This window comes from Mesoplodon bidens (assembly GCF_964165515.1).
Source record: "Mesoplodon bidens genome assembly, chromosome: 1".
Lineage (NCBI taxonomy): Eukaryota > Metazoa > Chordata > Mammalia > Artiodactyla > Ziphiidae > Mesoplodon > Mesoplodon bidens.
The window spans coordinates 222,596,015-222,740,193 of NC_138176.1; the positions used below are offsets into that span (position 1 = coordinate 222,596,015).

General features: G+C 40.7%; 3 protein-coding genes and 1 long non-coding RNA gene across 7 annotated transcripts in view; 3 read left to right on the top strand and 1 right to left on the bottom strand.

The window, feature by feature from the left end:
- Positions 1–29,884: 29,884 nt before the first annotated feature.
- Positions 29,885–51,160, top strand: TMEM184C (transmembrane protein 184C). The gene is made up of 10 exons (XM_081244410.1): positions 29,885–30,583; positions 38,909–39,039; positions 39,138–39,174; positions 39,824–40,029; positions 45,032–45,106; positions 46,211–46,304; positions 47,906–48,018; positions 49,369–49,468; positions 49,989–50,160; positions 50,375–51,160. The coding sequence occupies exons 1-10, from the start codon at positions 30,365–30,367 to the stop codon at positions 50,638–50,640; spliced, it is 1,413 nt and encodes a 470-aa protein (XP_081100536.1). The 5' UTR covers positions 29,885–30,364; the 3' UTR covers positions 50,641–51,160.
- A 60-nt stretch (positions 51,161–51,220) lies between these two features.
- On the bottom strand, positions 51,221–82,225 carry PRMT9 (protein arginine methyltransferase 9). Its single transcript, XM_081244308.1, has 12 exons — positions 81,888–82,225; positions 79,088–79,236; positions 76,792–77,028; positions 76,107–76,274; positions 73,710–73,812; positions 72,238–72,344; positions 69,998–70,190; positions 67,763–67,946; positions 64,970–65,687; positions 57,738–57,891; positions 53,280–53,402; positions 51,221–52,988 (listed from the first exon to the last, which is right to left on the bottom strand). The coding sequence occupies exons 1-12, from the start codon at positions 82,074–82,076 to the stop codon at positions 52,773–52,775; spliced, it is 2,541 nt and encodes an 846-aa protein (XP_081100434.1). The 5' UTR covers positions 82,077–82,225; the 3' UTR covers positions 51,221–52,772.
- Positions 82,226–82,783: 558 nt separating this feature from the next.
- Positions 82,784–104,362, top strand: LOC308623230. 3 transcript variants are annotated; one of them, XR_014016790.1, is made up of 4 exons: positions 82,784–83,072; positions 85,654–85,702; positions 102,490–102,735; positions 103,411–104,362. It is a non-coding gene; the product is annotated as an uncharacterized lncRNA (long non-coding RNA). The 3 variants fall into 3 exon arrangements; XR_014016791.1 differs by lacking the exon at positions 82,784–83,072 and adding an exon at positions 83,196–83,586; XR_014016792.1 differs by lacking the exons at positions 82,784–83,072; positions 102,490–102,735; positions 103,411–104,362 and adding exons at positions 83,196–83,586; positions 97,514–97,835.
- A 24,313-nt stretch (positions 104,363–128,675) lies between these two features.
- Positions 128,676–144,179, top strand: part of ARHGAP10 (Rho GTPase activating protein 10) — a 333,769-nt gene continuing 318,265 nt past the window's right edge. The window contains exon 1 of one of the 2 annotated variants that reach the window (XM_081245305.1): positions 128,676–129,059. In XM_081245305.1, coding sequence (XP_081101431.1) covers positions 128,906–129,059 — 154 coding nt within the window. In that variant the 5' untranslated portion in view covers positions 128,676–128,905. The remainder of the gene's footprint in view (positions 129,060–144,179) is intronic. The other variant, XM_081245304.1, reaches the window with a different exon arrangement.

The following is a 144,179-nucleotide window of genomic DNA, read 5'->3' on the forward strand; positions in this document are numbered from 1 at the left end:
AAGTTATGTGCTTCCAATATATAATGGTAGGACAAGCATAGGACAGAATTCCCATTCTAGGAGGGAGAAATAGGAAAAAAGGAAAGGGTGGCAGGTCCTAAGCAAGTCCAAAACCTAGCAAGGCAAACTCCATCAGATATGAAGGCTTGAGAAAAATCCTCTTTGGTTTGGTGGTCTGCCTTCAGAACCTGGGAGTGGGAGCAGCAGTCCTCATGAACTCAGAATCTAATTTGGTGTTCTTCCCTCTCCTTTAGGAAGAGCACAAGCTCACAGCCAGACAGGTCTATGTCCCTGTCTTGTAGAATCCAAGAAGGCCAAGAGCCTTCCTTCACTCTCTCCCCTTCAGTTCAAACGGACAGTGTTTCTGCTCCTATAATCCCATAAACGTCTATCGATTGAGTGATAGTGCAGCCACACCCTTAGTGTTCTCTTCAGAACATGCTTTCTCACTTTTTTTAATATGGACAGAATGATAATTTTCCAAATCTTCAAGTGCCGGTTCCTTTTTGCTGAACAATTTCCTCTTCAGTTCCTCTCTCTCTTCTCTCATTCCTCAGTCAGAAGGAATCAAGACACTCTTTCAACCCTTTGCTTAGAAATCTCCTCAGCTAAAGTCCCAGTTTTATCGTTCATAAATTCTACCTTCCACAAAGCGCTAGAACACAGTTCAGCCAAGTTCTTTGCCGCTTTATAGCAGAGATCACCTTCGCTCCAATTTCTAATCAGGTGTTCTTCACTTCCGTCTGAGACGTCACCAGACCTGCCCTTAATGTCCATATTTCTAGTGTGCACTTCAAAGCTCTTCCAGCCTCTTGCCCATCACCCAGTTCCAAAGCTGCTTCCACATTTTCAGGTATTTCTTACAGCAACACCCCACTTCTCAGTATCCAAATCTCTCTTAGTCTGGGTTCTCCAGAGAAGCAGAACAAATATATAAAGAGATTTATTATAAGGCACTGGCTTACACAATTATGGAGGCTGACAAGTCTCAAGATCTACGGTCAGCAAACTGGAGACCCAGGAAAGCCGATAGAGTCCAAGTCCAAAGGCAGGAGAAGACTCATGTTCCAGCTCAAAGGCAGTCATGCAGAGAGAAAGAATTCCTTCTTACTCAGCCTTTTTATTCTATTCAGGCCTTCAGTGGATCAGATGAGGCCATTCACACTGGGGAGGGCAATCTGCTTTACTCAGCCTACTGATGCAAATGTTAAGCTCATTCAGAAACATCCTCACAGACATGCTCCCAAATTATGTTTAACCAAATATATGGGCACCCCATGGTCTGGTCACACTGACACATAAAATTAACCATTACACCAGGTCAATCTGCCTTGACCTGCTTTCCTGTTTTTTCCTCACACGTCTAATCCTAACCTCACCTGTTCACCACAATTATCTGATTTTGTCCAATAATCAGAATCTTTCTATGAGACTGCTTGATTGCTCTAAAAATTACTACTAAGATATTGGTAAGTGCAAATGACTTAACAATTATTCTCACTACTGCATTTAACCTGCACTTTACTTAAGAAAGAAAAAAAATTTATTTTGGTAAGATACATATAGCATAAAGTTTACCATTTTAACCATTTAAAAATGTACAGTTCAGTAGGATTAAGTACCTCCACAATGTTGCACAACCATTACCACTATCTAGCGCCCGAATTTTTTCAACACCTCAAAAGGAAACCCCATACCCGTTAAGCAGTCACTCCCCACTCCCCCTCCCCCAGCCCCTGGCAACTGTCTCCATGGATTTGCCGATTCTCTTATTTCCTATAAATGGAATCATACACTATGTGGCATTTTGTATCTGGCTTCCTTCACCTAACTAAGGAAGAACGTTAGCCTCTTTAGCTAAGGGAAGGTGAAAAATGGAAAGCAGAATATATTTTGTGAAGTAAACATTTTGAGGTATCTTTAAAATCACACCAACTACCTATTTCGTTGTTTTACCAAGATTTGGAGAACTCATCTGTGATTCCTCTGCCCCAGACATTGTGCTTTATGTTATTAATTCCTGCTTTCCATGGAGGTTTGAGGCAGCCAGACAAAGCTGGCATCAGGACAGGGTGGCAAATGTGAGGTCACTTCAGGGGACCCTCTTCCCCCACCCATCAGGGAGGCCTTCCTTCCCTGAAAGTGACCTGGCAGGACCATGGGGTCATAAGGTCAGGCAGCCCTGAGGGGCACAAAGATGTTTGTCTCCCAACACGTTAGGTCTTGAGGAAAATAAAAAGCAAGCATGTCTCTGGCAGAAAAGTAAATTATTCATGGGCTTTATTTAAAAAGAGAGACCATATTTGTAGGGAAAGAAATGGACACCATTTCAATTCCAAAAATCACTTCCAGAAGAATAAGATTTTGAATCAAATGTGAGTCAAGGATACTCCCTTCCTAGTTCGCACGACACAGCTCCAGAGATATGGAAGGACCCCAGGTTTGCTAGATGCTGGTTTCTACAGTGAGGGTAATCTGAAAGAAGGCATAGCTTTATAGGGACTGTCCTGCACAGATGGCCATCCCAGACTGCAAGCCTGCTGAAGTTTTGTGGGAAAGGAGCAGCTTGGCAGCCCTCAGTCTAAAGGGTCTGAGAATGGCAGCCAGAAGGGCACAGGGGCCGCTTCAAAACGCCCAAACCCTGGAGGCCCACTCAGGGCTTCAGCCTGGGGCACAGATTTTATATGCTGCCAACTCCGCAGCTTTATGCGATCTGACATACGTACCTATGCTGAGGCTTTCCTTTCCCTTTTCAGCCCTTCCTTTTTTTTTTTTTTTTTTTTAACCAATCTCACATTTTTATTAATAACCAAACACAAAAAGGTTGTAAATATTTTTAGTCTTTGTTTCTATCCTGTTACTATTAATATTTTTGCTAAGATTAAAGTCTGGATTCATCCTCAAATGTGTGCATGTTGTTTTCCTGCTTCTGTTTCAAAATATGGACCACATAGTCCTTAATTTTTTTATTCCCTGGTGACCAGTTTAGATTTAATCATATACACAGAGCTTCAGCAACTCACTAAACAAATCCATGTGTGGGTAAAAGGAATATGGCAGACTGGTCTGGGCACAAAGGCCTTTATATTTTTCTCCTTTTCAGAAGTTTCTAAAGTGTATAACTGAACACAGGACTCTGGTTAAAAATTCACAATGATTCCTTTTTAAATAAAGGCATTTGTCTTTAAACGAAGTCGTTAACCCAAAAGGATCCCTGTTTGACCCCATAGATATTTACATTCAAAAGACCTGACTACAAGGCAAGGCCAATGGCTTTTAACAAACATTCCTGAATTTATCCATGCAGTTGAACGCTCTCCCCCTCAAATAGGTAGCAATATTCCAAGGACTTTGCTATTGTTTGAAACAGCTTTGGGACTCCAGTTGGTAACTGCCTTCCTCCTCACACTGAGGGAATTACTTTGAATTTCCTGAACGATTAAAAGAAAAGCTTTTTCTCATCTGTGTAAGTTTCATTTTCAGAAACAATCAAGTCATTCAATAAGGCAGATGGTAACTGACTGAATAGAACTGCCTTAGCCTAAGTAAGAAGTGACTACAATGTAATAAGACTAACTTTTTCTTTAATATGATTCCTTAATTAGTCCCAAAGGTAATTCCAAAAGAAGTTCCTAAAAGGTTTAGAATATATATTTTTATATATTTTTTCTTTATATATATTTTATATATATAAATAAATTAATAAATTTATTTACATTTATATCTAAATAAATATGTTTAGAATATATATTATATATATATATACATATATATATATATATATATATATATATATATTTTTTTTTTAAGAAAAATAGGCTATCCTCACTTTGATTTTCCACAGCCATTCCATGCTATTGGTGACCAGATAAGGGAGCTGGCTGTTCTTTAGCTTGCTACACGATACATTTTTATTTAACAATCCCATTTTTGAAGCAATCTGAAATTACTTCCTAGAACTATGCTTTACTGATCTCTCCCAAAACAAACTTAAAACATTCACATGGATATACAATCTGGAAGTCAGTGTATATGAAACAGAGCAGGACCCTGTGGGACCCTCCCATGTATAAATCCTTTCTCTGTCTCCCATTTCTTGTTTAGGAAATAGGCTTCATTCAGCCTCCTTGATCTTCCCTGAGTTCCAAAGGGCAGATTCAAACAGCTGCTAATCAGGGAAGGGAGGGGATGCAGAAACAAAGGAGAAGCAGCCAAGAAAGAATAGTGCAGCCCTGGGGCAGGGTCCTGGTTCCTCCTCAAGGGATATACACAAAATACCTTTGAGTTCTTCTGCAGGAACTAAAGTCCCTACCCAGGTGGAGGATGGTAACTTCAGGCTGAGCACAGTATGCCTGAGACACCATCCTGTTACTTTACCACGAGCCAATCAGAAGAAAGTATGCACAGAATGGAAGATAATGAAGACTTTGACACCCCCCCCCAAATGATTCTCCCCTTAAAAACTTTCATGGTCAAACAGATTCTTCAGAGTTGGCTTTTGGACACAAGTCCACCTTCTCCCCAGTTTGCCAGCCTCCTGAATAAAGCTATGGGCTTCAAGTATGGGCTTTCAAGCCACAAGCAGCGAAACCTAAGCTTGGTAATATATATGCTATGCACAACAGATAAATATATGTTAAACATACACATGAATATTAACAAAATATTAAAATACGAAGTCTACCTACAGGAATTTATAATGTTGGTTTCAAAGTCTTGTTTCCAAAGCTGATTTCATTAGGCATGTCTATGACGGGGTTGCAAGAATGGCATGTCCTGGAATGTTAGGTGCCATACAAATTAGTTTAAACAAGTTTTCTATTTGGCCCCTATAGAGGTGTTTAATATGTGGATAAACTTGCATTTGGTTTTTTGTGTTCCTGTTGATGATGAAAGGCAGAAGGAAATCATCAAACACTGGGCACCTACTGTTCATGAAAAACTGAACACGGTACTAATTTAATTCTCTCAGCGTCTCTGAGCTAAATAGTTTATCCCCATTTATAGATAGAGAAACTGAGGTGTGGGGAATTCAAACAGCAGAACACTGGCACACCACTGGCAAGTGGGAGAAATGCATTCAGAACTAGCTGACCACTGAGAAAAAAGCCAATGGCTTTTGGAAACTGAAATGCAAGTATCTTCCCACAGAGAGCCATTTTTTCCCCAAAAAAACTGATGTTAACATACCCCCCTAATCACTCTTTTCATTAATCTCAATAATTATTTTGCCATACTTTTCCCCAAAATGAAAGTGTAATTATCTCCCAATCTGGGAAAATAAAATGTTCTATGAATTTTTATCTTGTTATTTTTACAAGGAGCCTTTGGAAACCAGTTAAGCGCTTGAACCAGTTAAGTGTTTGGGTGGGACATATAAAAATAAAGCAAGCTAAATAAAGAATTGTTGAAATAAATAGAATAAAGAAAAAAAATGAACCTTAGTTAAAAGATACTTGGAGACTTAACCACCTATGGAGGTAATAAGTTAAAGATTTAAATTAGGAAAAAATTAAAGAGAAGAGCCTTCAAATAAAACAAAGAGGAAGCTGAGAATCAAAGTCAGGGCATTTCAATTGACCTTAGAAACATATTTTACTGGTGACTTTTTTGTTTTTAAAACTGTTTTTGATTTTTTTTTCATTTGTTAATGCTCCCAATTTTCCAGTTTATCTCCCAGTGTATTCTGCCTAGTAAAGCTTGTTCATTTTCAGCTTTTATTTTCTTGCTCAGCCCCTAATGACTGACAATTTGAAAGGAAACAAACTAAAAGAAGGCATTGGACTAAATAATGAATTGTTTTCATCATCTTGATGGATAGCAACTCAACTATAAGATAAATATAAGCTCCACAGTTTCCTAATATTTTCTGAGATTCTTATGCTATTTCTGTGAGTGTTTCATTGTCATTGCCTTCTGTCTTTACCATTGTTAAAACTAACACCACCCAAATCCTAAAAGGGGTTAAACCTAAAGTGACTGATGTTTTGATAGTGATATGGCAAAAAAAAAAAGGTCTTATCCAGAATTTTTTTTAACTGAATAAATTTGACAGGTAATATCCAGAAATTTAGACTTGTGAATATGTTATCTGAGGAGTTCTCAAAATCTCAAAACTACTTGCATAATTCTGGCTGTTTTGCTTTCTTTAAGTTTGCATCTGCATCTGTTTTTATGCCAAAGGGATATACAGAAACCTCTATGCATTGCTCATCTTGAGTTGACATCTTACAAAGCAGAGCTGAGTACAGAATTTTCCTTCACTTCAAAGGGCATACTACAGGGTGCAAAGAAAGAAGGGGTTGGGTCCTTCCAGCCAAATGTTGCCCTCTGGCACTCATACTCAACTCCCCGGGGATAGAAGAGGGCAAACTCTGGCCCCTTGTGGCTCTAGGTAACATTTCCCACAACCCCTGACTCATAAATATTGACATTTGGGAAAAACAAGAGCAGAGAAGAAAAAGGGGCGGGGAGGGGGGGAGCTTTACTTTTTTTTGAAGTTGTTTCAAGTTGGAATGTACATATATTTTCCGAAGCCTGATTTATATCAAAGATACCATTATGATTTTTAAATAAAATACACCTTATCTTGGTATGTTAAAAAATAGTCTTATCCATCAACTAGAGAAAATAGGAAACAAAACTTTCTACAGAGTTTTGTTTTGCTTTGTTTGCCATCAGGAAAATAGTTTTAACTAACCGTACTGAGCAATTTTTTTCTAAAAAGACCCTTAACAATGTTCTCAGAGAAAATCTTTTCTGCTGAATATCACATTTTTTAATCATAGTGAATTTGGAATTCTTTATTTTCAGCATAGTCTTTTCTTTTTCCTTTTAAGTATCTGTCTCCACCCGTCTTCGCTTCAAAAAACAGAAACAATATGGTTAACTAAGACCTCCGAAAATTCTTCACAGACCCTAGTCTGTTTCCATTGTGGAACTACAGCGCAACCTGGTGGTGATTACTGCAATTAACACGGTTTACACCTGTGAAGGGTGGAAATTACAATACAAATGGAAATAAAAGAATGCCTTGTATTTAGGCTTTTAGAAAATAAACTATCAAGAAAAAGAACAGTGGAGTGGCTCTCTTAAATCATAATTGCAAGTAGAGCTTTTTATATTTTTTAATATAATATACCTTTTAAGAAAAGTTTAGTTAGGTTGCTGATGAGGGATACAAATTTTAGCCTCCATATATGTTCACAGTAATCCCTATCATGACATGAAATTATATGAACAATGTTTCAAAAGCATTTAAGAGGTTAAATATCTTCAATAAGTGATAAAGGAAAGTAAACTAAATAGTTTATCAGTCTTTTGAGGATTTTTTTTCTCTTTGTGTCTCGGGTAAAATAAGCACCATCAAAATAAAAAAAGATGCATTTGTCATAAGACTTTTCCCCCTAACCTTGAAATTTTAGCTAACAAGAACTCAGTTAAGTTCATTTCCATTCTTTGAAAGGACATGTATTTTTTTTTTTCCCTAAAAGAGAAGACAGTTTTATCTGCTTTTCTTTCACATCTAGCAACACCACTGATGCAGGACTTGGACAAAATGGTGATTCATAGTAACTTGTAATCTTTTATGTGTTTATGGTACTTTACACCCATTCGCTTATCTAATCCTGTCAACAACCCTATAAATTAAGGATCAGTGTCTCCATTTTACAGATTAGAAAACTGAGGTTAAGGGATATGAAATAACTTATTCAAAGTCACTCAGCTGGTGAGTGACAGAGGGACTGAACCCTTCTCCAAAGCCCATGCTCAGGGTCTGGTGGATGATCAGCCCTCAGTAAATCACTGTTGACAGTGAACAAATGCACCTGATGCAAGGATGAAAGTTAAGCCTGGACTGGATCCAAAGTCCTTTTACTCCACACCCAGTAATTTTTCCAGTAAAGTTTAGACATACTTTGACTTTCTCTTGCTTCTGCATGCAATTCTTCTGAGTCCGCTAAGTGCCTCCTTTGTTCCAGAAAAGAACAAAGAATGAAAGCCAGGCAGGAGTCAACTGAGCTTCACACCTAGGCTTTTTCACCCATGAAGCACTAGCAGGGGATCTTTACAACTTTTGTGTCATATATCCCTTTGGAAGTCTGGAACCCATTGCAAAAAAAAAATCCTTTTAAATATATTACAAGGAAAATCTACTATTTTCAAATAAAATTTTCAAAATATTTTTAAAAACTAATTTGTAACTTATGTGTTCATTTATGAATGCATTAAATGATGAGATGTAGCAGTAGATTTAATAACTACTATATTTTTAAAGTAACAATAAATATAAATGATATTTTGAGATATCTGTAACCCCTGTAATGTGATTTTAATATATCTGTGACTTCTTTTGGTGAGAGAGATACTGTTAATGTTAATATGTAGCTTATATTCATAATTAAAGAAAATGCCAAATTTCAGTTTCAAGTTAATGAAAATAATAATTTCTTTTTATCCAAGTTCATGGGCCCCTCATCCTCTTAAATTGAAAAATCAATCTGAAGTGAATTACTCATAGACAAATCTTTTCAAAAACTAAATTATAAATCATAATTTATAAAAAATTATAAAATTAATTCAAAAATGCCTACAGCAAATATATATATATCATATATACATAAAATCCCTTGATTCACACACGAGATATTCACTTCAATATGAATGATGTGATATGAGGCAAGCCTCTAAAAATAAGCATGTCTAAGACCTAGGAAGATATTAAAAAATAGTCTTACCTGAGTCTTAGGACATTCATCAACAAATAAATAATTAGTTATTGATGACCTATAATAATAATTCCTTTTGACTTACCAAATACTTGCTGAGCAGTTACTATGTACCAGACAGTATTCTGGGAGTTTTAGGAAATAGGTGAAAAATGAATAATTTTACTTCATTTGTTTGTGTAGTATTTTATAATTTTCAAGACAGTTCTAAACACCTCCTTCATTCATTCAAGCCTAATTACAACACTGAGAGGTAAGCAAACAGGGTCTGGAGACATTCATTAATTCCATATTCCCACAATAAACCCCACTCCAGACACATGGTAGATACTCAATAAATGAAGACACTGCTCTGTTCTTATCCCTTAAACAAGCCCCTGAATTGGGGTTGTCAGATAAAATATAGAAAGCTCAATTAAATTTGAATTTCAGATAAACAAGAAGTAGTTTTTTAGTATAACTGCATCCCTTGCAATATTGTAACACACACCGTATTTGTTTGCTAGGACTACAATAACAAAGTAACCCAGACTAGGGGGTATAAAAACAACAGAAATGTATTTATTCACCATTCTGACAGCTAGAAGTTGGTAGAGTTGGTTCCTCCTGAGGCCTCTCTCCTTGGCTTGTAGATAGATGTCCATCTTTTCAGTGTCCTCACGTGGTCTTCCCACTGTGTGCAGCAGTGTCCTAATCTCTTCCTATAAGGGCACGAAACATATTGGATTAGGGCCCACACTAGTGATCTCATTTTATCTTAATTGCCTTGGTAAATATCCTATCTCCAAATACTGTCACATTCTGAGAGAGTGAGGACTTGAACATATGAATTTGGGAGGGGACCGAATGCAGCCCATAACACACACTAAAACATTATTTGTCTTTTATCGAAAATTCAAATTTAACTGGCCATCCTGTAGTCTTATTCTCTAAATCTGGCAACCCCACCCTGGGTTTCCCCGCCTGAGAACTCTCTCCACTGCAGCAACTCAGCCACAGGCAGGAATCGACCAGAAGTGTGGGGAAGTTAGGGCCCCTGTTAGCAGCCAGCAGTCAATGATGGATGTACTCTGGTGGACAAAGGTACCAGCTTCCTCTCTCTCTGGCAGACGACCCTAAACATGTTCTACAAAGCATCCCAGAGGTTCCCAGTGGGTTGGAGCCCAGCTGCCCTCCGTGGTAACCCGTCTGTGAACGTGTCCCCCCTTGGCTTCCTCTCCTTCCGTATCTCCCCTTCTCACTCCCTTTCTGCTATTCTGGGGTCACCTCCCAAATAAACCTTCACATGTACATCCTTGTCTCAGGATCTGCGTCTGAGGGAACTCAACCTAAAACAAAATGCTCATTGAATTAAATCCTCATTTTCAGATACGAGGTTCAGGGGACACACCAGATGTTGAAGGGTGTGGAGGTGCATCGGGATGGGACTTCTTTCTCTTGCTCAGCAATGCCTCCAGCTAACAATCATGACACTCGATTCATGTACCAGGCATGGGGAGAGCCCCTTTACAGGTATCCTGGCTAATCCTTTCAACCATTCTGCATGGTAGCTATATCTCTCACATTGCAAAGGGGGGGAAATGGATGCTCAGAGAGGTCTTCTGAAGTCACACAGCTATGGCAAATGCCTTTGCCTTGAGGCGAGCTGAGACACAATATTTATCATGAAAAGATAACTAACAACTCAAGAGAGTAGGTTGAAGTGTATACTAGGTAGCTCAGAAAAGAAGTCCCATGATTCTTCTCTGAAAGAATCTGAAGAAATAAAAGCGAACTGGAAAAATTAGGGAAGTCTTCACGGGAGAGGTTGGACTTGGGGTGAGTCTTAGTGGATGTGGTGGATTCAGCGGTGGGAAGGAGGGCAGGGGACAGTTCTGGGTGAGAAGGGGGGGTGAGCACAGTGCAGAAGCAGGGCTGGGCATGTGTACGGATGACACACAGACAGGTGGCCTGAGGACAGGATATAGGAGACAAAGCCATATCACAGAGGACTAGGGATGCCAAGTAAGAAATAAGGAGTGCATCTAAATACTTATCTGCAGCAAATGAAGGTTGTGAAAAGAAGAAAATTGACATGATCAAAATAAGATTTAATCAGATTCATCTGATGGTGGCTCGAAGCAGAGTTGGGTGAGTAGACACCTGACAGTCCCTGCCCATGACAATAAAGGCCCAACCAAGAGTAGCAAACAGGAAGGTGTAGACAATGGTACCAAGAAGGGGTTTTCAAACCCAAGTCACTGAAGAGTCAGAGAGAAGGAAGAATGAAGAAAGCTCATTCACTGCCCCAGAGTAATGAGGGAAATGGCACCATGAACAATATACCGAAAAGCAGGATATAGGAAGATGAAGAGAATAACTCTCCCAGGGTGTTAGACTGCTCCTCTAAAAAGTATACTCAAGATATTCTGAACAATCTGGAACCGTGGATCTGTTCCCACTTGCCAGAAGCAAGTAACTCAAACCTGTGGATGAGTCAGTATCTCTTCTCCACCCTCCTGATGCCACCCTGTGACCTTGCCTGTACCTAAGCCCAGAGGGATGCTATAGAGGACATTGGTTGTTTCTGCCTGCCCGACACCAGCCACCCCCTTCACCTGGTAACAGCACTCTTTCCTGTAGTGATCTCATTCCATGCAGGACAGGTGGGGCTGGCCCTGTACCACTCCTCCCCCACCAACCCCCCCACCCCTTGCCCAGCTACAAAAATGGGCATATAACCCCACCTGCCGATTAGGCCACCCCAGCCCCCTTGCAGTGATTCAGGAAGAGGCATGTGGCTGAAGCCAAGACAATCCTTATCCATGAAATCCTTCTTGAGAAATAACAGGAAACCCTTCTTTCTGCTACAATGAGTCCATAGGAGGAGTTAGGTGTTGTATAATCAATTAAGGGTTAAAAATCAAAGGATGGGACTTCCCTGGTGGCGCAGTGGTTAAGAATCCGCCTGCCATTGCAGGGGACACGGGTTTAAGTCCTGGTCTAGGAAGATCACACATGCAGCGGAGCAACTAAGCCCGTGCGCCACAGCTACTGATCCTGCGCTCTAGAGCCCGCGAGCCACAACTACTGAAGCCCACGCCCCTAGAGCCCGTGCTCCGCAACAAGAGAAGCCACCGCAATGAGAAGCCCACGCACCGCAACGAAGAGTAGCCCCCACTCGCTGCAACTAGAGAAAGCCGCGCACAGCAACAAAGACCCAATGCAGCCAAAAATTAAAAATATAAATAAATCAATAAATTTAGTAAAAAAAAAAAATCAAAGGGTGGCATGAGGGCTAGGAAAGAGTTGTGCTAAGAGGAGAGAACCAGAGTCCTGGCAAAATCATTTGAACCCCTGGATCCAGCCATATCTGAAGTTCCCTGAACTTCTGAACTTTCCAACTACGTCATCAACAAATTCTCTTCATGTTGTTTTCTTTAAAAAAATAGAATTAGATTTCCAATCACTTGCTATCCCCAAAAAAGTTTCTGTACAGACAATTTTATTAGCTTTTTTATTAAAATCTGTCCTGCCTGTGCCGACAGCCCCCACAATCTTAAAAATCATTTTACTAAAGTTCCTCCTTCCTTGGTCACCCGTTCCTCCCTCTCTCTGCCTCCCACACCCAGCGTATCTGATGTACTTTAAAAACATTTAAAAGTTGGCTCTAGCAGCACACCCTCCCTTATGTGGTCACTAACAAAGGAGGATCTCCAAAAAGAGGAGAGCAGCAAATGACCAGGTCCAGAGGACAACTGCAGTCCTAGCCAACACCTTGATTTCAGCCCAGGGAAATCCAAGCAGAGAATCCACCGTCTGACCTACTGAAATCATGAAACCGGGCAGGACTCTGTGGGGTTCCTGGGCATGGAAGCCTTTCTGTGTCCCCCATTTCTTGTTTGTAGGGAATAGGCTTCAGCCTCCATGACCTTTTCCCTGAGTTCCAAAGAGCAGGTTCAAACAGTTGCTAATCAGGGAAAGGAGAGGATGTGGAGACAAGGGAGGAGCAGTCAAGGAACAATAGTGCAGGGTACTCCCTGGCGGTCCATTGGTTAGGGCTCCACACTTCCACTGCAGGGGGCACGGGTTTGATCCCTGGTGGAGGAACTAAAATCCCACAGGAGGGTCGGTGTGGCCAAAAAAAAAAAAAAAAAAAAAAAAAGGAACAATAGTGCAGCCTTGGGGCAGGGTCCTTGTTCCACCTCAAGGGATACATAATATTTTTCAGCTCATCTGCAGAACTAAAAGCCCCAACAAATGGGAGATGTTAACTACTGGATGAAGCATTTTTCTTTCCAGAGAGAAGGTCACAGTTTGATAACCTCGAGAATCACAGAAACTCATCAGGAGACCATGTGAGGCCAGATCAAAGGAATGCAGGCCCTGCACATACCCTGATCCTTATCAGCAACCTTACCCTTGAACCAGTGCTATAAAACTCCTCACCAAATCCCCCCGGTGCTGGAACACATTTTTTTTTTTTGCGGTACGTGGGACTTCCACTGCTGTGGCCTCTCCCGTTGCAGAGCACAGGCTCCGGACGCGCAGGCCCAGCGGCCATGGCTCACGGGCCCAGCCGCCCCGCGGCACGTGGGATCTTCCTGGACCGGGGCATGAACCCGTGTCCCCTGCATCGGCAGGCGGACTCTCAACCACTGCGCCACCAGGGAAGCCCGGAACACATATTTTTGAGGGCATTAGCCCACTGTGTCCCCCGCCTTTGCCTGGCAAAGCAATAAAGCTTTTCTTTTCTAATTCACCCAAAACTCTGTCGCCGAGATTCGATTCAGCACCCGTGCAAAGAGGCCGAGTTTCAGCATCACTTATGAGATAATCAATTCAGATTGTTGTAAGCCACTAAGTTTCTGGTAATTTGTTACCTGGCAATGGAAAACTGATACAGATTAGATGCAACAATTTGCCCTTCACCTTAGGAGGAATGTCTTGGCATGCCCTAAATGACTAGGACCTTAGAAAATACATAAAATGACGATGCAGTCTATACATCTGGAGAAAAGTCCGCCCTGACTCCTGGTACAGAGCTCTTCTCCCTATGCAACACTGGCCCTGCACGCTTGATCATCCACTGCAGTAAATATGATCAAAGCTCCTTCTAATTTCTTACTTGTGGCAGGAGAAAAATCTGTGTTCACTCTCAAGTACATTTAGTTTAACAGAATCAAAACAAAAACCCACACTTGGTAGAATCGTGTAAATTGCTATTGACACTATTTCAGACTTAAGAACCTTCAACCAGAAAGAAAGGTCAAAGCAAAATGGAACAGTAGCTTGGAAGATCATTGTTTCTTTTCCTTTCAGAATTTCATTATCAACAAAAACTAATATATATTGAGCATGCTATTATAAGGCGCTGTACCAGGCATAATAGAAAAAAGTGAGTGTATAAAACATAGTCCTACTCTTTTTTTTTTTTTTTTTTTTGGCTTCACCTCGTAGCATGTGGGATCCTAGCTCCCCAACCAGGGATTGAACCCATGCTCCCTGAAGTGGAAGTGCAGAGTCTTAACCACTGGACAACCAGGGAAGTCTCAGTCTTACCCTTTTAAAATATGGTTGACGGCTTCCCTGGTGGCGCAGTGGTTGAGAGTCTGCCTGCCGATGCAGGGGACACGGGTTCGTGCCCCGGTCCGGGAAGATCCCACATGCCGCGGAGTGGCTGGGCCCGCCTGTGAGCCATGGCCGCTGAGCCTGCGTGTCTGGAGCCTGTGCTCCGCAACGGGAGAGGCCACAACAGTGAGAGGCCCGCGTACCGCAAAAAACAACAAAACAACAACAAAAATATGGTTGAGTGTATAGAACACAATCATAGCATATATAACCAACTCTTCTTGATAGCCTATTCTAACCACTACATGAATGATACAGGATAGGGAATAATCACTGAGGACTGGAACAATCAGAAAACGTTTTTTACATAGATATAGATATAGATATCTATATACATATACATCTGAATCACTTTGCTGTACACCTGAAACTGACACATTGTAAATCAACTATATTTCAATAAAAATTTTTAAAAGAGAAAAAAAGAGTAAATGGGCAATGGCGTACAGGCTGGATAAGAGGTATCAGAGAATCATAAAAGATACTATTCCACTTGTCAACAAAAAAATTAATCAGTTGATCAAAGAAAGAAATGGAAGATTTTTCGAACCAATTTGAGGATTATAACCTGGGAATAGCCTCTCAGAAAGCTCTGAGAACTGTTCCGTCCATCAGAGGTCAAACCACAGTTATATAAGTTTTTGAGACAGAGGGCTGTACATTAAATGACATATTTTTGACAGTTTATACAATCTAGCAACTAGTGGGTCACGGGTCATCGTGGCCCATTACAAGATTAAGAAGGAAGTTTTAAGCTGAGGGTACAGGCATATGCATGAGGGGGCGTGGGTGTATGCATATTATGAAGGAGCTTGATCAGAAGAGAATTCAGTATAGAACTGGGGCAAAGGTTGACAGAGTCCAGGCTTGGGTCGACTGGAGTCATAAGGGTCAGAAAGGTCAGCAGCATCATTCCTTAGGTTCCAGTTAATCTGATGGTTGAGTGCTCCAGGGGGTTTGAATTCTGCAAAACAGCCCAAGAATGAGCTTCAGGCTAATCTTTACTTTTGAAACAGAACTGGGAGTCTTTACAACTGATATATTGTCTCCTGATAGGGTTATCTCCCTGGCCTGGTAATAGCTGTTTGTTTTTTACCTTCTTTTGTTCCTTAAAATCTTTAACTCCAGAGACCTATTCTTCTGCAAGGGTAAGCATTGTGGCCAGGCTTAGATCACAAACTTATGTTAAGAAAGTTCTGTCTGGTTCTCTTCCCCTGGGGAGCCCCTGCCCTATCTGCTTACAGGTTCCTATTGAGCAAAAGTTAAAAAAAAAAAAAAGGAAAAATAAAAGTGATGAAAAAAGCTGCTAAGAGATAAATCATAAGATTCCTAACTCTTTCTTGAAGAAAGTGTTGCCAGTTAAGACTAAAGAAATCTTTTTCTTTAAATCAGCAGTAAACTGGATTATGTGGCCTCCACAATAGATATTTTTATATATTACATATATGTAATACATAACATATAAATAAATAATATGAATGTTAGAAATATGAGTTCATATCAATAGGCTTCCATAATAAGAAAGTGTCTAGCTTTATAAACCATCTTTGGGGATAAACAAAAACAAAATCCTGCTAGATCTAAGAATTTGTAACTGTACATACACACACACACACACACACACACATCTCCCAAGATTAAAATAATCTGATTAAGAAACTATAGTCCCCCCTTAAAGCTGAAATTCTTTAAGACTGTGAGTAAAGATGACAGTGATATAGCTGATGCAATATATGATGATAGCTCTTTATTAGAGATTTTAAGGATTAACTATAATTGGAAAGAAAACTAGACCACCAAGTCTCATTTTGGTATTATATATTTTTGCATAAAATTTTAACTAGTCTTCGGTTACAAATTTTGCTCTCACTCTGCTTGGCTTCACCTCTTTTCAGAAAATATATGTCGTGCAGTTTTGGGCTCCCTGAGGATAGCTAGTATGGTCAGTTAGGTGTTGCTGTAGACTTCAGATGTGGATATTGTCACCCATTTGCTCTTTCCAAAGACAGGGCACTTATTTCAGGACACCTGTCCTATTGTATCAGCTTTAAAGAAAATGCTGGTGACAGTGTAGCTGAAAATTCAAATGGAAAAGGATTGGAAAGGGTCAGCATCTTTCCTTCTGCTGATTTTTTAAAACTGATTCTTGAGAAGAACGTTTCTGTGCAGCATGACCAGGCTATGGCACCGCTGATCCTATCATTTGCAAGCCCCTTCATTATCAGTATAGATGGCCACACAGTTCATTCAACCCATAGTGATGAGAATCAAACATGAAGATGGCTGAAATAATTGGGTCAAATATGCAGCAGGCCAAGTCACTGGTCACATAAAAATGAGGGCATATTCAAAAATCATAATGGATCATTCTCTGAAGGTAAAAAAGGAGTGATGCTAGTGAAGTATCAGCTAATTTCAGAGGGACACTAGCAAGTAAAATGATGTAAATGATGCATTTATATAGGTGTGGAGTAAAAATAAACAATACTGTTTTTCATAGAAATATAGGCAGATTTATGTCCCAAACATCAAATTTCCAGCTCATTTCCTCTCATAATAAAAAAGTTAGTAATGGAAGCATTGGGGAGTCAGAATATCTTAAGCTATTATTTTGAATACGTTCTGCTATGTTATGCTGGGTTGGCTTTCTTTTTCACTCTGAATCCATCCTCTGCCCTTTTTTGCTGTATTCTGTGCCCTGGGAAGCTGATGTGCTTGGACTACAGCAAAAGGCTCCTTTGTCCTCTGGCTTCCAGTTGGGTTTGGCCAATAGGGGACATGAACTCAAGATCAGGGAAGGGAAGAGAGCAAGGTCCAGCACTAATGGCTTCCCCTTGGTGGGGTCATCCCTCCACAGACAGTCATAGCTCTTTTTAATTTTTTTTAACTTTTAGCAATATTCCAATATTTTTACTTGAATAAACACTCCCAGGGTTGTTGCAAGTCTTTAGTTAATATCCAGAATTCTGAAAAGGTAATTTTGACAAGTTTTGCCAGTGTTTTCATTGCTTTTATGGGGTAGCCATTACTCTACCATTCAGAAGTTCACCTCCTTCTAAGACAGCGTTTTTGAAATTCATTTAAGTTGTTTTAGTACTTTGTTCATTTTTTATTTCTACCTAGTATTCCATTATATGGATATATCACAATTTGTTTATGTATCTGCCAACATATGTTTGAGTTTCTTTGTGAATATGTGTCTTCTTTGTTCTTGGATAAAATCCTAATACTTGCTGGGTCATAGTTTTATAAGGAACTAAAACACTGTTAAGTAATTTTAGAAGGAACAACTAGTTTTTCAAAGTAGTTGAATTCTTCTACACTCTCAAATGATGTATTATGAGAGTTACGGTTGATTCACATCATCACTGTCATATCTTTGTCAATCTTTTTTTTTAATTGAAGTCTAGTTGATTTACAATGTTGTGTTAGTTTCAGGTGTCCAGCAAAGTGATTCAGTTAGATATATATATCATGTATATATATGTATATATGATATGTATATATGATATATATATATATATATATATATATACGATACATATATGTACCATATATATCTCATAGCTCTTTTTAGATGACTCATTCCTTCCACACAGCCTCTCCATCTTCATGTTCCTCTGCTGTTACTGCACCATCCCAAGTGGTTTCCATGCTCCTTGACCAAACCTTTGTAAACAGTCCCTCTATTGAACACTCTTTTTTTTTTTCCCCTTGGCCGCACTGCAGCATTCAGGATCTTAGTTCCCCGACCAAGGATAGAATCCACGCCCCCTGCAGCAGAGGCAAGGAGTCTTAACCACTGGACCACCAGGGAAGTCCCCTACTGAACACTCTTCAAATCGCCCAACTTGACCAACCATGAGTGACCTTGACTGAATCATATGATGGTAATCATTCTTTAGAATTATTTGACAGTTAGTGTTAATTCAAAACAATTGTGTGATGATAACAAAAGGTGCAGCTGTTTCCCTTTACCTTGTGCATAGTTCCCTTGATACACCTGAGACAAGATTCATGGAATGTACCTTCAATATTATCTCAGACCTTCCTCAAGGGTATGTGGCCTTGCTTTGATTAAAATGTCTCTGGGTCTAAGAGCAGTCTTAGGGAGGGAAAGCAAGTAACTCTGTCAGGTTGACTCAAGTCAGGCTTCCATTCACGAAATGTGTAATTTTTGGTGATACAAATCACCTGGTTCTCCAGTTTGATCTTTATTGGGAGCCAATCCCCATGGTACTTCTGTATACTTTCTTTCTATCTTTTGTTCTGGAATATCTTTTCAAGGATATTCATATAGCAAGCAGCCTTGAGAGGGAGAGATAGCCTCTCCTTCTAGGGCAAAGAGCACATTTGTTTCCCGACTAGGATGATAAAGACAATGTCTCTCTCCAGGGCAAAGGTTGACAGGTTTACTCTCAGGTCATTATAAAAGACAGGGGGCACATATATACAATGGAATATTACTCAGCCATAAAAAGAAACGAAACTGAGCTATTTGTAATGAGGTGGATAGACCTAGAGTCTGTCATACAGAGTGAAGTTAGTCAGAAAGAGAAAGACAAATACCGTATGCTAACACATATATACGGAATTTAAAAAAAAAATGTCATGAAGAACCTAGGGGCAAAACGAGAATAAAGACACAGACCTACTTGAGAATGGACTTGAGGATATGGGGAGGGGGAAGGGTAAGCTGTGACAAAGCGAAAGAGAGGCATGGACATATATACACTACCAAACGTAAGGTAGATAGATAGTGGGAAGCAGCCGCAGAGCACAGGGAGATCAGCTCGGTGCTTTGTGACCGCCTGGAGGGGTGGGATGGGAAGGGTGGGAGGGAGGGAGATGCATGAGGGAAGGGATGTGGGAACAGATGTATATGTATGACTGATTCACTTTGTTATAAAGCAGAAACTAATTAAAAAAAAAAAAAAGAGAAATCTAGAAACAATAAATGCTGGAGAGGGTGTGGAGAAAAGGGAACACTCTTGCACTGCTGGTGGGAATGTGAATTGGTACAGCCACTATGGAGAACGGTATGGAGGTTCCTTAAAAAACTACAAATAGAACTACCATATGACCCAGCAATCCCACTACTGGGCATATACCCTGAGAAAACCATAATTCAAAAAGAGACATGTACCAAAATGTTCATTGCAGCTCTATTCACAATAGCCCGGAGCTGGAAACAACCTAAGTGTCCATCATCGGATGAATGGATAAAGAAGATGTGGCACATATATACAATGGAATATTACTCAGCCATAAAAAGAAACGAAACTGAGCTATTTGTAATGAGGTGGATAGACCTAGAGTCTGTCATACAGAGTGAAGTTAGTCAGAAAGAGAAAGACAAATACCGTATGCTAACACATATATATGGAATTAAAAAAAATGTCATGAAGAACCTAGGGGTAAGACAGGAATAAAGACACAGACCTACTTGAGAATGGACTTGAGGATATGGGGAGGGGGAAGGGTAAGCTGTGACAAAGCGAAAGAGAGGCATGGACATATATACACTACCAAACGTAAGGTAGATAGATAGTGGGAAGCAGCCGCAGAGCACAGGGAGATCAGCTCGGTGCTTTGTGACCGCCTGGAGGGGTGGGATGGGGAGGGTGGGAGGGAGGGAGATGCATGAGGGAAGGGATGTGGGAACAGATGTATATGTATGACTGATTCACTTTGTTATAAAGCAGAAACTAATTAAAAAAATAAATAAATAAACTTAAAAAAAAATGGAAAAAAAAAAAAAAAGACAGGGTTTTCTAAGCTCAGAGTTGCTCGGCTGCGGTGCAAACCTCCTTCCTACACAGCATACACCTGGGTCCTTCCACCTCACCCCATAGGACTTGGGAGGCAAGAGGAACCAATGCAAACACGAAGCTCTTACTGCCTGCTGTGCTGTTACTAGAAAAGTCTTTTGCCTCTGACCCAGATGTCTCATGTCTTGTCAGCATCCATGAAACTGTGGCAGGCTAACCTGTTAGATTGCATATAGGGTACAAATCTCAGACCCTTCACAGATATTAACAGTCCAAGAACTCCCAGCTCAGTGACCCACCATCCTGAAGCCATGTGTTTCTATGTCAGCCACTAACTTTCTGGTCATTTGTTATGGTAGCAACAGAAAATACATCAGGTGAGAATTCCCTGGCAGTCCAGTGGTTACGACTCCGCGTGCACTGCCAACGGCCCAGGTTCAATCCCTGGTTGGGGAACTTAGATCCCACAAGTCACAAGGCACAGCCAAAAAAGAAAAAGAAAAAAGAAAATACATTAGGCAAGGTATTTTTCTACTTAAGTCTTCCTTCCTGGGGTCACTGATCACAAACCCAGGGTTCCTGAGAATAAGGAGAGTTAAAAAAACTTAAGTTCTGGGGCACTTGCCTGATTCTTATATCCTGACTTAAGAGACCCTCCTAGGGAGAGTGTCAAGGAGGAAGGGGAAAAACAAAGACACTGCTCACCTGTTTTCCTCTCCTTTCCCAAATGAGAAAATTGGAAAAGCACAAATCATAGGATTCACACTCAAGGAGTTAAAAAAAAAAAGTCTAGTTCTACATCTACAAAGTAAAGCCTGGTGGGCTCCAATCAGATCTTTGCATGCACAGAATATCGCTCTATGGGGCGAGAGAGGAATCAATTCTCACTCCACCCCCAGATCTGACCCACATAAAGCCAAGTAGGACATGTGCTCATGAGTTTACACAGGGCAACTGACAGCCTAAAATACATGAGAAAAGTAAGAGGTAAAACTCAAGCTCCATAGAGAGCTCTGCTCACGTGTGAAAGAGAAAACTTCCTCCACACTGGGGCGAAATCCTCCCATGAATTCTCCTTACTTCATGTAAGTCAAGCCTTCTTTCTGTGGGGATCACCACAGTCTAGCATCTAAAGTACACTAAAGGACACAGTGATTTTTGTTTAAATCCTAAAAGAATTTGTCTCAGTATAAAAATAGTTTCCTTTCTCAGTGCACAGATCATCCTAACTGATAATGCACAGAATCTTCTTCCTAAACCAGAAATACCTTCTCTCCCAAATCTCATGAATTATCTAGTTTTGAATCTGTTACAATTATTAAGGTTTTCCACATTCCTTTTAGCCTGTAACTTGATATGCCAGAAGTATCTTAAATCAGTCTGAAAATAAAACATCAATTAAAAAAAAACTTCCTCATCAGAGTTACTGGAAAGTTCATCTACTGAGTAATAATTTATAGAAAAGGTAATTTATTATTTACTATGCGAGTCGCTTGCACCTTTCACAGGATCCTCTTCACTCCAGTGACAAAGGATAACATACACTACTAAGAATTACAGGTGGCTTAAGATACTTTATTACCTTTCTTGTGAGGTAACTGGAGATCCTGATAGTCATTAATCCAGTAATGCCAATAACACACTTTTGAAGAGGAGGGCAAATGTTCTATTTATTTAACTATTTCAGTAGTTTAAATAAAGAGCCTTTTTAAAGAAAATCCAGGACTTCCCTGGTGGCGCAGTGGTTGGGAGTCCGCCTGCTGATGCAGGGGACATGGGTTCGTGCCCCGGTCTGGGAGGGTCCCACATGCCGCGGAGCGGCTGGGCCCGTGAGCCATGGCCGCTGAGCCTGCGCATCCAGAGCCTGTGCTCTGCAATGGGAGAGGCCACAACAGTGAGAGGCCCGCGTACCGCAAAAAAATTAATTAATTAATTAATTTAAAAAAAAAGAAAATCCAATATAAAAGTTAATGTACTGGGACTTCCCTGGTGGCACAGTGGTTGGGAATCCGCCTGCCAATGCAGGGGACACGGGTTCGGTCCCTGGTCCAGGAGGATCCCACATTCCGCGGAGCGGCTAGGCCCGTGTGCCACAACTACTGAGCCTGCGCTCTAGAGCCTGTAAGCCATAACTACTGAAGCCTGCGTGCTCTAGGGCCGGCAAGCCGCAACTACTGAAGCCCGGGCACCTAGAGCCCGTGCTCCACAACAAGAGAAGCCACCGCAATGAGAAGCCCACGCACCGCAGTGAGGAGTGGCCCCCACTTGCTGCAACTAGAGAGGGCCTGCGCACAGCAACAAAGCCACAGTGCAGCCAAAAAATAAATAAAATTAAAAAAAAAAGGTTAATGTACTGAGGGAATAGACCCGAATCAAGAATGTGAAAATTAAATCTGTTAAGCAAAGAAAGCCATCAGAAGTTGTTAGGCAAAATAAATAAATAAATAATAAATTGTTAGGCAAGCCCTGGAATTGTGGGGAGTAGGATCTGAAAACAAGAAGCAAAGCCAAGGACAAAGGCTAGTGCAAGTCAGAAACGCAGGCATGAGACCCTAGGACTGCAATTTCCAAATTGTGTGCTGAGGGTCCACAGAACACTGGAGTGGATTCAGAGGCCCCATGGATTGGATAGTTTAAATTTTTCAGAGAAACACAGAAACGTCTGTCAGACATTATATGAATGTCTACAATTAGGTTGTTTGGACTTAATCACTTACTAAATGGAACTATTAGAAATTTCTTTGGCCTAAGGACACCATGAAAAAATTACTGAGATTCTAAGGGTGCCGTGAAACAATGTTGGGGAATCTCTGCCTTAGAGACAAGCTAAGGTTCAAAGGACATTGAGAGACTGCTCAGAGGAGAATCAGAAAAGCACATTAAAAGTGGAAATGACAGCATCTCCAGTTTCTACCTAGTTAATACACATGGTGGGGCCTTTTCTTTCATGTGATCCTGGCTCTAAAGAAAAGAACTCTTGTGCCCTGTTATTCTGAATTTACTACAGGATCCCTGTAGTAAAAAATCAGTGAATCTTGCTTTTAAATCACTAAATCTTAATAACAAAAACAAAACTGAGATTTTCAATGTTGATTTTGGGTTGGAACAACTAGAGTTCCCCAAATACTTAGTATGGGAAAGTCTGCTGAAATTTAAAGACATTCCTAGTGAAGAAATGAGGGAACTTGGGAATTCCCTGGTGGTCCAGTGGTTAGGACTCCGCGCTTTCACTGCCGAGGCAATGGGTTCCATCCCTAGTCAGGAAACTAAGATCCCGCAAGCCACTTGGTGCGGCCAAAAATTTAAAAAAAGAAAGAAAGAAAGAAAAAGAAATGAGGGAACTGCATACTGAGATTCATTTAGCAACTTTATAATAGCCCATTATAAAATTTTAAACGTTTACTCTAAATTAGGGGTTGGCAGACTTTTTCTGTAAAAGGCCCGATAGTAAATATTATAAAATACTCTTTTAATTTTTTTTACAACTCTAAAAATGTAAAAGCCAAAAAGAAGTGAGTACATTTACATTGTCACCAACCAATCTCCAGATCTCTCCACGTTTTGCAAAGCTGAAACTCTATCCCCACTGAATTAACAATTCCCCATTTCCCCTGTACACCAGTGTATATAGCAGCATTGGACACCATTAGGGGACAGGAAGGAGAGTGCTCTGGTCAAGGTCAACAGCAATGGAGGAGGATCACATCCATACCTCCTCCTCCAGGTACATACAACTATGTCCATAGAAGCATCATTCACAATAAGCAAAAGGTGGAAACCAATGTTCACAGCAGCATTATTTGAAATAGGCAAAAGATGGAAACAATCCAACTGTCCACTGACAGATGAATGGATAAACAAAATGTGCTTTACACATTCAGTGGAATACAATTCAGCCTTAAACAAGAAGGAAATTCTGATACATGCTACAACACGGATGAACCCTGAAAATATTATGCTAAGTGAAATAAGCCAGACAAATAAAGGACAAATAGTCTATGCCTCCACTTATATAGAGTACCTAGAACAGGCAAATTCATAGAGGCAGAAAGCAGAATAGTGGTTACCAGGGACTGGGGGGAAAGGGTAATGGAGAGTTAGTGTTTAATGAGTACAGAGTTTTCAGTTGGATGATGAAAAAGTTCAAGAGATGGAAAGTGGTGATCATTGCACAACGATGTTAATGTACTTAATGCCATTGAATTTTAACCACTTAAAATAGTCAAAATGGTAAATTTTCTGTTATGTGTATTTTACCACAGTAAAAAAAGAAATGCAGGGCTTCCCTGGTGGCGCAGTGGTTGAGAGTCCGCCTGCCGATGCAGGGGACGCGGGTTCGTGCCCCGGTCCGGAAAGATCCCACATGCTGCAGAGCGGCTGGGCCCGTGAGCCATGGTCGCTGAGCCTGCACGTCCGGAGCCTGTGCGCCGCAACGGGAGAGGCCACAACAGTGAGAGGCCCGTGAAAAAAAAAAAAAAAAGAAATGCAAAAACCATTCTTAGCTCATGGGCCATACAGAAACAGACTGTGGACCACACCTGGGTTGCAGGCCATAGCTTGCTCTGAATCATCAGACCCAATAAACAAAATGAACAAAATGACATAAAATAATTTTTTAAATTACAATTTATTTTTATTTTAACATGAACATGTTAGAGTTTCACATTTAATATACTTATTACATTTACCAAAACTTATAAATGCAACTAAAGTATTTATCTACCAAAACATACTTGAGTCCCTTTAAGACAAGGTAGATTGTATATAAAGACATCTAGACACATAGAGATATGGTGATACACCCAGGAATCTACAGCTTTATCTGTTACAGATGTAGAGAAGTATAGGAGAGGGAGAGATCAATAAACCATGGCATCTTCAACAAAGCTTAAAATGTAGCCTGAAGATGTGGTAGATAAAGCTGAAACTTAATGGGTGAAAATACTCAAAGTTCAAATTTGAAAGTCTGATAGTATAGCTTGTACCACTTTTATCTTCTTTCCCACTCATCTGGTGCATAGTAAACAATTCTCCTTCCATTTGGGCGTAGGAGAAAAAATTACACTTTACAAAGTTAAGCATAGTGTTTAAGATCTGCTAGGAGCTCTCCCCTGCATTCTTGCAACATTTAAATCTAAAACTCACTTAACTCTTTGACTGGTTGACACAACCTCAGACTCTGAAGGCAACATATTCCTAAAGGAGAAAAGCTTGAGGCAATTTATCTAGACTTAAAGTCAGCTCTAAACAAAAAAACAAAAAAAATCACTCTAAGCAGGAAGCTTCTTTCAGATTAGGTAGAGTATATACACACATAGACACAAGACACTGTTTCAGTTATCCATTCACTGGAACAAATGCATAACAAACAACCCTAAACTCAGTGAGGGAAAAAAAACATTTTCATTATGCTCATGGATATTTTTAACTTCATTTTTTGGGGCAGTTTTATGCTCACAACAAAATCAACAGAAATGTACAAAGAATTCCCATATCCCCCCCACCCCGGAGAGCCCCCCACACACGGCCTCCCCCATTATCAGCATTATTTACCTTAATGGTACATTTTTCATCAAGGATGAATCTACACTGACACAGCATAATCACCCAAAGATCATAGCTAATCACCCAAAGTCCACAGTTTACCTTAGGGTTCACTCTTTGCTGTTGTACATTCTTGGGTTGGGACAAAATTATAATGACATACATTCATCATTATAATATCATATAGAATATTTTCACGGCCCCAAAAATCCCCTGTGCTCTGCCTGTTCACCTTACCCCTCCCCCCATCTGGCAACCACTGATCTCTTTATTGTCTCCATAGTTTTGCCTTTTCCAGAACGTCATATAGTTGGAATCATACAGTATGTAGTCTTTCCAGATTGGCTTCTTTCACTTAGTAATATGAATTTAAGATTCCTCCATGTCCTTTCATTGCTTGATAGCTCAAATTTTTTTAGCACTGAATAATACTCCATTGTTTGAATGTACCACTGTTTATTAAACTGTTAATAATCTAATCTTGATTGTTTCCAAGTTTGGGAAATTATGAACAAAGGTGCTATAAACATCCATGTGCAGAAGATTTTTTGTGTGGACATAAGGTTTCAACTATTTTTGGGTAAACAATAAGAAGTGTGATTGTTGGATCATATGGTAAGAGTGTGTTTCATTTTGTAAGAAACCATCAAACTGTCTTCCAAAGTAGCTATACCATTTCACATTCCCACCAGCAGTGTATGAGAGTTCAATCACTGGTGAAATCCTCAGCAGCATTTGGTGTTGTCAGTTTTAGATTCTGGCCATTCTAACAGGTGTGTTGCAGTATGTCATTGTTATTTTAATTTGCATTTCCCTGATGACATATGAAGTGGAGGATCTTTTCATATGCTTATCTGACATCTGGATATCTTCTTAGGTGAGTTCTGTTAAGGTCTTTGGCCCCATTTTTAATCAGGTTTTTGCTTCCTTGTTGTTGAGTTCTAAGAGTTCTTTGTATATTTTGGATAGCAGTCCTTTAACAGATGTGTCTTTTCCAAATTTTTTCCCCAGTTTGTGTCTTTCTTCTAGTTCTCTTGAGCTCATGGATTCTTCAGGTCAGGAATTAGGAGAAGGCAGAGCTGGAATGGCTTCCTCTGGTCCAGAAGTCTAGCACCTCATCTTGGAAGATTCAAAATGCTGATGGGTGACTCAAATGGCTGGAAGCTAGAATTGGCTTCTCCACTCAAATGACAGGCATCTGGGCTGGGCTAACTGGAGGGCTGGGCTCAGCTGTGACTGTCACTCAGCATACCTTCAAGGGCCCTCCTGATGTGTCTTGGGCTTTTCACAGCTCACCAGCCTCAGACAATTAGACTTCTTACACAATGACTGAGAGTTCCAAAAGCAATTGTTCCAACAGATAAGGTGGAGTTGCATGGCCTTTTATGACCTAGCCGCTAAGGTCATATGGTGATGACGATCACTTTCACTGTACTCTATTGGTCAAATCAGTCACACCCTTCCCAGATTTAAGGGGAAGGGGTACAGAGTATATACTTTTATGGGAAGAGTAAAGAAGTTGCAGCCACATTTTAAAACCATCACAGACATATTTCCATAGAGAGATAGGGTAATACATGCCAAGGGATTAACAGTGCCCACGTCCCAGAATCCCTCAAAGCAAATTTTGTTAACCTATTATTTTAAGTCAGACTAATCCAAACATATCCTCCATGGATGGCAAAATTTCACCTACCTATTTTCATGTGATACAGTAATAAACAGAAACTTCATTTTATCTATGTAAATTGCATCAAGAATGACTAACAGCTTGCTTTTGACCCCAGTACCATCTGCTAGTTATTTCTTATTTTTCAAACATGATCAAGCTCAGATCCACCCTCAGACTTAGGCTAAGTCATATCCTAAGAAAGAATACAGAGAACACCTAGAGCAAGTAAAGCAAGTAGATCAGGATCATGCCAACATTATGGCTACTGAAATCAGTGGCCAACCCTTGTATCAGTGATTACTAGACTTTAGGATTTCACGGACCAAGAACAATTTCAGAAATAAAACAAATGGGAGCAGATAAACTTACCAACTTTTTATTTTCCAAAATAACAATATCTAGAAAATAACTACTCTGTAACTATCATCACATTAAAAAAATAGAATGGACAATTTCAAAATAAAGCATAATCCTTTAGAATGAATAAGTTTGACCAAATAAAAACTCACTATGTATTTTTTTTCTCATTTCTCTGCTGACGTGTAGAACCTTCATCATGAATGAACCCCAGTTCACACACTGGTGTGGGAAACCACCTGTGCATCTGACATTCTGGTCCCTTCCCTCCCTTGCTTTATTCTAATAGTTCTAGAACTTTAGCTTGCTCCTAGAAACTCAATCTAAAAGACAGACAGGGACTTCCCTGGCATCCCAGTGGTTAAGAATCAGCCTGCCAATGCAGGGGACATAGGTTCGAGCCCTGGTCCGGGAAGAACCCACGTGCCGCGGAGCAACTAAGCCTGTGTGCCATAACTACCAAGCCCGCGCACCACAACTACTGAAGCCTGCGCACCTAGAGCCGGTGCTACTCAACAAGAGAAGCCACCGCAGTGAGAAGCCCGAGCACCACAATGAAGAGAAGCCCCCGCTCACCGCAACTAGAGAAAGGTCACGTGCAGCAACGAAGACCCAACGCAGCCAAAAATAAATAAATAAATAATTTAAAAAATAAATAAAGACAAATAAGTAAATGATTATAACATATGAGTGCCATAAGGTTACAGGTCAGGGGGAGGGGGGCAGGGGATCAAGGAAGTTTTCACAAATTATGTGAAAAAAATTTGCCCACGAGAAAGAATGGGGAAGATTATTATAGATGGCAATGACTGTGGCTGAAAGCACAGAGACAATCTATGTATGTAGTATATCCAAGGAAGACTATATTGTGTACCAAAAAAGTAAGTAGTGGATATACTTAGTTGTAGAGTAAGGGTTACTTTTCTCTTCTTTTCTTCTATTTTTTGAAATTCAACAATGGAGTATGTGTTAATTTAATGATCAGGAAATTTTTTTAAATAACGACTTCAATTTTGTAGGTTAGCTTAGAAAGAACAAACAAAAGGCCTATTTCCCTTTAAGAAAGCAGTTTGTATTAAAAGAGGCCAAGTTTTAAAAAGGAGATGTTATCAAGCTCCAGACTTTGGCCAGGACCCTGGGGAAGACAACATTCCCTCAGTGCTTCTGTGAGAATCTTAGGCTGGGTGTATTCAATACTGCAAGCCTTCTTGCCCATATATGGTCATTAGTCAGAAATTCTCAGGTGGCAGATACTGACAGGTCCAATGCTGGAGTCAGACACCAAGGTTAGAATCCCAGCTCTACCACTAACTAGCTCAATGAGCTTTGCAAACTACTTAACCACTTGAATACGTTTTCTCACCTGTAACATGGAAAACTGCCTACCTTTGGGGATTTTTGTGTACATCAACTAATATACTGTAAGAAAAGCGTGTAGAAAATGACAGATATAGGACATATTTGTGTATCTAATTGAGAGGTATATATTTGTTTGCTCTATTGGTTTAGGAAGGCTTTAAGATTCCATTTGCCATTTGTTTGCTCCGTAGGTTCAGCTAAAAGCTTTAAGCACATAAAATTTCTTTGTCAGTTGTAATGTCAACTCTCTGAAACTTAAAGTATGCGAGTTTTTAACAAGTTCCAAATGCAGTACTGCTTCTAAAATTAAGCTATCCCTAGAATGATCCTTCCGCAGAATCCCGAAATGACTAAGTGGCTCTACCCCTAGATTCTGGCAACTGACACAAAACTAGGTGGATGTTTCCCTTTTTTTTTTTTTTTTTTTTCTGTCTTCTTAGTCCAGCTGACTCCCCTATCCACTCCCAGGGAGAATCGGAGATGTTTGTGCAGATAAAGGTTCAGCTCTAAGGTAATGGCCTCTTACCCAGGCTTTCTTAAAGCTGGAATATAGTCAGCAGAACAATGTAGCAGGAGTTCCTCATGTGTTCTCAAACGACCTGTGCAGCTTGCAGAATCCTCCTTAGCCACTCGGCCATCCGGCAGCGACTGCACAACTTCCACACACCTCGGCTTCATCCAACCTTGTACCCCTGGTACCCATCCCAACAGCCCCGCCCCGAAAAATGACCAATCAGAGAGTGGGAAGTGAGCCGGATGGGGCGGGCCTATCTTGGCATTGTCCACGAATCACCAACCTCAGACAGCGGGGGCGGAAGCGGAAGCCCTGGTTTGGCCTTGGTTCCGCCTTGGGGGACTGGCCCGTGGGAACCAGTGAAGAAACCCTGCGGCTGGTGGGTTTAAGTTTTCATCTTTTATCTATCAGCGGAATCGGCCGAGCAGACGCCTGCGAGCGCGGGAGGGAGGGAACTTCACCGCCCAAGAAAAGAGCGAGCGGGCAGGCAGCCGCGGGGCAGAACCGAACTGATTGCAGGGTCTCTACAGGCCGGTCCGGGTCGGCGCCGCTCCCTTCGAGGCCATGCTGCAGGCAGAGCTCCGGGCGATTCCTAGGTGAGGGCAGCGGCTCTGCCGGGGATTCCACCGCGGAAGAACTGGGTAGATGCAAGGTGGGGAAGAAAGAATGCTGCCCGCACTGCTCCCCGGTAGCACCCTGAGCCGCCGCGTTTGTGGCAGCAGCAGCAGTAGCAGCAACGGAAAGCACAGCGTGGGCCGAGGAGGCGGTTCCAGCTGGTGAAGTCGCCCCACGGCTGTTTTTCCGTAGTATGCGAGTCGACAGAACAGCCAAAGAACAGGGCTCCCCATTACCATCTCGTTCGAGCTCTTTTCCCGTGCTACTCGGAGCTGATTTATGCGGAAACATGCCTTGCACTTGTACCTGGAGGAACTGGAGACAGTGGATTCGACCTTTAGCGGTGGTCATTTATCTGGTGTCCATAGTGGTTGCGGTTCCCCTAGGCGTGTGGGAATTACAGAAACTGGAGGTAAGAGGGTCCCGCACCATCCGCCTCTACCCTTTCTTCTACCGTCCTGCCCAGCTAAGGTAGCCTATTTTTATCCCGGATGCTCCAGACTTGATATCCTGAAAACCATGTCCTGTAATGAAGCCGTGACATAACCTGTCTGGTTTCTGGTTGTTCACGGTTTTTCAAACCATGCTACTCGTGAAGGTAGGACAGAGAAAATAAAATATATTAAGATAGCTGCTTCGGAGAGCACTGTTTTGCAAACATTCATCAATATCCTGAAAGTAAGGTAACTTTACTTCTGAAATCTGATCTGTTTAAATATTAAGACTTAACTAGATCTACTTTCAAGACCAGGTGTTGAATTTTATTAGCATTTAACTAGCTTCCTGAATTAAAGGATTCGAGTTGGTTTAACTTTGTTTTTACTTAAGAAATTAACTCTTAAAGGTTTTGAAAAAAGTCCCTTGTATGTTTTTTGATGTCATATTTTTATTATGACATCAGTAAAGTACTATAAGCTGAAAGACCTCAAGGTAAATATTTGACTAAGTACTTTATAAAAATTGTAATGAACTTTTAAGTTTGAAGTTCATAAAATCCAGGGAACTATTTTTACTTAGAAACAACTATTTCACAAGTTATGACAAGACCATGGCTATTTTAGGCCTTCTGTGTGGAAACAATCTTTATGTAATTAAATGAAATGCATTTAATATATGTTTGTTTTCTGTATGTTCACTCAATTTTTTTGGTTGACTTTTCTAAACTAGCATAGTCCATATAGTTATTCTTAAGATTACTATAATATTGCAGTACATTAAGTATTTCTAGTTTGTTAGATATTTAGGTTACTTCCATAATTTGTCTACCAGAATTCATATATAGACATCTTAATACAAATAGGGATTTCTTACTTTGGAGTATTTCTTACTTTGAAATATAGGAACTATTTTAAAGATTAATATTATGTATAATATCAACCTAATTTAAGACTTCTCTTAGTTGTTGGTGTCAATGACAAAAATTAAGAAAGAGATGGAAAATTTTATTCAAGTCAAACTGAGGATTATAGCCCGGGAGACAGTCTCTCAGAAAGCTCTGAGGACTGTTCTGAAGAAATAAAGGGGGAAGCCAGTATATACGTGATTTTGGCAAAGGGGGTATGTGCAATCAAGCGCACATCTCGGTAGAAGGTCACACAGGTCACGAGGAACAGACATCTAAGTTAATGGTTTTAGCGCTTTTCTAAGTATGGGAAGATGCAAGAATCCAGGTTCATAAAAAATATCTCCTGAAAATATCTATCTGAAGACAAGTTTTCCCAGAGCACAGAGTGCCTCATCCTGATCTTGCCCCAACACACACCCCGAATTCCTTTCAGGGTGTATTATTCCTTCCAGGGTGTATAGCCTCAGTGGCTAGTGATTTGATTCTTGTAGAACTGGATGGTGGGCAACAGTCTTTATTTTACAATCCCTTCCTTTTCGGTCTTAATTTCAGCCAAAGTTTGGGAGGCATTTTGACGAGTTTGTCCCATGTGGCTAGGAATGCTCATTCCCAGGTCAGGTGAGGATTTTGTTGATAGGCCACTCAATGTGCTATTACTAGACGAGGCTCTGTTAACAATAACCAAAAGCCTCTGGGCCACCTGTCTTACTAGTCTGTTACTGTCCAGGAAACGGTTCCCTCTTCTTGTTCCCTCTTCCCATATAGAAGAAGTTACATGATTACGGTTATGGATCTTATAGAACTATATATTTGGTCAGTTGTTTCAAGTGGCCTAATCATCATTAATTTTATCTGAGTCTCAGTCACACATTTGGTAATGCAAGAAACAATAATCTTGTAAAACAGGCAGAATACAAGTAATTTAGCTAGTAACATTAATAACGTCATAAGTAAGTATTAAGCTACGAACTTTGTTAGATGTGGCCCAGTATCTCCCCAGGTCGTCTGACCAGTCTGTTCTGCACCAATCGCTGTCTTTAAGGGGAATGATATATTGGCATTGCACATAAAGCTCACCAGAGATGTCTGCACTGACAAGCTAGTGGTGGGTCACCGTGACACCTTTCAGAATTGAAAAAGGAATGTTATCTTCTAAGGAATTATGTGGCTGGTACCAGAAGGAGAAAAAGTGATCACTATGGTTGAGCAGGTATTTCTGCCATTGAGGAGGTCTGGTTAATGCATAATGCAGATGCGTGATGCATCTAGAGGGGAGGGAGGAGGCCAAAGGGCAGAGAAAAAGTTCTATGTGTAAATATTTCTTGTCTTGCCTTAAAATGTAAATTTTTATTTCATCAGTGATGTCAATTGTACTTTTTCAGTATGGGCTTTTAAGGACAATTTTAATCTGCAATCTCGACTGCTAACATCCTGAGCCAAATTCTCATCGTGTATTCCCTGGACTATTCTGAACATACCAGCCAGAGTATCCAGTTAAAACATAAGACATTATGTGTGTCCTCTGAAAGTTTTCCAGTCACTCCTAGTCCTGGATTAAAAGCCACTATTCCTGACTATGGCATTGGAGCCCAACATGATCTGACACCACCCCCACCTCACCGCCCTCCGACTCTCTCTCCTCAGTTCCTGGGCCTCCTCCACACTTGCTTTGCTCAAATGCAGGGCGGGCTCCCTCCTTAGGGCCTTTGCATGTCATAATTTGCCTTTCTCCAGACGGTATTCTCATTCCTTTGTGTCCTTCAGGTTTTTACCTCGGTGTCACCCAGCTACCCAGTTTAAAAATCGCAAGCTTCACTTCCTCAACTCTTCATATCCTCTTCCCTTGTTTATATTTTTTTAGGACTCACCACCGTCTAACAGGATACATTTTTTATCTTGGGTTTTCTCCTTCTTCCCAAATATCGGATACTTAATAAATGATTATTTGAGTCCCAGTGATACGTCAGGTTGGTATTCTGTATGGTTAGAGAGAGAAACATGGCACCTACTTTCATGGAACTTGGTGGTGGAGACAAACACAACCAGTAAAAACAAATCAATAATATAAAATTATGTAAAATGCTTTGAGGAAACTAAAAAAGATCTAAAAAGCGAACAAGCAGGGCAACATTATTACACATCTTCAAAAGACAACTCCACCAGCCTATGGAAAACTAAGTGGAAGTGGAAGAAGCTAGAAAGTTCTTCAAGGTAGTTCAGAGGTAGTGGGTGCCTGGGCTACGATGACTTATGGCCCAAGTCAGAATAGCAGAAACAGACATGGAAAAGTGAATTTTAAGTGTCGTTGGAATTGAAGAAACAGGGCTTGACACTGGATTGGATTGGGGAAGAGAGGCAGTGAGAGAAAGGGGGAAATCAAGAACCACTCTGAGTTTTATGTCTTGAACAACAAGGTAAATGGTGATGCCCGTTAGCAAGATGGAAACTCGATAGATAAGGACAGGTTTGAAAGCATTTGAGTTCTGTTTGGGACACTTAGTTCAGGGTATATGAGAGACATTCCGTTCACATGGGCACGTCAAATATGCTGTTGGAAATGTAAGTCTAGAGCTCAGAAATATTTGAGCTGCAGATATAAAAATGAGTTGTCAGAACAGAGATGGTGTTGAAAGCCATAAAAATGGATGAGATTATAAAGGGGAAGAAGAAGAAGAAAAAGCAGAGGATGTGGCACCAACATCTATAGGTCACAGGGAAGAATAGGAACTTTAAAAAGCAGCAGCAGCCAGTGGGGAAGTAGGATGCCAGGAGAGGGGTGTCGTGGAAGCCAGAACAGAAGGACAAAGTAGTGAACAGTCTGCTGCTGAGCCATCCATTGCAGGGTCATTTGTGATCCTCGTCATGGTTTCTATGGAGGTATCAGGGCCAAAACTAAAGGCAGTTGTTTGAAGAATAAATGTGGAGTGAAGAAGTGGTATCAGAATATGAAGACAGGGGCTTCCCTGGTGGCGCAGTGGTTAAGAATCCACCTGCCAATTCAGGGGACACGGGTTCCAGCCCTGGTTGGGGAAGATCCCACATGCCGCAGAGCAGCTAAGCCCGTGCCCCACAGCTCCTGAACCCACGTGCCACAACTCCTGAAGCCCACGCACCTAGAGCCCGTGCTCCGCAACAAGAGAAGCCACCGCAATGAGAAGCCCGCGCACTGCAACAAAGAGTAGCCCCCGCTCACCACAACTAGAGAAAGCCTGTGCGCAGCAGCGGAGACCCAGTGCAGCCAAAAATTAATTAATTAATTAATTAATTAATTAATTAATTTTAAAAATGAAGACAAGTTTTTGTTCATTTTGTTTGTTTTGAGTATTTTTTTGACTCAGGAGAATGAATGGCACAGTAGATAGAGAGGAGTGTGGGTTAAGGGAGGGTCCCCCACTCCCACCCCACCCAACCATTGTGTTTTGTTTGTAAGGTGTTAGAGACACTAACCACAGCATGCCTCTAAGATAAGGTGTAATTTTCTTTAATCTTCTTAAAAGTCCTGAAGCATAGGAATTAGCCCCGTTTTACAGATGTGAAAACTGAGACGGGTAAGTGGCTAAAGTGACACTATGCTAAGTACTTAATATACAATCATTCTCATTATTCACTGGATGAGTTTATGTCTCTAAAATGCATAACACTGTGCCTGGCACATAATAGGTGCTCAGTAAGCCTGAATTATCACTATTATTTTTAAAATATCATCACTATTGTTGCAGTGGGGCAACAGTTTTGTTCTCGTGGGATAGCATTTTCGGATAGCATTTTCATTGGGATTAGCTTCACAGCTGAACACCTAAAGCAAAGTTATAATGCATCTGATCGAGCACTAGAAAAAGTAATTGACATGTTTAGGGACAGTTTCGTACGAAAAATACTTGTCTTTTAAACATCAGAATCACAATGCTCACCCTGTGAGAAGTCAGTGGGAACTAAGGTAGAAAACTAGAGGTTCGGCTAGTGCATCCCATGCCCATGGGGCATATACTCATGACTGGAGTGGCCAGGTGACCATCTGCACTACTTAAGCCATCTCTCTCATTTTCTTACTTGGTTGAGCATGTATAAGTGAGGTCATGTAAGTTAAATGCACACGTAAGGAACTTCCCTGGTGGTCCAGTGGTTAAGACTTTACCTTCCAATGCAGGGGGTGCAGGTTCGATCCCTGGTCGGGGAGCTAAGATCCCACATGCCTCGGGGCCAAGAAAACAAAACATAAAACAGAAGCAATATTGTAACAAACTCAATAAAGACTTTAAAAATTGTCCACATCAAAAAAATCTTTAAAAAATATAAATAAATAAATGCACACATGATGTCACGCTGCTCTGCATTCGTTTCACCCTGCCCTGCTGGTCCTATGTTCCAAGTAGCTACTCTGTGGAAGTGCTCCCTTCTTGCCCTCAGGACAAGTGGGCCCAGAAAGCACTCTCCTGTTTCTCTTTAACTCTCTGGTCTGAAAGCCTTTGGCTGAGTGAGTTAACTCACTCCTGGAGGCTGGTCTTCAATGGTCTTTTTCTTTCCTCTCTGCTTTCTTCAAGTTACCTTAGGAAAAAAATCTACACTACTTATCTCTTTCTTGTTTTGTGAGCCCAAAAAACCGTACTAATGGCGAATAAGTTTAACATTAATCGTATCCTATCAGTGTGTCTCAAATGTGAATAATTTATTTAGAAATAAATGTAAATTAAAATAAATGTAATAATCATATAAATAATTTGTACAGATACCTAGAGTTGACTTATTATATATAATGTCACCTAAATATGTACACACATAAAATAGGTTCAGTTCTTACGCACACAGCTTTTTAAATAGCTTAAAACTTAAAACAGTTATAAGACCAGTGATTCAAATTAGTGGCATTAATGTGGACAGGTGATGTTTTTCTGAAACTGATTCATCACTTGCAGTGTAAAACTAGTACTAACTCTATGATGCAAGATTTTTAAAATTTGGAATCACTATAGTGAAATGCCTGAATTCTCCAGTCACTTTTTTTGTTTGTTTGTTTTGTTTTTTTAAACATCTTTATTGGAGTGTAATTGCTTTACAATGGTGTGTTAGTTTCTGCTTTATAACAAAGTGAATCAGTTATACATATACATATGTCCCCATATCTATTCCCTCTTGCATCTGCCTCCCTCCCACCCTCCCTATCCTACCCCTCTAGGTGGTCACAAAGCACCGAGCTGATCTCCCTGTGCTCTGCGGCTGCTTCCCACTAGCTATCTATTTTACATTTGGTAGTGTATATATGTCCATGCCACTCTCTCACTTTGTCACAGCTTACCCTTACCCCTCCCTGTGTCCTCAAGTCCATTCTCTAGTAGGTCTGTGTCTTTATTCCTGTCTTGCCCCTAGGTTCTTCATAACCATTTTTATTTACTAATTTATTTATTTAGATTCCATACATATGTGTTAGCATACGGTATGTTTTTCTCTTGCTGACTTACTTCACTCTGTATGACAGACTCTAGGTCCAACTACCTCACTACAAATAACTCAATTTTGTTTCTTTTTATGGCTGAGTAATATTCCATTGTATATATGTGCCACATCTTTATCCAGTCACTTGTTTTATGATCCTTTGAAAAAGAACTTTCTTCCTTATAGCACACAGAGGACACTTGACCATCATTAGTCACAAGCTCATAATTTTTCTCTCAACTCTACCACCAAGTTCTACCTATTGGCACTAAGGCAATCATAAAAACAAATGTGGGCATTAAAAGTACTTGGCACTACTGTTCTTAATGATCACCTTATAATGAAGATCTAGAATATATTATTATTAAGTCATCATTAAAATGAGTACTGAATTTTAAATGAAACTGAGCCAAGGAAAAATCTCTGGAAAATTATTGTTCAGACGTTCTTTTCAGAATCTTCACCTCTGCGTATTTGCTTTTGACTTGCTGCTTTGATTAATCTCCAGCATTCAGCAAGACTTTTATTTGCTTTTCAAGTTTTCCATACAGTTGAATATAGAAATTCATTGTTGTAAAAATATGTTTGTTCTCTATACTTTTGTTTTCTACTTCTTTAATCTTTGACCCTTTATGAAAAAAAATCTTGTTCAAAACAGCAAAAACTACAAGTTGTGGACTTAAGTTCCTTTTCCATTAACTGTTCAAACTCCTCAAGTACTAAAAATAAATGCCCACCTTTTTTGCTTTAAAAAGTTAGCATTTGCATTTTTTTTTTTTAATTAAAAGGATTCACGTTCTTCAAGGCAGGAGTACAAGTTAGCATAAAATTCATTCCCGAGGGCCCCTCAGAACAGAGTTTCAGCTAAATTTGTTTTTACCAGAAAGCAAGTGGATTACTTCAACTCTATGTTAGGATGAGGTAATTCAAAGTATATTTTTAGAAATTGAGATTTTAGAGGTTAAAACGTTGATCAGATATTGACCTAAGAAAGAAATTAGGGACTTCCCTGGTGACGCAGTGGTTAAGAATCTGCCTGCCAATGCAGGAGACACGGGTTCGAGCCCTGGTCCGGGAAGATCCCACATGCTACAAAGCAACTAAGCCTGTGTGCCACAGCTACTGAGCCTGCGCTCTAGAGCCCGTGAGCCGCAACTACTGAGCCAGCGCATCACATCTGAAGCCCACGTGCCTGGAGCCCGTGCTCCACAACAAGAGAAGCCACTGCAATGAGAAGCCCATGCACCACAACGAAGAGTATCCTTTGCTCTCCGCAACTAGAGAAAGCCTGCACGCAGCAACGAAGACCCAACTCAGCCAAAAAAAAAAAAAAAAGAAATTAGATCTTTTGAAAATGTAATGTCCTGAGTTGATAATGTTGTATATAAGACGGGCAACCTATATTAGCACGGGTTCTGGGACAGGAGTTGTGGCAGTGCTTAGCAAGTGGGAGGGTCAAAAGACATGATGCATGTAAAGAACTCAGCAAAGTTATCAGGCAGATAGAAATCAGTAAGTGTTTTACTAACATGTTGGGTAACAGTAAAATTTGCAGAAAACATTGATTTGCAGATTTTTATCCAGACATAAAAGCAGAGGAATAAACCAGAAGAAGATTTTTAGATTTGACTTGCAGAAATTTTTAAAACTTTAGTACATCCTCAATCACAATAACCAAATATAAAAGGCAAATAACGAGTTAGGGGGAAATGACATGATGTTAACATTCTTAATGCATACAGCACTGTTACAAAAGGCCATGTGAGGAAAAATCCACCCCCTCCTTCCACAAAAGCATAAGTGGGCTGTTTATTGAAGAAGTAATAAAAATAGCCACTAGTCATTTGGAAAATACTGAGCTTCGATAATAATCAAATAAAAAGTTTTAAATACAAATGTTTTATTTAGCTCTTTAGTTTTAATATCAGAGAATTTATACTAACATATTCTTTGCTGATTAAGGTTGGAATACACACCAAGGCTTGGTTTATTGCTGGAATCTTTTTGCTGTTGACTATACCTATCTCGCTTTGGGTGATACTGCAGCATTTAGTGCATTATACACAACCTGAACTACAGAAACCAATAATAAGGTAAATCTTTATATGTTTTGATTCTACTAGTGTTGTGTTGGCTTATCTCATAAATATGATGTAAACTGTTTTAAATTTATGTTTTGCTTTCCAAATAGGATTCTTTGGATGGTACCCATATACAGTTTAGATAGTGTAAGTATGCTTCATTTTATCTCATTAACGAAGAACTTGTTTGACGATGCCAACTGTAATTAAGGTAATAAAAGTAATATTATTTGGCAATAAGGAGTTAGGTTGATAAGTGAAAAGCTTCACCTGTTTTTAATATTAATAGAGAAGATAAAGTATCTTCATAGAAAAGGCAGATGTTTTAAAATTTCAGATTAGTAGCTCTTAGTTCTTTAAAGAATGTAATACTTAAATTACATTATCATTTTTTTTATTTATTATAATACTTATTTGGACCAAGACGGAAATTTTCCCCAGTGGATTCTAATACGTGCAGTTCTTACAGATAACTGCTTTAATTTGATTAAATATAAAGAAAATATCTTTAACATCATTTTCTGTGATCGTGTCAAGAAGTTTCGGATTATATTTAAGAACTCACGTACATAATTTAACTTCTCTCTTCATATTCATTATTTACCCCCAACACAGATGTTTTTGTTTACCAATATCCAAGATGCTTATTGCTTTTAAAAATTCACTTCACAGATTGGTAGCCCTCGTAATGATAAAATTTAGAAAGTTTGATCTAATTATGTGAGTACCATGAATTGGAGTGGTAATTCATTTTAGCGTAGTTGCAACTGTTTTTAACATCTGTGCTTCTTCATAGTGGATAGCATTGAAATATCCCAGTATTGCAATATATGTGGATACCTGCAGAGAATGTTATGAAGCTTATGTCATTTACAACTTTATGGGATTCCTTACCAATTACCTAACTAACCGGTATCCAAATCTGGTATTAATCCTTGAAGCCAAAGATCAGCAGAAACATTTCCCTCCTTTGTGTTGCTGTCCACCATGGACTATGGGAGAGTAAGTATGTTTGGTTTTAATTCCTTTATGTTTGGTTTTATTTAAGCGGGTTTAACTATCATTTCTCTGCAAAATAGTGTGTTAAGTACTATATGCAGGACGAAAAGTATAAGACAGAGTCCGTACCCTCATGTAGTTCATAGTCAAGTGTGAAGACTAAGAAAACACATTTTTATAACCCACACATATAAGGTAGTTTCTTTTACATTATTCACCCTAACTAGAAAATTTTAAATGTTGTGGGAAAAAAACCTTAGAAATCATTTAATCAACATCCTCTTACAGTTGGGAACCAGGGTCTGCAGAGATTAACTTACAAGTCACGTGGTGAATTAATGGCAAAATCAGGTCTAAAACTCAAGGAGAAGGTAGTCTAGGTGGGGAAACAGCATTTGATATGAAATTAGAGCAACAAATAGCAATGTTTATTCTAGTAATCTGTAAGTTGGCCTTATTATACATTCATGTAGGACAGTAAAGGAAAATAAAGCCTAAAAGGTTAAGTTGAAACTAAGATTGCATTTACTCTTTGAATTTATTTTTCGGCAGGAAACATTTGAAGCCAGCATTTTAGAAAGATTAATTTTACGGTACTATACAGGATGCATTGGGGGGAGAAGAGTCCAGAAGGGGAAATAAATTAGGAGATTATTATAGTAGTTCATTTGTGAGATAAGCTGAAGAGGAGTGTGAAACTGGAATAGAAAGGGGAAACAATAAGAGAATGCAACTGGAGAATCAACAGGACTTGATCACTGATAGAAGGGGATGTAGGTGGAAGTTGCAAGCCAGTGTAACTGGAGTGACTTCGAGGAATCAGTGTAGATACATGGCCTAGGGTTAGCTCCATTGCCTTCCGTGCAGTACAGAACCATTTCTACAACATCAGCACTAAATGGAGCACCTAGTATATGCTAGTATATAGATATAATACATATAACAGATGTGGAACTTAATGGAACTTACAGCTTGGTTAGGAATTAAATGAAGACACAAATATATAGTTACTTATTTCAGGAGATGCTATGAAGGAAAAAGAACAGGAGTCTATGAAAGAGGGTAGTAAGGAAAAAGTAACGTAGGTTGGGGATCAGGGGAGAGATATTGTGCTCAACTCCAAGTAAAACAAGAACAAATAGGGATTTATAGCCAAAGAAATTGGGGTGGTCACTGGATGGAAAATTACTAAGGAGACATCAAGGGTAGGGGGATTCTCTCTAAACTGGCCTGACAAGAATCTTACTAAAGGCAGGCCAAGTAAACATCAAGAGTGAGGGATGAGGAGCTTGATCACATTTCCAGGGTAATCAGATACTGGGGGTGGGGTGTGCTGGTGATGGGTGTCTTAGCAGGATTTTTTGCTCAGACTGACTTCACAGGCCAAGGACAGGGCCTAAGGATGATGCCTAGTTGAAAAGAAGGCTCAGAGGAGCCCTGTCAAAAGTTTGATCAAGGAGAGAGATTGTCAAGTGAGAAGCCATTATAGGATGTTAAGCAGAGGTCTGGTATCCAAGATTACTTGTACTCTTTGTAGACTGAACCGGATGTGGGCATAAATTCAAGAGATTGCAGTGGTCCAGTAAATATGATGATGATGATGGTTGTGGTGGTGGTAGCAGCAATGGCAGCTTGGCTTTGAGCAGGACTCTTCTATTAATACAGAACCTGAGATGAAGCTCTAGCTGCCTCTTCAGGCTGGCTCATGACAGTTAGCAGGTGGTCAACCCCAAAGCTTTTTCAAATGATGCTATAGGTCAAAATTTCCCTTTTCTGTGCTTGTGCAATTGATTTATTCCTAACTACACAAGCAATTACATTTTTTCTTGGTAAGACTCTGTGTTGGTTTCATTTTTTTCCCTGAGACTCAGGTTCTGACAGCTGCTACCTGAATAATATCAGCAATGCATCCATAACTGTAACCCAGGTTTTCTTTCCTTTGAAGACATTAAGCATTTACCAAATCCATGCCATTTGGGGGTATGGTTTTAGTAATATAAAACTTCTCATTCTCTTGTATATAAGTGCACTTTAGGTTACCAGTCTCCTTCTGTTAGATAACTGGTGTTATATATATGATCATTACTCAGAATATTGCTGTTGAGGATAATTCAGTATAATGCTTTGGTTTTAAGATGCAAACGCCACGGCAAGTTTCTAGTCCTTAGATGTTAGAATTAAGTCTGCTTTTTGTACTCTGATTTCTGTGACATAAGCAGTGAGCACAATGAGTTTTCTTTTTTTTTTTTTTTTTTGCGGTACGCGGACCTCTCACTGTTGTGGCCTCTCCTGCTGCGGAGCACAGACTCCGGACGCGCAGGCCCAGCGGCCCCAGCTCATGGGCCCAGCCGCTCCGCGGCATGTGGGATCTTCCCGGACCGGGGCACAAACCCGTGTCCCCTGCATCGGCAGGCGGACTCTCAACCACTGCACCACCAGGGAAGCCCACAATGAGTTTTCTTTTAATGAATGTTAGATTTTATGTATGTGAGTTTGTGAGAGGAGGGGAACATTTTACCTAGTGATTTAATACTGTTATGAAACAAATGTGTTCGTGAAACAGTACTACCTCTTACTATGGATTCCCTTCCTCCCTCTTGTTTCTAAAATTTGGGTCACAACCTCCTAAATTACATTTGACACAATTTGAAAAAATTTGCCCTCGGGTATGTACCTTGGAGTGGATATGCTAGGTCTTTAGGTTTTGTGCAACTTGGTGATAAATTGATGGCTGAAGTGGCAGTACCAAATTACTCTCCCGTTAACAGTAGAAAAGATTTCTAATTGAACCACAGCCTCCCCTATATTTAGAATTACCAGGAGTTCTTTATGTTTGCCTGTCAAGAGGGTGTAAAGGATTTCCCTGGTTAGTCGTAAGGTTGAGCAACTTTTCATATGTTTATTAACCATTTGTGTTTCCTTTCTGAGGAATGATTGCTTCTGTTTCTCATTTTTTAATGGGTTGTCTGTACAGGATCTTGATATGTTTAGATACTAATTCTTTATTTAATGCATGTTAAAGATATCTTTTTCTAGTTTTTGGCCTGCTTTGGCACTTTTACTATATCTTTTGATAAATGAAAGTTGTGAATTTTTATATTGTTGAATTTATCAATCTTATTTTATAGTAAGTACTCTGCGTCTTGTTCAAAAAATTCTTCCTGACCCCAGGATTATAAAAACATTCTCCTGTGCTTTTCTTCTAAGCATTTCATATTTTTTCCATTAAAGCTTATAACAGGGACTTCCCTGATGGTCCGGTGGCTAAGACTCCGCGCTTCCACTGCAGGGGGTGCGGGTTCGATCCCTGGTTGGGGAACTAAGATCCCGCGTGCCATGCAACACGGCCAGAAAAAAAAAAAAAAGACTTATAAACATATATTGATTTTTTTTTCATATGTTGTGTGAGGTAGGAATGCAGTTTCATTTTATTCCATTGGCTTCCTGACCTAGCACCATTCTCTCTCCTACCTCACTTGTCTATGTAGCCATCTCTACCGTATATAAAGGTTCCATATGTATGGGTCTATTTGTGATCTTCGTTTTTTCTGTTTTACTGGTTAACTTCTCTATCCCCGGACCAATTCCATACATAAACTACTATAGTTTATTAATAAGCCTTAAAATAGAAGGGCAGGTGCCCCACCCCTATTATCTTGGCTATTCTTGGGTCGATGCTCTTACATATACATTTTAGATTCAGCTCGTCAGGTTGTTTGAAAAGCCCTATTGGAGTTTTTTGATTGGAAGTGAATTCAATCTTCAGTTTATTGACATTTTTATGGTTTGAGTATTCTTATCTATGAATATTGTCTACTCTACTTATTTAGCTCTGCATTTATCTTTTAATTAAGTATAGTTTTCTCATAAAAGTCTTGTAAATCTTTTGTTGACCTTATAAACATCTTATATTTTATTGCTATTATAAATGGCATCTTTTTAAAAGATTAGTTTAATTGCTGCCAGTGTGTAGAAAGGCAGTTGATTTTTGCCTATTGAGCCTATATCCAAAAATCTTGTTAAATCTTCTTATTCTGTAGATCTTAATAAGTTCTCTATAGCCAGCCATCTTCAAAAGAAGGATTTGTTTGCTTTCTAGTCTTTATACCACACATTTCTCTTTCTTATCACTGTGCTGATGAGTACCTCTAGACTTTCTTGTATCATTCCTGGTTTTAAAGGGATTTTTTTTTTTTTTTTTTTTGCGGTACGCGGGCCTCTCACTGCTGTTGTGGCCTCTCCCATTGCGGAGCACAGGCTCCGGACGCACAGGCTCAGTGGCCACAGCTCACGGGCCCAGCTGCTCCGCGGCATGTGGGATCTTCCCAGACCGGGGCACGAACCCGTTTCCCCTGCATCGGCAGGCGGACTCTCAACCACTGCGCCACCAGGGAAGCCCCCCAAATAGCCTTTTTTTGATAGTTGTTGTTTTGGGACTTTTTTGCTTTGTTTCTGTTTGTTACTCCTTGTGAATTTTCCCCTACGTTAAGTGACCTCAGTGATAAAAACTGTTTTATGTAGGATCTCTGTTTTGTTCTTTCAGAGTATCTAGTCAGTGACACTCTCTGGAATTATATATATATATATAAATCCAAACTTGAAACTTAATCCTAAATGTAAATAATATTTTCTAAATATGGTTTCATATATGCAACCCTACACGTAATTTACTTGTTACTTGGTTTTTCTTCCAGAAGTACACAGGGACCCACTTCCATTCTTTTTGTTCCTGTTCTGTGCTGCACTATTCAGGAATTTGAGACTGGATATAGGAAGGGAGATCTTTCCGAAGATGTAGTTGTTACACAATTTAAAAAACAGTATTTAGATAATTTGTATGCTACCATCCACATTCTTCTCCAGTAGCCATTTAGATTGACTAAATTAAAAGAATTAAATATAAATGTGGCATCATTTGTGAAAGTGATTTAATTTGGGGGCTTCGGAGAAAACTTGATACTAGTGAAATGAGTCGGTGAAATGCTAAGTTATTTTTCTTTGGCAGAGTCTTGCTGTTCAGATGCAAACTGGGTGTATTACAATATACAGTTGTCAGACCGTTCACCACCATCGTTGCTTTGTAAGTGCACAGAACTTCTATTATTATTTATTTTTCAAAAATTCTCATGCTTTTACTTAGGTGGGACAACTGAGTAGAAAAGCATGTAAAGAGCGTTCCTTGTTTATAACACATCTAGTCTGGTATAAAAACACAGTATATAGAAATCCTACTATATTATAATAAATAAGGTGACCATGTATAGACAAGGAATCACCACAGGATTATTCTAAGTAATACTCTGGAGATTTCTGGCAAGCATTATCAAATATTCTTTTTCAAGTTATTAATGTTCACACAGCTTTACAGAAACATCTAATACGTGAAGTTAAAGTATACCACTATAGATTCATTACATGCTTTTATTTTCTAAATGAGTACTGTATTCTAAAGAAGAAAACATATTTTTCTTTTTAAAAAATTGTCAAGTCTTAGCACTTCAGGGAAAATGGGGTATCATTAAGCTACCTGGTAAAACTATTGCCTAAAAATTTAAGAACATCAAATAGTTTAAAACAGGTAGAGTGTGTCTTTTATCTGCTAGCTATACTAGCATTTTGTCTGTTAACAGAGGAAGAATGGAAAGAACGGTGAAAGCAGCATTCAATTCTTTATTCTGCTTCTGTGCCAGCAATTCTTTAGTGAGATTTGCCTTGGAATTAAAACTAATTCACTTATTTATGAAGGCATGCTTTATTTCTCTGCTGTTTAGAAATTGGATAATCAAGACAAGTTACTACTTAGATCTGGGTCATCATAAACGTTGCCTCCAAGACAAATTGGGAGAAAAAATTATAGTTGTAGTTATAGACCTGCATGATATGTTTTTAACAATCTTTTTAAAATTAGGCAGCATCATTTTTTTGAATCTAATAATTACCCTTTCTAGTTCAATGTATGTGTCTTCTGGATTTCCTTCAAATTGGAGGAACAGTAATATGGTAACATTTCTAGAAAAATGTTTTTAATTTTTGAACCACCTCTATGGCCAAAATCAAGTGACTATCTACAGGATCTTTGAAATAAACTGACTTCTAAATTTAAGTATTGCTGTCATTGCTGTATTTTAAAATGTATTTTTGATTTAGTTATTCATAAAGTTGTCTCATTTTTACCATTTTTTAGAATCTGTGAGCTGCTTGGCATATATGATGAAGGGAACTTTAGCTTTTCAAATGCTTGGACTTACTTGGTTATAATAAATAATATGTCACAGTTGGTAAGTAAATATTCATCTTAACTGTATTAAATTTAGATCTATAACTCTAAATTTTTTGGGGGAAAGTCTCTTCTGGAATAAAGCTTAATTGTAACTAATATTGAACTTTATCTGTAGGAAGAACTTGAAACTTTAACATATGTAAAGATATAATATCTTTGTTGATTATCTGGTGACTTATACACTGACTCGTTGATTATGTTTTTTCATTTGGTTCTGGTATTCATTGCATAGTTATTTGGGTATGTCATAAATAAAAGCACAGTGCTCTCCTTTAAAAAAAAAGCACATATCCTAGGCATATTCAGTAAGAAAAATGTTTTATTGGTATATAACAGTACAGTGTTTGAATAAAAATGGGAGAATAAAATTCTCTCATATATTTGGAATTGAAAATTGAGAATGCCAAGTTTTTAAAAATGATGTTACAGAATCTGAAATGCTCCAAAGATATAACTATTGGATCCTTTCAACTTAAGAATGTGCATTTTATTGAAAATCTTTCATTAATGCTTTCAGCAGAATAATAGTTTAGGTGCAGTGGCATGCATCTGTGGTATTAGAAATTTATAATAAAAATCAAACGCTTGTGTATTCAAAGCTTTTCCATATGTTCATATGGAACCGGTAATTCCACTTCTGGGAATGCCTCAAGAAATGGCCAGAAGTACTTTTGCTTTCAGTTTGTATATAAAGCCTATTGTTTGTTAATTGCAAAAGCCTGGAAATGGTCCAACTAGTTAAATATACTATGTTCCTTCCATTGGCCAAAACATTAGGCAGCTATTTAATGAAATATATGGAAAAGGACACTTTAAGTGGGAAAAAAAATCAGGCAACAAAATTTTATATTTAATTTATTATACCCACCTTATGTGTAGAAAGAAATGGATGATGGGACTATGAACAACTTTATACTTTGCTGCTTTCATATTCTATAATAATTTAAATGAGCATTTTATAATAGGGAAAAGTAAACTTTTAGGGAAGTGTTGTTATGCAACACTACGCTCATTACAACTGATTTCTAAAAATAGTTAATGTCTTGAGCATTTATCTTTAATAAGTAAATTCAGCTGGATTAACATACTGCCCTCAAGAAAAATGGTTTCCCTGATTCCTTACTTTCCAATTTCATGGTGACAGTTTTATTGGAGTAGTACTTATTTAATGTGTTCACTTATAAATAATATGCATACAATTAGTAGTTAGTAAGCTCAGCCCTTATACAATGAACCGTAATTTGTGTATAAAAGCCATTAACAAGCAGATAGATGTTTTTATTTTGGTTGAATGAGAGCCTTTTCTACCATTCATGGCAGTCACTTGTTCATTGTGTTCTTTGTGGGCTCCAGTAAGTGAACACTTAAAACCATTTTCAGGGAAGATGTTATACATCTCTTCTGAGAAATTTCATACTGTATATATTCATCCACAGTAAACTATAAAAGCTTGTTGTCAATCTAAAAATAGCAAAATAAAGCGTAGAAAATTTTGCCTGAAATATTACTCTGTACCAGGTCTCTGGTCTATAACTTTAATATCAATATCTCTAATACCATATTTAGTTATTCTTATTTAAGAACTTTGTTTGTTTCTAGTTTGCCATGTATTGTCTCCTCCTGTTTTATAAAGTACTGAAGGAAGAACTGAGTCCAATCCAACCTGTTGGCAAATTTCTTTGTGTAAAGCTGGTGGTTTTTGTTTCTTTTTGGTAAGTGTTGCTTTCTCTTAAATGTTCTCATTTTCTAAAGGGCAATAAAACTGTTGATTCGGAAGGATTTTTAAAAGTCTTAATATGGAAGATGAATTAAAATGTCTACTTAGCTTTCAAAAAGTTCATTCTTTTAGCCCTTCTTGGTTTTTCATAAAGAAATAATTAGATGGTCACTGTAACATTTTTAAAAGGAAAACAGTTTGAGACACTACATGTCTCAACACTAAGGGAATCATTAAAAAAAATCATGGTCTCTTTATATAAGAGAATACAGTTTGGAAGATAAACATCATGTAGAATATTTAATGTGAGGAAATGTTCATTAGTAGAAATACTGTTTAAAACAGAGGGCAAAACTATACATGGTCCCAGTTTAGTAAAGGCGTGGGTGATAGGGGCCTAGAAACAAATACACCAAATTTAACAATATACAAATAATACAAAAAGGGGGGAAAGAAAAATCCCTGAAATCCTACCACCCAGCATGAATGATTGGCATTGTGGTCCCCGTCATTTTATATAACTCCACAGAAATACATACTATAAAAGCTTGTAGAACTCAATGATATGTTTAGTATATTGCAGTCATAGTTCTTTGTAAGTACAGTGAAGATGTAATTTTGTTGTTTGGGTTTTTTGTTTTCACCTCATATAGTATTCTGATATGTGGATAGAACTTTTTAACCAATCTCCTATTGACATTTAGGTTGTTCCTAATTTTTTTTTACCATTACAAGCAATATTGAAGTGAATATTCTTGTATATAGATCTATGAAAGCTTATCTAACTATCTCATTTTAGCTGTTTAAATTTAACCTAGGGGCAGATCCCTATATTTGCTTGAAATGCTCAGTTTGACTCCCCATCTTGGAGTCAGACCCCTTCTGAGTTTGTCTCTAGTTCCAGGACGTGAAACAAGACTGGTTTCAAAATGTTCTTTAAAATAATCTGAGTAATCAATTGATACATGCATAAATAACATTTAAATATCTGTTCTTTATTTCATTTTAAATTCCAGTTGTACAAGGTGTTAGGCATTGTCTATGTGTAGGAAGAACTTAAAAGCTAATTACTGTACACACTTTCAAAACAAAAAAAGACTGTAAACCACGTACTGAAGTTCTGAGAATACACAATCAAAATTCATGTGATGAAACTGTACTAGAATTTGTAAAACAAGTATATTTAATACAGATACACAGTGTCTTCAGGAATACGCTGTAAAGGCGGGGTGGTGGTGGTCCACAGGTTGTGCTGGGGTTTAACTTTTTAAATGGCATATTTTTAAAGCAACTGCTCATTTTATGCTTGATATAGATTTGGCGTTTACCTTTTCCTAACATATAGGCAAGCAGTAGTTATTGCTTTGTTGGTAAAAGTTGGCGTTATTTCTGAAAAGCATACATGGGAATGGCAAACAGTAGAAGCTGTGGCCACAGGACTCCAGGTAAGTAATGCTCTCTCTGAATTCAATAGAACTTTACTATTTGTTAAGCATTTTTACGTTATCTCCTCAGCCTGACCACATGCAGGCTATGGAGCTACTGCTGTCCTCACTTCACATGTGAGGAAATGGGGGAACCCTAGAAAAATTGGTCACAGTTACTAATTTGTAGTAGAACCAGGAACAGAACCTAGATTTTGTTTTTCCTACTCTATTTCACTTTCTGCATTTCTCCTCTAAGTCCTTGGACAGTGCAAGAGAATGCATTGTACTTGGCAAAGAAGTACTTGATTGAGGTAGTGCAAAATAGAGTTAAACGTTTGGCATTTTGTGGGGTTTTTTTTGAAGAGGTCAAAAATCATTATTTTGGAAAATGAAAAAATGAATACAGTCTTGTGGGAAAAAAACAGCTGTTGGGACTTAAGTACTTTTGAAAAGAGAGAAAGATAGTGCTTTTCCTTTTTACCTGCAAAACTAGATTTAAACTCCAACATGGCTGATATTGTTGATATTGTTGTTGTAGGACTTTATTATCTGTATTGAGATGCTCCTTGCTGCTATTGCTCATCACTACACTTTCTCATATAAACCGTATGTCCAAGAAGCAGAAGAGGGCTCATGCTTTGATTCCTTTCTTGCCATGTGGGATGTTTCAGATATTAGGGATGATATTTCTGAACAAGTAAGGCATGTTGGTAAGTACCAGCCATTTAATTCATTCGAATAGGCTATTGTAGTTCTCCTATCAGGTCTGTTTAAGAGGTGAAAAGACTCTGTGTAAAGCAGTACCACAGTAAGGCTCTCCAAATGGGGAGAGAGGCGGGGAGCTTATTTTTAGCATGGCAAGTTTATAGTGGTAAAAATAACCAAACTTTCGGTGAACTCAGAAACCTTTATGTTACTTTAAAGGAAGGACAGTCATGGGACATCCTAGGAAAAAGTTTTTTCCTGAGGATCAAGATCAAAATGAACACACAAGCTTGTTATCATCGTCATCACAAGATGCAATTTCCGTTGCCTCTTCTGTGCCACCTTCACCCATGGGTCACTATCAAGGGTTTGGACACACTGTGACTCCCCAGACTACACCTACTACAGCTAATGTATCTGATGACATATGTAATGATACTACAGGAGAGAAAAAAGAACCTTCAGATACGTCCGTGGCCTTCTGAACAGTGTGCAGAAGCTGTGCTACTCCCATATTATTTCATTACCTGGTATCCCATTGCTCAGGATTTTGTGCTTGGGACAAGCCGTTAATGATGGAAAATTTCAACAAAACAGCAAAAACCAGGTACAACTACTGGATTCATACAACTAGGTTTTGTATATCACAAATAATCAGTCTAAATATCCTAGACTTAGACTTGACTTCTTAACACTACAGAGTATCACATACTCAAATGGAGGAAATGACTTCTTAACACTATAGAGTATCACATACTCAAATGGAGGAAATGACTACTAAACGTTCTTGACCTTACAGTGCTCTATCAAGAGGAGGACGTTAAAAAAAAAAGTGCTTTCTACCACTGCTGCATGAATATAATGCTCTGGAATTAGCAGAAAGTGTAATTCAGAAATATGAATTAGTGGAACTTAATCATAATCATGTGCCATATATGCTTACCTAACAATTATTTCTCTATTTCTCAACTGGATGTCTTTCAATAAATAAGAATTTATCATTTATTTTCTGCAACTTTTTTTATCTCTCATTCTTTCAACATAGACCCTTAATGTTATAACAAAAGTTCGTGATTAGAGGCACAGCAGAAAAAAATTAAGTCCAAAAAATTAAAGGGTGGAAAATCATATACCTACAATGAAAGAGGCCTATATCTTACATTCCTACTGGGAGAAATATCTGACCTAATCTATTAATCTTAAAACAACTACTGTCTAAAAGTCATATTTGCACCAATGTGAACAGATTAATAGGTTATCCAGGACTTTGAGATGAAAGGAATAAAGTGGATGGAAGAGTGGAAGAATAAATAAGAACCTTGTCATAGAAATAGAGTCTGCTTTTCCTCAGTGCTACTAAAGGTGTCAGCAAATGTAAATCACAGCTGAGTAGTCTTAATTATTTATATCAAACCACAGTCAGAAGACTTATAGATGCTCTTTGGGAGAAATTTATTACTTAGGATGGAGTTCCTCTAATTGTTAATCACAGCCCATTGGGTCTAACATTTTACACTGGAAATAAATACAGAGAGGGCCAGAGTGGTATGTTGCAAATAGCAAGGATAAGTATCATTTCTCAAAACCTATGCTTTATATATTTAAGCGCATATACATACACACACACACATACACAAACATACCTACTGGTTCACAGTAATTAGATACAAAGTTTTTATTCTGTCCATTATTATAAACTAAACATTTCTATTGGACATAAAGTTGGGCGGTATAAGAGGCAAGGGGAATAGGCAGTGTGAAGAGAAGGTGCATCTTATTTTCTGTGTGGCTTACCTGCAGAGAGCACACAGGACATACAAGGCAGGATAATCTTCTTCCTAATTCATCTCCCTATTTCAAGTCTTTAAAATCTGGACTAATTATTTTTTTCTTTCTGTGTATCCAAATCAAAACTTTGAAAAATACTTGTTTAGGTTTAACTCTTCCTTGAACTTAATTTATCAGCTTTAAATTTTTTCTTCGCCAAAGGCAGACCACGAAAAATGCTGCCTCCTAAGATTTTATTTTGTCCCTCTTTTACTCTTTTAATTACATTTAGTCTAGAGCTTAAATTCTTACTCAGGTTTGCATACCCAAAACACAAAAACTGAGAAGGAGGTTCAGAAGTATTTCATTATTTACAAGAAGCAAGCTTGGAATTTACAGGTAACCATAAACCCTCAGTCTAAAGTGGAAGCCAACTTTTTGAAGTATCCCCACTGTAAGTTTGGATTTGAGAAAAATAGCCAAGATGCCTAAAAACTGAATATGAGACTCAACATTCCTTATATTTATAGCTTTAGAGTACAAACTAACAGGTTTGGCAAAATTTAATCTATAGTAAGTAAAACCAAGCAATAAAAACAGTTTCCTAATTTGAAAAATGACAGCCTTTTCCAGTAAGGAAGTCTGCAGCAATATTTTTGTAATAATGCTACTCTTTAATTTAGGATCTTTTAAAGACACTTTATTAGTGTCAGTTTTTAAAAAACATTTGGCCATTACAAGGACCTAAATCTTTGCACCTCCATTTTATGATGACAATCCCGCTACTCATTCAGACTAGAACTGTGTACTTCTGCTCGACTTCCACCTTTTTTCATTAGAAAACTGCTCTTCACTGCTTTACTGTGATGCTGACGTTGCTTTTGTGGTGCTGGACGTTGAGTACAAGTTCGTCTCCCATTTCCACCTGGATGGGGTTATCTAAAACAACGGCAGCTTGTTTCCAGTGGGAGGCTTCACTGGACGTATCCAACCTAATCTCATCGTCAAGGTACATATGATACCAAAAGGGAATGGCAGTCACTTGTCCAGATTTACAGATGCATACCTATGGAAATTAAGAAATCACGAAAATTTCATCAGAGTACACAGAGCAGACTTGGATAAGTCTTTGTCTTTTTAGCTTTAGATCTAAATTTTATAAAGGAATATATTTAATCACCCAATTCAAATTAATACCAACCTGTTTTATTCACTAATATTTACCCAAGCCCATGTTTGGATATTGTTCAGAAAATTTAAGTCTGCAAAGGAAGTGGCCAGAAGTATTTTATGTATGTAAAGTAGTATATAGTTTAAGATAATTCTGAATACAACAAGAGTAATCATTTTATATTACCTTTACTTCTCTGTTAGAGGTGTTCAAATATGGCGTCATTAAGTCTAGTCTTAAGAGTTCCACTGGTTTGCTTAAAGGTATACAGGGCAGTGAGGATAGGTCCAGAAATACACGTATAGGTACCTAAAGAAAGTAGAAAATTTTCACTTTTACTCAATTCTTTTTTTGACCAAGTCTCGTTAAGTTTCCTGCTTTGTACTTCGCTCAGTATGATATAGTGCTTTTGACATCTATTACCTCATTTAATTTCCACACATCAACCTTAAGGCATAAGGACTTCCATGATTCCGTTTTACAGGAAGAATGAACAAACCAAGGTTTTAGGCTGGTTAAATAATTTTCTGTGATTTCAGTTATCTATAGATTCTTCACTTGGATGAAAGCAAAGTTTTACTTAACCAGGCAGCTCCAAAAAGTTTAAGCCAAGGATGTGCTTACGTGTGAAAGATGAACTAATAAGCAGATAGTACAGTAAGCCCCCTACGTATGATCAAGTTCCGTTCCAAGAGCACATTTGTAAGTCCACAAGTTAGCCTAGGTACCCCACTAACACAATCAGCTATATAGCATTGTACTGTAATAGGTTTATAATACTTCTCACACAGATAATGCATAAAAAACAAGCACAAAAAATAGAGAACATTTTTAATAGTATAGTACAGTACCTTGAAAAAATGATCCAGTAATGTCTGGGTAGCAGCTCTTTTTTCCTCATCACAGATGAAACAGTAGCACTGGATTGCATTCGGAACGGCAGCTGCACCCTTCGTGGTACCGTTCTACATTCGAGTCCTGTGCCTCAAAAACTAACAGTGCCCCCCCCCCCAATAAAGAAGATCCCCTTGCCACTTCCTGCACTGTGAATCTCTTCGGTTCTTCAGTCTCTTCTTCCTCTTGTCTCTCTGTCCTTTCTCTGGGTCAAAGAGAATTCAGGAAATTCCCAGGCAGCTACCGTATCTCTACTCACTGCCTTGCCACTTTTACACTGTGAAGGTTGGCTCTAGCCTTGAACCGATGAAACCAGCCATGGCTGGCATTAAAAGATGCGCCCTCTGATTCTTCGCCATGTTTCTTCTTCAAGTCTTCATAAAGGCTTCTAACTTTCTCTTGCATCAGCATTAAGCTGAGCGGGACTCGACGCTGATGCTGATCCTGCCTCCACACACTGAGAAGTTTCTTCATCTCCTCCATCACTTTTCCACGCTTCTCCTTCGATATTATTGACATCATCGGCACAGCAGACTTCACATGTTCCATGATCTTGTCCTGGTTCTTTAGAATCATGCTGATGGTTGAACGATTCACGTTAGAAGAATGAGTGACGTCTACCATCTTTTCGCCTCACTCCACTTTCAATTGTTTTCTCTTTTGTTTCCATCGTTATCGCTTGGTGCCTTCTTAACAGTACCAGTTACATCACCGCTGCTTTTACGCTTGCTTCCAGACATCTGGGCTTGAAATAAAGGTACTGTACCACTGTACTCTATACAGTACTGTAAAGTACACAAAAGCACAACCACTTGTAGAGGATGCACGCATGTGACAACATACGCCAGACACATGAACTAACTTGCGTGATGGGACATGTGAACGCATGTTCGCATCTTTGAAAGTTCACAACTTGAAGGTTCATATGTAGGGGACTTACTGTACAACATTAATTATTGAACTGTTTGAGCAAATATGCCAAATTCAACCAAACAGCTAATAGTGGATTTCATTTTGAAAATAGGTTATTTATCTAGAAGGCAGTGGTTCTCAACTTTGACTGCAAATTAAAATCACCTAAGGAGCTTTTAAAAAGTCCAACTGCTCAGGCCACACCTCAGATCCATCTGGAGTTGGGATCCAGATACCAGTAGTTCTGAGAGTACAGTCAAGGTTGAGAACCACTGCTATAAACTGTTCCATCAATTTTAGTAGCAATGGAAACTTCCTAATAACTTTTAGCCTTCTCATTTGAAATAGAAAGGAAACTGTTTAAAAAGTGTTCTCTGTCCACCTGCCAATGCAGGGGACACGGGTTCGTGCCCCAGTCCGGGAAGATCCCACATGCCGCGGAGCGGCTGGGCCCGTGAGCCATGGCCGCTGAGCCTGCGCGTCCAGAGCCTGTGCTCCATGGCGGAAGAGGCCACAGCAGTGAGAGGCCCACGTACCGCAAAAAAAAAAAAAGAAAAAAAGAAAAAAGGAAAGTGTTCTCTTTCCTTTGAATAAAATATTAGAAAGCAACTGTTCATGGTGAGAAAGGACGCAGATATATCAACCTCTCCCTGGGCATCCTTGAAGGCATCCAACCTTTCCTCCACATAAAAACAGCAATTCCATGCCATTTCCAGGACTCTTGCCCTATATCCCTATTTGTATCAGTCACCAGAAGAACAGCCCTAGATTCCTGTGTCACCTCTCATCACCTGCACTCTAATCCCCACACAGCTGTACCCATCCCTCGTCATATGTCCTCACTTGTTTCTTAACCTAGCCTACTGGCCACTCCGGTCATCTTTGCTAATTCCTTCTTAGATTTCTAATGTTGAACTCATAACTTGGTGAGTTCTCTAGAATTTAGTTCTCAGCCCTCTTCTCTTTCTACACATCCCCAAGGTGATTGCATCCCATTATTCTGGCTTTAAATATCATCTACCAAATCTGACTGCCAAATTTACATCTCCAGGCTAGCTATTTCTCTGAATTCTTATCCAACTGCTTCATGACCCCATAAAAACGTAAGCACAACCTGATCCTCCTGTTATTTTCCCCATATCAGTAAATGGCAACTATCCTTCCAGGTGCTTTCTCATACCCCATGTCCCATCTATCACAAAACCTACCTTTAAAATACATCAACAATCTGACCACTTTGCACCACAACCATTGCTACCACTCTAGTCTAAGTCACTACCACCTCTCTCCTGGATTACTGCAATAACCTTATGCCTCTGCCGGCTCTCCATCGTGGTCTACTCCCAATACAGCAGCCATAGCAAGCCTTTCAAAACAAGTCACACCTTATCACTCCTCTGGTCAGTACCCTCCAGTTGTTTTCCACCCCTTTCAGAGTAAAAAGCCAAAACCTTCACCACAACCTCTACAGGAGGCTCTACAGGATCTGGCTCCTAATACTTTTCTCACTGCATCCTTCATCCGACTCTCCCTCATGGTTTCCTGCTGTTTCTGAATACTTGTTGATCCTTTGACTTGTATATGGTTTGCTTCCTTATTTCTCTCTGGTCTCTGGTTAAATATCACTTATCCTTGAGTCTTTTCCTTAGGCAGTACCTAAATAAAATAGAATATCCCATCCCTCCAACTCCCATTCTCCTCTAGCCTTCTCACTTCTCACCATCTATCATACTAATCTTTCTAGTCCTTTGTTTACTGTCCATCTCTTGTCTCTTTGTCGTCAACGTGAATGTTAGCTCCAGATATGTGAAAAATATATCAACCATGAAACATAAGCTGTGAAAGAAAGGAGGATATGAGATGGGAAGCAGGGTGAAAAGATGGCAGGATTAAAGTATCATAGATTCTGATGGAATTGAAGAATTGCTGATGTCAGGATCAGGAGAGAATAAGCTAGAAAGATAGGAGATGGTAGTATTTTGGGACCACACAAAGAAATAATTTAAACTTCTCTGTCTTCTGGTAAGTGTATTTTGTTATTAAACTCTCCAGAAAAACTAAAAGTAAATAAACTCTAAAACCTTAGTCTGCTCTGAAAAAATCATTTACTCAACAAATTTATATTTGTTTAGCAAGTATTGTTCATGGAAGATCTAACAATGCATATTCAAGAGCTTACCATCTATAGCCTTTTGATAAAAGGTTTAGATATCACTCCTTTAATTCGGTACTCAACATCCCACTTCCCAAAATGCCGCTTTGGCCTACACAGCAGATTCCACCTATTTCCAACCCCACACCTCTTCCCTGGACATTCCATCCACTCCCACAGTCATAACTCACACATTTTATTTTGCTTCTAGTAGCTCTGCCAGCACTAAATCCTTGTTTCCCAAAGAGCAACTAACCCCTTTCCTAGGCTCCTCCATTCTGGCTCCCTGCAGCCTGACCGCCCAGACGTTAACTGCTCACACCTCTCACCTGCCAGCCCGAAGTCTCAATGTGATTAAGGGTTCATGTTTAGAACAGATGTCGCCTTCTGGCAGCCGCTTTTTTAGACAAGGAGCACACTTTTTCATAAGACTAAACCCAGTACCCCATTTTCCATTTACAACAGTGGTTCCGAGCAAAATCTATAGACTTTTGTCAGTAGGAACAAGAGAATTCCTTGGCTATACTAATCCCTAGGTTGATTTTTACCAGTAGTAAGTTCCTTTGCTACAGAAAACTGATTACCATCCCAATCCAGCTAAACATAGTGACTATAAAACTACAGAAAGAGATAAGGCAGACTGTGGGCGACAGCCAAGTGGTTGAACTTCTCTTCAAAACACTTACCTGAAACTGGTTAATAAAAGGTGCTATATTAAATCCAAGAGTTCGTTCTGTTCCCTGCACAGCGCTCTCCTCCACCAGTGTCTGCGATTCCACAAGCAACCCGAACATCAGCATGTACTGGGGAAAGATCTTACCTCCAGACTGTAGCAAACACCTGGAGGAAGGAAAAATGCTTTAAAAAGCATCCTGATTCTCCACATTCTATAAGTATCAATAACTAAATCATGACTAATTGGGGAGGTACAGATTGTATATAATCTAACACACTTTAGGACTGGTAGCTGGCTGGTAGCTCAGAATGGCTACCAGCCGTTACTTGAAAAGTAACCAGTCAGCTGGATGGATACAAGTTTTTACATTAAGGAAGAATCATCAATGGCTATTAAAACTAGTGGGTAAGGGGGACTTCCCTGATGGCACAGTGGATAGGACTCTGCGCTCCCAATGCAGGGGGCCAGGGTTCGATCCCTGATCAGGGAACTAGATCCCACATGCATGCCGCAACTAAGAGTTCGCATGCCACAACTAAGGAGCCTGCATGCTGCAACTAAGGAGCCCTGGAGCCACAACTAAGGAGCCTGCCTGCCACAACTAAGGAGCCCATGTGCTACAACTAAGGAGCTGGCGAGCTGCAACTAAGGAGCCCACCTGCTAAAACCAAGACCCAGTGCAACCAAATAAATAAATGAATAAATTTTAAAAAATACTAGTGGGTAAGGGACTTCCCTGGTGGTCCAGTGGTTAGGACTCTGCACTTCCACTGCAGAGGGCACAGGTTCGATCCCTGATTGGGGAATTAAGATCCCGCATGCCAGGCAGTGCAGCCAAAAAAAAAAAAAAAAAAAAAAAAACTGGTGGGTGAAAGTTTGATTAGGAAAAGGATATTTACATAGTCTCAAAGTATCACCCCCATAAATGACTTACTTATTACAAAGGGAAAATAGCAACTTAGGGTGGAAAAACTTAATGGATACAACTTAAACTAACTGATCTAAATTCACATCAACAATATGGGATAAAGCAACACCACGTGCCTTTGTGACAAAACTTCTGTGGTATTCCTCTGTAAAATGGGTAATCTGACTCTAGTAAGAAACATGAGAAACATTCCACAAAATAAAAGGCCTGCACTTTTCAAAACTGCGAATGTCATGAAAGACTGAGGAACTCTGGGCATATACCCAGAGAAAACCATTAATTCAAAAAGACACATGCACCCCAATGTTCACTGCATCACTATTTACAACAGCCAGGTCATGGAAACAACCTAAGTGTCCATGAACAGACGAAATGAATGGATAAAGAAGATGTGGTACATATGTACAATGGAATATTACTCAGCTATAAAAAGGAACGAAATTGGGTCATTTGTAGAGACATGGATGGACCTAGAGGCTGTCATACAGAGTGAAGCAAGTCAGAATGAGAAAACAAATACCATATATTAACACATATATGTGGAATCTAGAAAAATGGTACAGATGAACCGGTTTGCAAGGGAGAAACAGAGACACAGATGTAGAGAACAAACATATGGACACCAAGGGGGGAAAGCGGATGGGGGGGATGAATTGGGATATTGGGATTGACGTATATACACTAATATGTATAAAATAGATAACTAATAAGAACCTGCTGTATTTTAAAAAAAAAAAAAAAAAGACTGAGGAACTGTTCCAGAATAAAGGAGACTAAAGAAACTAAATGCAATGTGTGATCCTAGATTGAATTCTGGACCAGGAACAAAAAGGCTATAAAGGATATTACTCCAACAAATGGTGAAATCTGAGTAAGATTTTTCCCTTAGATATCAGTACTGTGTCCATGTAGATTTCCTAATCTTGTTAAGTGTGTGATGAATGTATAAATGAGTGTCCTTTTTCTTACAAAATACACACCAAGGTGTTTAGGGGTAAAAGGATACGGTATCTGGAACTTACTCTAAAGTGTTCAGAGAGAATACTAAAGCACATGTGGCAAAACAGTAACAATTTGTGAATCTGGGTGTAAGGTACATGTTTGGTTCTTTGTACTATTCTCTAACTTCTCTGTAAGCTTGAAATTTTTTCAAAATAAAAAGTTAAACACTCTGAAAGGGAAAAAAAAGTGATTAAAAATCCAAACACTCTATTAAAAGTGCGAATAAAGGGCTAACAAAACCCTTTCTCCTCCTACAGTTGATCCTGGATTCACTTTGTTTCCCTGGAAATCCCAAAAAGGTGGAATGTCAGCTTGTTACCAGCAACACTGCTTATGATTTAAAAAAATTTTAAATGCCTCTTAATAGGTAGATGCATCTGGATTGAGAGAACTGTAAACTATAAATGCCTGATGGGAAGCCACACCACCTCTGGGCTTCCCTGAGTGTGGGATGACTTGTAACCACGTGTTCCTATTGCTGGGACTTGGAAGCCATGCCCCGGGGAGAAGTTCCTATGTGAGATGTAAGGCTCTTAAGCCAAGGCAGCTCCCACGCCCACATGCACAGGGCTGTTTCCACACACCTGAGCTGTGTGGGAGGCATGAGAGCGGTGGGTGGGTCACCTACTGCCATCAAGTTCGCCCCATTTACAATCAAACGTTAAATCCCTCATTTTTACTGAACATTCCAAGTCGGTTTCCACTTGAACTTCTAGGACAGGCTACTACAGACAGCTGGACTTTGTATTATCTATCGTATGTATCTTTTGTAGTAAGCTTTCAGTCTTAAAAATATTTCTAGTCAGTAAGGATCTATTTATAAAAATACAGGACTAAATGTTTGACCAATGCATATCTAAAAAAATAGTTCCTGCAAGTTTCTAAAATTGTACGCCACACAGTTTCCCTGAATAAATCACTGAAATCTTGACAAACTATAAAAACACCCCATTCCTCAAAACCACTTTGGCCCTTCTGCTCTTAAGTTAGTTTCAAATTCTTCATTCTTTTACTAAACTGATTATCTCAACCATTTAAATATGTCTAAAACCAGAACCACCACTGAATTATAACAAGACATGGTAACGAAATGTAATACAGGTCCCTTGATTAGAACCTAGACTGGGGAGAAAAAAAAAAGCAATAAAGAATATTACTAGGATAGCAGAGAAAATTTTAATACAGACTATCTACTAAATAATAGTATTTTATCAATGTTAAGTTTCCTGAGTGTGATAGTATTGTGATATGCAGAGGAAACCCTTTGTTCTCAGGAGATACATGCTAAATGTTAAAGTAAGGGGGGAGGTTATGAAGCCAACAACTGTCAAATGGTTCAACAAATGAAACAGTAGCCTCGTGTTCACTGTTACTTTTCTTGCATTTTTTCTTTAAGTTTGCAATCTTTCAAAATAAAAAGCTGACAGAAAAGTTTACAATAAGTACACAGGCTGCTCTTCCTAAAGACTAGCTAATGGGGAGCCAAATCATAACCAGGTCATTTCATGAGCACAGAATCAGCAAAGAAAGTTAGAGATGATTCCTGAGTATAATGGCATCAGTCTGACTTATAAACAAGTCATGATCTGAAACCAGGATAATCTCTCCTCACTAAATATAAGTATGTGATCATTTAAGTTGTAGTAAGTCCTTATATATATATATATATAGGTTAGCCCAAAAGTGGACTCCACTCTGACTCCAATGCTTTATTCATTTTCATTATTCCTTTCCTACCAACTTTTTAGCATTTTAGGTGAAGTCTGGTAGAAACTGAATCTCCACAATTAGTAAAATTACATACCTCAACAAAAACCACACAGCTGTTATCAAACTTCCAATCTATACCTTTACCAAACCAGATAAAATTTTAACATCTTCCTAAATAAGTGGAGAAACTTACCCATTTTCCTCAAATGGATGAAGTTAATCCTGACAGCCCATGTTATTAAATTTTCTGAACTGAAGTTATCTGCTAATTGTGATCCATTTAAACGAAAACATCTAATTTTTCTTAAGATCACAAAGTCTCAAATGAGAGACTAGCCACAGAGCTTTACGTTGCTTGACTAATTCCCTCCACCCCCAAATAGCCACAAGAAGGTAGCGTTCTCTTAAATCAGCAAACAAAAAGCACATAGGTTAATAAAAGCCAAACTTCTAGCCATAAAGGGAGGGAGGGAGGGCAACACCATTAGGTCATTTAGGGGGTAACCAGAAATCAGGCTAAACAAGATGTCAAAAATACATCTGCTGGGCTTCCCTGGTGGCACAGTGGTTGAGAGTCTGCCTGCCGATGCAGGGGACACGGGTTCGTGCCCCGGTCCGGGAAGATCCCACATGCCACGGAGCGGCTGGGCCCGTGAGCCATGGCCGCTGAGCCTGCGCGTCCGGAGCCTGTGCTCCGCAATGGGAGAGGCCACAACAGTGAGAGGCCCGTGTACCGCAAAAAATAAATAAATAAATAAAATACATCTGCTGAACCCTGGAAAGTCAGAAAAGGCTGAATCAAGTGCTAACAACCATGCCAGAGATAAATACTACACAACAGCAAGTATGCAAATTATTTTAAAAGGCCGTGTTCACACTATTCTAATCTAAAATCTTAACTCAGATCCTTCTTAACTCAATGTTACCGTTACTAACAAGAATGCTTCTTAGTCATGTGTAGATAAAACAGTAATCTCCTTGCAACTCCACTTAGCTTCACAGACACTGAGTGGTTGGTTTGTTGTCACACCATGGCAGCTGCCAGACTCCTCAGTGGACTCCTCTGCAAAGCCAAGTAATATATCTGAACCATCTGTGCCCTCAGGGAAAAAAAAAAAAAATGTTCCAACTCAAAACTCTAACCATAAATGGCAAAAATTCTGAAGAAACTCTTCGCCGTTTCCTTGGGATCCAACACAAAGTGTTTTAAAATGGGTTTAAATTTAAAAAAAAAAAAAAAAAAGCTCACCAGGCTTTTAAACTTTCTCCTGTATTTTAATCTAGTATGACTGAATAAAAGTTAATAATGAACATTTTAAAACAACGTTAGCAAAGGTAACTGAATACTTAAGTTTGTGTAGTGGCTTCTTTTTTTCCTTGCCTTTCTTTTGGGAGGGTTGGTATCCAGTGAGACAGATGCCCTTTAGCCTTATCCTAAATACAATCTAGCCTCCCAACCCCTGAGTGCATCCTCTCTGACCCGTCATGAGGCCTCCCCACTGTCAGCGGCTAAAGATAATCATAAAAGGCTTGGGTGGGAGTCGCTGCCCACCCCTGGCCCCGGAAGCCAGGGAAGCTGACACCTCCAGGAGCACCTGGTACGGGGCCTGGGCAGGAGCTCCGGCTGAAGGGCAGGAGCACTGGCCTCCACTGTGACTCAGGAGCTGTTCTGCGGGACGGGGCGAACACTGGCTAAAACAGCGATCGCGGGTGCTACCAGCATTGAGTTCCAGAGGTGCCAAACATCCTGCAACACATAGAGGAGAGTCCTACTTGAGAACTGACCCCGCCCCACCCCCTAAAAAACCGTCCCACCCAAACTGCCAACCGGACCCCTCCCTCTGCTGAGAAACACTGGAGGGGAACTGTAGGCAGCTTTACATAAGTTGTTTCCCACTAACATAACCCATCAGCCCATCAATGGATGGATAAGCAAAATGGGACATATACATACAATGGAAGATTATTCCACCTGAAAAAGGAAGGAAATTCTGACATATACTACAACAGGGATGAACCTGAAGGACATTATGCTAAGTGAAGTAAGAGTCTCACACACATACACGCACACACAAAACCAACAAATACTGCATGATTCCAGTCATATGAGGTACAGGAGTCAAACTCATAGAAGCAGTGAGTAGAATGGTGGTTGCCTGGCCCTGGTGGGGGAGGGTGGGATGAAGAGTTATTGTTTAATGGGTATAAAGTTTCAATTTTACAAGATGAAAAGAGTTCCGAGGATGGTTGGGGAAATGACTGCCCCACACTATGAAAGTATTTAATACCACTGAACTATCCACTTCAAGACGGTTAAGATGAAAAATTTTATGTGCATTTTACCACAATAAAAAAAATTAGAAAAAGAATTAAATCAAAACTAAAAATAAATAAACCATTAGGTAAACTGTATACCTTTCCAAGGTGATTCTACCAAATAAGTCAAACCCCATCTGTGTCAGAAATTCGTAGGGCTGAAATGCCTTCAAAGGCATCTAATCCAGTATCCCCCATTTTATAGATGAGGGAAGCTGAGGATGAGAGATATTAAATGACTTAAAAAAAATTTTACTATGTCAGGCATTCACAGACAAATCTGAGACTAGATTCAAACCCACCCTTCCAGCTCCTTGTTCTATACTCTACCTAAAGTACACCTGTTTAAAATTTTAAGAGTGTGTGTATGTTTCTATTTATATATGTCAGACCTCTATATCCCCATAATTTGTGATATGTACAAGATTGTTTTAAAGACTAGAAAATGGCAGTGATTTTTACTAGTTACCTCATAAGAAAAGATAAGTGTGGTTAGCAAAAGAAAATGCATATAAAAGCTAAAATATAATTAACTATATAAGCAAATGTTTTTTTCCTGAACAATTTGCCTTTTGCTATTACAGTTTGGTCTGCAGTTCCACCACTGCTCCTGTATTACAAAACAACCCCTGTTCATCTACCACAAAATTTAAAGCCTATAGATTCATTTTACTTAAACTTGGGCCCCCAAATGTTAAATATTGCCATCTTTTCAGATCTGAGCAGCACAACTGAAGAACTTGGAAGCTTAGCCAGATTTGCTTTTGATTTTAAATACTAGGGTCAAGTTTGTCGCCAGTAACCTAAACTGAAGGACAAATTCCTTAGGGAGAGAACTGTACTATAAACTAGAGATTTTAGGACCTAAAAGGACGAGGACTTGTTCCCAAGCAGCACTCTGCTCTCCCAATACACCATCAAATGCATACTATATGTTTCTCATCAGTGTTTCTTATAAAGATGAAATTTGATTTTTCCTTATTTACCCTTGAATGTCCTATCTGTTCTTATACAGCTCTAATTAATTCCCTATATTATACATAGGCAGTCCAATCCCAAAGCAGGCTCTCTTCACACCTGCAGGGCAGAGGATACTTAAAAAAAAAAAAAAAAAAAAATTCAGTAATGACATGCACAGAAAGAGAAAGACAAGAAGTTACAGGTCCTGAAAAGCAATGCTTGAGGAACACACAATGACTCATTTGTGCAGTTACACCATCAAAGAACTAAAAGAACTTACATGAAGCTGAGCTCAAATAAACCAAAGGTTGTATTTTGTGTTTTACCTGGAGATTGCTGCTTTTTCCATTATTTCCTGCTGAATGAGCCCAGATGGCTCAATGACATCCAGGATAATTATACTCCACAACTTGTCTGATTTTGGCCTTTGCAACACAGCAGATTCATCTTCCACATGTCTCAGCCAAAACTCAAGTGTTTCTTTAGGAAAGTGATTGGCTTCAGATATGAGGTCCAGAGTCATACGATGCTGGTCTTTCTCCACAGAACTGTAAGGTTTAACCTGCCCGAGTGTGCCAGCAATTATAGGCAGAATAGAGAAGCCCTCAGACACATCTAACACGTACAAAGGCTCAGGGACGCTCTGTTCAGAATTATTCTGTCCACTTGCACAGCTCATCTCGTTATTCTGACACTGAGTACCCATGGCCTGACCCCGTTTCTCCAGAGTCAGTGAAGACAACACTTTCTTCATTGCCATTTTAAAGCCTTCATGGTATGGGATGTTATTAAGCAAAGCAATTTCTGTGGATTCCAATACACAAGTCTGCTCCACAGCATCTGGTTTACTGGTCTGAAGATTGGCCAGGGCACTACAGAGTTCAGCCTCATTTCCTAAAGGCAGCAAGTCTTTATTCTTGGTAAAACTTTTCCCAACATCCATTTCATGTTCCGAATTGAAGACACTGATACTCTGGATTCTTAAGTAACAATCTTGACAAGACACTTCCATCATCACCTGGTCCCCAGGCTTTATCCAGTAGTCTTCATAAAACAGGAAGAAAGAAAAAAGATTGTAATTGATGAATATGAGTGTTTATAAGTCTGAGGATCACACAAACACCTCTGTCCTCCTGTCATTTTTTAAACCACGACAGGAAGGATTGCATCTATTGACTTAAAAGAATTAAGTGAATTAATCTATTCATTTCAAAAAAAAAACCCCCAAAAAAACAAAACTAGGAAAATCCCTCCAGCTTTACATAGTGAAAAACTGAGGTTAGAAGATCCAGTTGACTTACAGCATAATAGAGAGATTCAAGAGATCATTATTGGACCTTAACTATCAGTATTATAGTGCTTTTACTGTAATCACTAGGTACCATCAATGTCCCCAAATTGGAGGGTGGGGGAAGGACTACAGGGGACTCTCAATCTTTGGTAATGAAGCCAACAATAACAAAGATAGATGAAATTCAGGGATCAGCACCAAACCTCACTTTAGCTTAAAGGGACATTCTTTTCTCTAAGAGAAATTTCCAAAAGAACAAGGCAGCAGTCAGTAGCACTTGGTCAGTAATATCTCTTAACTGTAAGTACTTAGATATTCTTGCATGTTTAGGAATTTGAAAATATAAGGAAGGACTAAGTCCTACAATAAAGACTGTATCAGGCTCTTATCCATGAGCTTTCACACGTGGTAAAACTTTAAAGTGTAAATGTATACTTGCAATTCCTTCTTATTAGCCATAGAGCCAGTTGGAAATACAGTTGCTATTCTAGTGTTTACACATTTAAAATATCCTTTCCCAAAGAAGGACTTTTTAAAAAAAAAACCATCTAAGTTACTGAAAGAGAGTTAGAATAAACAAAATTTTAAAGTAAGTGCTATTTATTGAGTGCCAGTCACTATGGTAGGCATTTTATACCTAGTATGTCTAATAATTCCTACAACAATCCTGCAACATAGGCAGCATCCTCCCTTTTTTTTTTTTGGCCACGCCGCACAGCTTGCAGGATCTTAGTTCTCCAACCAGGGACTGAATCCAGGCCCTAGGCAGTGAAAGTGCAGAGTCCTAACCACTGGACCAACAAAGAATTCCCAGCATCATCGCACTTTTATACATCACATAACAAAAGCTCTAAGAAATAACCAGCAAGGCCTGCCGGGAAGTCAGTAAGTAGCCAAGACCCAATTTCAAATCTACCTGACTCCAAAACCCATACTGGCCACAATACTATATTGATTCCATGACTTAATGACCTTGCCAAATTAGATCCTTAATTAAGAGACTACATAGAAGTAAATATTACCTTCCAGTTTTAAAAAGGTAGAATTTTTCTATGTAATACAACTGCTGTAAACTATATTGAAACCCATAAAATTGCTAGTAAAAAATTTCTAAACAAAAAATATCTTTAATATAGGACATCCCTAAGTAAGTCCATGGATTCACGAACTCTAAACTGCAAAATTCTGTACTTCTATGAGTATGCATATTTCTAGGACCTGGGGCTCCACAGATGCTATCAGATTCTGTAAGTGGTAAGAACTCCTGCACTAAAAGCAGGACTTTTCCGCTGTGTTCCATAAAAAATGGACTAGCATTTCTCTTATTTACTGATAACTAGAGTAATCAGAGCTGAAGAAATGATTTAATGATAGATATTTTTGAGTGGTATGCAGCAGAGTTGTGTTTTAGTCTTTTTTTTTAAATATTGGAATATAGCTGATAAACAATGCTGTGTTAGTTTCAGGTGTACAGCAGAGAGATTCATTTATACATATACATGTATCTAGTTCTTTTTCAAATTCTTTCCCCATTTAGGTTATTACTGAGTATTGAGCAGAGTTCCCTGTGCTATACAGTAGGTCCTGTTGGTTATCTATTTTAAATACAGCAGTGTGTACATGTCAATTTTAGTCTCTCTTCTTAACCACATATATTAATTATTTAAAACTACTTTTAAAAAAGAAAAAGAAAATTCTGAAAGATTTAACCAATCTCCCTTGACTGGAAACTTCATATTCATAGTGAATTTTCTGACACTGACTCAAATGCTTAGAGGATTAAAAAAGTTTTAAAAAACAACAACAACAAAAATTAGACAAGATATACCTGCAAGGTCATGCACGGGGTAGACAGCCTGTTCCCAGCATGTTTCCTCACTAGGACTTGTGGATAAACTGTGTTCATCATCAAGCTGGAGCACAAACCAAACCACAATAGCATCGAGTATGCCTTCTTTAATAACAGGGATACCAACTTTCTCAGGTTTTTTAGTTGCAAGACTTTTTAATTCCTGACAAAAATGTTAAAGGAATAAGAGGATTTTAGACATTCATTATATACTTGCCCCAATATCATATCAATTCCCATTTCCGTAAGTTCTCAGTCCTGCCCAGCGCCCTTAGGGGATCGGTATCTTGGCACACCTACAACCATTTAAGGCATGCTGGATGGGAAGCTCTGATATATGGTATATGGTAGTGAGTACCATACAGTTATTACAGACAATGAGGCAGACACATATTACTGATGTAGAAAGAAGTCCATGACATAGTGTTGAATGAAGGTAGCGAGTGGCAAAGCAATAGGGATTATTTTGTTTTAAAAAAGTGTGTGGGGCTTCCCTGATGGCACAGTGGTTGAGAGTCCGCCTGCCGATGCAGGGGACACGGGTTCGTGCCCCGGTCCGGGAAGATCCCACATGCCACGGAGTGGCTGGACCCGTGAGCCATGGCCGCTGAGCCTGCGCGTCCGGAGCCTATGCTCCGCCAACGGGTGAGGCCACAACAGTGAGTGGCCCGCGTACCACCAAAAAAAAAAAGCGTGTGTGTGTGTGTGTGTGTGTGTGTGTGTGTGTAGAGGATTAGAAAAGCAAGTCTGAAAAGATGTATTTCAACTGGTGACCTGGAGAAAGAAGGGCCTAGATTTTAAAAAGGAAAAAATATACTTTTTCTTCTTCCTTTCTACTGTGTTACTTGAAAATGTTAAACAGGCAGATATTATTTTCAAAATTAAAGTCTTAATAAGGTGTTTTCATGTGTGTGTGGCAAAGAAAAATTAAAATAAGAAAAGGATAGCTCTGGAATACTCAGCAGCTATGATTGTACTGTTCCCCATTGGAAGGTTGTTACATGAGAAAAGAAATGCTTGTGAAGCTCAGCCACAGTAATCAATGCCAAAGTGTTAATTTAGTTCCACACCACCTCAAAAAACAAACAAAAAAACTAGTAACAATTAATAGGAGAAAGCTTTCATTAAATTACAAAGATCTTAGGCTAAAATGACCCTCACAAAGTCTTCTGTATGCAGGCAAGTTTCATCTCAAAAGCTTAATGTACTTAAACATTTAGCCTTACAGGAAGATCTCCGGAGAAGGACTCGATGTAACCTTTCTCAGTTTCCTTGGGCTCTTTCTTTGTGCAGTGCACCCCTCCACCACCCACACAGACACACCAGGGTGACGGCAACTTGTCCTGGTTTGCCCAAGACTGTCTCTGGGGAACCCCTCAGTCCTGGCAAGCCAAGATGGCTGGTCACATACAACCTAGAGAGCTGAATTACGTTTCATTTCAAGGAATACTGTTAATTTGAAATGGCAGGATGACACAGAGAAGAGTCAGAAGACCTAGGTTATAACTCCTGCCCCTACGTTCATATTTGGGGGGAATTAACGTAAGCTATAGTTTCTTCATCTGTATAGCACAGGATAATTATAATTGTATTGCAACACTGTTTTAAGAGCCACCTAAGAATACCCATGAAAGCACCAGGCACACTGTACATTCCCAAAAACCTTTGCGATTTTTTTCTCTGTATTTACAGTAAGTAAATAATTTCAGGAGGGAATTCTGGTTACCGTTTAATCATTTTCTTTACATATAGTCAGTGGAATCCCACACAAACTCATAAAATAAGACTGTCTTATGTATTAACTATTTAAAATAATGCATGAAATTTAATGCTTAAAAACAGTAACTGGGGCTTCCCTGGTGGCGCAGTGGTTAAGAATCTGCCTGCCAATGCAGGGGACACAGGTTCAAGCCCTGGTCTGGGAAGATCCCACATGTTGCGGAGCAACTAAGCCCGTGCACAACTACTAAGCCTGCGCTCTAGAGCCTGCGAGTCACAACTACTGAAGCCCGTGCACCTGGAGCCCGTGCTCCGCAACAAGAGAAGCCACCACAATGAGAAGCCCTCACACGGCAAGGAAGAGTAGCCCCCACTCGCCACAACTAGAGAAAGCCTGCGCAGCTACGAAAACCCAACGCAGCCAAAAATAAAACCAAATAAATAAATAAATGTATATATATTAGAAAAAAACAGTAATTGAACTTTTACTTTTACCTGAAGATTGTTGAAATCTACTGTCATAATTTCAAAGCATTCTGTCAAAGCCAAATATCCCCCAGGAACTCGACTCATCTTTTCGGTTGTATAAGGTTCAATTGTTTCTTCAGCATCTACGGAAGAATAAGCTGGACTCTGAAATTTCACACTGGTTGGCAAACAGATCCCAGCAATGTCCTTAATACCCACCCTGGTAGGAGGGTGAATAAGAGAGGAAAAGGAGAAAGACGGGTTTGTTTTTTTGTTTTTTGTTTTTTTTAAGAATCAAGTAACACCATCTAAATTGAATCCAGCAAAAATAAATATAAAAATGCAATAAAGCTTCATAGAAAAAGGTTTCTTAAACACAGTTATAAACACAATCACTAACTATAAAGGAAAACAAATGATAAATAAGTGTACATTAAAATTAAGAACTCTGCTCATCAAAAGATACCCAGGAAGAAAGTAAAAAGGCAAGCCAGTGAGTAGGAAAGGAGATGTGTAATACATTCCTCAACAAAGGGCAAATATCCAAAATATATTTTTAAATTCCCACAATAAAAGAAACACAAAAATAGGCAAAAGACTTAGACACTGTACAAAAGAACATATCCAAATGACCAATAAGCATATGAAAAGTTAGTCACCAGGGAAATGAAGTTAAAGCCATACTACACAACCACCAGAATGGGGAAAGTAAGTGTTGTAAGAATAGTTTCATGCACTATTGGTAGGAACAGAAAATTAACAAGACCATTCTGGAAGACTTTCGTAGTTCCTGCTCAGGCTGAACGTGAGTATTCTAGATTCACTCTTAATATGGGAACCTCACAGTGTCTGACATTTGCACTTTTAGGAACATAGCCAACAGAAATTCATACATACCACCACCAAAAGAATGTTCAAGAATGTTTATAGGGGCTTCCCTGGTGGCGCAGTGGTTGAGAATCTGCCTGCTAAAGCAGGGGACACGGGTTCGAGCCCTGGTCTGGGAGGATTCCACATGCCACGGAGCAGCTAGGCCCGTGAGCCACAACTACTGAGCCTGCGCGTCTGGAGCCTGTGCTCCGCAACGAGAGGCCCGCGCACCGTGATGAAGAGTGGCCCCTGCTTGCCACAGCTGGAGAAAGCCCTCGCACAGAAATGAAGACCCAACACAGCAAAAATAAATAAATAAATAAAACCACATTAGAGAATGGCTGAAAACACTTAAAAAAAAAAAAAAAAAAAAAGAATGTTTATAGCTGTGCTATTTCCAATACTCCCCAAACTGGATATAACCTAAATGTCCATCACCAGCAAAATGGAGGAATGCACTGTGGTGTATTCATACAACAAGGATGGACAGTAGTTGCTTACTAGTGAGGCTTTGGGATGATTTTTATGTTCTTCTTTTACTCATCAGTATTTCTTAAAATGTAAATATGTTACATTTAACACTATCAAGTTATCAGATGGAGGGCCTCCTTAAAAAGTCCCAAAAGGGCTTCCCTGGTGGCGCAGTGGTTGAGAGTCCGCCTGCCGATGCAGGGGACACGGGTTCGTGCTCCAGTCCGGGAGGATCCCACATGCCGCGGTGCAGCTGGGCCCGTGAGCCATGGCCGCTGAGCCTGCGCGTCCGGAGCCTGTGCTCCGCAGCGGGACAGGCCACAACAGTGAGAGGCCCGCGTACCGCAAAAAAAAAAAAGTCCCAAAAAACTATGGATTAATATTTTAACAAAATAAAAAAATTCATTAATGTTCAAGAAAAAAATGTAACCAAGAAACTTCTATAACTAAAAAAATTTTTCACCTGTATCACACGTGATAAATCTCAGAATCTCAAGCATAGAAAGATCCTAAAATTTCATCCCACCCAACCAGAAAACATTATAATATCAGTAGTTATTAAGAGGAGAAAAATGGGAGAAATGAAATTATTTTCACATTGGAAATTTTTACTTCACTTTCTCTAAAATCAGTCTTAACTTAGTATTTTTCTCATGAATCTATCACACATCAAAAGGATAATAAGTGGTATCAAAATTAATTTTCCACTAGAAAACTGAAAGCTGATTTTAATCCTAGAGTTCTATTTTCGAAGAAAGTTTAAAAAAAGCAAAAAGAAAATTAAGACTGGAATAAACATCATGAATTTAAAGGTCAGAAAACTACACATTCTCATCTGAATAAAGGTCCACTAAATAACCTCTGAAGTACAGTCTACGCCTTAAAATTACTATTTTTTAATATTTACTATTTAAATAATCACTTACCTATGATGTCTTCTTATCTCTGCACATTCTACTGCCATCCCAAATATAACAGCACTTGCCGGTATAACTTTCCCATATTTTTCACAATTACCATTTTCACCTTTGGTCTAAAAATATAACAATAAAAATTATATTCTGTTATACTTATGTCAAAATATGTGTGTATGATGGCAAGCTATGAAAATTTATCAGAAAAAAGCTCAAAAAAACAATAATTAAGATAAGCAGGCCTTCCCTGGTGGCACAGTGGTTAAGAATCCGCCTGCCAATGCAGAGAACACGGGTTTGAGCCCTGGTCCAGGAAGATCCCACATGCCACAGAGCAACTAATCCTGTGCGCCACAACTACTGAGCCTGCACTCTAGAGCCCGCGAGCCACAACTACTGAGCCTATGTGCCACAAATACTGAAGCCCGTGCGCCTAGAGCCTGTGCTCCACAACAAGAGAAGCCACCACGATGAGAAGCCTGTGCACCGCAACAAAGAGTAGTCCCCACTTGCTGCCACTAGAGAAAGCCTGTGCGCAGCAATGAAGACCCAGTGCAGCCAAAAATAAATAAATTAAAATAAATAACTTTAAAAAAATAAAGTGCTCATCGTGGGAAAGGCAGAAGTTTATTAAAAAAGATAAGCAGGTTAAGGGGTTTTTTTTCCTTTAAAAGTTTTTTATTTTCATTGCTATATGTGTGTATGTGTGTGTGTACATATATATATATATATTTTTTATTTTTTTCCAGTACAAATAGGAAGGAAGGGAGGGAGGGAGGTGGAGAGCTAGAAGTCTCTAAGTCTGCACACAACAAAAGACTATTCAGCATGACTTTAACTGAGAGGCCAAAATCACCATTACCTACTTGAAAAACAAACTGCCCTTCTTGCAACCTTTCATTAGCTATTTTAAATCCAAATCATTTTCTGTAAGTATTAAATTCTTATTAAATGTTAAAATCCTTTCATTCATAATACATATATATAAACCAAATCTACAATTTACTGGGCCACAGTAGAGGATTTCAATGCAAAATATAACTTGGCAATTATAAAAATCAGTCCTGTCCAAGCAGTAGCCTGGGTTCAACTCGTACCTTAAAACCATACCACGCCAGTTATCACTATATTCCCTTTTGATAATCTGCCAAAAAATACAAGCAGTGAAGGCTGTGAGACTGAAAGTAGTTCCCTTTCTCAACCCTACTCAACAATTCCAGAGTCAATCCCTTCATAATGTAATCTCAATTCCTAAGAATTCTGTCCTGGAGTGTTTTTTGCCTATATACACCATTTGGGCACACAAGTATACACTGCACTATGTTATTAAATGTTTTTTCACACTGATTTCTTTCCAACAGTGCAGTATGCACCTCAAGAGTGGGATGTATCTCACACTGATTTGAAATTATGCTAGGGGCTCAATAAATTATCTACTGAATAATGAATTCTTAATCAAATGTAAGTGTTTTCATGCTGCTTACCTTTGGCTGCAAAAGTAAATGCTCCCATGCATGAATCAAACTCTCCACAATTCCTTCTCCAAATAAACCTGCATCGACAGTTTCTGTTACAACAAGGGACACTCTATAGAATGATTTTTTAAAAATATATGTAAGTAAAATATCATGCTATTTATATAAAAGATGTCAAAGCTGAGAGCAGAAAGGAAGAGTATATTATAGCAACAGTTCCTATGTAAAATTTTCTAATACATTTTGTGTTGAATATCTACCCTTGAATCTTGAGGAAGGTTCAGGCTCCTCTGTTCTCCACCGGCAGCTTCCTGGCGGGGACAGTAGTGGGAGTACACAACCTTCACTTGACCCCCTGCCTCCTGGATTATCCTTTCATTGCCTAAATCCTAAGGAGTGGTTCATACCCATTACCTTTACCAGTCCCCCTCCTTCACCCTGAGTAACTGGACTTCTATCCCCAACACTCTATAAAGATACTCTCTATCGCCAGTGACTCCCCGACTTACCGAAATGAATACTCTTTCTCGGTTCTAATTTTCCTTGATCTGTAAATAACATGTAGTGCGGGTGAGGAGGCCTGCCCCTCAGAATCCTGCCTCTACCTCTGCTGTGCTTACCTCTACACACTGCGTGTCCCTCTCCCGGTACTTCTCTTGCTTTACCCACACCTGTGAGTGTCCACGAAAGCCTAATCCACAGAGCTCTGATATTCTGTCCATTCTTCTTTCTAGAAAATTTCACTCAAAGACACACCAAAAACATGTCTCCCTTCTCTGAACCTCTTCACTACTTACTGCCAGTATCGTTCATTTGTGTAATTAGAAGATAAAGATATTTTCACGAATATCCCTTATCTTCCTATCTAGACTGTAGGTGCCTTGAGGACAGACACAACTTTGGTATCCCCTACAGTGCCTAAGCCCAGTATTATATATATTCACAAAATTTTCAATATTTATGATTGCAAATATTTAGAACGTGGAAGGTATCTCAAATCATCTATTCCAACATCTTCAAGTCTCTAGATTTGCTCAAGGTCAAAATACATTATTATTAATTATTATTACTGAACCATATCTCTTAATTCAAAGCCAACAGATCCTTCTACAACACCATCTGTGACAAAAATGTAGATTAAATTAACATAACTTTGATTCATGCTCTGGACTGAATTGTGTACCACCAAAATTCACGCTGAAGCCCTAACTCCCAGCGTGACTATGCTTGGAGATAGGATCCTTACGAGGTAATTAAGGTTCAGTGAGATCATAAGGGTGAAGTCCTAATCTGATAGGGCGTGTGTCCTTATAAAAGTGGGGGAGACAGCAGTGATCCCTCTCTCCTCACATGCACAGAGGACAGGCCATGTAAGGACGCACAGGAAGGCCATCTGCAAAGCTAGGAAGAGAGCTCCCATCAGAAACCAAATTCGCCAGCACCCATGATCATGGACTTCCAGCCTCCAGAGCTGTGAGAAAATAAATGTCTGTAGTTTAAGCTACCTGGTCTGGTATTTTGTTAATAGCAGTCTGAGCAGACTAAGACAATTGAGGACACTGTTTATTTCTATAAAATGGTATAATATCTGCCTCAACAATCTAACAGGACTTCTTTCATGAGAACAGATGTAGAGACCATTGGAAAGCATAACTATTATGTAAATATAAATATTATCATACATATATGGAAAAAGACTTTTTAAAACCATAGTCTCAATGATGACAGGGTATAAAAAAGCCCTGTTTCAATGTAAGCTGAATTTAAGTAAGATGAAAAGACAGACTACCCAGGAGAGGTAGTAAAGCAAGTGCTACTCAGAGAAAACTCTGTATCTAAAATGATAGTTTCCTGGACCAGATGACTTTTAAATCCCCTCTAGCTCTAAAATTCCATCCCCTTGTGATATGGATCAAGGTGAAATAACATACTAAAAAGCAAAGACTTATGAGATAATATTCAAAGCATTTGAAGGGCCCAAGCCAAACTACATTGACAGCTGACGCTTCCAAAGCCAAAGCTAGGATAGCCAGGGATATTAACACCAAATGTGATTAAGCCCATCAAGCTTCATCTACTCACGCATTATTTTTAAGTACAAATTTTAAATAGTTATTGACCACACAGAAGGACTAGAACACTGAAATTAACAGAGGTAAAATAACTTGCTAAAGCAGAAGCTTCTGTATTAAATCCCTTGCCACAAATTTTTCTCAAGATCTTTACATCTCTTTTATCAAGAATATGACCTTACTATGAAAATCAATCTTATGCTAAACTATCCTATATCTGCATCTTTACAATATAAGGGTTTTAGCATTTTTGTTGGGACTACAAATGTGAATATCTTAATTTTTTTTTAAAATAGTGGATTATAAACACTAAAATTAGTTCATATTATAATACCTTTCAGGAATGTGTTTTGGAATTTCTATGTCAAGCGACTTCATATGTAAGAGTTTGATCCCTGCTTCCATCTCGTTTGCTGCCACTACATCACAGGCAAGTTCATACATGGTCTTGGATAACTCACAGGCATACACCATGTGCGCTCCAGCTTTTTTAGCAAACATGCTACAAGAGGAAAAAGTGTTCCATCAAGAAAAAATAATCTACTGTAATTTTTCAAATTTTAGTGGAATTATAATGCTTAAACATGAGGTTTTCCTTTTATTTTTTAACACAACCATTATTCTGCATTTTAAAAAATGAGCTAGTATTCTTGTCAAGCAATAAATCATACAATAAATCATGACATTCACCTTATTAAAACACAACTGGCATGCAGAATGCCAATAGACTTTAAACAACTAGATTCAACCAGAATGTTAATGTAAAAAGTACTCTTAAAATTCATTATTTAAAATTTCAATGATAACCCCCAATTTTTCTTGGTGGTTATGTCGAGTTCTTAATTAAGTAAAAGTTATAGTGAAAAATACAATAATAATAGTTCCATGAATAATCATAACAAGATTATGAGAAATAAACTCTACTTTTAAATTCTGCTGTTAAAGTTTCCATATTTGGTACAATCCTTAATTTACATTAGTATATATGTATACATAATTAAAACACAATTCCAACAAACCTTAGTATTCCAGTTCCTGCTCCAATGTCCAACACACTTTTGGAGCCCAAACAAACCGCCTTTTGGATTGCTGCATTATAAATCGTATTCCTTCTCGTGTCATTAAGCATGATAAAGTGCCAGCGTTCCACCAACCAGTTTGCAACACGATAAAAATTCTCCTTTGCGTCACTGAAATCCGGGTTTAGCTTCACTGCTTTACGAAAATACCCGGCTGCTTCATCTCTAAAGCCCATTCTACAGTAAAAAATAACAGACAGAATATTCAACTATATACTATCAATTACAGTGCTTTGTTCGTGCCACTCATCTGGCCTGAGAACCCCTCACCAGCACCCCAAATCCTACGCAACCCAAGTGCCATCTCCTTGGGAAGCCTTCTGTGAGGACTGCAATTCTCACTCACTTCTTTCCTTTCTGAATCCCTTTTATATTTATGCATTCCAGGACACTAACAACTGACTGACTATGAATTACTACTTTACTATGGTATAGTAGAGGCTCTCCTAGCCATCCTCCATTTAAACAACTTTCTAGAACACCAGTGGTTTCTAAAAACCACTCCCTCTGTATAAGATATTAATGCCTATGGCTAAGAGGTGCCTCTTTGCTGTGCCTGCATACCTTTTCCCTCAGCAATTGAGTTGAATGGTCGGTCATCAAGAGTCAGTTGTAGGGCAGGAATAAAGATGCAGACGTAGAGAATGGACTTGAGGACACGGGGAGGGGGAAGGGTAAGCTGGGACGAAGTGAGAGAGTGGCATGGACATATATACACTACCAAACGTAAAATAGCTAGCTAGTGGGAAGCAGCCGCATAGCACAGGGAGATCAGCTCAGTGCTTTGTGACCACCTAGAGGGGTGGGATAGGGAGGGTGGGAGGGAGACGCAAGAGGGAAGGGATATGGGGACATCTGTATGCATATGGCTGATTCACTTTGATGTACAACAGAAACTAACACAGTACTGTGAAGCAATTATACTCCAATAAAGATCTATTAAAAAAAATAATAAAATAAATGAGACACAACAATGTAATGCACAACACAGGGAATATAGTTAATTAATATTTTATATTAACTTTATATTGAGCATAATCTATAAAAATGCAGAATCACTATGTTGTATACCCGAAAGTAATATAATATTGTAAGTCAACTATATTTCAGTAAAAAATAAGTAAATAAGTAAGTATAAATTAAAAAAAAAAGGAGTCCATTGTATTTGCTGCCAGACCAGTTTACACTAGTTGCACTTGTTATTATTATATATTTTAATTAAATACAAAAGAAACCAAATAAATATGACTGCAAAAAGAGAGGCATTGTGTCTAAGGAAAAAAGTTAAAGGTGAGTCACCCAAAAAACTACTACTAAATTAGATGTGAGCAAATCAATAATAAAAGACAGGGGGAGAAAACTATCAAACCATCCAGAACAGTGTTAAAGTATCTATGATAAAGAACTTCCTTTCCTTTTAAAATATCTAAGTATCTGTAGACCAACACACTTGTACTGCACATGATTACTTAGTGTGCAACTCCCACACCAGATTTCAGCAGCAGAGTGGTCCATGCTCTCCTCAGCAAGGGAGTTCCCTGACCACATGCTTGGATTTACAGCAATGTCAAATTGCTACATACATTTCTAACTGTTTACTCACAATTTTTACACTTCTTTGTCATTGACTGGTAATCTGTGGACCACACCAGTGTGTGGTCCACACACTGAAGAGAACTAAGCTAGTAGAACCCTTTTACACTCATACTTCTTCACAAGCACCTCTAAGCATTCTGCCCATTTTAAAGATTGAATCAGACTATTCATTTTGGGTATGGTTTAAGCAGAAAAGACATTCTGGAACCCAAACAGGGAACGGCACTCTTACAAAAGGAAACAGCAAATTTCCAGGAAGTTCCAGAGAACAGATTTACAACAAATTCCCTGGCAAGGGACCACAGTGGCTTCTCTGCCATCCTGTGAATGAGGGCTATGTCCTCTCCAACAAGGTCTGGATCTCAGCCCAGTGAGAGGAACTCTTCCATGGATGCTCCATCTCAGCCCCAGGGGCAGTGGCTATTATGTAGTATAAGATATAATATTATTACATATTATATCTGCTATTCCTATATTCTTTTCAGTTCTCTTCTTACTAGCCAACGCTTCATTACTCTGATCCCGTTATCATTAATAATTGTCTATATTAAACTTCCCGTGTTCGAATTAGTGTACAATTTATCCAATCTGGACTGATGCAGCATAATCCTTAACTAGTAATACTGAAACCACTACATACCTGAAGAGATGCTCCCCCATACTATTGCAAATCACTTCATCATCAGGAAACAGTTCCAAGGCTTGCTCATAGCAACCAAGTAGGTCTTGTGTTCGACTGAGTGCATCAAGTTCTTCAGCCCATCTGAAGAGCGTATACTGAAAAGTTTCCTTTACAAAAGAGAAAACAGTAAATTAGTCAGCAACATAAATGATGAAAGAGGGAATTCCCTGGCAGTCTAGTGGTTAGGACTCCGAGCTTTCACTGCTGAGGGCACGGTTCAATCCCTGGTAGGAGAACTAAGATTCCGCAAGCCGCATTGCACAGCCATTAAAAAAGAAAAAAAAGGGCTTCCCTGGTGGCGCAGTGGTTGAGAGTCCGCTTGCCGATGCAGGGGACACGGGTTCGTGCCCCTATCCCGGAAGATCCCACATGCCGCGCAGCGGCTGGGCCCGCGAGCCATGGCCGCGGAGCCTGTGTGTCCGGAGCCTGTGCTCCGCAACGGGAGAGGCCACAGCAGTGAGAGGCCCGCGTACAGAAAAAAAAAAAAAAAAAAAAAAGAAAAAAAAGATGAAAGAATATTCAACATTGGTTGAAGATTCCACAGAAAATAAAACTTAGTTATAACTGAAAATCACCTTAAATTTAATTTAGCTTTAATAGGCCCTGTTGCTAAATAAGCAAATGAGTAAATGCATAAATTTTACCACCTACATGGCAGTAACATGCAGAATTAAGACAGTTTGACCACTCTGCAAAATCTCTCCGTACTTGGCTGCCATATCATATTCTCCACCAACCTCTTTTTTGTGGGCTCCTATGTTTCAGCAGTACTTCCTTGACCATCTTCTCTTTTCTCACGCATCCCCAATGCATTAACTATCACCTATGTGTTGATGGATGCTACATCTACATCTCCAATTGAGACCCTCTCTCCTGAACCTCAGACCCATAGTTACCACTCCCTATTGGTCATCTCAACCAGGGACCCCCAGCCATCTCAAATTCAGCTCAACCCAAATATTTCCTGATCGGTGTGCAAAGAATACCAATGAACAACATAACATAAATCCTGTTCCTATCCTCAGAGAGGCCTCATAGGGAGAAATATAGTATACAATTTTGAAAAAATTCAAAATGTTCTAAACTGAACCCATCGTATTCCTCTCACACAGGATATAACGTTAAGGTACCACCCAACCTCAGACTAAGAAGTCACCTTAGAATGTTACCTTAACTCCAGTACAATTAATTTGAAACCCAGCCAATTCTCTCTCATTATAGTTAAATCTGTCACCTCCTCTTCCCCACACTGTTACAACGTGGTCCTTGTAACCACTTGCTGGACTACAGGAAGAGTCTTCCCACTGTCACCCTAGCTCCAATTACACCTCCACCAAACATTCTCCACACTGCCACCCAGTGCAAAGAGAGAAGGCTGTAGTCAGGAACACATTTTATATCATCTTCACATATTTTATACAGAAGAGTTTATACCTGAAACTGAATCTTGATAGATTTTACTAGAAAGTCAAGGAAAGGAAGAAGACTCTAGGATGTGAGGGGAAAAAACACAGATGGATCAGGGAATTTACAGCTAAGCAACTTGGTGTGGCTGAGGTGTGAGGATGGGGAGTAGAAGGAAATAAGACTAAAGAGATAGGTCTTTCGCAGAGGACCCTGCAAAGAAATAGGGGACTCTGTTCTGCAGGAAACAGAGCTAGTTACTTAACCCTACTGAACACCAGGCAAAGAAATACAAACTTTAGATAATACTTTTAATACACACTAAATATAAAAAAAGATATTTTCCCTGTTTTATGAAAGAGGAAACTAACGAACAAAGAATTGAGGAAAAAGCACTTGGACTGATCCATTATTCTACTTCTGCCTACCTAAAAGAGCAAACTGTATCTCAGCATAACACGTTTTCCTCCCTGAAGCCAGCTGATCCTGAAATTTAAATGTCTATATGCTACTGACATCTACTGGGTAGAAGTCAGGGATGCTGCTAAACATTCTACAATGCACAAGACAGTTTTCCACAACAAAGATTCCATCCAAAATATGAGTAGTACTGAGGCTGAGAAACCCTGGGTGAAATAAAGCAAAGCAGCTTCAGGCTGAAAGTTGAATGCAAAATTAAGTTAAATCACTTTTTGAAATTTAGATTCTGAAATAACTTGAAAAAAATGTACATTTCAACAGAATAACTCACAAATAATCCAATAACTGAAATTTAAAGAATGCATCATCAAATGATTACTTTAGGCTAATTCCAAACTTAATTCAACATTCGTTCCACGTAACAGTAGAGACACGTGCAAAGGTCCTGGGGCAGGGACTTGCTACAATTAGATATAGGAGGTGGCAGAAGATCACCTGAGGCCTCATGCAATATAACCTTCGGAATTTTGAATGAAATGGAAGTTTTGAAATAGAGAAATGACATCATCTGGCTTTTATTATGAAAAGCTCGTACTGGCTGTGTTGCGGTAGGCTGCAGGAGAAAGCCTAGTTTCGAGCCTGGGCCTATTGCAAAAGTCAGAAGATGACTGAAGCTTTAATCAGGGTAGTAAAAAAGAAGGTGGTAAGAAGGGATACGATTCTGGATATATATTTCGATGGTGCAGCAGACAATATTTTCTGATACGCTGGTTGTAGTTACGAACAAAAGAAGAGTCAAGGGTGAACAGTAAACATTAATAACCACCACCAAGCACTCACAGTACCCCCCTCCAATTTATTTATGTATTCATTTATTTATACGAGAAGAACACAGGATCTGCCTGCAAGCGAGAGAAACAAGGACACTCCTCACCTTCACATCGTCTTTCAGCTCCGGCGCCAGGCTGAGCACGAGGAGGTAGTGGGCATAGGCGGTGCCGAAGTCCTGGGCGCCCAGGCAGTGCTCTGCGCTCTGCAAGGACCGCGACACCAGCTCGTCCCGCCCGGCTGCCCTGGCGCCCCGTCCGGCGCCCCGGCGGGGACTGCGCCGCAAGTTCGGCATGGCAGAGTCACCGGCCGAAATCTGCGCCTGTATCACCAAAGGGAAGATTCTTTGGTGAACGGAAGGCGCAAATTGTCTAGGTGATCGCACTTCCACGTGACTAACCAGAGCCCGAGAACCGGAACAGGAAGCCTATTCCCCTTCGACTGCAGGAGCTCCCACCTCTGCCAGGCAGAAACCCCGCCCCCTCCCCAAGGGGCGGGTCCCACGCCGCCGGCGCACGCTTCGCGAACGGCAGTGCGCCCGACGTGGGCACGTCGCGGCCCGCCCCCTCCCGTGGGAGGGGAGGCGCGGGGCGGCCATTGCTCTCTCCCGTAGAGGATCTTTCCGAACTATTTTTTTCCCTGCTCGCGTCTCTCCCGTCTCTCCGGCTGGAATCGGAGCTTTGTGTCCCTTTCTCCTGGCTTTTAGGAGTGTGTGACTTCAGCTACGAGACCTCCTTCGGCAGACTCAGTTAGCGCGAGGGACGTGGGTGTGTATGAGGAGAGACGGTCAGGCAATTGTGGTGATGCTTAAGGCCTTTGGGTCGTGATGCACCAAATCTCAAAGTGGCGAGAGTGGAAGGAGCCCGGAGATAGCAAAAGCACCCTAAATGAAGTAGAGGAAATGCTTTCACTGGCATTTAAAAAATCATCCTCACAAGACTCGGTGAGGTGGACCTTTGGGTCATACTCATCTTATGAGGGAGGGACATCCCTTATGAGAGGGACATCCTGAGAAGTTACTTGCCTAAGATCACAGAACAGTTCGTAGCATAGGCACGGCTCAAACCCGAGTCACTGGCTCCCTGCTCAGTTTTCTTTCAAACGAGCTTAGGGTTTATCTCACTGTTCGGTATATCACCACTGTATAGTGGTTACATTTTAAAAGATTTTTTACATTCAAGTGTGGACCCTGAGGGGTAGATTGAGAACTTTTAAAGGGAGGGGGTGGTGCATAGGAATTACGGCTGAAAAAAGTCTCTTTTGCCCCTGGTTTCATACATACATGCTGATGGTGAGTATTTTACTTAAGGAACAAAATAATAGAGCAATTTTCCGTATCAAACTGACAAACTTTGGGGGCTCCTTCACTCAAAAGTTAATCATTTATATGCCTTTTTGCCTTCTCTCTCTCTTTTTTTTTTTTTTGCAGTACGCGGGCCTCTCACTGCTGTGGCCTCTCCCGTTGCGGAGCACAGGCTCCGGACGCGCAGGCTCAGCAGCCATGGCTCACGGGCCCAGCCGCTCCGCGGCATGTGGGATCCTCCCGGACCGGGGCACGAACCCGTGTCCCCTGCATGGGCAGGAGGACTCTCAACCACTGCGCCACCAGGGAAGCCCTTGCCTTCTCTTTTGACCTGATTATCTGAACCACCACCCTTCCTCTGAACACACATGGAAATCCTAATCAATTCTTCAAAGTCCAGATCACTAGATTGTGACTTGCTGCCCTGGTCAGAAAGTTCCTCAAAGGCAGGATCGGTTCTTAACCATTTTTTAACTTTGCACCTAGCAGAGTCTGGCTCAAAGTAAGTACTCATATTTTTTAATTTTAGTGGAAACTACATCCCCCGACTCCTAGGTTTTGCACTTAGACTTTCCCAACCATTTAAGGTCCTTATTTCTTTCTCAGCCTCAATTGCTGCTTTACTAAATTTAAGATTGAGTTGTATTTATTTCACTATGTAGAGGGAAGTCATCAATAACTGATCTATAATAAGAATAGAAGAGAGTTTTAAGCCAAACTGAGAAGTATAGCCTGACAAACAGCCTCTTGGGTAGCTCTGAGGAACTGTTCCAAGGAAACATGGTTTCAGCACAGTTTTATATCTTGTCGGAACACAGAATATCAAACACGAGAGGGGTACATTCAAGGTTTCAAAAAAGACAGCATCACATACACAGTGAGTCAGTATGGCCTTGTGTCTGGGAAGGGAGCCTTGTCATCTAAGGAGTACTAGCGTTGACCATTGACGTCCCAGGAAGAGGGAGACATTTATCTCTATCTTAAAGATGGACGTGTTACTTCTGGACAAGGCACCCTTTTCTTTAATGGTTAAAGCAAATGTACAATGTATGTTTAATAGGCCACAAAACAGGCTGTTCTGGTTAGCATAAAGTTTAAGTGAAATCATGTGTAAGCAAGAATGTCTTCCCCATACCTCAGTATATGAAAACTTCCTTCATCACCTCACACAACTGAAATGCTAAGGACTTAGAGAGTCCCAGTGTGATGTGGTAGAACGTGAAAAGACTTTAAAAAAAAATACATGCATTCTAGTCCAAGCTGGGTCCTTTGTGGCCCATTTAAGAACATTTCCTTAAGAGTCATCATTTGTAAGAAGGCCTAACAAAGCTACCTTTCCTACTTTGGACACAAGATTGATATGACCATCAAATGAGATATTATATACAAAAGCATTTTATATGTAATATATACATATTTAATGCTATGTGTTGTTACTATTATCTAGAGTCATTTAAAACTTAGCTGGATTATTAAAAATTAATTAAGTCACTAACACGTTTAAGCATTTGATCAGCATCAAATGCAACTCATATCCTTTAAGAGTCAGATGTAATTGGCTGGAATCTCTTTCCAGAAAGCAGAGGGAGACCTCCCAATCATTCTCTCCAGAGATTTTTGTTTGGAGAAATCACTTTAGACTTCATCATTCTGGTCACCTCTTTGAGTCCCAGCTCTGAGTTATGTGATACTTCATTTTACAGATTATCTTGTACTCCAGGGTCTGCTTTCCCATTCCACAGGGCAAGGTTTCTTTTGTCTTGTTTTGCCTTGTTTTGTTTTTTGGTCTGTTTGGTTTGTGAGATAACCAAACTACCTAAAACATTTAGACTGCATGAAACTGAAAGTGGACATATTACCAAGTCAACATAGGCTGAGATGGAGGGAAAACTTGACAGAAAGTGGAGAAAGGGCAGAGAAGAAATAAAAGAAGCCAACTTGGGTTGTTCATCATCTACAGTATCAACCTGTGGGCAGTGACTACTGCTAAAAAAAGTGCAAGGGATGCTTCCTGTCCCTTCTGAAATACTTCAGATAACTTTGTGAGCTACTAGGCCTCACTAAGTTACATTGCAGTTATCCTAGATAGAGAAATCACAGGTTCTCTGCATTCCTGTGTAGTTTATCTATAACTCAAGACACTCTCTACATAGGGAAAGTCACTTGGAAAAATGGAACTGACACAAATAACATGGAACACTTGCTCACCGTAAGAAACTGAGATAGAAAACATTTTAAAAACTATTTTCTTATTACCTCATTCCTAAGACTTGGAATCACTCAGGATCATGTATATTTATTGAAAGTAACTATTTATTGCAATTACCTTTCACTTTTGAAGGAACCCCATATTTGATCACGAAGAACCCTGAAGCATGATGCAAAACAAATGCAGAATACACATTTTACTTCTTGATCCTTAGTCAAAGCTTTCTTTGAAAATATTGAAAGCATCGTTCTTTTGTTCACAATAGCCTTCCCGCTCCCCAACCAAAACTGTTATCTTTAACGGCTCTTGAGAGTCTGTTTGATTCCTTCATTTATATGCTCTTTTTTCACCCTCTTTTAGGGTCCTAAGAAAAACCTCACTGATGGAGAAAACCACTGCTGACTCAGAGGTAGGTGGTTTAATTGTGGTTGTCTTTCACCATGTTCTGGGCAGCTTGTCAACAAACCACACACATCAAACAAGGAAGCAAAACCAACTGAAGGGCTCTCAGTCAGCTTTCCAGTGTGCAAAAACTGAAGGTTAATGGGGGGAAAAGGCTCACAGGAAGTTCATTAACAAGGGATAAACAGATACAAGGTATCTTGGGTGTATACATTCTGTGGAGAGTCATATCTTTTTGTGTGATCTTGGTGGTTTTATTTTATGGTTTGGAGTCTTGTTCTCAACTTTGTTCATTTTAGGGGAGATTTTTTTTTTTTTTTTTTTTTTGCGGTATGCGGGCCTCTCACTGTTGTGGCCTCTCCCGTTGCGGAGCACAGGCTCTGGACGCGCAGGCTCAGCGGCCATGGCTCACGGGCCCAGCCGCTCCGCGGCATGTGGGATCTTCCTGGACCGGAGCACGAACCCGCCTGCCCTGCATCGGCAGGCGGACTCTCAACCACTGCGCCACCAGGGAAGCCCTGGGGAGCTTTTAAACAATATCCACACCTAGGCCTCATTTCCAAATTGCTGATTTAATTGGCATGGGGTGGAGTCTGGGAATGAGTATTTTTAAAGAGCTCCCTGGTGAGTCTAATGTGCATGCGAGGGGTGCAGGGTATGGGGGCAGTCTTCTATAGGGGTTGTTAGGGTATTTGAAGTATTTAGGGTAGGCAGTGTAGGCATAAAGGCAATGTAGGGAGTAGAGATATAATTAATGACTTAACAAGAATTATGAAGAGTCTCTCAACTAAATTCTTGTGAGTTGAAGTGATCGTTACATGATGAAGAATAGAATGTTCATCATACTGAATTACTTGTTGGAGAGAAAATTTTATAATTTAATCAACAAAACACTACAGCCATAGGCCAACTGCTTGGGTATTAAAATTTGCATTAATGCATTCTCACTGCTAAATAATCCGAGTTTCTTCAATGTTTTCAAAGCTTTTACTATAATTGGGAATTCTGTTGTAGTTTTACATAGCCCTTTCTAACTGTCCCATGTACATTTCAAAATCTAGAACTCAAAGTTAGATATAAAACTAACAATGGCCAGACCAATGCTGAGTTCAAAATCCGAGTGTATGGGGGCCTATAATAATGTGACAGTAAAGTTCAGAGACACTGAGAGAGAAAATCCATGTATTGAGTGCTGCTCTACACCAGGCACCATGCTTGGTTCTGGAGAACCTGCCTGAATCTCCTGCTGGAAATGCCAACCAAAGTGGTGGTGCCAGGGATGGGTTCCAAGTAATCTGAATAGAGCATGTCCTAACAAAACACTCAGGAAAATGCTAAAAATCAATTTGAGAGGAAAGAATCTAAACCTGGGAGTCACCTCAACTCTTTGTACTCCTCTCCCCATTCCCCATCAATCACTGCGAGTCCAGGTCCCAGCAGGAAAAAGACTCAGAGGGCTTATTAATTAAAGAGAGTTTAACCAAAGGACTCTTTACAGAGGTCAGGGAAGTTAAGGGAGTCAGCAAGGTTTGTGAGGTACCCACAGACCTGAAGAAGCAGGAGAGGACTGTATTAGCAGAACCAGAAAGAGTTGTAGTTATGGAAGAGGGACCACCTAGATGGAACTACAGCCATAAGCAGAGGAGAGAATTCCCTGACCTTTTTCTCCCCCTACCCGCCAATCTCTTACTAATGCCTCCTACTAGCAGAACCCAATCGAAAGCCGGCCAGCAAGGGATTTTGGATGATACAGTCCAGAGAGTCAGCCACCCTCCAGGGCACAGAGCTGGGCAAAGAAAGGTAGAAAATGGTGCTGTAGGGATAATAAACAGCATAATTACCAAGTTTCACCTCTTTACTTACTAAATTTTTAAAAATCTACCTTCTCCTCTCCATGCTTATTACCACGGCCTGTGTTCATCTTCTTTTAATCTTTCACCTTGTCTGTTATAATGGCCTTTTCATCATCCAGCCTTCAGTCATGCACCCCTTAAATTTATCTTCCTTGCTGAAGCTAGAACAATCTAAAAAGCCAATTTCCCATTCAGTGGCTCCCCAACACCTACAGCTGTGTGTTATAAACTTTCAAAAAATTATTTGTGTGGAGAATAATTCTAAATCCTAATTAAAGATTTCCCTTAGAAAAGGGGAAGCAAGAGTCATGTTGAATGTGTAAGTTTACACACTGAGGTTGTTTGGTTTAGAATGTACATTTGAAAAAAAGGCATTAAAGATCTGGGGTTCCTTAGTGGTTAAAAGCCCCAAGAATTTCTACTTATAGTGTCCTCCCTGAGCAAAATAAAATAGGTGACCCAATTAGAATTGACCTGTGTTAGTAAACAAGTTGATAAGGACACAGCCTCCACTTCTTTTGTAGCAATCTTTGGGGAACTGGACCATCAAAGTACAGTAAGTTCCCTAAACACGAACGAGTTCCATTCCAAGAGTGCGTTCGTAAGTCCAATTTGTTCGTAAGTCCAACAGAGTTAGCCTAGGGGCCCAACTAACACAATCGGCTATATAGTACTGTAATAGGTTTATAATACTTTTTTATAATACACAAATAATACATAAAAAACAAACAAAAAGTAAAGAAAACATTTTTTCATCTTACAGTACAGTACCTTGAAAGGTACAGTAGTACAGTACAACAGCTGGAATATAGGGGCTGGCTTCGAGTGAACAGGCAAGAAGAGTCACTGACTGGAGGAGGGAGAGGAGGTGAGAGAGGGTAGAGCTGAAGGATCGTCAGCAACAGGAGACGGAGGGCAAGCTGCAATTTCACTCACGCCTGACATTGATGGCACAGTTTCTGGTTCCTTGCTGGATTCAATTCTATTTACCCTCTTGAAAAAATGATCTAGTAATGTCTGGGTAGTAGCTCTTTTTTTCTCATCATAGATAACACGGTAGCCCTGGGTTGCATTTTGAACGGCTGCTGCAAACTTCGTGTACCGTGCTATGTTTGAGTCCTGTGTCTCAAAAACTAACAGTGCCTCCTCAGATAAAGAAAATATCCATGCCATTTCCTGCGTCATGAATCTCTTTGGTTCTTCAGTTACTTCAGTTACTTCTTACTGTCTCTCTTCGTCCTTTCTCTGGGCCTCCAATTCCTGGCGCTTCTTAGTACCAGCTACATCACCACTGCTTTTACACTTGCTTCCGGACATCCTGGGCTTGAAATAAAGATCCTGCACTACTGTATACAGTACGGTACAGTAAAGTACACAAAAACACAACTACTTGCAGAGGATGCACGTGCGTGACAATGTATGCCAGGCATGTGAACTAACTTACGTGATTGGACATGCAAATGCACGTTTGCATCTTTGAAAGTTTTCAACTCGAAAGTTCGTATGTAGGGGACTTACTGTTACAGGCTTTCTTTTCAAATGGTAGAGATGAGATAAATTGACTTTAAAAAGACTAAGCCCTAGTCCCAGGCTAGGCTTGCTGGAGTTGGCCTTTTACACCCTTTGCATTGAAGGACTCTCTGTAAGACCCACTTTTAAGGAGACGCTTTAGCTCAGTGACTGTGAGATCAAATACGGGAGCCAGACTGTCTGAATTTGAATTCTGGCCCTGCCATTTAATACCTAGGTATCTGGAACAAGTTACTTAGCTTCTGTACCTGAATTTCCTTATACTTAAGATGAGGATCACACAGTACCTATCTCTTAGCTTCGTTGTAATGGTTAAGTAAGTTAATGCAGTTATGGTACCCAGAACATATTAAGCCCTCGGTGAGTTGCTGTTCTTACTCCAGCTCCCCCTGGAGCAGGACTCTGATGGCTCTCAGAGGAGCCAGGCTTCCACCCAAGAGGAGCCGTATCTCCTGCCAGTTACAGAAGCCTTACACAATGCTTGGACTTTGAGACCTCTAACTGGGGGGAAAGAAGACAAGAAGTCTTTCCTCCTCTGCTTGCTGCCTCCCAAATAAACTGACGTCTGCCTTGAGAGCTGAACAATAAGTGCTTACTTCTTTTCTCCCACAGCTGAGTTAAGGAAAAGGAGCAAATACAGTGTTTTTCTTGGTACAATAGATCTTAAATTGTGGTAACAAGCCCACAGAAGGTTTTTTGAACTTGGTGGAAGATTCCTGTCACCTCATTTTTGTGCAAGGTACTGATTGGACGTGAAAGATCATAGAAAGCTATGTGGAAATAATAACTGAATGTCTCATCTTGTGACTCGTCTTCAGAGCAGTTGGCTTAAACTGTTCAGCACTCATGCTTTCCACGCTCATGATACCCTCCCCAACCCCGTTAGTTAACGTGTGTGATTTTGATAAACACCCAACACCTTTAGGTCAGGGAACTGTTATGCAAATGATGGGATAAAGGTTAGCTGAGCTGTTCCCCTTGAAGTAGGTGTCAGAACCAAAGCTGTGAAGCCCAGCTGGCCTTCCATGCCCTCGCCCACTCAGTGAACCCTGAGGAGCTTTGTTTAGCCCAGTTTGAAACTACTGCCCTGTAAGGTTAAGTCTAAGCTCCTTAAGTCAGTCCACTGTTACATGATTTAGCTCCCACTTAACCCCTCCCTCCAGCCTCAGTCTTCAGTATTACCTACTCTGCTATCCTCATTCACACGTTTGCTAAGGCAGTTCTCCCTCCCTGTATGTAGTGTGTTCCATTTTAGTTTGCTCTGCTCACTCCATATCATCCTTTCTCAGTTCAAAATTCTCCACTTCTCCAAACTGCTAGTGTAGGTAAAGCATTCTTTCTCTGATTTCCCATAGTCCCCTATCCATAACTCTGCTTTAGCATTTACCCTGTTGTATAAATGGAATGATCTGTTTATCCTCTTGACTAGAAAGTGAGTTCCTGGGCCTCAGGGAGTATGCCTTATTCATTCTTTATCTGCAGCGTTCAGAATAGCAATTAGAATTAAAGAAGTCATTCAATGTCTGATGGAACTGAGCTGCAGGCCATGGAAGGAGAACCAGAGGAAAAGGACGATTTGGTACATGTGTAGAGAACAGACTCTACAGGAGTTGAAACAATTATATGATTGGAATAGCAAGGACACAAGGAAAGGGGAGAAAATGAAGGTGATGCCAAAATGTTTACCATGAGCAACTAGGTACATGGTGGAGCCATTAACCAGGATAGGCAGTACAGGGCAAAAGAAGAAGGAGAAGAAAACAGATTTGAAAAGAAAGATGATGAGTAAAGTGACTGTGTCTGAGGTGTCAATGGGACATGAAGTGAAGATATCCAGTGGGCAGATGAGTAGGTGTGTCTAGAGCTCGGGAACAAGATCTGGCCTAGAAATATATTTGGAGGTTTTAATTACGTTGGCAGGTTGAAGTTGTATGAATGATTATAATTCTCCAGGGAAAGTATACAGAGGGAGGAAATATGCAAACCAAAATGTAGACTGGGGAAAGAAAATGTAGACTAGAGAGAAAGCAGCAAAGACTCTGATTGGGAGAATCTTCTGAATATTGAGAGTGGAAGAAAGCAAGATACTGCCTAAGGTGGGTCATCATCCTAAGGCATGGTTAAAACATGAGTTGCCAGTAGGACCAGGGTCTCTCCTAAATGCAATCAGCATATAGAATAAATAAATATAAGACATATGAATAAATTATGTTTTCTCAATATGTTATAATTTACCCTTATGATGAGAATTTTTTATGACTCACTAAAAATGGGAGTTGGAAAGTTAGGATTTATTGATGCTTCTCAGGGGAGTCTCTATTGAATGCATTCTGTATTGTAGGCACTGTTTTAAGTAATTTAATGTTTCACCAGCCAACTTCTCCCCTCTCTTTTTCTGGGAACTGCCTGTATTAGCTTTCACCAGGTTATGCTATATAACAAACAACTCTGAAAATTCAGTGACTTCGAAAACAAAGGACTGATTTTTGCTTATGTTACGTGTAGACGACACGTTGCTTACGGTGCTGCTTCAGGCTTTGGGACGACTGTGGCTGTGCACCACGTGCTGTCTCATCCTGGATTCCAGGGTGAAGAAACAACTCCTACATGAGACTTGCCCAATCTCATGGCAGAGTGGGGCAGCCAGGGAGCTGCCAGAAAATCATGGTGCCTCTTAAAGCTTCTGCACAAGTGTCACATATGGCTAAGCTCAACCTCAGTGGAGAGGGGATATATACTCTTTCCACAAGGAGAGGAAGCTTCAAGTCACATATACGTGGGAAGTGAGGAGCAAATAATTGGGGGCAATAATACAATTTACCACACTGTTCTTCTGTCAGCTTAAACCCTGTAGCACCTGTGGGAGAATTGCATGTTCTTTCATGTTCCCAGTCCTTTGGCCACAATTGATTTCTTCAGGGTTAAGGACATAACCCAAACATCTTCTAACAGGAATTGAGAATGAAAGGGAAAAAAAAGTAGAATCTTGGTGGCCAAATTGTAAGATGTAAAACATGGGAGTTATCAGTGACCATGTTCCTCACCATATGCAGGAAACTAAGCTGCAGTTGCAGGGAACAGAGGCAACACACAGAGTAAAGTCAAACAGGTACAGAGAGGAAGGTATTATTCCTGCTCTTCCTATGGTTTGGTTGTTCAGTCATTCCTTGGATTCTGTGAATTATGAAGTTTTCCTTTTTGTCTAAGCTAAAGTTGAATTGGCTTCTGTCATAGTGAAATCATGATTCATGCACATGTGTAACTTCATTTAATCCTAACACCAATACTTTTAAGTAGTTACTGTAATTGACATTTTATAAATGAGGCTCAGAATTAGAGATGGAAGTTCTCCCTGGTACCCTGCCTAGAAGAAATATTTTACAATAACACCCAACTGCATTATTCTACCCTGTGCTCACAAAGCAATTTTATTTTATTTTATTTTTTTTGCGGTACGCGGGCCTCTTACTGTTGTGGCCTCTCCCGTTGCAGAGCACAGGCTCCGGAGGTGCAGGCTCAGCGGCCATGGCTCACGGGCCCAGCCGCTCCGTGGCATGTGGGATCCTCCCGGACCGGGGCACGACCCCGTGTCTCCTGCATCAGCAGGCGGACTCTCAACCACTGCGCCACCAGGGAAGCCCCCAAGCAATTTTTTGACCTGGTCTCTTCCATGGGTACTAACACACTGGGAAACAGAGACCAAAAAATGGTCTGATATTGGTTATCTTGACAGAAATAGTTTGCATTATGAAATAATTTATTGACATTATGATTTATAAATTAGTTTCTTATGTGGTTAGCATGAATCATTTCTGAGAATTAGAGGTAACTCTTTAGAGTTTAAGGATCTGAAAAGTTGAGGGTCATATTAGAGCTAAACCTTCTCAGGATCTGACCTTGCCTAGACTTGTACAACCTCTTTTGGACATCTTCTTAGCTGCACAGCTGCCATAAACTAAGATTCCTCAAGATGTCAAAGATAGAGGTTCCACCAACAATTGAATCCTGGCCACAAAACTGCACTTTCTAATGAGTTGTATCTCAGCAAACATTTAAAAAAATTATTTGGCAAAATTCCCAATGAAAAATGGGCAAACAACTGTCAGAATCAACTTTTTTTTTTTTTTTTTTTTTTTTGCGGTACGCGGGCCTCTCACTGTTGTGGCCTCTCCCGTTGCGGAGCACAGGCTCCGGACGCGCAGGCTCAGCGGCCATGGCTCACGGGCCCAGACACTCCACAGCATGTGGGATCTTCCCGTACCAGGGCACGAACCCGTGTCCCCTGCATCGGCAGGCGGACTCTCAACCACTGCGCCACCAGGGAAGCCCAGAATCAACTTTTTTTGAACTCTGGAAATTAGCCAAAGACCTGCAGCAACCTGGCAAAAATACTTATTTAAGGAAAATAGCTGATTCTTAGTAAGTACTAATGAGATTCCAGTCCCATCCCCCTCTCCTTAGATCAGTGGTAGCTGTGAGAATAACAGCCTGCATTCCTGGTACCAGAGTGAACAATGAATTGTGATTAGTTATTTGTTCTAATCTGCCTGGTGGCTTCCTAGAATAGTGGCTTAAAGGCGTGTCTTTATTTTGCCTAACTACAAACTAGCCTAGTGAGAAATCTCCTTCCCAGGAGTATTTGTTGAAAATATTTACAGTCTAATATCTTAGGTTACTACTGCCTGTGGTGATCACTAACAGCAGGGGCAAACAGCAGACTAAACAAAAAGCTTGTGAGGAAAGGCTGGGGAATGAGTGTCCAGTAAGGTCTTACAAAGCTCTGACAAAGTCCTGAGAATGTAGAAGGCCAAATGCATGCATCGGGCTGTGTGCATGCTCAGGAGAAACCAAAAAAAACTCTGAAATTTTCACCTCCCACTGACCTTAAGGCTCTAAGAAAGCAGGAAATAAAGGCTAAGGTAGAATTGTAAGGTTCTTGGCAAGTGTTGAAAGCGGGCCACTACAAACACGTATGAGCCCTCTGCAAAGACTGGAAGATTTTTTGGTTCCAGGTACAGGCATAGCTCATGATATTAATTTCACTTTATTGTGCTTTGCAGATACTGCATTCTTTACAAATTGAAGGTTTGTGGGAACCCCACATCAAGCAAGTCTATCAGCACCATTTTTCCAACAGCATTTGCTTACTTCATGTCTCTGTCACATTTTAGTATTCTCACCATATTTCAAACTTTTTCATTATTATTATACTTAGGGTGATCCATGACCAGTGATCTTTGATGTTACTATTGTAATTGTTTTGGGGCACCATGAACCATGCCCATATAAGACAGAGAACATAGTCGATAAATGCTGTGTGTGTTCTGACTGCTCCATCAACCAGCTGTTCCCTGTCTTTCTCCTTCTCGTGCCTCCCTGTTCTCTAAGAAAAAACAATATTGAAATTAGGCCAATTAATAACCCTTCATTAGCATCTAAGTGTTCAAGTGAAAGGAAGAGTCACATGTCTCTCACTTTAAATTAAAAACTAGAAATGATTAAGCTTAGTGAGGAAATCATGCCGGGCTGAAAGCTAGACCTCTTGCACCAACAGTTAGCCAAGTTGTGAATGCAAAGGAAAAGTTCTTGAAGGAAATTAAAAGTGCTGCTCCAGTGAGCACACGAACGATAAGAAAGCAAAACAGCCTTATTGCTAATATGGAGAAAGTTTTAGTGGATCAAACCAGCCACAGCATTCCCTTAAGCCAAAGCCTAATCCAGAGCAAAGCCATAACTCTCTTCAACTCTGTGAAGGTTGAGAGAGGTGAGGAAGCTGCAGAAGAAAAGTTTGAAGTGAGCAGAGGTTGGTTCATGAGGTTTAAAAAAGGAAGCCATCTCCATAACATAAAAGTGCAAGCTGAAGCAGCAAGTGCTGTTGTAGAAGCTATAGCAAGTTATCCTGATCTAGCTAAGATCATTAATGAAGGTGATTACACTAGACAACAGATTTTCAGTGTAGATGAAACAACCTTATATTGGAAGAAGATGCCATCTAGGACTTTCATAGCTAGATTGGAGAAGTCAATGCCTGGCTTCAAAGCTTCAAAGGACAGGCTGACTCTTGCTGGTGCCAACACAGCTGGTGACTTTAAGTTGAAGCCAATGCTCATTTACTATTCCAAAAATCCTAGGACCCTTAAGAATTATGCTAAATCTACTCTGCTTGTGCTCTGTAAATGGAACAACAAAGCGTGGATGACAGCCTATCTGTTTATGACATAGGTTACTGAATTGTTTAAGCCCAACGTTGAGACCTACTGCTCAGAAAAAAAGTTTCCTTTCAAAATATTACTGTTCATCAACAATGAACCTGGTCATCCAAGAGCTCTGATGGAGATGTACAGTGAGATTAATGTTGTGCCTGCTAACACATTTATTCTGCTGTCCGTGAATCAAGGAGTAATTTCGACTTTCAAGTCTTATTATTTAAGAAACACATTTTGTAGGGTGTAGCTGCCATAGTGATTCCTCTGATGGATCTGGGCAAAGTAAATTGGAAACCTTCTGGAAGGATTCACAGTTCTAGATGCCATTAAGAACCTTTGTGATTCACAGGAAGGGGTCAAAATATCAACATTAACAGGAGTATGGAAGAACTTTATTCCAACCCTCACGGATGACTTTGAGGGGTTCAAGACTTCAGTGGAGGAAGTAACTGCGGAGGGGGTGGAAATAGCAGGAGAACCAGAATCAGAAGTGGAGCCTGAAGGTGTGACTGAATTGCTGCCATCTCATGATAAAACTTTAATGAATGAGGAGTTGCTCCCTAAGGACGTGCAAAGAAAGTGTTTTCTTGAAATGAAATCTACTCCAAGTGAAGATGCTCTGAACTTTGTTGAACAAAAACATAGGATTTAGAATATTACATAAACTTCGTTGACAAAGGAATAGCAGGGTTTGAGAAGATTGACTGCAATTTTGTAAGTTCTACTGTGGGTAAAATGCTATCAAAGAGCATTGCATGCTGCAGAGAAATTGTTCGTGAAGGGAAGAGTCAGTGTGGCAAACTTCATTGTTGTCTTATTTTAAGAAATCGCGGGACTTACCTGGTGGTCCAGTGGTAAAGAATCCGCCTTCCAATGCAGGGGACACGGGTTCGATCCCTGGTCAGGGAACTTAGATCCCCCATGCCGAGGGGCAACTAAGCCTGTGTGGCATAACTACATACCCACGCACTCTGGAGCCCGCACACCACAACTAGAGAGAGAAAACCCACAGGCCACAACTAGAGAGAAGCCTGCGCTGCAACAAAAGATCCCATGTGCCGCAAAAAAGATCCCACGTGCCTCAACTAAACCCTGATGCAGCAGAAAACAAATATTTAAAAAAAGAAAGAAATTGCCACAGCCACCCCAACCTTCAACTGACCACCCTGCTGACCACTCTGATCTGTCAGCAGCCATCAACATCAAGGCAAGATCCTCTACCAGCAAAAAGATTACAACTTGCTAAAGGCTCAGATTAAGCATTAAAGCATTAGCAATATAGTTAGAATATAGTTTTAGCAATAAAGTTTTAAAATAAAGGTATGTACATTGTTTTTTTAGACATAATGCTATTGCATACGTAATAGATTACAGTACAGTGTAAACATGACTTTTGTATGTACTGAGAAGCCAAAAAATTTATGTGACTCACTCTATTGAGATATCTGCTTTATTGCAGTGATCTGGAACCAAACCTGCAATCTCTCTCAGGTATTCCTGTGTTTAAGGACTCTTCCCAATCATTTGCTGACCACTAAGATAATATAACAGAGACTTCAGGAGCCACATAAAACAAAGAAGAGACTACAGAATTCATCCGTTTAGAAAAGTCATTAAACAATAACAACTACAATAAGCAGCAACAACAACAAATCCTCGGAAATGGAGAGTTGATACAATTATTATCACCCGAAGTCCATAATTTACATTAAGATTCATGCCTGGTGTTGTACATTCTATGAGTTTTGACAAATGTATAATGACATGTATCTGCAATTACAGTATTGTACATAGTAGCCCTAAAACTCCTCTGTGCTCTGCCTATCCATCCTTTTCTCCCTCTAACCCCAGGCAACCATTCATCTTTTTACTGTCTCCATAGTTTTGCCTTTTCCAGAATGCCATATAGTTGCAATCATATAAGATATACCCTTCCCAGATTAGCTTTTTTCACTTTGTAACATGTGATAAATGTTCCTCTGTGTCTTATCATGGCTTGATAACTTCTTTTCAGTGATAATATTCCTTTTTCTGGATGTACCACAGTTTATTTATCCATTCACCTACTAAAGGGCATATTGGTTCCTCCCATGTTTTGGTAATTATGAATAAAGCTGATATAAACATCCATGTGCAGGTTTTGTGTTAACATGAGTTTTCAACTCCTTTGGCTAAATACCAAAATCGTGATTGCTAGATTGGGTGGTAAAATTATGTTTCGTTTTTCAGAAGCCACCAAATGCCTTCCAGAGTGGCTGTACTATTTTGCATCCCTGCAAGCAATGTATGAGAGTTCCTGTTGCTGCATATCCTCAACATTTGATGTAATCAAATGGTTTGAATTTTAGCTATTCTAATAGATGTATGGTGATACCTTGTTTTAATTTGCAAGTCCCTGATGAAATGTGTTATTGAGCATCTTTTCATATGACTATTTGATAACTGTATCTTCTTTAATAAGGTGTCTATTCATATCTTTAGCCCATCTTTTAGTCAGGTTGTGTGTTATTGTTGGGTTGTAAGAGTTCTTTGTATATTTTGGATAACAGACCTTTATCAGATGTGTCTTTTACAAATATTTTCTCCCACTCTGTGGCTTGTCTTCTCCTTCTCTTGACAGTGTCTTTTTGCAGAGGAGAAGTTTTTAATTTTAATGAAGCCCAGGTTATCCGTTCTTTCATAGATTTTGCCTTTGGTGTTATACCTAAAAAGTCATCACCATGCCCAAGGTCATATAGATTTTTTCCAATGTTATCTTCTAGGAGTTTTATAGTTTTGCATTTTACTCTTAGGTCTGTGATATATTTTTAGTTAATTTTTGTAAAAGGTATAAGGTCTGTGTCTAGAGTCACATTTTTGCATATGAATGTGCAGTTGTTCCAACACCATTTGTGGAAAAGTCTACCTTTGCTCCATTGTGTTGCCCTTGCTTCATTGTCAGAGATCAGTTGATTATATTTATATGGGTATAATTCTGGGCCCTCTAGTCTATTCCATTGATCTACATGTCTGTTCTTTTGCCAGTACCACACTGTCTTGATTACTGTAGTTTATAGTAAGTCTTAAGGTCAGCTTGTGTCAGCCTTCTGACTTTGTTCTTTTCCTTCAATATTGTGTTGGCTATTCTGGGTTTTTATCTCTCCATGTACATTTAGAAACAGTTGTTGATATCCAAAAAATAATTTATTAAGATTATTAGGATTGCATTGAATCTATATATCAAGTTGGGAAGAACTGACATCTTGACAATATTGAGTCTTCTTATCCATGAATATGGAATATCTATTTATTTAGGTCTCTGATTTCTTTCATCAGAGATTTGTAGTTTTCTTCAACTAGATCTTGCACGTATTTTGTTAGATTTATACCTAAGTATTTCATTTTGTGGGGAGGGGTGCTAATGTATGTGCTATTTTTTAAAATCTCAAATTCTACTTGTTCATCGTTGGTACACAGGAAAGCCATATACTTTTGTATATTAACCTTGTATGCTGCAACTTTGCTATAATTGCTTATTAGTCCCAGAAAGGTGTTTTTGGCAGTTATTTCACACCTTTTGTATAAACAACCATGTCATCTGTGAACAAAGACAGTTCTATTTCTTCTTGAAACTCTATACCCATTGAACAATAACACCCAATTCCACCTTCCCCCCAGCTGCTGGCAACCACCATTCTACCCTCTGCTTCTCTGAGTTTGACTACTCTAAGTACCACATGGAAGTAGAATTATATAGAATTTGATTTTTGTGACTGTCTTATTTCATTTAGCATAATATCCTCCAGGTTCATTCATGTTGTAGCATATGTCAGAATTTTCTTCCTTTTTAAGGCTGAATAATATTCTATTGTGTGTATATATTACATACAATGTATGCATCCATTACTGGACACTTGGGTTTCTTCCATGTTTTAGCTACTGTGAATAATGCTGCTATGAACATGGTTGTACAAAACATCTCTTTGAGACGCAGCTTGCAATTCTTTTGGGTACATACCCAGAAGTGGAATTGCTGGATCTTTTTTTTTTTTTTTATAGGGGAAAGCGCGAACGCAGTCCCCCACTACCACAAATTATGCAGTCGAGTTTCCCACATTTGGGGAAATCGCAGGGGTCAGCACATCTGGAGTGCAATGGATAAGCCTCGCCCTGGGAAAACCACCTTCGTGATCATGGTATCTCCCCTGCCAGGTAAGTATGAATTGCTGGATCTTATGGTAAGTCTATTTTTAATTTTTTGAGGAACTACCATACTGTTTTCCACTGTACCATTTTACTTTCCCACCAACAGTACACAAGGGTTCCACTTTCTCCAAATCCTTGCCAATACTTTTTATTTTCTAGTTTTTTGATATTAACTATTCTACTGGATGGGAGGTGGTATCTCATTTTACTTTTAATTTGTATTTCCCTAATGATTAATGTTGTTGATCTTTTTCTCATGTGCTTATTGGCCATTTATATATCTTCTTTGGAGAAATGTCTATTCAAGTCCTTTGCTGATTTTTGAATCGAGCTGTTTGGTTTTTTTGTTGATGAGTTTTAGGAGTTCTCTATACATTCTGGATATTAATCCCTTATCTGATAAATGATTTACAAATATTTCTTCCATTGTGTGGGTTGCCTTTTTTACTCTGTTGATATTGTGATTATTATTACTACTTGCAGTAACATAAGTTATCCATAAGGTACATGGTGTAATGGAAAGAGCAGAGTATCAGGGGACTTGATTTCAAGTCCTGTTCACATTTATTATCTCTGACTGAGGTATATAGAGTCCTGGGTTTGAATTCCAGGTCTACCACTTATTAGCAATCTGAACTCAAGAAGAATTTTGAAACTTAGTTTCCTCATATGAAAAATGGATAATATAATAAATCGTACCTTGTGTGTTCTTGTGAGATTAACAATACTATATATAAAGCACCTGGCACATAGAAAATGATTATTATTTGATATTATTTTAGTGTTTTTTTCCCCTTTGAGTTGTTTTAGTTGTATACTTTAGGAATTTAGGGAGATATTATCGTAGAGTGGTTTTTAATCCCAGTAAAAAAGAGTAAGACCACTTAGTACTGACCCAAGGAATAGAGATAAAGAATAGCAGACAGGGGCTTCCCTGGTGGTGCAGTGGTTGAGAGTCTGCCTGGTAATGCAGGGGACATGGGTTCGAGCCCTGGTCTGGGAGGATCCCACATGCCGCGGAGCAACTAGGCCCGTGAGCCACAACTACTGAGCCTGCACGTCTGGAGCCTGTGCTCCGCAACAAGAGAGGCCACGATAGTGAGAGGCCCATGCACTGCGATGAAGAGTGGCCCCCACTTGCCACCACTAGAGAAAGCCCTCACACAGAAACGAAGACCCAACACAGCAAAAAAAAAATTAATTAATTAATAAACTCCTACCCTCAACATCTTCTTAAAAAAAAAAAAAAAAGAATAGCGGATGGGATACAGCTTAATGGGATACCTTATCTAGTGCTTTGATAAAGGAAAAAGAGATGGAAAAGACAGAGAAATCAATTATGTTTAATTTCAATTTCAAAAATTGCCTCCTTAGTCCAAGATGTTCAGTATCAAGCCATATGTTTGATGACATTGGCAGAAGGCAGGAGGAGAAATTCCAGAATGTTCTTTGCAGCAAATGGAAATATAAGGAGAATCATTTGATAGCAAACTCTCTATGGCATATAATAAATATATATGAACCCGAAACTTTTATTGGATATTCAAATTTGTAAATAGGCAAATTACCTTCAAGTGTAAATGTGGTATTCAAATAGTAATTTAGAAAAAATTTTAAATCAATATAAGTGGGACTTCCCTGGTCGTCTAAGGCCTCATGCCACAACTAAGGGCCTGCATGTCACAACGAAGATCCTGCATGCCACAACTAAGATCCGGCACAGCCAAAATAAATATAAATAAATAATAAAAAAGAAAGAAAACAATATAAGTATATAAGCAGAGCTATACAATTGTCTCTCTGATAAAGATAATTAAAAGAAAGGGTAAAGCTTTGTTTGATAACACATCATGTCCATTTCTCTCCTGAAAATAATAAATACCATAAAGAATAGTATATCCCATAATAAAATTTTTAATAATATGGTTGAAACAAAGGAAATCAGGTTACATATATATATGTCAGGATTAAATCCTGTTATTTATTAATGCACTTAAAATAACAGTGATAAATTCATTAAATATTACCATGCATAACATATTTTTATGAGGAATAATTACATTTTCCAAAACAAAAAAATAGTAGTGAGGAGACTGGCATTGTTTTACATTTTTAAATCTGATTAATATCTAACTTAAACAGAGATCCTCATATCTTCTCATTCTATGAGTGCAATATGTTGTTTTAGTAGAATTTTATAAAGAAAACCCAGCCTGATATAGATATGTAGCTGTAAAAGTGAGGAATATTCTAATAACATTTTTGCATAATCGAGGATATTTTTCTTTGATACAATACTCAACAGTGAATAGTTTCTTAAAGGCTAGTTACAATATGAAATCTGAAAATATTTCAATGGACTTAAAAAAAATCATCTGGCTGGAACCATTATTATTTCAGAAATAAGCATCCTCTGTAATTTGAGGTGGATAGAATAGTTATATCTGTAATACAATATTTGTCAGATTACTGTAATAAATATTTGCAGGAACAACAGTCATCTCAGTAATCATACACATCTATTTTATTCATAAAGTACTTACAAAAATAATTCTTCTGTATCAAAAAACTTACAAATGTCACAAGAGAGTTAGCTAATGGTCTACATAGTAGAGAAGGAAAAGTGTGCTAGGGAAAGCTCTAAAGAAACATTTTCCCCATTACATTTTTGATTGGTATAGTTCATGAAGAAAGCCTAGTTTTGCCTTCCTTTTTGGTGCTTTGTCTGAGAAGGAACACAAGAAACCAAGTCTTAGGAGAAAACTGCTTTCAAAATCTCAAGTGTAAGCCACAAATAGGCTCTTTTGGTAAAAGCTTCAAAGTTAAAGAGATGAGAAATACAAAAATATATTCTATAAGGTATTTCAAAAAATTCAGCAACTATAAATATATCATTTGTATACTTGAAAGTACAATTTTCATGCTTTGAATATTTTATTCTGAGAAAAGGTTTGACTATTTTGTTCCAGAAGATTCGGAAATGAAATTTACACACACATATCATATATATTGTGTTTCAGGGATTATGGATGTATTATGTACAACAGGAATTCTCCATATGATTAACATTCTGGACTGTCCAAACAATGTCAAACAATGAGAAACCAAACATCACATCTGTGTTGTAAAAAGAGCACGGAGGGCAGAGTCAAGATGGCGGACTAGGAGGACATGGAATTCACGTCTCCGCACAACTAGGGCACCTACCAAGCACCGATGGGGGACCACGGACACCTAAGGGGATGGGAGGAACCTGCAACAACCGGGTAGGACGTGGGGCATGGGGGAAGTGAAGGGGGACAAGAAGTGGAGGCGGGATGGGACTGGTGCCCCTGAGAGGTGGCTGGGGGAGGGGAAGGGATCCTGCACCCGAAGCGGGAAATTGGGGGACCACTGGGAAGGAAGAGGATCAAAAGGGAGCATGTCCAGGATTCCTCTGCCCCCTTGGGCCCCCTTCAGCCCTCACCGAAGGCCTTATCTCCAAACTCCAGAACTCCACACTCCAGAGGCCCTCCTTTGGACATGCTGCCTCTCCCCTTCCACACAGGTCCTAAACAGAGGCCCCCACCCCATGCTTGAACATTGCCCTGCCTAGGCCCAGCCCCCACGGCCTTTTCTGGCTGCCTGTGTCCTGAGCCAAGGCCCCACCCCAGGCTCAAATGTCACCCCACCACCCGCTTAGGTCCCACCCCACCCTAAACGCCACCCCTGCCCAAGTTCCACCCCTGCCTAAACTCCATCCCCATAGCTAAGGCTTTTTTTTTTTTTCCTTTTTTCCTCTTTCAGATTGGGGTTCTGTTTTACCCTGTTGATTCATTATTGATTCATTTATATTTTTATTTTTCCTAATAAATCTTTTATTCTAATTTTATTTTGTTTTTTATTCCTTGACGTTGTACTGCTCTTTTTTTTTTTTTTTTTTTTTTTGGCATACCACACAGCTTCCAGGACCTTGCTTCCCAGGCCAGCGGTCGGGGCCGAGCTCCTGTGGTGGGAGCTCCAAGTCCAAACTACCGGATTAACAGGGAACCTCAGACCCCAGGGAATATTAATTGGAGTGAGGCCTCCCAGAGGTCCTCATCTCAGCACTAAGATCCAGCTCTATCCAACTGCCTGCAAACTCCAGTACTGGATGCCTCAGGCCAAACAAGCAGTAAGACAGGAATACAGCCCCACCCATCAAAAAAATACATAAAATGACAAAAAAAAATGTTACAGATGAAGGAGCAAGGTAAAAACCTACAAGAACAAATAAATGAAGATGAAATAGGCAACCTACCTGAAAAAGAACTCATCGAGTAATGATAGTAAAGATGATACAAAATCTCAGACACAGAATGGAGAAAATGCAAGAAACATTTAACAAGGATCTAAAAGAACTAAAGAGCAAACAAACAGTGATGAACAACACAATAAATGAAATTAAAAATACTGTAGAAGGAATCAATAGCAGAATAACTGAGGCAGAAGAGCGGATAAGTGAGCTGGAAGATAAAATGGTGGAAATAGCTGCCAGGGAGCAGAATAATGAAATAAGAATGAAAAGAATTGAGGAAAGTCTCAAAGACCTCTGGGACAACATTAAATGCACCAACATTCGAATTATAGGGCTCCCAGAAGAAGAGAAAAAGAAAGGGTCTGAGAAAATATTTGAAGAGTTTATAGTCGAAAACTTCCCTAACATGGGAAAGGAAATAGTCAATCAAGTCCAGGAAGTGCAGAGTGTCCCACAAAGGATAAACCCAAAGAGAAACATGCTGAGACACATATTAATCAAACTATCAAAAATTAAATACAAAGAAAAAATATTAAAAGCAGCAAGGGAAAAGCAACAAATAACATACAAGGGAATCCCCATAAGGTTCAGTAGAAACTCTGCAAGCCAGAAGGGATTGGCAGGACATATTTAAAGTAATGAAAAGGAAAAACCTACAATCAAGATTACTCTCCCCAGCAAGGGTCTCAATTCAGATTCGACAGAGAAATTAAAACCTTTACAGACAAGCAAAAGTTAAGAGAATTCAGTACCACCAAACCAGCCTTACAACAAATGCTAAAGGAACTTCTCTAGGCAGGAAACACAAGAGAAGGAAAAGACCTACAAAAACAACCCCAAAACAATTAAGAAATTAGTAATAGGAACATACATATCGATAATTACCTTAAATGTAAATGGATTTAATGCTCCAACCAAAAGACATAGACTGGCTGAATGGATCCAAAAACAAGACCTGTATATATTGCTGTCTACAAGAGACCCACTTCAGACCTAGGGACACATACAGACTGAAAGTGAGGGAATGGAAAAAGATATTCCATGCGAACGGAAATCACAAGAAAGCTGGTGTAGCAATTCTCATATCAGACAAAATAGACTTTATTTTTTACTTATTTATTTTTTAATTCAAGACCCATTTATTCTCTAGCTCTGCCCACATGGAGATACCCTCATTGAAAAGGCATTAAATCCTTCCATTCACTTTAACACCTTGTGCTGAAAACACATGTTCCAAGGTTTCAGCTATGAGATCCACATTCTCAAAGCACTAATTCTTAAGCCTCATCTAGATTTCTCCCCTTGGAGGGGGGAGATGACCCAAACACAGTGAAGAACAGCTCAGGACTGTGGGCTCTGCTCTCCCAGAAGACCTTGCAGCTCCCCTGACCACCTGGCTGGAGTCAGGATTAGGACCCTGAGATGAGGGGCGCCTTCTGGGCTGCTGCCACCACAAATGGGATGCCGCTGCCTTCGGGCACCTTCCTGCTGCCACCACCACTGGCCCCCAGCTCCTGTCCTCTTCACTAGGCTTGCTGTCACCTTTAGTTTCCCTGGAGTTTGGGGATTCCAAATGCTCTCTGCTCACACTTCTGTGTCACTCCTGCTGCCTCAGCACTGCTGATCCACACCAAGAGGTGAAAAGCACACAGAACTGCTTTTCAGCACACCAACATTCCACACAAAAATTATAAGCCTGCAGGTTCTTTTTCATCAGAGGATATTCCCAAGGCCATGACTTCCCCCGGCTCTCCACTGCCCTTTTAAGCAGACTGGATGTGCGTGGCCACTGTGCTGTGAGTTGGGCACACTACACTCACTCCACTACTGTGCACTCTCCTGGAGCACTGAGGACGGTGCCCTGGGCTCATCAGCAGGATCTGTCCTGAATCCAGTCCTAGAGTGACAAGAGCCACACCTGTAGGTCTATTCCACTGACCAGCTGCACAGGACCGAGCTGGGCCCACGGACTCTGGTCTGGATTCTGTTGGCTGATCATTCTTGCCTAGGTTCACAGGCCAACAGCCACCATCCTTCCTTTCCTGCTCTTCACGGCACCAGTGGCTGACTCCTACCTGCTGCTTTCACACACCTGGCAACCTCATGTTCTGGGGCAAGCCAAGAACTGAGACCCCAGCAGGCCCTAGTTCCCAGCAGGCAAACTCCCCATTAAGCTACTGCTGCCTAGACGTGTTCTTGAGGCTTCAGAGCCAGGAAAGTGCAGAGAGATAGCAAGCTGCAGCACCCCCAGCCCCAGACTCACGATGCTCTGCAGAGGCATCAGAACCTCACCACCCTCACCCCCCGCAACACAAGCAACTTCTGCACCCACCTGTCCCGCAGACCTGGGTGCACCTCCAGCCACCGGAACCCAGGATGGAGGTGCAGGATGCAGGGCTCGGCTGGCGGTGGGTGCTGGGGTGGGTGGGGACCTGGGCTCCGGCCCTGAGGCTTTGCAGACCCCTCCAGGCCCACCTCCGTCCCCACCACCTGAAAAGTGACAAAACAGACTTTAAAATAAAGACTATTACAAGAGACAAAGAAGAACACTACATAATGATCAAGGGATCAATCCAAGGAGAAGATATAACAATAGTAAATATTTATGCACCCAACATAGGAGCACTTCAATACATAAGGCAGATACTAACAGCCATAAAAGGGGAAATGGACAGTAACACAATCATAGTAGAGGATGTTAACACCCCACTTTCACCAATGGACAGATCATCCAAAATGAAAATAAATAAGGAAACACAAGCTTTAAATGACACATTAAACAAGATGGACTTAATTGATATTTATAGGACATTCCATCCAAAAACAACAGAATACACTTTCTTCTCAAGTGCTCATGGAACATTTTACAGGATAGACCATATCTTGGGTCACAAATCAAGCCTTCGTACATTTAAGAAAATTGAAATCGTATCAAGTATCTTTTCCAACCACACCACTAAAAGACTAGATATCAATTATAGGAAAAAAAACTGTAAAAAAAACAAACACATGGAGGCTAAACAATACTCTACTAAATAACAAAGAGATCACTGAAGAAATCAAAGAGGAAATTAAAAAATACCTAGAAACAAATGACAATGAAAACACGACAACCCAAAACCTATGGGATGCAGCAAAAGCAGTTCTAAGAGGGATATTTGTAGCAATACAATCGTACCTCGAGAAACAAGAAACATCTCAAATAAACAACCTAAGCTTACACCTAAAGCAATTAGAGTAAGAAGAACAAAAAAACCCCAGAGTTAGCAGAAAGAAAGAAATCATAAAGATCAGATGAGAAATAAATGAAAAAGAAATGAAGGAAACAATAGCAAAGATCAATGAAACTAAAAGCTGGTTCTTTGGGAAGATAAACAAAATTGATAAACCATTAGCCAGACTCATCAAGAAAAAAAGCGAGAAGACTCAAATCAATAGAATTAGAAATGGAAAAGAAGTAACAACTGACAGTGCAGAAATACAAAGGATCATGAGAGATTACTACAAGCAGCTATATGCCAATAAAATGGACAACCTGGAAGAAAAGGACAAATTCTCAGAAAAGCACAACTTTCTGAGACTGAACCAGGAAGAAATAGAAAATATAAACAGACCAATCACAAGCACTGAAATTGAAACTTGTGATTAAAAATCTTCCAACAAAAGCCCAGGACCCGATGGCTTCACAGGTGAATTCTATCAAACATTTAGAGAAAAGTTAACACCTATCCTTCTCAAACTCTTCCAAAATATAGCAGAGGGAGGTACACTCCCAAACTCATTCTATGAGGCCACCATCACCCTGATACCAACACCAGACAAAGATGTCACACACAAAAAACTACAGGCCAATATCACTGATGAACATAGATGCAAAAATCCTCAGCAAAATACTAGCAAACAGAATCCAGCAGCACATTAAAAGGATCATACACGATGATCAAGTGGGGTTTATCCTAGGAATGCAAGGATTCTTCAGTATATGCAAATCAATCAATGTGATACACCATATTAAAAATTGAAGGCTAAAAACCATATGATTATCTCAATAGATGCAGAAAAAGCTTTCTACAAAATCAACACCCATTTATGATAAAAACTCTCCAGAAAGTGGGCATAGAGGGAACTTACCTCAACATAATAAAGGCCATATATGACAAACCCACAGCCAACATCATTCTCAATGGTGAGAAACTGAAACCATTTCCTCTAAGATCAGGAAGAAGACAAGGTTGCCCACTCTCACCACTCTTATTCAACATAGTTGTGGAAGTTTAGCCACAGCAGTCAGAGAAGAAAAAGAAATAAAAGGAATCCAAATTGGAAAAGATGTAAAGCATTCACTGTTTGCAGATGGCATGATACTATACATAGAAAACCCTAAAGATGCTACCAGAAAACTACTAGAGCTAATCAATGAATGTGGTAGGGTAGCAGGATACAAAATTAATGCACAGAAATCTCTTGCATTCCTATACACTAATGATGAAAAATCTGAAAGGGAAATTAAGGAAACAATCCCGTTTACCACTGCAACAAAAAGAATAACATACCTAGGAATAAACCTACGTAAGGAAACAAAAGACCTGTATGAATAAAACTATAAGACACTGAAGAAAGAAAGATGATACAAACAGATGGAGAGATATACCATATTCTTGGATTGGAAGAATCAAGATTGTGGAAATGACTATATTACCCAAAGCAATGTACAGATTCAATACAATCCCTATCAAACTGCCAATGGCATTTTTCACAGAACTAGAACAAAAAAGTTCACAATTTGTATCAAAATACAAAAGACCTTGAATAGCCAAAGCAATCTTGAGAAAGAAAAACAGAGCTGGAGGAATCAGGCTCCCAGACTTCAGACTATACTACAAAGCTACAGTAATCAAGGCAGTATGGTACTGGCACAAAAGCAGAAATATAGATCAGTGGGACAGGATAGAAAGCCCAGAGATAAACCCACACACATATGGTCATCTCATCTTTGATAAAGGAGACAAGAGTATACAATGGAGAAAAGACACCCTCTTCAGTAAGTGGTGCTGGGAAAATTGGACAGCTACATGTAAAAGAATGAAATTAGAACACTTGCTAACACCATACACTAAAATAAACTCAAAATGGACTAAGGACCTAAATGTGAGGCCAGACACTATAAAACTCTTAGAGGAAAACAGGCAGAACACTCTGTGACATAAATCACAGCAAGATCCTTTTTGACCCACCTCCTAGAGAAATGGAAATAAAAACAAAAGTAAACAAATGGAACCTAATGAAACTTAAAAACTTTTGCACAGGAAAGGAAACCATAAGACGAAAAGACAACCCTCAGAATGGGAGGAAATATTTGCAAACGAAGCAACTGACAAAGGATTAATCTCCAAAATATAAAAATAGTTCATGAAGCTCAATATCAAAAAAACAAACAAGCTCATGAATCTCAATATCAATAAAACAACCCAGTCCAAAAATGGGCAGAAGACCTAAATAGACATTTCTCCAAAGAAGATATACAGATTGCCAACAAACACATGAAAGGATGCTCAACATCGCTAATCATTAGAGAAATGCAAATCAAAACTACAATGAGATGTCATCTCACACCAGTCAGAATGGCCATCATCAAAAAATCTACAAACAATAAATGCTGGAGAGGGTGTGGAGAAAAGGGGACCCTCTTGCACTGTTGGTGGGAATATAAATTGGTACAGCCACTATGGAGAACAGTAAGGAGGTTCCTTAAAAAACTAAAAATAGAACTACCATATGACTCAGCATTCCCACTACTGGGCATATACCCTGAGAAAACCATAATTCAAAAAGTATCATGTACCACAATGTTCATTGCAGCACCATTTACAATAGCCAGGACATGGAAGCAACCTAAGTGTCCAGATGAATGGATAAAGAAGATGTGGCACATATATACAATGGAATATTACTCAGCCATAAAAAGAAACGAAATTGAGCTATTTGTAGTGAGGTAGATCGACCTAGAGTCTGTTATACAGAGTGAAGTAAGTCAGAAAGAAAATCAAATACTATATTCTAACACATATATATGGAATCTGTAAAAAAAATGGTTCTGATGACAGGAATAAAGACACATGTATAGAATGGACTTGAGGACATGGGAAGAGGGAAGGTTAAGCTGGGGTGAAGTGTGGGAGTAGCACTGACATATATACACTACCAGATGTAAAATAGATAGCTAGTGGGAAGCAGCTGCATAGCACAGGGAGATTAGCTCGGTGCTTTGTGAGCACCTAGAGGGGTGGGATAGGGAGGGTGGGAGGGAGATGCAAGAGAGAGGGGTTAGGGGGATATATGTATGCATATACCTGATTCACTTTGTTATACAGCAGAAACTAACACAACACTGTAAAACAATTATACTCCAATAAAGATGTTAAAAAAAATAAGTGCCTGCACTCACAGGGGCCTTCTCTCCGGTTCATAAATTTAGCCAACAGCAGAGTATCTGCAAGTGTATAAAGTAGAAATAAGGCTCCCTCCAGACAGAAGAGCCATGGTAAAAATGAAACACCGTTTCTCTTGGGCCTTTTATGAGGAGGGAGACAGAGGACCCGCTGTCATCTATTCCAAATCATAGCCCTGCTCCTAAATCACTGTTGTGGGCTAGACCTATGTGAGCGGTATTATTCCAATGTGCTTCTCAACGAAATGCAACATATGCCACCATCACTACTCTAGTGTCACTTGCGGCCTCTTGGTCAAGTGAAGATATTTCAGATGCTGCATTTCCAAGTCAGAACTGGCTTCACAGGGCCTTCCCTGGTGGCGCAGTGGTTGAGAGTCCGCCTGCCGATGCAGGGGACGTGGGTTCGTGCCCCGGTCCGGGAAGATCCCACATGCCGCGGAACAGCTGGGCCGTGAGCCATGGCCGCTGGGCCTGCGCGTCCGGAGCCTGTGCTCCGCAAGGGGAGAGGCCATAACAGTGAGAGGCCCGCGTACCACAAAAAAAACCCAAAAAAAACAAACAAAAAAAAACTGGCTACACAGTGTTTAGGGGACTCCACAAAGGAACCTCCAAGCCCTTAATCAGAGGCGTGGCACCCAAGGGCTTTTTACACCCAGACAGGCCTGAAAAGGGATAAATTTCATTCTTCTCACTCCATCATCCTCTCCATCTTGAGTGCTGTGCTTGACTCTCCCTGGCGCTGTCCCCAAGCCAGGTTTCTGCCACGAGCCTTGTCCCTGTGCCATTAATAATCCCCAAGGTTGCCCGCACGGCAAGGGCACGTTCACTGCCTTCCCTGGCTCCCTGGGGCCCACATCCCAGCTACTCTTTATTTTCTGTTTGGAGAACTGGAGGGACAGGACCTCATTTCTCGTTCTCCCTGGATGAGCCCCAAGGTCTCCAGGGCAGAGATCATCAGACTCTGGCCTGCCTCTGCCTGTTTGTGTGAATAATGGTTTATTGGCACGCAAAATAAATAAAAACACTGAGAAGGAACAGTGAGAGAATGAATCACCGAAGTCTGTGTTTTTATTTATTTATTTATTTATTTATTTATTTATTTATTTATTTATTTATTTATATTTTGGCTGCACCGGGTCTTAGTTGCAGAACATGGGATCTTTGTTGCAGCATGCAGGATCTTTAGTTGTGGCATGTGGACGTCTTAGTTGTGGCATGTGAATTCTTAGTTGTGGCGTGTGCACTCTTAGTTGTGGCATGCATTCAGGATCTAATTCCCCAACCAGGGATCAAACCCAGGCCCCCTGTATTGGGAGAGTGGAGTCTTACCCAGTGGACCAATGGGGAAGTCACCCTATCTGATCAGTTTTAAGTATTTCTTCCATTGATGGTTCCGATGAGGCCTCCTTGAGTTCTTGGCCAGTATTTCTATAATGGTTCTCAATTCTTTTCTTGGTGGTGTATTCCCTCCTGGGCGTTAAGAGCCATTGATTCTTTGTAATTAAATTCTTCACAGCATGGGAGGCCTTGATAAAAGCTGGCTTGGAAAACCCCAGAAGGATCTGAAAAGCTCAGTCCCGGTCACCTCAACTGCGCAGTTCCCCTTCTCGATGAATGTTTCATACTGTTACATTAAAGTTTAATGTCTTTCTCACACCTTTCACGGACCTTTAATGCATGAATGATTTTGTAACCTCATGCATTGGTCATTTGGAAAATAGTTCGCTGAGCTCTGTGGATCTTCCAGATGTTGGCACACTTAATTACACAATATCAAAAAATGACATTTGCTGATATTGCCACCAATCTCATCAGAATTCTTTGTGTTTTGGGAAGCTGTCAAACTAACAGTGGTGGATGCAGATTTTCCAAAATTCTGCTTTTTACGTGAAAGGTTGAATTCTACTGCCAGTTATTTTCCTGGAAGTTGCAGGATTACTTGGCTTATTTTCAAAAAAAGAAAAAAAAATGTCTGCCAAATTTTCAACTCAATTTTCAAGAAAACCATAGTTTATCTTCCAGTTGTTCTTTCAAGGAACGATGAGGTTTCATTTTTTTAAAAAGTGGCTAGTTCAGCATGCAATTCAAAGCATCACATGTGCTTTTCCTCAAGACAACCATTGTATTTCTGGATGCAGCAGAGGTACTTAATGTATATTTCCCTTTTTGTCACACAGAATATTTAAAAAAAGTGTACTCAAAGGGTGAAATTTAACATAAAAGTTGATCAGTTTTATTGCTCCATTAAAGACTGCTTAAATGAAACTGGCTTTTTTTTTTTTTGTCCTGAAGGTGTGTGGTGGTGGAGAATGCAGTAACTACTATACACTTGGTACCACTCCCTTGATTCATGCTAAGGCACTTGCAGTTTAACCCACCATTGTTTTTGTACCATCAGTGCACATATGAGCACACTGAAAAAGTCAAATAATACCTTAGTATTATGAATACAATGTTTTTGACCTCTTGGACCCTCTGAGATATTTTTCAGGGACCACAATTTGAGAACTGATGATCTAGAGTGTGAGCTCTGTGAAAGCATTGAGTTTATTTTGTTCACTGTTATATTTTCTTTCCTTTTTTAAAAATTTATTTATTTATTTATTTTTGGCTGCGTTGGGTCTTTGTTGCTGTGTGCAGGCTTTCTCTAGTTGAAGTGAGCAGGGGCTACTCTCCTCGTGTGCGCGGGCTTCTCATTGCGGTGGTTTCTCTTGTTGCAGAGCACAGGTTCTAGGTGCACGGGCTTCAGCAGTTGTGGCTCATGGGCTCTAGAGTGCAGGCTCAGTAGTTGTGGCGCACGGGCTTAGCTGCTCTGTGACGTGGGATCTTCCCGGACCAGGGCTCGAACCCATGTCCTCTGAATTGGCAAGCGGATTGTTAACCACTGTGCCACCAGGGAAGTCCCACTGTTATATTTTCAACACTGCTGTATCTAGAACAGTGCCTGACACACAGTAGATGATTAGTAAATATTTCCTAAATGTATTAATGAAGAAAGGACAGATGGGAGATTAATCCTCTGTGGAGAACAGAATAACTTAAAATGTATATATATTTTTTACTACATATAGCTCAATAATCAACCAACACTTACCACAAAATGGTATGAAAATCTAGTTTCATTATTGCCATTTCCTCTGCTGAAGACTCTACTGACTTCTAAATTATGAGCAAAAAAGACTAAAGGACCTTTGTGAAGGAAGAAATGTAAAGTGTGCCCAAACCACAGAACAAATGCATTTTTTTTCGTTGAAGCACAGAACTGAAATGTCGTTAGATCATCTAGCCCAATACCTTCATGTTTACAAATGAGAAAACCAAGCTGCCTGTGGGGTTAAATGATGGACCCTAAGTCATAGCTAGTGACAGGGCTAAAATATAGGCTCTTTCACATTTTCTCTTGCACATAGCAATGATGGGAATGGGAATGAGAAGCAAGAGATGAACTTTGGTGTATTTTTTATGTAGGAGGCTGGCCAAGCAAGCTCAGAGGCAAAAACTCAAACCACTCCATGGATGGAAGAGGAAAGTGAAGTTAAAAGATGGAACACCTAAATGTACCTCTTGGTCCAGCACCTTGCTCCTCCCCCAAACAGCTCAGGCTGGAGAGATGCAAAGACTGCATGGGGAGACAAGCTAGTCCCATGGAACTGTGGAGAGGAAAAGAGTCAGCTTCTCAGAGGTAAGCAAGGAAGACCCTGGAGCTGTACTGTTTAGTAACACAGATGGGGCCAAAGATTGGAAAAGCCCCCAAAGAGAATAACATCTATGGTATTTTTCAGCAGGGAGCTATTGGCATTTTGGATGGCATTGTCCTGCAATTGCATGGTATTTACCATCCTTACCCTCGCCCACCAAACGCCAGTAAATCCCTAAGTCACTGTGACCACTAAAAATGTCCTGCACGTTTCTAAATGCCCACTAGGGGGCTCGTATCACCCCTGAATACCATTTCCCCCTTCACCCACTGAATCAATAGCAGTCATCGCTCTAGGATGAGGGTGAACATAGCCAAGAACGAAGAGGACAACTAAGTTTCTGAATGGAATTTTAAAATCAAAGCTGAAACAGTGGACTTCCCTGGTGGCGCAGTGGTTAAGAATCCGCCTGCCAATGCAGGGGACACGCGTTCCAGCCCTGGTCTGGGAAGATCCCACATGCCGCGGAGCAACTAAGCCTGTGCACCACAACTTCTGAACCTACGCTCTAGAGCCAGTGAGCCACAACTACTGAGCCCACGTTCCACAACTACTGAAGCCCACGCACCTCGAGCCCGTGCTCCACAACAAGAGAAGCCACCACAGTGAAGCCCAAGCACTGCAATGAAGAGTAGCCCCGCTTCGCTGCAACTAGAGAAAGCCCGCACGCAGCAACGAGGACCCAACACAGCCAAATATAAATAAATATAAATTAATTAATTAATTTATTTTTAAAAAAGGCTGAAACAGTAGGCTTTTTATTATAGGGCTGGTTTCTTGAAAGTGGAAACCTTTTTTGAGTTCTAAATGAATAAGCGCTTGGAGGACTCAGGACATTTACATCATAAACCAAAGAGTTAGGAGGTATGAAGTTGTCTATGGAAAGGAAAAAAGAGGAAGAAAATCTAAGGGCACATGACAGGATTTAGATGCGTAAGAAAGGATCCTACCTCTGTCCACGCTCCTCAGTCAGCTGAGAGGACAAGAAATTCCCTGCGGGAAGACAGGAAGGACTTGAGAGCAGAGAGGATCCTCACCTCGCTTCCAGCAGGCCTCACTAGGCGACTGAGACGTTGCTCCCCACCCTCCAGGATACTGAGCATCCAGCACTTTCCTGAGCACCCCCAGCCCCCAAAGCACACGGGAGTGGCTGAGAGAGGGATGGCAGAACAGGAGGGGCCTTGTGTTCAGGACAAAGCTGGCAGAGGTGGGTGCCGACATGGGGCAGCAAGGGAAAGAAGCTGACAACCAGACCAGGGAATTGCCCAGCTCAGCAGATCCTGGGCCAGGGGCCTTTGAGGTCAGTACAACATGCAAATCCCCGGAAAAGAGAAGGAAAACGGAGAGGGGGAAAATCCCTGTACTGACTGAGTTTAAATCTGTAAATTGCAAAGTTTACATAAAAGGTTAAGTCTTAGGCTCTTAAGTGGAAAGGGGACTCAGCAACTAAGTATAGTAATAAGGACATAAAGAGCCCAAGAAATTCATGTTTAATACATTAATGAATATTTACCCTTCTTTAGTGAAGCCCTTTTAATTTGCAGGATGTATCTAGGTGCCAAAAAATAGCTATTCAGCTTGTTTGGAGTTAATTATTTGTGTGGCTCTGATGACTGTGTATTGGCAAACAAGTGCTCCTTTTACCTCTCTGTGATTGTAGATATCACTGAAGTAGCCCCTACCTATACAGAGGCTGCAGATCTGTTAATTTTGCCATTATCAAAGGATGAGATACTTGAACTGGAATATGTCCATTTTTTAATCAATGAAGTATTTACTCCCTACTTTGTGCAAAGTGTAATTTTAAAATTGTCACTAAGAAAACAAGCACCTAGACCTTAGGATGGTTTTCTTGAAACATCCTCCAAAGCATTACAATCCTTAAACTGAGAACCATAGTGTAAATAGAGAGAGAGAAATTCTACTTTAGATTTGACTAAATATCTAGGAGCAAATGATTTTCTCTTTGTTCACACTCTTTTTTTTTAAATGCTATAGTGTCTGAGTTTCACCCCATCAGCACCACATTTTGTTTTTGTTTTTAATTAATTAATTAATTTGGCCATGTCGGGTCTTAGTGTGGCAGGCAGGATCTTCATGGTGGCGCACAGGCTTCTCTCCAGTTGTGACGTGCAGGCTCTAGAGCACGCAGGCTTAGTTGCCCCGTGGCATGTGGGATCTGATTTTCCAGACCAGGGGTCGAACCCACATCCCCTGCATTGGAGGGCAGATTCTTAACCACTGGACCGCCAGGGAAGTCCCGAGGTTTTTTGTTGATGTCATTAACATTCAGATTTTTTAATTTGCTAGACATATGCAGTGTACAGACTCAGCTCACCTATGGAGATGACCAAAATGGGCACTCCTAACCCACTTACACTCAATCCAAGTAAGCCTAGAGCTGATTTCCTTCTTTTGATACTGGTAAGAAGCTCATGTTTTACATTAGTAATTTCTACCTCTCTCTCTCTCCCCCCCCCCCCCCGTAGAAAACAAAAGAATTTTAGTTTGTTCACAAAGAATGCCAAAATAGTCTGAAAAAAAAGAAAGCCTTAAGCTCATAAGCACATAATCAGATCTTCCTGCCTTTCATGGGGACTGTTGTTTGGTAAATTCTGCTTTATGTTCTAGAAGAACTAAGTAGTGGTGTTCTCACACAATTCTAGTTTTGCAACAAAGTCCGATAAAATGTCATGTTCTCAGCATTCAATATGTGGGTTTTTAAGGGCAGTCTCCTTGCCTTATGTCAAAACCAACTGATAAAACAAAGGAATGTGCTGAAGCCAGCCTGTTTTATTGCATACCTGACACCTTTTGTGGTTGACTTTATTGATGCATGAAAAAAATCTGCAAGCTTGGCTTTCAGGTCATTTCTGATAGTCTTGTGGTCTCTTCTGTTACTTACAAGCTTCGTATTTTGCTTTTCAGTAGTTTGTTTTACTTTTCAGTGAAAATGAGTTGGTAGCTTGAGTGGCACCTATGCTTCAGTTATGCAAAGAATAAAGAGAGATGACTTCTTAGACTTCTTAATCGTATTAATGTGTTCTGGGGAAGATGGCTGAGGCTGAATGGAACAGAAAGGCAGTTGTGAATGTAGAATTTCTTGTTTTCTTTTGATCACTTCATTCCATAAGTAACAAGAAACCCATGAAACATAAAATTCTAAAAATTAACTTTTAAACTCAATGTTTAAAAACCAGCTTGTAAATTAGAAACTGGATATTAGTCACCAAGCATGCCAAGCAACTTATTTCTTGCACTCGTAACTCCTTGTTTCAAACTGGTTAAAAACTGATAAGAAGCTTGGGAAACTCTTATCAGTCGTTGCAAAAAATAGCTTAACCCATCCTAATCTGGCAAGATTTAAAAGGCCTAAATTCCTTAACGTATTAGGGGATTTATTTATTTTTTCTATTCGCTGTGTGCAGAATAAGAATCATTTGTGTTACAATAAATTCAGATTTAAATATCTTCCTTTTCATGTGATATACTCTATGAGGGCATTTCCAGCCTATAAAATAGATCGTTGCTTAAACTGATGCTGTAAAACATTGCAGGAAGTACAGGTTAGAATTTGCACATTTGCTCTGAGTGTGTGAATTCCAAGCATGTTTGCTAATGGGAAGGAGGGGCTCTTCCATGGCTGTGTAGCTCTAGATCACGGCCACCTGGGTCTGTTTCCTAGGGACAACTGCCACTGATATTTTGGTGCATAACCTTCCTGTCTTTTCCTCTCTTCATATACATTTTTTAATTTGCAAAATTAATCCCACAGTGTACTTGCTAGTTTGTAATCTTTTTTCATTAACAGTGTCTTATTAACTTAAAAAAAATGGTCAACCATGTCAGATAATCCACCATTTGCTATAATGTAATTTATTAAGCTACAGTTGACCCTTGATAACACAGGTTTGAATGGTGCAGGTCCACTTATATGCAGAATGTTTTCAAACAGGAAATACTACAGTACTACCTGATCCGCTGTTTGTTGAATCCAAGGATGCAGAACCGAGGCTGTGGAGGAAACACAACCGAGGCTGTGGAGGAAATAACGGATGTGGAGGAACCACTCCTGAGGAGAGTTGACAATATGTTATACTCAAATTTTCTACTGCGAGGAGGGTCAGTGACCCTAACCCCCTTAGTTATTCAAGGTCAACCCTTCTCTCCTATTGTTGTACACTTAGATTATTTCCAATTTTTACCTATTGTAAATATTGTTGTGACTAGCATCCTTGAACTTAAATCTTTGGGCATATCCTAATTATTTACTATAGATAAATTCCTAAAAGTAATATTATTGGGTCAAAAGACAAATATTTTTAAATAATCACATGTGGTATTACCACCCTAAGATAACCACTGCCAACAATTTGATGCATATCTTTAGTCTTTTAAAAAATGAATATGTATGTGCATGAATATACATTTTTTGGGGGGGAAGTTGTTACTGTGTTATGTATAGGAGGGGATGTACTGAAGAATTTTAAGCAGAGGAATGATATGATCTGTTTTTCTTGTTTGTTTGTTTTGCCGCGCCACTCAGCTTGCAGGATCTTAGTTTCCCAACAATGGGTCGAACCTGGGTCCCGGCAGTGAAAGTGCCAAGTCCTAATCAGTGGACCACCAGGGAATTCCTGATTTTCATTTTAGAAGGATCACCCTGGCTGCCCCGTTAAAGATAGACTGTCAGTGAGCCAGAGCAGAGGCGGAGCCCAGGGCGGAGTCTGTTGCAGTGATCCAGGAGACAGGTCCGAGTGGCTTGCAGCAGAGGGCAGCACTGGAGGGAGTGAATGGAGGTCAGATTCTGGATATCTTCTTTGCAGGAAGGCAGACTGGATGTGCAGTACGAGGGAAAGAAAGCAGTGCAGATTAACTCCAAGTTCTGGAGGCCTGAGCAATTGGAAGGATGGCATTGACACCAAGTGACAGGGGAAAGGCTGTAGGTGGAGCAGGCTTGGCGAGAGGGAAGAGCAGGAATTTCATCTGGAGAGAGTGAGTTTGAGGTGTCTAGTAGGTATCCAAGTGGAGAGGTCCAGTAGGCTGCTGAATACGACTTTGGAGTTCTGGGGTGAGTAGCTGTTGGAAATACACACTTGGGAATCATTGGCCTATAGATGATATTAAAAGCCAGGAGACTGGGTGAGATTACCAAGGGAGTGAGTACAGACCAAGAGAGGAGGAACTAGACTAGAGAGGGGGAGTAGGGCAACGTGAAAGCACTTACTCTGCACCGGGCACTGTTCTGTGTGCTTTGCATAGATTACAGGGTGACTCGTTTACTCTCCAAAAAACTCAGCGAGAGGGTACGATTATTATCCCCATTTTACAGAGGAGGAATCTGAGGCATAGAAAGATTGTCAGTAAAACAATAACTGTTTCCTATTATGAACTGATGAAATAAGTTTTAACTCCCTTTTTCAATAACGCAAACTTATTTTGAAATAAATCATGTGAACTTTTTCTGCACAGGCTTTACCCATCATGTCTCAAAAATCTTAGCAATTATACATTTTAGTTATACTTTAAAGAATCAGCATGACTACTCTGTTCAAAGGTGCTTTTCTTTTCAGCTGACCACACATTCTAGGGTAGAGTATTGAGGAGAGACCAATAAAAAGAAAAGCTTATGTTCAAAAAGGAGAGAAGCAGAGCCATATTTAGTGGTCGATATTTCTTAAGGATATGTTTCTTGCTTGCATGTGTCTCTTCCTCAAGACTCATGCATTTTCTAATTATATTTGAAGATGGGAGAGGCAAGTTAATAAAGGGAAATTGGCATCATTCCTACCACCTCACCCTATAACATAATCAGAATATCTCAACGGGACAGTTTCCAAGGCCATCGTTACTCTTAACAGAAATGTACAAAAGACGGGGAAAGACAAAAAGCACTATGTTGGGTTAATCATTACAGAAGGCTACGAGAAAAAAATCTTTGAAATTGTCCCCTTGGTACCCTGGAGATTCTTACATCTTGGGACAAGGATGCAGATGAATGAACTTGCAATATGCTTTTCCACCTTCTCCTCTTCTTTGGGAAAGGGGTTATTGTGAAAGGGGAGGTGGGTAGGAGAACTTGCAAAATAGCTTTTCAGACAGATCAATTTTAGGAAGAAGAACAAATGGAAATTGGGGATCTGGAAATAAAATTTTCCCTGCCAACAGTGCTTCTTGGAAAATTTCTACATACTTTTGGGGGTTCCTGTAAGTCAAATTGAAGATGGTTGTCTTAATTCCAATAGGGAAGAAATAAAGAGCGAAATCTTAAAAAACCAGAAGCAGCTGCAGAGGCATTCCTCTACCGAGCCCAAAAATATGAGATAATGGATAAATGTGTATATTTACCTAACTACCAGAGAGCAGCACATTATTTACGCATGACCCTTAAGTAACAATATCAGGAAAAGCAGATCCAGAATGAGCTTAGAGATGTGAAAAATAGTAGAAAACCAAAAAGGGTCCTTTTAAGGTCATGTTCATAGCAAGAACAAAAACACAAAGACTCTGGGGAAAGATGATGTAATGTTAAAAAGATAACAGAGAAAGCAGAACTAACCAAAGTCTCTTTTTCTCCATTCTTATCTCAATAATTACCTTCAGATGGAAAGGGGAAACGAGTTATGGTAGGACAGAACCTAAATTCAAGAAAGGTAAGAAATAGGAGATATTTTTTAAAGTTAGTTATTTTACTGAGCTTATTTTTATGCCCAGATACATTGTATCCTGAGATATTTAGAGAACTTGTAATTGTAATCATGCAACCATGGTTAACAATCTTAGAAAATAATTTTATGAACAGAAAGTCAACTGCATTCATTAAGAATCAGAACTGTCAAACTAACCTTACATCTAGGAACTTACTACTCAACTTACAAACGAAGGTTTGTATTTTTTTTCATTTAATGTTATATTGGAGCAGTTCACCAGTATTCCTCATTAAACATTCTACTGTACTATAATTCTAAATAGCTAAATAATGCTCAATTATATGAATATACCCTAAATTACATAACCAATCCCCCATGGTCCACTGTTTCACATTTTTAGCTTTTAAAAACCATGCTGGGGTTATGATAATTTTACGTAAAATTTTGTAAATTATTTTTTAAATTTTAGGTCAAATACCCAGAAAAGGAATAAATGAATCAAAGGGCTTCATATTTCAAAGGCCTTTTTTAGTACCAAAATTGCCTCCAGAAAGAAGTACCTATTTATATTCTCAATAACAATATATGAATGCCTATTTTTCCAACCCTTATCATTATTGGATTTTGATAGAAAAAAGTTTTCGGTGTTTTTTAAAGATTTTTTTGATGTGCACCGATTTAAAGTCTTTGTTGAATTTGTTACAGTATTGCTTCTGTATCATGTTTTGGTTTTTTGGCCACGAGCCATGTGGGATCTTAGCTCCCTGACCAGGGATTGAACCCTCACCCCCTGCATTGGAAGGTGAAGTCTTAACCACTGGGCCACCAGGGAAGTCCCTGGGGATTTTTTAATTGTGGCAAAATATACATAATATATAAAAATTACCACTTTCACCATTTTTAAGTGTACCGTTCAAGTAGCATTGAGTACATTCACAATGTTGTATAACCATCATAACTATCTATTTCCAGAATTTTGTCATCATACCAAACAGAATCTTTGTACCCATTAAACAAAGAAAAACTTTAAAATAATTTTTAAAAATTTTGCCCTTCCTTTGCTATATGTTATCCAATCCCATTAGCGATACTCTTCCCCCTTCCTAAGATCTTGGAATTCTTCTGTATTAGTCAGAATAGGACAGGCTATACAGTGGTAACAATCAACTCCCAAATCTTGTGGCTTACCCAACAAGGCTTTATTTCTCACTCACGTTACATAATCTATGCCAGTCAGTGAGTATATCTGCTTCTCAGTCTCTCAGAAGTTCAGGCTAATAGAGGCCCAATCATTTCATTGCTTCGCCTTTTGGAACAAGAGGACTTCACGGTTACTAAGGCAGGGCAAGAAAGTGCAGTAGAGCCTTGTACCAGCAATTAAATGCCTCAGGCTGGAAACAACACATGTCTTGACTTGTTTCTCCAGTGTGTGCCATGGGCTACTAGGTTCCCCTCTCAGAATATAAAAGGGTATGTAACTGTTTTCCCTTCTAGCTCAGCCACATAACCAATTCCAAGTGCCCTACAATTTCCCTGAAGATCCATTGCCTTCTAGTACCAATCTAGGTATCTACTGCTTCTTGGGTTGCAAGGAAAAAAAAAAAGATTCTGGCAACTTAAGCAAAAAGGCATTTCATCTGAAGAATGTGGGGTGCTAAAGGAAGCCTGAAGAACCAGCCTGGGAACTAGAATCTGGGTAGCCTGCCAGGCAGCAGGTCTCTTTTGACACTCTTGGCTGGACAGATGAACTGTTTCTCCTGTCAGTGCTTTACTGGGCTCAGGAGTCAAAGTCCTGGGAAGGAGAGTCCAGTTGGCTGAGGGTAGGTCACGTGCTCAGCCTTTGGCAGCGGCAGGCCTGAGAGGCGGGGTTAACAGAAGGAGGCTCCAGGGATCTCTGGATTCCCTAGTGTGAGGCAGGCACACGCATTTTACCGAGACTCCATGCTTTGTGGGAAAATGATTACTCAGGTGGAAATCAGTGTGCTCTGGGGAAGTGGGAGTGAAGGGAAAATGCCAGTGTCCACCACTGAGAGCTAAAGCACGATCAGATTAATGGCATCAAAGCCCGTGAACCCGAGTCTGCTGAGTTGATATGTGCTGATTTGTTTTGCTATTTTCAATTATTAGATTGATTCTTTTTTTCCCCCTCTGTAACGAATAGCCCGAGGCATATACATCTAAAAAAATTATTTTCTTAGGACAAATTCCCAGATCTGGAACTGTTGCATCAAAAGATATGAGTATCTACACATGTTCATTTTTTATTTTACTGAAGTGACCATGGAGTCTGAGAATATGTCCCTAGTCATGGCAGATGGGCTTTCTAGTGACAGGATAATTGCCTGCTTGAAGGTCATCCTACGGAAACCTCTCTCTGGGTCATGCCAGGGGCATCTGGGCTGCTGGGAAAAACATACTCTTTAGAGCTCTTCTCTTTCCTGCAACATTTGTTTTATATCCATTGCTATCTGGATAAAATAAACTGCAGCGTCACTGCTTAGGTCAGTTGATCCACGTTATAGGAAAGAGGGTAACATTTGCCTGAGGGACCCATAGGCACTGGGAGTGCCTGCTGATATACATCAGCAAATATAAGATGGGGCACCCAGCTCCCTTTTCTCCACGCCAGGTCTCTCCAAAAGCTGAGGGCAGGGGAAGCAGTGATTGCATGAGGACAGGGCATACCACCTGGGGAGGGTACCGCTTGTGTGCCTTGACCTACATCTTAAGCCAGGTTCTTCCAACTCCAAACTTGAAAAGATAAGAGTCCCAGATTTTTCAGAGGATTTTAACTTAAATGAGAGAGAATTGGAAAATCCCTCCCGCTTCGCTGCCCACACACTCATTCCCAATTCCCCCACCCCAGCTTCACTGGAAACATCCCCTTCTCAGCCAGACTACCAGGGTGGCTGGACCAAGCAGCAGTGAACTTTGTTTTGTAATTATCCATGTGTCAGCTTATTCCCCATGGCTCGAGCATATTAGATTGTAAACACCTTGAGATTAGGGACTGTCTGACCTTAGTATTCCCTGCAGGACTCTCCACAGTAGCTTGCCCAATCCAGGTATGCAATCAGTATTTGCTGACTGAATATCCTTAGGTAAGTGGAGTAGTTCTAGAACTTCCCTGGGGTTCCAAACTCTTCCAAGTTATGATGTCTAGGAGTGTTGGGAAAGGGAGCTCTCCCTAGAAGCAATCAGGGAACCCTGGAGGGGTTCTGAAACCCACGCTTAGTGTTTTTTTTTTCTTTGTTTGTTTTTTTAGTTTTGGCCACACAGTATGGCTTGCAGGATCTTAGTTCCCCAACCAGGGATGGAACCCACGCCCCCTGCATTGGAAGCGTAGAGTCTTAACCACTGGACCATCAGGGAAGTCCCTCACACTTAGTGTTCTTCAGCAAAGAAGTGAGTCTGGTGCAGAAGCAGGTGGGATGGGCCCTCACTCCGTCTTCAAGGGCTGTATCTCAGCCCATGGTGCTCCAGCCACAGAGCCTTTTTCAGTTTCCTGTTCTAGTTCTTTGACAACACTTTCCCTGGGAACACTTCTTCCCTCTCCGCGTCACATCCATTTCACCTCTACCCGTTAACTCCTCATCCCACAGATATCAGCTCCATTGTCAGTTCCTTAGTGACATCTCAGAATAGGCCAAATTCCCATTTAACACTTGCACGGCTCTTCCCCAGCACTTATCAGGATTTTCAATTAATATTTACATTTGTGTTTGTAATTATCTGATACATGCTTTCTCTCTGACTGGAGACTCTTGCTCCGTGAGGGCATGGATTGTGCTGGTTTCGTTTGCTGTTTTCTTCCAGGTTCTAGCACACTGCCGGGCATATATATAATGGGAGAACAGTTACTGTTAGAGGCACAGGTAACCATTTCTCTACACCACATGGGTTTACGCTCTGCAATCCTGGGAGACACAGAGTGTATTAGGGTTCCCTAGAGAAACGTCATCAACTAACAGGAGATAATATATATTTATATCTATATATCAATAGATATCTAGATATCAACATATTGATATTGATATAGATATATATGGAGAGAAAGAGAGATTGAGATTTACTATAGGAATTGGCTCACACAATAATTATGGAGGTTAAGAAGTCTCACAATCTGTCATTTGCAGGCTGAAGAACCAGGAAAGCTTTGGTGTAAATCCCAATCCAAGTCTGAAGCCAGAGAACAAGGAGCAGCAATGTCCAAGGGCAGAGGAAGATGGATGTCCCCGCTTAAGAAGAGAGAGGGAATTTACCCTTCCTCTGCCTTTTCTATTCAGTGGATAGGATGATGCCCACCTGCATTGGTGAGGGTGATCTTTTTCACTCAGTCTACTGATTCAAATGCTCATCTCTTCTGGAAACACGCTCCTAGACACACCCAGAAATAAAGTTTACCAGCTCTCTGGGCATCCCTTAGCCCAATCAAATTGACACACAAGAGTAACCATCACACAGAGGTTCTGGCTTGACCCTCAGTAGAGCTTATGCAATGTGGTGCTCTCAGAATAGAATTTCTCAAATTGCATTACCCAGATTACTAGTTCATGAACTCTTAATAGGGTTCTGTGAAGGAAAAATTTTCTTTTAAAAATATAGATGTAATGAAAATGTCAGACACACTTGGACAGCTATTTATTCTGTGATAATTTATCTTTAAGAAAACATACACTCCAAACTGCTAACATTGGTTATGTATGGGGAGGAGGTTTTTCTGCTCTCCCCTCGTTATACGTTTCTGTTATAATGTATCTGAACCTAATTCTAACTGACTCACAGCCTGAAACATATCCAAAGATAATGTTCAGTGGAATCCATATTTGACTTTATAGGTAGCAACTTTGTGACTCATCAGGGAAAGACAATATTGTATGTAGTGGAACCTACATAAAGGGAAGGTTTCATCTGAGTTAACCTCTTTTATCTAGACTGGAACCTGACCAACTTTTATTGATTCAAATCCTTAACTCATCCAGGCACTGATGAGTGCCCACCTGACAAACTGACGTGCATACTTGAATATCTCCCAGGCACCTTAAGCCTAATGAGTCTGAAACTGAAACTGATCTTGCCCATCCCAGTCACCAACAGCACATGGACTCCTTATCCCATGTTTTCTTTGCAGTCAGTGTTCAGTAGAGTTCATAGCTGTCTACCTAACTTATCATGCCAGGAGCCTGGGGCCATCTTTGGCACCTTCTTCCTCATTTCTATATCCAGGTCTTTGTCAAGTCCCAGAATCTCCCTCTAAAATACATTTGGATCTATTACTCTCTGTCTCCACTGTCACTTGGAGGGTGAAGCTGTACCATTTTTTGCCCAGACAACTCCAAAAGCCTTCCCTCTGGATTCCCATTCCCTATGCAGCACCTGGAGAGAAAAGACAAACCAGATCACGATACCACCATGCTGAAACCTCTTCAAAGGCTCCCGATAGCATTAGGATACAATCCCAAATCCTATTGTTAACAAAAATAATCAATAAACAATCTATAATAGGAATAGAAAAGAGTTTCATTTGAGCCAAACTGAGGACTATAGCCCAGAAGACAGTCTCTCAGATAACTCTGAGGAACTGCTCCAGAGAAGCATGGTTTTCAGTGCAGTTTTATGCCTTGTCAGAACAAAGAACATCAAATAAATCATGGATACATTCCTTCAAGTTTTCAAGAAAAAAAAAAAAAAAAAGACCCAAACAAACCAGATCAGCAGGAACACAGTGAGTTAGTGTGGCCTTGGCCCCTGGGAAAGGAGTCTTATCATCAAATGAGTTCCAGCATTGGTGTCCCAGAAAGGGAGGCATTGAATCTTTATTTTTAACATGGACATTCTTATCTTCTGGTCAATGCACCCTTTTCTTTAAAAATTAAAGCAGATGTACAATGTATGTCTGATAAGCCACAAACAGGCTATTTTAGCATAAAATTTGAGTTAACTCATGTATAACCCAGTAAGACTTCCCCATACCTCCCATACGTGGAAATTTCTTTCATCACTATATATGGCCTGTGAGGCTCCACCAGATCTGACCCCTGCTGACCCTCCACCACCCCCATTGTCTTGAGCTAGTTTCTCTCACTCACTGGGCTTGAGCCTCCTGACCTCCTCTTTTAGTCTCTGGAATGTACCAGACTCTTTCCCATCCCAGGGGCTCCCCTGCCTGGATTCCTCTGCTCCCACCCCCTATTTAAGGGTCACCCCCAACTGATTCTTCTGGTCACTGTTTAATGACACCTTCAATGAGGCCTTCTTAACCCCACTCCCAATTTATATGCGGACACTTCATACTGAATATTATATGTGGTGTTTTGTGGCCGGCTTCTTTCACGTAGCATATGTTTTTAAGGTTCATCACGTTGTAGCATGCATCAGTACTCCATTCCTTTCTATTGTAGATGAATTATTCTGTTGTATGGATACACACATTTTGTTTACCCACTCATCAGCTGGTGGACATTTGGGTTGAGCCCACTTTTTGGCTATTATGAACAATGCTACCAAGAACAAGCATTTGTGTGGACATATGTTTTCATTTCTCTTGGGTATATGCCTAGCGAGTGCAGTTGCCAGCTCATATTGCTAAGTCCGTGTTTAACACGTTGGGGAAATGACAGCGGCCCCTCTTTCTGAGGAAAAAGGTCTAGGATTTTGCCCAGAGGGTTGCATGCCTGTCAGTGTTTGGTTGTTTTGCAAGGCCCTCACTGTTTACACCCCTCCTATTCCTGAGTGTCTTTCCCCCTTTTATTTGCCTCTTTTATTTTCTGCTCTGTAGACTCCAGCCCCCCAGCTGATTGTAGCCGGAACCAGGCTTTTCAACGGGTGAAAGTTATTTGTAAAACGTTTTGAACTCTCTGGAGGATGGCCATTAAAGTAATAATGTTTATCTGTGGGCTAGCCACTCACAGCGCTGTTTTGTAACGAAAATCTTATTGAGTAGGAGGCTTATTTAACTTGTTTCTGAGGGTTACAATCCTACAACATGCCATCCAGAGCCTCAATTACCCTACTCCGAGTTTGAACGTTTTAAAGAATCACTTTGAAGTCGCTTGGTGACATTATGAGTGAACCTATATATGTAAACATATGTTGTGAGCCTGTAAAAATGTATGTAGAGTTCCTGGTGTTGCCTGGCACATAATAATTGCTTAATAAACTGTTAGCTGCTAATTACTAAAAGTTACTCTAATGAACAATCAGTTTCTTTGAGGTAAGGATTTCAAACATTTAAAATGTCTTAACATTTTGGGGACACATTTGAGTTGTTTCAGGACACATGGAATAGTACCCTTGTTCCATCTGCCCTGACAAATTCTCCTTTGATCATCACCCCCGCCTCGCGAAAACCACAGAGAACCTGGCATTCGTTGTCAGGTGGTTATACTTAGCATAATAAAGATCGACTCTACCTACCCAGGCAAATTTAATCTGCTGAATAAAACAGAACCCTTCCGTGGTTTAGACACCTTCTCCCCTCCCCCCAAGTCGTTCAGTGTGGATACACAGAAGAGTGTAAGAGTAGCTGTCTGGCCCATAAGAAAATGCTCCCTGCCCTTAAAAAGCTTTCAATCTAAAGCGGAGATTTACACGCATTTTACTTTAGATGGGGATCGAGAGTGGGGAAGAAACAGCCATGAGTGTGAGTCCATTCACAGCTCAGGGTCCGTCCCGGTTCCATGAGATAGTTGTCCATCGTTTTCCCCTAGCAAGCCAGACCTGAGTTTAATCGCCCGGCTGCGGGGATTTACAGATGCTCTGAAGACGCCCCTTCCTGGCCCGGGTCAAGTTCCCCGCTTCGGGGAGCCGACAGTGAGTCACCCCGAAGAAGGGCCTTAAGAAAAGGGAGGCGCCCGCGCCCGGAGGAGAGCCGCGGGGCGAAATTCTAGACCAAGGAAGCCTCGGAAGGAAGAGGAGGGGCCACTGCGCGTGGGAAGAGAAGGAAGAGGCATCTGGGGAGGAGGAAGGGAGGGAAGGGAGGGAAAGGAGAGAAGGAAGGAGGAAGGCGGAGGAAGGAGAAGGGGGCGAGCGGCTAGCGCGGGAGGGGAGTGGGCGGGAGTCGCCGGGGCGGGGCGGGCTTGAGCCTCGGGGAGGGCGTGCGGCGCCGGGGCCGGGCGGGGCCGCGGCGCCCGAGTTTCGGCGGGGGCTGGCGGGATCGGAGCTCCGCCGGGATCGGAGCGCCGCATTCTCGCTCGCCTCGGCGGCGCTGCTCCGCACGGCCGGGCTCACCCTCGCGGGGCATGTCCTCGCTGCTCTCGCCGCGCGCCTGGGACTGCTAGCTTCTCGGGCGCTTTCTGCGCGCGGGGCCCCGCACCTGGCCCTGAAGCCCGGCTCGCGCTGTGCTCACGGACCGCCGCCGTCATGGGGCTGCAGCCCCTGGAGTTCAGCGACTGCTACCTCGATAGCCCGTGGTTCCGGGAGAGGATCCGCGCCCACGAAGCGGAGCTGGAGAGGACCAACAAGTTCATCAAAGAGCTCATCAAGGACGGCAAGAACCTCATCGCGGCGACCAAAAGTAAGTGGGGACCCGGGCGCGGGCGGGCTGAGGCGCGACGAGGCCGGGAAGAGCCTCTCCCGGAGGGAGACCGACCGTCCGGTGCCTGGGGCCGGCAGCCGGAGGATCAGGAGATTGATCCGGGACCCGGAGGCCCCGGGGTCGTTCCTCCGCGGCTCCCCGAGCAGCCAGGGGCGAGCCCCCTTTCCCGTCCCTGCCCTGCGCGGCGGCTGGAGCCGGGAGCCCTGCGTGCGAGCGCGCCGCCCGCCAGCCCCGCTGCCCCGACCCGGCTCCTTGCGTTCCCCGCTGGACCCGCCCGGGGGCAGGTTCTGTTACCCCCTAGAGCTTATCACTGTCTCTCCCGAAACAGACACATAAGTTTCACGGGTCTTGTCAAGTTCTTTTGAGAGATCACGAGACTGGGGATTCTTTGAAAACCTGCTGGGTGTTGAATTGTTCAGAAGGCCCTTAAGCCGTACGCTTTCCGTGTCATTTTCGGATCGCCTGCGACAGTCTCGTCCCGGGTCCCTTACTGTGCTCAACCCGAAAGTCCACCTGGCGTTGTGCTGCCTTCCGCACATTCCTTCCCTCCTCCTGCGCCGAGGACGGTTCAAAGATTGGGGCTTGTGAGGCTGTGCAGACAGCCTGCCCTCTGGCCCCAGCGAGCACTGCCTGCAAAGAGGGAATTTCACCCCGGTTAAGCTTTATGTTTTTCTCCCCTCTCCTCCTCCATCTTTTAACTCGGAAGTGGCCACACAGGAGAACACAATTAATTAGTTGATTATCTGAAAAGAATCTTCCTGGGAGGGAGGGGGCCTGAAATTCGTGCTGAAACACTGAGTTGGCTGGAAATGGGGAGACATTAGCTTGAGTGAGGAGGTGCGCAGCCTGACCACACGTGTAACCCATAGCCGGTTCTGAGGAAGCCTGTGAGTGCTCCCTTTTCCCTCTTAAAAAGACCTACCCATATAGCAGACTGGGAAAAAGGCCCCGTGTCATCCCCCCCGCACCTTTTGCATTAAGGAAGATGAAAACATACTGAACAGACTGTCTCAGGTGCCCAGCCCAGTGCCTATTCGTTGAATGAATGAGTTGAAAGAAGTACGTCTTCATGCGTAGAATTCAGTGAGCCACGTCCCTCGACTTCTCTGGATGTTGTCCGTGGTTTCTTTTGCCTCTGTGACCTCTTTGGGGTTGCAAAACGAGGACTGGGCATCACTTTGTTTGGGACATGTGATTGGTGGGCATATTTGGTTGGTGGCTCTCCAGTGCCTTGGCATTGGGTATGTGTGTTGGGATGGAGGTGGGGGGGGGCTGTAAATAGGTAGGAGTGAGTGGAGAAAGGAGGAGGAGAGAAGGGTATGCGGTGCCTGTGTGTGTGTGTGCGCGCGTGCGGGTATGTGTGTGTAGTGAACAGGAGAGGGAGGACTCTCCCTCTGTAGTTTGGTCTTAACTGGCGTCACTGGGTAGGGGAGTGCCCCTTCTCTCTTACCGGCTGTAGCAGCTCCCTCTGGGACCAGGGGCATGAGGAGGGAGGCTTTGGTATGGAGAGAGGTAGATGGCAAAGCCAGTTTGGCCACTGGTAGAAAGCTATTTATGTGACTGCATATTCGCTCTTCTGCCAACAGGACACATGCCCGGTGTTCCAGCAGCAGCTAGTGCATCTGGGGGGCCAGCTGTCAGCCTTCCCCTCCAGAATGTAGACTTTCTTGAGTTTGCGAATTGGCTCCTTACTCCTTTTGATTCTTGTCCTTTACCATAGGAAACATAATTTACGCTCATCCTCTAGAGATCAACCAGAAAGTATCTCTTTTCTCGTTGTGTGTAATTAACTTAAATTCTTTTCCAGAGGAAGACAGAGATACAGCTTTAGCTCACACGCTTGTGGCAAGTTAGGGGGACCTGGCCTTTGCCCCACTTGCGCCGTAAAGTTGACGTCGAGCTCCTATCAAGACTAAGAGCCCTGGACATAAGTCAGGACACCTGGGTGTAATTCGCCTTCACTGTTAGAGCCTGGCTACAGGACAGTTGGGCAGGTCATTTTTGTGTTCAGTTTTTCTTGTCCTACTTCTTGGAGGCATCAGTAAGATTCTGCAGTGTTTGGAAATGGCTTGATTAGGTCATTTGAAATTGCAGTCTAGGTCAATCGTTGGCCTAACCAGTTGAGCTTTTCTATAACATCTGAGAAAAGCTCAAGAGGTCGAGGCAGGACCTGAGACAAAGGGGGAGCTACAGAAAGGAACAATCAGCTAGGTCAGACTGATTATATTTTCAGATGTTTTGCGCTTTGTTTTGCAAGAACGGCGTTTTGTGCATTTTCAGAATTGCATGTTTAAGTGATTTCTGCTTTTAATTACCCTGTAAGATGCCTCCTCCACGCGCTAAATACATGTTGGATTTATGTAACTTTGATGCCTTGATGCTTTGGGTTTTTTTTTTAATTTCTTAGTCCTTTGGGAATGTGTAATCTCTGAAAATTATGAAAACATCCCTGCTACCAATACATTTCTAAATACAAAACTGACGACCATATTGTTACCTCCGCGTAGAATGTCTTGATGCTTTGCATAATCCACAGATATTTAAAGAAGTTGGAGGTGACTTCTGTGGGACCTGAAAGTTTATTGCTGAGTTCAATTATGTAGCGATCAGCAAATATTTAACATCTACAGTTTGTTAAATATTGGGCTTGAGACACAGAGGAAAGAAGGTAGAGGCCCTTGTCCTTGAGGTTATTGTCCTGTAGTTGAATTCAGTTCAATCTAGGGAACATGTTTGAACTGCTGCATGCCTTGTGCTAAGTTCTTGAAGAAGTGAAGGGTACACAGACACACATATTAAAGGATTCAGAAGATTCAGTGGCAAGTTTTCTAACTTTGACAGAAACAAGAGTATGTTGTAGGTTAGAGTGGAAGTTTGGGAACTCATTGGTGTTTTAAGGAAGGGATAGAACCTTGTAGAACCTTGTCAGATTGGAAACAGCTGAGAAGAAACCAGGCGCTCCCCCCACCACCACCACCGCCGCCGCCACCGTGTCTGAGGAGGATGAGAAGACCAGTTTGGCTGGAATGGCGATGATTTCATTTGGGGGAGTAGAATGAGCTTCATGGAAAGGTCAGTTTAAGATTGTGGAAGCCATAAAAGTGGGCTTGGAATGTGGGCTTTATCCTGTGGAGAATCACTGACATAATGGGAAAGAGATGGTTTAGAGGCTGTGTATGGTATCTGTCTGTGTGTCAGGTGGTTTTTGGAGATAGCAGTGGGGCTGGGGAGGGGCTGCGGAGCAGAGAGTCTGGGACCACTGATTTATGTGGTGGATTTGGAGATCATTCACTCAGTTCAGTGGAGTCTTTGTTTAAATGGTTTTATTAGCCCTTTTTCTTTTTTCACTCCTTTCCTAGAATAATCAGCGTCTTCTTTCAATACAATTTAAACTTTTGTGAGCCTTTCGTAGGATGTCTATGTAGTTGCAGATGCTTATGATTTGTAGAAATGCATAGTCTGTTTACCAGAAACAGCAATAAGCTACATGTACTTTTCTCATAAATTTTACAATTAGATGTTCTTTTTCTTTTTTAATTTATTTAATTTATTTTAATTTTTGGCTGCGTTCGGTCTTTGTTGCTGCGTGCGGGCTTTCTCTGGCTGCAGCGAGCGGGGGCTACTCTTCATTGCAGTGCTTGGGCTTCATTGCGGTGGCTTCTCTTGTTGCGGAGCACGGGCTCTAGGTGCATGAGCTTCAGTAGTTGTGGCTCTTGGGCTCTAGAGCTGGAGGCTCAGTAGTTGTGGTGCACAGGCTTAGTTGCTCTGCGGCATGTGGGATCTTCCCGGACCAGGGCTTGAACCCGTGTCCCATGCATTGGCAGGCAGATTCTTAACCACTGTGCCACCAGGGAAGCCCCAATGAGGCATTCTTTTTTTTTTTTTTTTTTTGTGGTATGCGGGCCTCTCACTGTTGTGGCCTCTCCCGTTGCGGAGCACAGGCTCCGGACGCGCAGGCTCAGTGGCCATGACTCACGGGCCCAGCCGCTCCGCGGCATGTGGGATCTTCCCGGACCAGGGCACGAACCCGTCTGCCCTGCATCGGCAGGCGGACTCTCAACCACTGCGCCACCAGGGAAGCCCCCAAAGTGTTTTTAAAACACAAGTGTGAAGCGGTTGTGTAGCCTCTATTGTTTGCCCAGCTATTATTTTTTTTCTGACAATCCAAATTTTGTTCAGGTGTTTACATTCTTTCCCAAGTGACTCACAGAAAGGTGATTAGGGATAATTCTGATTAGTCTGACCCAGAGGTTCTCAATCCTGAGCATGGCTGACCATTAGAATCACCTGGGGAGCTGTAAAAAACGTGCAGTTGGGATTGAGAAACACTGAACTCTAACAACTCAGCACGGTAAACCTATTTTCTGGGCTGGTAATTGGATAAATGAGGATGTGTCTCAGTTCTGACCAGTGAGACATGATAGGAAGTCTGCTGGAGACTTTGGGAAAGGTTTTCTTTTGTGTGAGAGGAGACTCGTAAAAAGGGTTCTTGACTCTTCTGTGATGTCTGGTTGTGTTGCCTGGAGCTGCTCCTGCCATCTTGGGACGGTGAGTGGAGCCAAGGTAAGGACCGTTGGAGCAGAGAGGTAACTGAATCTGGGTTTTTGATGCGGTCATGGAAGCCACAGATGGTTCTGTGCCTGAAGCCTACCTCTGGGTAGCTTGTTAAATGACATAAGCCAGTTTGAGTTGGGTTTTCTGCTACTTTACACCCCCTAATTTTTTTTTTTGGCTGCACCACGCAGCTTGTGGGGTCTTAGTTCCCCCACCAGGGATTGAACCCGGGTCCTCGGCAGTGAAAGTGCAGAGTCCTAACCACTGGACTTACAGGGAATTTCCAACACCCTAATTTTTTTTTTTTTTTTTTGAGGTCCGCGGGCCTCTCACTGTTGTGGCATCTCCCGTTGCGGAGCACAGGCTCCGGACGCGCAGGCTCAGCGGCCATGGCTCACGGGCCCAGCCGCTCCGCAGCATGTGGGATCTTCCCGGACAGGGGCACGAACCCGTGTCCCCTGCATCGGCAGGCGGACTCTCAACCACTGCGCCACCAGGGAAGCCCCCAACACCCTAATTTTGATGGAGAGATATAATTGTAAATTTGGGGCTGATGCTTCAGTTAAGTGGAATTTAGAGAGGCATGGAAGTGAAATACTATTTAAATTACAAATATATTTTTACCCCAAACGGACAAGAAGACTTATCTATATTCTTTGCCCCAAAGAAATGACTGTGGACCCCCTACAACTCAGGGCATCACTTGGGGGTAAGTCTTCAACTCTCACTTGGGGTCTTACTAATGGGCTGGTCTCTAAAGCTAATGTAGATTTGCTGTGAAAAGATTTCCTATCTGGCTGGAACTGGGATGTGGACACAGAAGGGCTCTAAAAGCTTTCATTGCTTTACTCTCTGCAGGTGGTCCTTGTCTGCATTTAGAGTAGTTCCAATTTACGGCCCTCCACCAGCTGACCCTGTTTGTATGGAATGTTTGCTGGGTCTGTGAGTCTTCTGCTGTTCTGAGTTTTCCCGCCACGTTGCCTTTTCCCTGCCTTCCCATCTACTGGGGCTCCTTTGACCACCTCCTCTTCAGTCTGTTTTTGAGGTGGGGGGGACCAGGAGCATTGTTGACTTCTGGAAGAGGGAGAGGGCACAGGAGGAGGGCATTTTTGTGTTTTAATGTTGAACATGGCTGATGAGACAGTGTAGTAGAGAAGATTAAGAGCATGCTAAGGCGCTGCCTTTCACGCTGGAAACCTCAGTCACGTTGCTTAGCTTTTCTGTATCTATGTTGTCCAACAGAAAATGGAGATAATTCTACTGTCTACCATGTAGCAGTTGGGTTGAATGAGTGCGTACATGTAAAGCGTTTCAAATAAGCACTCAAACGTGAACAATCGTGATGTTCTAAATTGCAGGTATATGTTTTAATATGCAGGCCCTTTTCTTGCCTGAAAGACGGATGCTCTGGCCCAGAGACTAGCGTCTAACTTTTTAGCGCTCATTACCCCTAAGAATGTATTTGTCCAAATCATCATGACCAGTGACCAAGAAGAAAGACAAAGTGGTCAAAGTCTGGTAAGGCTTTGAAAGTTTAAACGTAGCTCAGTATGCTGGAAAATCTGGCAGGTAAGTGGATGAATCAAAGCTAAGTGGTATCTTGGGAAAATATGTCCCAGAATTTGTTTCTGAGTCACAAAGATCTGAGGGTGATGTGGAAGGTGTCACTAAGCATGTTGGAAATCTAGCCCAGCCGTCTGCAGCTGAGACCTGAACAGGCCTCTCCTTCAGGGGATTGCTAAGAAAGCCAGAGAGGGCGGGGAGAGCTCTGATCAAGGAATTGGGATGACATCGTCAGAGGCTGGAACCTGCAGATGCTTAAAAATTACAATGATGCCCTTAGAAGATATTCACTTTAGTGTTTAACTTGCAGGAGACCCTAACAACCTACTGGACAGTGCTTGTATTTGCTGTGGGAAATCTACAGGAGGAACACAAGGCAGCCAGAGACAGCCCAAAAGAGTTGTTACGTAATGCTATTTTCTGCAAAACAATACTCAGTCTCCTGGACAGATTCCCAAAGGAGCTGTTTTGAGTTCTGACTCCAATAGCTATCTATCACCTTATGATTTTGTGTTTTTTGGGGAGGCAAGAATTATGAAGGAGGTAAAAATATTGGGTAGTCACCTGGGTTGCCGTAAATCATGCTTAAGGTGATTGCTGACTGTATGTGGCAGTGAATAGGTCAAGTGTTTACATCTGACTATAGTTAGTAACATCTGGAGTTTTTTCTCACTTTTTAAAAGTTTGATGTTAGAAACGTAGTATGAACACGTTGCTTTATGGGATTCAGTATGGTCTTGCATTGCCTTTGATTCTACATCTTGTTTAGAGAACTCATTTAGTCAGGTTGGCTTTCCTTCAGGATTTGTAGGAGAGTGTTTAGAAATTTGTAGATAATAATTCTGATTAAGGGTGTCTTGGATGCTTTACTAGGTTATTTTTTTAAAAAGATTTTATTTCCTTCGTGGCACAAATCAGTATTTTATTTTATTTTAAAATTTTATTTGTTTTGGCTGCATTGGGTCTTTGTTGCTGCGCAGGAGCTTTCTTCACTTGCAGCGAGCGGGGGCTACTCTTTGTTGTGGTGCACGGGCTTCTCATTGCGGTGGCTTCTCTTGTGGGCTCTAGGTGTGCAGGCTTCAATAGTTGTGGTGCGCAGGCTAAGTAGTTGTGGCATGTGGGCTCAGTAGTTGTGGCACGTGGACTCAGTAGTTGTGGCTTGCAGGCTCTAGAGTGCAGGCTCAGTAGTTGTGGCACACGAGCTTATTTGCTCTGCAGCATGTGGGATCTTCCTGGACCGGGAATCAAACCCATGTCCCCTGTATTGGCAGGCGGATTCTTAACCACTGTGCCACCAAGGAAGTCCCTACTAGTTTACTTTTAATGGAATTACATTTCAGAGACAAATAGGCAATCACAAACTACAATTGAAGAATGTTATTTAAAATGTATATGTTAATGATTTTAATAATAGTAGCTAACTTTTATTTATTTTTAAATAAATTTATTTATTTATTTACTTTTGGCTGTGTTGGTTCTTCGTTGCTGTGCTCAGGCTTCCTCTATTTGTGGAGAGTGGGGGCTAGTCTTTGTTGCTGTGGGCAGGCTTCTCATTGTGGTGGCTTCTCTTATTGCAGAGCACGGGCTCTAGGCGCGCGGGCTCAGTAGTTGTGGCTCACGGGCTCTAGGCGCGTGGGCTCAGTAGTTGTGGCGCACGGACTTAGTTGCTCTGTGGCATGTGGGATCTTCCCGGACCAGGGCTCGAACCTGTGTCCCCTGCATTGGCATGTGGATTCTTAACCACTGCGCCACCAAGGAAGTTCCTGCTAACTTTTATTAAGCATTTACCGTTTGCTTTACTTTGTGGTAAATTCTATTATTTAATGTGAAGACTTCCTTATTGAGGTATGTTGTTATTTACCCCATGTTACAGATTTGGAAACTGAATTTAGAGAGGTTAGCAGCTTGTTCCAGTCACACAGTTTGTCAGTGGTGGAGCTGGAATGTAAACCCACATGTGTCTGACTCCAAAACCCTTAACCACAACAGTAAGCTGTCCCTGTAAAGAGATGTAAGTGCGTTCTTCTGTTAGGGGAAGTTATTACAATAAATCCTGGTTATCTGGCAAGTGTGTACATTTCACAGTCTGGTTAGGAGACTATTCTTGTTAGCTCAGCCCAAGGACCATGATTTAAAATTTAAGGCCACCTGGGGTGGTTACTGTAAATAAAACTGATTGTTAATTTGTGCAATAAGTGTAGATTCAGAGATTGGGTTGATTTAGGATGAGTTACTAGATGCAGACGTCCACTCAAAAAAAGTATGATTTCCTTCCTTCAGTCTCTCTCCCTGTCTCTCTCTTTTTTTTCTTTTTTAGTTCCCCAACCACAGATCAAACCCACGCCCCCTGCAGTGGAAGCATGGAATCTTAACTGCTGAACCGCCAGGGAAGTCCCCTCTCTTCCTGTCTCTTAATCTTCATCTCTCCCCCTCTCTTTGTGTCTCTTTTACTCTCCATCCCTCATCCCACCCTTTAGAAGAGTAAATTTTAATTTTGTTTTCTTATTTTAGTATTAGGCTTTTTCCTCTACAGAAAATTTGAGTTGTCTTGGAACTATAAACCAATACAAAGAATCTCATAATCATCTCTGTATTTGCCTCTCAGCTTAGAAATAACAGCTTCCTGTCTGCCTCTTCCCAACGGCACCCTTTCTAATAGAGAACCTGTCCAAGAGGTGCAACTGTGTCAGATCTGGTGTGTATTATTCCCAGACGTTTTAATCCATCTGTACACATTCCTGAATAATAGATAGTATGTTTTGCATGGTTTTAGACTTTAACGGATTCATACACTATTTGTTTTTCTGCAGTTTCTTTTCTTCCCTCAAGATACTTGTGAGATTTATCCATGTGGACACATGTAGCTCTATTTCATTGAGTTCAACCTCTTTTTCCTACAAATGGCATTTGAAAAGACTTGGTTAATTGATGGTATGTAGATGTTATATAAAGAACTTAGGATGTTTTATGATGTACCTGATTTCCATGCATTTTTGGATTCTGAAACAATATATTTAGAGGATTTATTCAATATAAAAGCCTTATAATTAATTTTATAAACTTTAAAACACTAGCTTTGACAACAATCTATAGATAAGGAATCCATAAATTTTAAAGACATTTAATAAAAGTTCTGTTTGATATTTAAGGTTATCAGCTTGGCTGGGTAATCAGAGCAAACCAGCTTAACTTTCAGGATTGGAAGAAATAAGTGGTCTGAGTCACAAAAAATTTTCAAGGGCCTTTTTGCCTCATTGTAATTAGATTTCCAGTATCACCATATAGAGAAGAAAATGGTATCTTCATAAACACAGTGCTTGTTAAGCACTCTGGAAGCCGTCAGTCTAGTTAGGTCAGATGAACATGATTTTTAAGCAGGGATTGGTTGGTATTTTGTGATAGACTTCTATGCAAACAGCCTGTTGATTTAATTACCCTAATGTAGGAAATGTAGGAACATAATTTAAAGACTTGCCAAGGGGATGCTTTTGTAATGAGAAAGCCTTGACACCCTTCTCTTTAAACAAACAAGCAGGCACACTGAAAAAAACCCTGACACTTTACATTCTAAGGGCAGGCATCTCTCTAAGCCCCAAGATCTGCTGGGATCACTGCTGGATGTTGCTGCTAGGCCTGCCTCCCTGGTCAGACCAGAATTTCCTCCCTGTGTTTCCTGAGGAAGCTGTTAATCCTGTGCCACTAGATATTTCAACGGGGAGTATGAGTTCTCCTTCTTCGTTGCCCGGTTCACCGCAGGCACTGTCTGCCCTTGGGTCCCGAGGTCCCATCATCGTCTGGTAAGTGAGTCATGATGGGGTGTGTGGCTGGAGGAAAAATCAGTTTCGCTGGGAGATGTCACCTCTGGTCTGAATACTGGATATATTTAAGACTCTTTAAAAAAATTTTTTTTTTAAATCTCTGACTATAAAGTTAGTTGCTCCACTTATTAGATGACCTTGGGCAAGTTACTGAAACCCTCAGTGGCTAATTTTCTGTTTCTTTGTTAGTAGAATGGAGATACTAAGAACTCTCTCTCAAGGGGCAGTGGTATTTAATCCTCATGTTACTTACTGAAAGATCTTAGAACTCTCCCTGGCCCATGGTAGGTGCTGTAATTATCATCATTATCACCACCATCATCATCATTGTCGGAAGAGCACTATCCTGACTTCCTTTGGTTGAATTTGAGTACAGTTGTGGCTTTACCCGTAGTGACAGTAGAGATAATCTGTGAACGTGTTCTTGCCTCTCTTTGAAGCTAACAGTATTTTGAAGGTCAGGGATGGTGTAGGCCTCTCATTTATTAAACAGGAGAAACCATCTGTAGAAATCCAGCATATTACTGAAGATCTTTGCTTGAAGGTTTTGGAAACAAAGCCAAAAAAAGTACAAGGGAGCAGTGTCGTTGACGTGTTGTTACCTGTATTTGAGAATCTGGCAGATAGTACTTCTGTCCCTGTGACAGATAGTTTTGTTTTTCTTTTGTGAAATGCAGGTCAAAGGCAGCACAGCCAAAATATTAAAGATCATGGTCTTTGAAGTTACATCTACTTACTGTGTGACCTTGGGCAACTTGCTTAACTTCTTTGTGCCTGAATTTCCTTGTCTGTAAAATGTGGATGGTAATTTTATCTCCCTCAATGTTGCTAAGATTAAATTAGTTATTTGTAAAGCACTTAAAAAACCAGCCTGATCCATAGTGAGCCCTATATGTGTTTGTTAAGTCTTGGAAAAAAATTTATAAAAATCTGTTTACTATATAGTCTTCACTGTGATAATCTCATGTACGACAGTGGGGGAGACGTGTCATCCCAAGTCATTGAACTCAACCTATTGTTGAGTTGCTAGAGGATTAGCAGTGAAAAGAGACCTTTTATATATCCGTGCAGAAGTTAGAGTTCTAATGGGGAGAGACAGATTAATTAAGCACTGTCGTTCATACCACTGAGTGAGCATAGAGAATGGGATGCTATGGCCGTAGTTAACAGGACTAACTAGTTGAGGGGGTCAAGGAAGACTTCAAGAAATTGGTAACTTCTATGGGACTTCCCTGGCAGTCCAGTGGTTAAGACTCCGGGTTTCCAGTACAGGGGGCGCGAGTTCGATCCCTGATCAGGGAACGAGGATCCTGCGTACCGTGCGGTGTGGCCAAAAAAAAAAAAAAAAAAAATCTGAGACCGGAAGGAAGGCTAGGAGCTTTCCACGCTGACGGTAAGGATGCTCCGAGCACGGTGAAACAGGCGGGAGGCCGTGGAGGCCAGAGCCAAAACGTGTGTGGTTGCAGGAGCCGCACAGATGGGTCCGGGTGGGAAGAGGGGGCTACGGAGGGAGCAGGCGCAGTGTTGGGAAGGCCTGGTGAGGCCCGCCTCAGGGTCAGGGACTTCAGAATTTATTCAGAGCACAGTGGGAAGCCATGGCGACATTTTGAGCAGGGGATTGGCATCATGTGAGTCACATTTTAGAAAGGCTTCCCAGACTGCGGTTGGGAGAATGGATTTGAGGACAGCGGGCTTGGAGGGTGGGTCCTCACTCACCCAGGCCACAGACCTTGGTGGAAGAGGCAGGTTCTCCAGGAGTCAGGATTCAGAGCCTGTGGGCTTTGGTGGGTGCTTGGGTGTAGGGGCCGAGGAAGGTGTCCAAGACGGTTCCTGGGTTCCTAGCCTGGGCAGAGAGTGCTGGGCGCTGATGTAGTCCCGCCAGAGGAACGGGTTTTGTGGGAGTGCAGATGTGTTTTTTGGTTTGGCCTGTGTGGAGGCGGAGGTGCTTCTGGGCTACCCAGTGGATGTGTTCGGGGGTTTGTTTCTTTTACGAGTGTGTACCGCGGAACAGGGAACAGAGCTGAAGATTCTGGAGACACAGCATAGAGATAGGAAATGATACCAGGCAACTGGACAGCAAACCAGCTGGAGAGAAAATGTAGAGGAAGAGGCAGGGTGGCTCAGGGAAGATCCTGGAGAACAGAACTTTTTTGTTTTTGGTGTGTTAGTTTCTGCTTTATAACAAAGTGAATCAGCTATACATATACATCTGTTCCCATATCCCTTCCCTCTTGCGTCTCCCTCCCTCCCACCCTCCCTATCCCACCCTCCCTATCCCACCCCTCTAGGTGGTCACAAAGCACTGAGCTAATCTCCCTGTGCTATGCGGCTGCTTCCCACTAGCTATCTAGTTTACGTTTGGTAGTGTATATATGTCCATGCCACTCTCTCACTTTGTCGCAGCTTACCCTTCCCCCTCCCCATATCCTCAAGTCCACTCTCTAGTAGGTCTGTGTCTTTATTCCTGTTTTACCCCTAGGTTCTTCATGACATTTATTTTTTTCTTAAATTCCATATATATGTGTTAGCATACGGTATTTGTTTGTCTCTTTCTGACTTACTTCACTCTGTATGACAGACTCTAGGTCCATCCACCTCATTACAAATAGCTTAGTTTCGTTTCTTTTTATGGCTGAGTAATATTCCATTGTATATATGTGCCACATCTTCTTTATCCATTCATCCGATGATGGACACTTAGGTTGCTTCCCTGTCCTGGCTATAGTAAATAGAGCTGCAGTGAACATTGTGGTACGTGACTCTTTTTGAATTATGGTTTTCTCAGGGTATATGCCCAGTAGAGAGAACAGAATTTTTAAGGGATGCGTAGAAGAAGAGGTTGATAAAGAAATTTGACAGCAGTAGCCATTGAGAGGGAGGGAGGGAGCGGGTGGGAAAGCCCGGAGAGGGTTTCACAAGTTAAGGAGAAAGATTGTTTCAGAAAGTAGGAGGGAGCAGACAAGGTCATGCTACAGAGAAGTCAGGTCCCAGGAGTCCAGATGACACTGCCTTAGCAAGACAGTGTCATTGGCACTCCTATATATAAAATAGGTTACTAATAAGGACCTACTGTAGAGCACAGGGAACTTGACTCAATACTCTGTAATGGCCTATATGGGAAAAGAATCTTAGAAAAAGAAAGACTGGATATACGTTTACGTATAACTGATTCACTTTGCTGTACAGCAGAAACTAACACAACATTGTAAGTCAACTGTATGCCAATGAAAATTAAAACAAAACAAAACAACAATAAAAAGACAGTGTCATGGGTAATGAGTGGGAGATGAGTTTGTGGCTCGGCAGGGATGGGAGCCTGATGGCACAGGGTGGAGAAGAGGCTGCCGGGAAGATAAATGAGCCTGTGATGCAGGCAATTCTCCCAAGCTGTTGACTAATTGGTGAGATTTGAATATGCCGATGTGTGTCCAACGGAGAGGAGGAGATGGAAGATTCAGGGAATATTCTAGCATACACAGGGCTTCTCAATAGCATAGAAGGTGGGATTCAGATTCCAGGAGGAGGGGGGGACACATCTACTTCAGTAACAGAAGGGGTGGAAAGGGTGGGTGCACACCCGGGTCCATTTGTAGCTTTGTGTCAGGACATTGAGGAAATGAGGAACCGATGGATTTATTGCGTCTGTGAGGTAGACAGCCAGGTGGTTTTCAGTAATGAATTCTGTTTTAGTTTCTCCCTTACCACATTCTTTTTCCGCTTAATAAGTAATACATGACTTGTAAAAGTTTTGTCTGTTTGAATCGGGTGGGATGGAATATAGATGTTAAAAGAGAAGAAGTGATGAGAGGTGAGTGGGGACAAAAAGTAAGAATAAAATGTCTGGAAAAACAGTCTTGGGACTTCCGTGGTGGTCCAGTGGTTAAGACTCCACGCTTCCACTGCAGGGGGCGCAGGTTCGATCCCTGGTGGGGGAACTAGGATCCCGCATGCTGCATGGCATGCCCCCCCCCCAAAAAAAAAACCCAACAAACAAAAAGCAGTCCTCAAGACACCAAGAAATGCGTCTATTTCAGAGTTTGTTCTGCTGGTACTTCATTCAGGTCGAATACTTTATTCAAACAATCTTTAATCTTGGTTTTTCAAAAAAGTATTCAATGAAGATGGCTTTTTTCTTTTTCACTGAGGGACACTGCTGATGTTTCAGTTTGCTCTCAGGGGAATTGGGCTGGTTCTCTTTGGAGGTTTGCAGAGAAGAAGCTTCTCTTGGCAACATCGGAGGAGAGATTCCAGGACTTCAGGTTCAGAAGGGAAGCTATACGATTTACAGGTGTAGCCATTATCAGTGATCGAAACCAGCGGTCCCCAGCCTTTTTGGCACCAGGGACCGGTTTTGTGGAAGATAATTTTTCCACGATGGGGGTGGGGATGCTTTTGGGATGACTGAAGCACATTACACTTATTGTGCACTTTATTTATATGATTACGTTGTAATATATAATGAAATAATTATACAACTCACCATGATGCTGACAGGAGGTGGAGCTCAGGCGGTAATGTGCGCGATGGGGAGTGGCTGTAAATACAGATGAAGCTTCACTCGCTTGCCCACTGCTCACTTCTTGCTATGTGGCCCACTTCCTAACAGGCCACAGACCGGTACTGGTCTGCGGCCCAGGGGTTGGGGACCCCTGCACTAAACATATAATATCTTTTCTTCCTCTTCTCTACCTAACTACTTAGTTAGGTTCCAACTAGTTTAAGAAACAATTCATGGCCGTCCTCTTCCCTATGGCTCTGGATGCAGTGGCTGTGAGCACCGGGCACCTTCAAGGACGGGAAGCATGCAGACTTTCAAGTTCTTCACTGGGAGAGATTCTAGGACTTAGCAGAGGAGTTCATAGCCTGTGTCGCTACAGCTAGGGTTGGTGGCCTGTTCTTGTGGAAAGCAATAGGATAGGGTTCAGATTAATTCTGTTTTTTTTTTTGGATCAGATTTTGGCATAAGACATCCTGCATATCCTCATGCATTGCCTTCAGTTGCAAGTGAGAGAAACCCAACTAAAACTAGTTGAAGCAAAAAAGAGACTTTCTGGCTTGCATGAGTAAAGTCTCGGGAGTGGGGCTGCTTTGGATACACTGGCATCCAAGGGTTCAAGCGATGTCATCAGAGTTCAAGCGATGTCATCAGATCTCTCTTTTTGCA

What these genes read in the sequence shown, in the direction of transcription:
- TMEM184C (XM_081244410.1), top strand. Translation starts at nt 30,365, where the DNA reads ATGCGAGTCGACAGAACAGCCAAAGAACAGGGCTCCCCATTACCATCT. An exon ending in GGGAATTACAGAAACTGGAG is followed by an intron (nt 30,584 to 38,908) that starts GTAAGAGGGTCC and finishes TTGCTGATTAAG; the next exon opens with GTTGGAATACACACCAAGGC. An exon ending in CCATATACAGTTTAGATAGT is followed by an intron (nt 39,175 to 39,823) that starts GTAAGTATGCTT and finishes GCTTCTTCATAG; the next exon opens with TGGATAGCATTGAAATATCC.
- PRMT9 (XM_081244308.1), bottom strand. Translation starts at nt 82,076, where the DNA reads ATGCCGAACTTGCGGCGCAGTCCCCGCCGGGGCGCCGGACGGGGCGCC. An exon ending in GAGATAAGAAGACATCATAG is followed by an intron (nt 70,191 to 72,237) that starts GTAAGTGATTAT and finishes CCCTCCTACCAG; the next exon opens with GGTGGGTATTAAGGACATTG. An exon ending in CCCCGTGCATGACCTTGCAG is followed by an intron (nt 65,688 to 67,762) that starts GTATATCTTGTC and finishes TGTTTTATGAAG; the next exon opens with ACTACTGGATAAAGCCTGGG.